This window comes from Sinocyclocheilus grahami, unplaced genomic scaffold (genome assembly GCF_001515645.1).
Source record: "Sinocyclocheilus grahami isolate Dianchi unplaced genomic scaffold, SAMN03320097.WGS_v1.1 scaffold32.1, whole genome shotgun sequence".
NCBI lineage: Eukaryota > Metazoa > Chordata > Actinopteri > Cypriniformes > Cyprinidae > Sinocyclocheilus > Sinocyclocheilus grahami.
This window is the reverse complement of record NW_015505211.1, coordinates 2,535,893-2,661,373: the sequence shown is the minus strand read 5'-3', so window position 1 is coordinate 2,661,373 and position 125,481 is coordinate 2,535,893. Positions and strand designations below refer to the sequence as shown.

The following is a 125,481-nucleotide window of genomic DNA, read 5'->3' as shown; positions in this document are numbered from 1 at the left end:
GAAGCAGATATCGTCCTCTTTTGGAAGACCAAACAAAGTAGTTTCGCTTTCACAACAAAGCACACAGCATCTTTACGACATGGCAGCGGAAACAACAAAACTACAGTGCGAATAAAAGTTACGCCTTCTTTCTTTGCGTGAACATTTGGGCGGCGTTATGCAAATCTTCCCACAGAGCGACGTAGGTATGTTGGGGCGTGTTCTCTTTGGATTTGATACTTTAGTCTTTGCAACTTTACAGATCTTCTTTATGCACCAAGAGCTTGTAACCCTCCAAAGAGAAAGGAAAAATTGAAAACGCATTATATGACCCCTTTAAAGAAAGGGTGTGTTCACCTGAGGAAGATAATAGTGTTGGCAGAACGCTTGATTAGTATTCAGTCTCTGTTATACTGCAGAGAACCTGTAAGATCCTCAGCATGGAGGATTGTGGGAAAACCTTTAGCTTTGCAGCATCCTCACAGTGAAATTTATGGAACCATTTGACAGGGCTGGAGAGAAAGAGAGAGAGAGAGAGAGAGAGAGAGAGACAACAGGACTCTAATATATATTGCCTATGTACCAATATATAATATACACGCTTGTTTCGATCATATGAAGGCGAATTCATAGATACTAAACAAGGTAGGATTACATATAGTGAAAGGATGACAGGAATGGGTTCCCTCATAAGCATGCCTAAAATAGTCTAAAATTATCAAAGACAACATACACCATGACCTGAAGGATACACTGTTCATTCAAAGAAAGGTTTTCCTATTAATTAATTAGTAGAAAAGTCAATTTATACTGTGCATTTGTGCCTCTTGCTTCTGGAAAATGCAGTGAGAGTCTCTGCTCACATTCTTTTAGATCGTAAATGTATCTGGTGTCAGCGTTGCTATGGAACCAGGGGCCTGTTCGGCTTCCTGGGGTGTTACAGAGTATTTGTTAAATCTAGCTAACAAAATATATATTGTGTGTTTGAGTGGTCCAGACGCTACACTGGAGTGCAAATCAGGTACAGGGCAGAGGGAGCTTGAGTACCTGATTCAGAACAGAATCTATTCAGCTCAAAGCGGCCAGATCCACAACCAACAATTCAAGAGAGAAGAGCAAAGAGTAAAAAGTCTTTGAGTGGGTGAGAAAGAGGGCGTGATGGCGTCAGAATGGGCAGAGGCCGGCAGAGGTGCCCTCTGTGTCCCAGCATCTGATCGAAATTTAATAAGTGTATTAGGATTGGCAGCTACACTCTCTGGCTGCCCTGGACATTAGCATAAAGCTATTTATTAGTCTGATTTCCCTGGCTGAGAGCGACCCGGCGTTGCCATAGCAGCGGCAGAGCAGAGTGGCCAAGTGTTTGGAGAGGAATGTGTGAGAGAATCTCGATTAGTAATTTTGCCAGAGGACGCCGAAAGTGGGGTGGAAGGGATTGAAACGAGAAGGCAGGGAGGATTAAATGAACGTTATATTCGGGGAAAAGGTCGGATCCAACTTAGTCCAGCTGTATCACCTCTGGGAGAGCTTCAGGGGATGATGCCATTCAATAGCTCACCTGCAAAGGCCTGGGATATTGTGTTCTAGAGCGGTTTTGAGACGCGTACAGCATTCGCATTTAGTTATCACTCTTAAAAAGATTCAAGAAGGTTTGATGCCGTAGTCAAACCTTTTTAATCTTTGGAAAACCATCTACAGTATGTGTCCGCTTCACTTTACCTCTCTTAAATGTACTCACCCTCATGTCACTCTTTTCCATAAATTGAAAGTAAATGGTTAGTGGACCTGTCAAGCTTAAAAAAAATAAATAAAAATAAAATAAAATAAAGATGACAGAATTGATACATAGATTATGGTTGTTGTTCCATGATTCTTTACCTTCAGCTGTTTCTTGGAGGTTGCAATGGTTTCAACAGGTCGGGTAGAGGTCAGAAGCTTGTTCCACAACAAAGGAACAAAAAAACACTTGTACTTCGTTGGTGGCGCTCACTCACTGATTGTAGAAGACAACACTATAGCTCATTTATTGAATCTTCCAAGGAGAGCATTAGCAGGACGTTTGTATAATGAGGAAAACGTTCTTATAAATGTTCGTATAATGTATGTATGACCATTGAAAAATATTCTGAAAACATTTTACAACTAGACGTTTCCCAGAACTTTCAGAAATATTTTCACTGTATTTAACTTTTAAATAGGAATGTTAGGAAAATGAGCATTAAATGAGCATTAAAAAGTTGTTAGCACTGTTCTGTAAAGATGTATCAAAGAACATTTATTTCTAAGACTGTGCTTATTTGTTCATGCTCGTACATGGAGCACAAGTGTTGTGGGTTTCTATGGTTCTGGGTTGCAGGTAACTAATCTCTCATTCTCTTTCACCGTTTCATTGTCCTGCACCTCTGAGAGTCCGCATTAGCCTCCTGCTGCGGCCAATTACTGTGCTAATACTGGACCTGAATGTTTCAACCCCAGCAGTCCATTGAATGGAAGACGGTTTTCAGGTGTGTGTGTGTGTGTGTGTGTGTGTGTGTGTGATTGCAGAGAGGAGTATGTCACCACTGATGACTCTGTGAACCAAAGTGATTCTCTCGTCTCGTCTCGTCTCGTCTCGTCTCGTCTTGCGGCCAATTACTGTGCTAATACTGGACCTGAATGTTTCAACCCCAGCAGTCCATTGAATGGAAGACGGTTTTCAGGTGTGTGTGTGTGTGTGTGTGTGTGTGTGTGATTGCAGAGAGGAGTATGTCACCACTGATGACTCTGTGAACCAAAGTGATTCTCTCGTCTCGTCTCGTCTCGTCTCGTCTCGTCTCCTCTCCTCTCCTCTCCTCTCCTCTCCTCTCCTCTCTGGTCTGATTCCCTCACACATCTGTAATGAGATTCAACAGCTAAAAGCTCATCATTATTCCACTCTTAAAGTGTATTAGGTGAACTCATTCTCTCTCGCTCTTCCTCCCTCTTTGTCCCACTCGCTTTTTTCAGGTCATTTTTAGTCACACTTAATTTAATGCAATTATCCTCCAGTGCAACTCAGCACAATCTCAAATGTGTATAATGAAATAAGTCAAGAAACTATCAGCGGAATTTAATACAATGTAATTTTTGCTGTTTAAAGCACTACTTTTTCACTTTCAGGTAGTTTACAAACGATCCAGAAAGTTCTAGTGTACAAAAATATGTGGCTTTGCAATTGAAATGCTAAAGGTGCGGTCACGTTTATAGTTGCTTGGCGAAATTTGGCTGGGAGTTTCGCTTCCCATGCAGATTTCACTTGGTTTGAAAGTCACTTCTGTGAGCAATGCTTCATGCATCACTACACTTTTCACAATGAACCTTTTTTTTAACCCTCAAAATGTTGCCGAAATTTCTGAATACATTTGAGAAGAAAGGTCATGCTTTCTACAGTATATCATCTATCATATCATGTTTTGTGAGATATTTAGATTTACAGATTGAATCTAAAGTGATTCAGTGAGGTGCAAAATGAGATTTTCAGACATTGATGGATAGTGTGTAGGTAGGTATTTAGCATAACTAGCAAATATAATATTGAATACTGAATAACTGAATCTGGCCCATTAAATGGACTTCAATAAGCACAACAGCTTATTCATTAGCACTTCTGAAAAATGCTAAACTGTTTGGTTGCGTGATAAACAGTATAACTGGGTTCTGTAGCTTTGTATAGCTTTAGCCACGTGTCCAAATGGTATATTATTATTGACTTAAAACACAATTGCTTCAATATAAAAGAGATTTGTCGACCTGACAAATTAAACTAAAGGACCTTTCATTTGTAACAGGAACAGGCCCTGAGGTGGACTAGCATTGCTCTTTGATGATGAGACCGGGTTTGAGGCTTTGTTCAGTTTTGAAGCGGTGAGATCACAGTGGCCGTTACAGTCGACTAGCTTCAGTGTGCCAAACTAAACTTATAAAACTCTGACTTCTACATCTAAGACACATCGACACTCAACCCAGTAGGACGTCTGCAATGTTAAGCCCAACCTGACAGGCGGTTTTTGAGCACAGGTTGCATTTGGATTCAGACTGGCTGTGGGGAGCTGGTTTTTGAGACACTTTGTCTTTATAAAAGGTCAGCATCTATTGATTTGAGTGAATAACTCGTGATGGCGAGATGAAACGGTGTGGGGGCAAGGAACAGATGCACAAGACTTTTGTCTCTAATTTCTTTTATCACACCAAACATACAGCACATGACCTCAGCAAATGACAGTTCAGTAAATGTCATATTGAGTTCTTCATCGACTCTATAATAAAGGTGTTGTTGTCATGATCTATTATTTGGTAACACAATGGAAAACTGATTAAGTGGTCACTACTGATAATAAAAGTATTTGAGGAGCAGAAATAAATCTGATCTCATTGGGGAAAAACATGGCCAAAATTACCTCAAGAAAACTCATTTGATGTCAGTGAGCCTATGTTACAGGTAATTTCTCTTAATCCACATGATCTGTTTTTTGCTCTTTCTCAAAGCACCCTTGCCGACATCTTCCTTTTGACCACAAAGGGGCAGTAGTGATGATATTCACAGTTGATCACTAATGGACTCTTTTCTCTGTGATAATGTGGAAGAATTAGCACCATAAATGTAATAATAATTATTATTTTTATTATTATTAGTAGTAGTAGTAATTTATTTTTTATTTTTATTTTTAACGTTTGAAATTTGAAACCTGGGGTTTCTAATACAACTGCTTAGAGAGTGACTGTAAATTTTACATGTCTCTCTTATGACTTCCATAATCAGTCCCTCTTAATTGTATTCCTCTTTTGAATTTTCTTTTACACATTTCACCTTACAATGTTATTGTCTACATTTCAGTAATATCAGTACAAACTATTTATTAACACAGTAAAAAAACATGATGCGATTTCAATTTTTCCTTTCTCTTTGGAGGGTTACAAGCTCTTGGTGCATAAAGAAGATCTGTAAATATATATATATATATATATATATATATATATATATATATATATATATATATATTAGCCATTTTGGTTTTTTTTGCAAAAAAAGAAACAGCACTGCATTGAAATACAATAACATAAAATGAAAAGGAAAGGGAAAAGAAACAAACAAGCCCAATTAATATTCATGAGCAAAGCCTTTGCCGATTTTGTGACATCACAACCCCCTCCCAAACTGCACCCTCCACTTTTTAAAACAAAGTAACACCCATGTTTCTGGCATTTAGCGAATTAAATTTAGTTGAGTTGCACAGTGTGCAGTATTGCCGCTTTTGAATATAAATATTTACTAGATGGTATGAGACTGACATGCACACTATAGGATAAGGTCAACTGGGCAATTAACATTTCATCATTTTAAATGTATTTAGGGATTGCAGTGGGTTTCATGCATATTCCTTTTGTGTATAAAGTATGAGACAATCTGAGGAGACGGCTTTTGTGAAAGCTCCAATTCTCCATGCACATTGGGGTTTAGGAGTTAATATTAAACATTAAGATACTGTTTAATTCAACATATGATTTAGTCATGATTTAGCGTCAGCATTACAGACTCCCAGTAATATGATACTGTATATCCCACCGTGTGTCAGACAGGTGGACCGCAGAGACAGATTCTCAGGGGTGCTTCGATAAATTCGCTGTTATAATTACATGAGGGGGCTCACAGCAACTTCTGAATGTTATTCTTTAAAAAGGTAAGGGGGCCTCTGAATTCCTAGCTATGGTCCTCCTCCCCTACGTGCTAAAGCATTTACCACTCAAATTACATAGAAACGGGAGAGATAGAGAGATGTACTCGTCTCTCTCTCTCAGAGAGTCACCCACCACACCATCGCTTTGCATTTAAAAGACCCAAAACTTCACCTCTGCACATGAAAGAAAATGTCAGGGTCAGAGTTTGCTTCAGATAGCCATGCATCAAAGCGGCCGGTGGCTGCATGACATTTCGGGTAGCTCGTTGGCCAGTCCCGCTGTGGCAGGCAGACATACGGAGCAGGGCCAGTGGAGCAGGTATTAACACCCAGACAGCCTGATGCACTTCGACCCAGTGGGAGATTGAATCTGGATAGCGCTGGTCGATGAGAAGGCTTGGCGGCTATTAAAATACAGCACAGAGGTTTGGACGCTGGGCTTTTGTTTCTGCCATTGTTGTTGTTCAATATACAGAAATGCCAGAGTTTAACCTTATTAGTGTTGGAGAGAGAGATAGAGCATTTGTTGGTTGAACTGACCATTTAGAGGATGTCGCCCTCTTGTGGCCAAGTGGCAAAAATATCTGGGTGAAGAGTTGAGTGCTTGTAGTACCTGAAGATGGGCACATGAGGGTGCAGGGCGACAACTCAAACCAGAAATTATTAAGCAAAACAAGTGCTTTACATACAGTTACAATAAAGTGTGCATTATAATGCATTTAAAAGGACAGTACAAGGCATTCTTTAAAATGTTTAATGGTTAAATTTAAAGTTAATTTACAAATACAATGAAATAGAATGTTCTAAGTATTGTTATTAAAATGCACCAAATAAATGGCTTATACACCAGTTTAATAACAAATGACAAAATTTTGCCCTTAAACAAAATGCTGTTTATTTTATTGCTGCTCATAGAAAATATCTGTGTACAAGATATTCCTCTTTATGCAGACAGATGCTCAGAGGAATTCCCTAGAGATGAATTAATTTCACATTCAGCCTTCATTATGTAGGCTGCTTCCAACACAATGCCCCAAAGGACCATTGGAGGGGAAAAAAGCAATTTGCCCACATGGCCATCAGATGGCAACATATTCACACAGCTAGCAGCATGTCTGGGATGTCATGCCAATTTCTTTATTCGTTCCATTTTCTTTTTTTTCTTTGTGGAAGTTTAACCCATTCAGACCCACTATCCATTTCGGTGAATCAGCTTTTTTTTTTCATCTGCTGCAACCAAATAAGCAAAAGATTAGTTATAGTTATAATTATATATATTTAGTCATTTAGCAGACACTTTATCCAAAGCGACTTACTACAATTGATTGCTTCTGTTGTCCTCATTTGTATTAAAACAACTAAAAACAGATCCAAAACTAAAAGCTAAAACTTTATAAATACTACTTATACACATTTAAAAAATAAATAAATTAAATAAAACTGACAAATGCATACAACAAAATTGACATTTTAAACATTTAAATGAAAAAAAAAATAAAGCTAAAAACAATTCAAAATATTAAAGAACAAACGGTATGAGTATAATAATGATTCTAACATAACACTAAGCCAAACACCAAAAAAACCAACTACGTATGTGTATGCACAACCATACACACATACATACATATATACTGTATATACATACATATATATATATATATATATATATATAGTTGCTAATCTTTGATGAGTAACTGCCAGAAAACTTAGTATAGGAATATATATATAGTTTAGCCACTTAGTATAGGAAATACAAAGGAAATACCAAATCAAATAATGTATGAATTAATTTCAGTGATATAATTCACACATTATGAATTTTAGTTTTGTTTGATTATTATTTATGGCTGCATTTAGAGTAGAGTTAAATCTATTAAATATGATGTGTATACATGTTAAACACCCAAATTTATAAATTGTATGAACATTTTGTAGTAATGAATAGGAGGTTATTTTCGGCATCACTCAAGTGCGTTTAATACAGCTGACCAGTAGAGTGCAGTACATCTTTGTCTGTGTTTGTAATAATGAGCCATAATTAGGAACTGCTTTCCAACTGGTTGATCCTTTCATCAATATACTATAAACATAAATATTGATTCTTGAAAGGGATTAATTTTTTTTATCTATCAATTACAAGGAAATTAATGTATGTAATTTAAACACACACGCATTAAACATGCCAATACATACCAATCCATACATTAATTCATAATGTGTTAATTGTATCATTAATAGTAATTCGTACATTATTTGATTAGGCCTTTCCTTTGTATTTGCTATACTAAGTGGCTGAGTCATGATCGTCGTTGTGTTTATTATGAGTGATTGTTTTATTTACCAGAATGTTTCTGGCAGTTACTCATCAAAGATTAGCAACTGAGATGAATCATAATTTCCATGTTCATCCAGATTACTCAAAGTCTATTTTTAGAGGTCCAATTTGGGCTTTGATGCTCGGCTTAGTTTTCCAACCAACATGAAGCTCAGTCATAAAGAGGGTTGTGTGCACAGAAAGGACAGTTTAAACAATCTATAGGATTATTGATCTCTTCTCTTCAGAACTCTTTAACCCCACAGAATAAAGTCCTACTGCAACCAATACATTTAAAGATTTGCCATGCACAGTATATCTGAAAGAACTCCGGTTCTTTTCACTGAGACTGAATAGTCCTTTTTAAGAGGAATATGGTGCTTTGAGTTTGATTTTTGTCCTTGGGTTTACCACAAAACCTGTCAAAGTAAAATTTCTTATAATGGCCACTAATGTAAGCTCTATACAGAGTCTCAGGCTGACCCTGAATGTCTCAAATGTCATTTTGTATAATAATTGACTTATTATTTTTTAACAAGAATGCTGTGGAACAGACGGTGCACACTGAACCAAGAAGAATTCCAGTCACTCTGCTATTATAAATTCTGATGGATGTGATTTTTGGGGTTTTGTTCCTCCGAGGAGGCGGATCTGTAGATGTGTGTGTTGATTGACAGGTGAGAGGGCGTGTTCTGGCTAGATCCCCAGTGACAGCCCCGCCTCTTTTCTGGAGATCCACCATATATGGTTTCCAACAAAAACATCTTTGATAAAAGAGGATTTCAAAAAATTGTTTATTTCTTTCTACTTCAAAAAAAGTGATAATTGTGAAATTTACTAACAATTTCTGAGTGAAAATTGTTTCTATAACACATTTTTTCAGTGTACTGTCCTAAACTGAAAGAAATATGGTGTTGGATTTACTTTGAAACAGTTTCTCATAGAAATCTCACATATGCATTGAAGTAGAAAAATTGAAATGGTATTTTCTTGTAATATGTGCTCCAATAACCTTCTATTTATTTAACCTTTTATCTTATTTACAAGTTCTAAAAATATTATTTTACACAGTACACACATAGACACAAAAACACACATTCTTGCTCCATATGCATGTTCAACCCTGTCTATTTCTGTCAACAGCCACCACGGCAGCCAAACGGTGATTGATCGGTGTGTGTGTGCATATTTAAATGTGTCGTTTTAAGCATATGTATGTTTTTGTTGTCGCAGTTCGCTCATGCGTATGATTGCAGAGTTCTGCATGAGACAAACTCGTGTCATTTTGTGTTCACACAGTCTGTAAATGCATGTCTGCGACTTATTCTCATGTCAAGCCTCCCGTCTTTGACCGCTGACCTGTCTGTCTTGGGCTGTAATAGGAGATTGAGTCTCAGATGTGAATTTCAGGCATATGTGAGAGGTGCTTGAGGGAATACAAACCATCATTGCTGTCCACACGCAGGCCGACCTCGGCCACTTTACACAGGAAAAGCAGTCTAGACGCTGAAAAGTGATAGCATACGTGATACGGCAAATGGGAATAATATGCAGGGGATGAATTAATATATGACCTTCCTCGTATTCATGAAGCTAAATGTACTGCATAATGGAGACGCAAGCGGTGGTGTCGAGCATAAATCATGCGATGATCTTTCTATATTCCTCTAGTCTTCGCAGAATAGATTTATACAGAATTCATTAGCATTTCATTGTTGGTTTTTTTCTATCACTATTTTTCTTTAATGTAGCTCTATTTGAGTTTCCAATTTTCTAAATGCAGCATTATTGTGGTGTTTCTTTTCCTTTTTCCTCATTGGATCTTATTGATTTTTCTCCCACCACTATTGATCATGGGATCAGGTTTCCCCTATGCAGCTGATTATATGTGTGTGTGTGTGTGTGTGTGTTTGTGTGAGATGGAGAAAGAGGGAAGGGTCTGTAGATTGTGAGATGTATAGATCTTAGCATTTCTGCTTTTACCTATGTTAATATTTGTTAACATATTTAGGAATATTTACTATTATTATTACAAATAGTTAATGTTTTATTGATGCTATAAGTAATTACTTAAATTCTTAAAGGGGCAGTCCACCTAAAAATTGTCACCATTTTTTCACCCTCATGTCATTCAAACCCGGTATGACTTTCTTTATTCTGTGAAACTCAAAGGAAGATATTTTGAGGAATGTTGGTATACCAAACAGTTTTATTTCCCATTGACTTCCATTGTATGGATAACACATTTAATGGAAGCCAGTGGGAACTGCTGAAATTCAGACAGGGAAAAAAAAGGTAAACCGATTTTATAATCTGTTACACTTCGAATTTGAAATTAATTTTTCAAATATTTAGTCAAAATTCACAGTTGAAAAATTAACTTCAAATTAAATATATTTAAATAAAATATTATTTAAAAAAAAGAATGTGTATGTCACATTTCAGCTCAAAATACCCCACAGATAGTTTATTATAGCATGTCAAATTTGCCCATCTATGGGTGTGAGCAAAAACACGCCATTTTCGGGGGTGTGCCTTTCAATGCAAATGAGGCTAGAGACTCTGGATCTCTCAAATTTGTCTCCTTTAAAGTTTTAAACAAGGTCTCAACAGGATTGCATACTGTGCTCAGATATTTCTCATTAGCTAGAGACTCTGGATCTCTCACATTTTATTTGTCTCCTCAAAAGTTTAGATTAGAGATCTCAAGAACATCACACACTGTGCTTAGATTTTTCTCTTTAGCTAAATAATCGGGGGGTCTCATATTTGTCTCCTGTAAAGCTATAGAATGGATCTCAACAACTTTACACAGTGTGTAAAGTTGTTGAGATCTCTTCTAAAGCTTTAAAGAAGATCATTGTGAGAGTGTTAGGGTTTTTGTCTCAGGAGACAAGTTTGAGAAGCAGGAGACTCAAGCAAAAGTTTCCATTCAATCTTAAGGTAACCTCATTTCTGTCTAGGAGAAATATTTGAAATGGTAAAGAGATCTCTTTTTTTATTTTATTTTTCTTCCCTCTGGTTAGCTTCAATGTCATTTATCGACACCATTTTAATCAAAGATAATACATGCATTGTCATATTTAAAGTTGTTTTATGTAGACAGTGTTTTATTGCACAGTGATTTAACAGAGGAAACCATAACCTACGTACATACATGCAAAAATTGGCTGTACAAGACAAAATTTTAATACTAAACAAAGCAAAGCACTGGGACACTAGTGTTACATTTGTTAAAAAAAGGTTTTGCTCTTACACTATACAAAATGTGGTGTATACAGTGCTGGACATTGAAGATAAATTTAAACATTTAAACTAGTAACGCTGATAACTAGTAAAAACTGAAATGTTTAAAGCTATTTAAATGATAGTTTTACAATATAACAAAGAGTGAAAAATTTAAGGGGGTCTGAATACTTTCCGTACCCACTGTATATGAGAATCACTCCTTAGTATCCTGTGCGTAGGGTAACCTCTGTCAGAGCCATAGCCTTGTGGGCAGCACATCGACGTCAAGACACAACTGCACCTCAGACAACATGGGTTCAAATCCCAGCTAAAGGTACTTTCCTGCTCCTGTTCAATTCTCACCTGTTCAATTGTTTCCTGTCTCTACTCCTACTGTCCTGACCATTAAAGGTGAAAGACCCCATTGCGATCAAAAAAGCAACCTCTGAGTAGTAAAACACTTTTACAATGGAGTCTTGCAAGAGATTACAGCAAGACAATAAAGAGATCTCCCATGTTTCTCACACGTTTCTCTCTCATTGTCATTTTGGATTCCTTTCTTTCAGAACTTTCTCATGTCTCAGTTGTGGCTACTTTTATTTCTCCTAAGGATTTTTAGGAGAGACATCTGAGACACTGTTGAGACTAAAATGAGAAATGCATGATAATCACAACTAAGTCTCCTGAGGTTAGAAAGAGCAACCACTGAGCAATAAAATATTCCTATAATGGAGTCTTGATAGAGATTGCAGCAAGACAATAAAGATATATTATATGTTTCTTCCACCACATTCTCTGTTTTTACTCTTTTTTTCTCAAATAGTTCTCATGTCTCATTTGTGTCTACTTCCATTTCTCCTAAGGAATTTTTGGAGAAACATCTGAAATTCTGTTGATACTAAAATGAGAGATATATGAGAATCTCATCTAAGTCTCCTGAGTTTAGGAAAAGCAACCACTGAGCAATACATTTTTGCTATGGGGCTGCTTCCGCCCCCTTTCCAGAAGAGGAAATTTGTTAGTAATTTTTACAACTCATGCTTCAGATTGTCTGCCAACAACAAAACTGGTGCAGGCATTATGTAAATAGGTACTATAGTGATGATATATACTATGTGCAGTTCAATCAGGGTGGGGTCAATGCGACTAGGGCAGATCGTCACCAGTCATGGGCATGGCTTACTCCTACTGTGACGTCACAGGAGGGGGAAATCTGAAACAGTGTATTTTTCAGACACTGCTTCTGATTTATGGGGATTATAAAAAAAAAGTAGTGGGTGGATTTTTACCATTATAGGCTGGTTGTTGTGGATACACATCAGTGTTCAAACACCATGTAAAAGTGAATTTTGCACAATAGGTCCCCTTTATATACTTTTTTTGAAGATTTGACAATTATTTTGTCTATAAATTAATAGTATTTGGCTGGTCATGTGATCTCAAAATGGCTGCCTCCACGAGGGTACCTGCTCCGTATAAAAAAGCAACAGCTTTTATTAATCCACATATGACTGGATTCATCATGTCAGGTGAGTGTGCATAATTTTAAACATTATTTCTCAGAAGTACTTACATGTAAAACTTTTTTAATGAGGGAAAAAAAATGTCTTGGTACACCTAATTGAAATGATTGCTAGCAATTTCACAGAGATTTCAAACCCATTCAGGCATACTCTGCTGTTCTGTCTAACCCTGTTCCTGGCTTCTTCTTTTAGTACCCAGAGCCTTGTTTTGTAAGCTCTATTCAGTAAATGTCTGTCATTTGTAGTGCACACAATTTCTTCACTGGTACATAACAGCGCTTGCAATCAAACAAGTACACACACACACACACACACACACACACACACATACACACACACACACACACACACACACACACACACACACACACACACACACACACACTCTCTCTCTCTCTCCATGTAGCTCAGATGTGGTCATGCAGTCTAAAGGTATTAAATTATTCCAGCCTAGCAGCCCAATGGAACTGCACGGGGAGATGACAGTGTGATACACACATTTAAAAAGCTGAAATGTGTTTTGGCAAAACAGCGAGAGATGATGACAGTACCCTGAATAGCTACCAATGGTTGTTATGTGTAAAATATTTCAAGATTTTTTTTACAGTTAGAATAAAACTAACTCAACTGCAGAAGTCTGAACTTCAGCAAGGTTTGTTTAAAACTGTGAATGGCTGGCGTTGCCTGACCAAACTGATGTTTTTCCTGCTCAGAGATCATGGTCTTTTAACAGCTCTAGAGAGTTGTTGTGTAGAGGCTTAAAGACTTTTTCCCTCTGTAATGCAACACTGAGCACAACCCAGAAGATTCATTGTGCAGTCTTGCTCATTTCAGCATCTGTGCCATCACACGCACGTCCAAGACCGATCAATGCTTGGCCGATACAGTCTGATGTATGTAGTGCCACTCACGTGTATGTGTTCTTGCTTGAGCATGTGAGAGTGATATAGTATGTGTGACTGACTGATATAGATTGAAGTACTGTTATGATGTGGACAATAATATTGCACAGTGAACATCTATAAGCAAGAGGGAATAATAACTATTTTTACTTGGACGTATGCCAATTAATGATTTTTTTTCTTTTTCTTTTTGTTTTGTAGATCAGGTCATTTTTAAGTTGGGAGATTGATGCTTTTTTTTTTTTTTGCCATATTACATAGCTGGCCCTGTACTTTTAATTTAATATTTATTTTATATGTGTATTTATTTTTTTTCTTTTCCATCTGAAATAAAATTATTTCATTTTGAGATATCATGCATTTATGAATATGAATTTAATTTATGCATTTAAATAACTTGTGAACATTGCATTAAAGCCATTATTTATATATACATATATAGTATATTAATATATTTATACAAAATCTCATATATAAATACAAATGTAAATATTTTATATAATTATACACATTTTAAATAATCTCAGTTTTTGTGCTAATGTTTTTCCATGGAAAAGGAAGTAAACAAAGAAATCTAGTTTAGTCTCAAGCTCGCATTTTATTGGTCTATGGTTAGTTTCCATTCTTTCCTTCTCATGCTTCGCAGCTTCCAGTGTAGACACAGTGTAAGATATGAGCTTCAGGTCACGTGTAGAGTCTCTGCAATGAACTGCTGAAATTACATTACGTTCTTTGCAGCGTTTGCATATGTATGAATGCATGTGCGTGTGTGCGTTCGTGTGGCGGTGTATTCACTCACAGGCCACTGAAGAGCCCCTAATGCAATTTCACACTGAATCTGGCTAATGCAATTAGCAGCTCTCAGTTTTTCCTAATGAATGTAATTACCCAAATGGACAAACGGATTAAACTCTTTGCAGCAACGAGAACAAGATGCCATTATGCCGTCTGCAATGGAGTTTGTTTGAAAAGATTAGGACAGAATTCCTACAAATTATCGCATTCCTTAGCAAACCGACGTGGACATTCCACAACCAAGATACGATACATAGCTTGTTATCCGTGTGGGGGATTTGTGTCTGAGCAGATACCCGATGATGTTTCCTGGCTCTCGCTCAGGCTTCATGAGTTTGACAGGTGTTGTACTGAACTGCGAGCAGGAAGCAGGAAGGACAGCCCTGTTCTGGGTGATTGCTGGCCTGCAGAGACCTGCGGAGACTCAGATCAGTCTCTGGAGCATTCGTTTTTAACGCAACTCCCATCCTACAGGAAGCTTGAGCCAACTCCGTAATTATCCTCAACACAGGCCGATGTGACCTTAAAAGGCCTGCTGGAGAAGTCAGAGGAGGAAGAGATAGTTGTGACATCCTGTAGGAGTTTTTGTATTTGTGTGAGCAGCGTAGAAGATAAATTACATCATATCCTGTTTACAGGTTTCTCTCGCTCTGTTCTTTTTTCTTTGCTCTCTCTCCCTTTCCTCAGATACTATCTCCGGAATCTCCCATGTGGAGCGCCTCAATCCTCAAGTCCAGGGAAATGAAAGTGTTTCTTGGTCATTTCAAAAATGGAATGAGGTCCTTGAGAGGTATTAAATTCTGTAATATATTGTCTCCCGCTATAAGGGGGTGTATGAGAATTCTGAAATAGATCAATACAGAAAACAGAAGCACGGGGGTTGCTGAAAAATTAAACAAGCCCTTTAAAACACAGGCTGAACCCTATTTGGAAAATAATCCATTAGGGTTACTCTCCGCAGTTGTCTACGAAATTGAATTCGGGTAGCAAGTGGTTTGAGGACTCATTTATGATGAAATTGAGAAGCGGTTTAATCAAGAACTGTATGTGGAATGCAAAGCATAAACAGGGCTGGAGGAAAAAGCACGGTGTGAGATTGAAGGATAAGCATGGTGATGATTGCTAGCTCCCTTTCTCACACCCACGCGTGCCATAAATTCCTGAAGAACACCTCAGAATTGCCTTCCTGCCACCGAAAGTGTGGGTTTGAGAAGTGCAGTGTTCAAAATTCCTTAATTTACGGAGGCATTATGAGGGAATTGCCCCTGAGGCTAGCGCAATGCTAATCTTGAAGCTAACCTCGGGTCTCTTTTCCCAAGAGCCTAGCTCAGGCCATCATACATTTCCAACTCACACAGTGTTCCTGGATCAGTTTGCTTCAGATTGAATTCTATTCATAGTCACATTAAGTCTCTGAGGACAGCCAGAAGGATTTACGCCATGCTGCTTGTGAATTACTTGTCCTCTTACTCAACATAATAGAGGTATTTGAGTTTTAAAATCATTTAAGTTTAACAAAAGATCGAATTGATTTTTTTTTTCACAGCGTTCGCTCAATAGCATATTCCAATGCGAGTTTATCGTAGCCTTTGGAAATGAGAGCTAGAGTGCTAGTGAAGCAGAATGTCTGAGAGAAACAGAGAAACCTGCTGTTCAAGCAGTTTGAAAAGAGCATGAAATACAAGAGAGGGGGAGAGTCCCATCACACCACCAGAGATCCTGCGTTTTTCAAAGTGTAGCAGACATCCATATCAAGCGGATCCACGTCACTTTCAGCGAACGCCTCAGGTAGAAATCGATCTCCTCTGAGGGTGAACTTTGCTCTGGAATGTTACTGTGGTTTGGATGCGGCAGACAAAGCAAGAGAGAGAGACAGACGGGGAGGTGAAAAAGAAAGAAGAAACTCTCTAGCGCTCTAAGACCGCTGGCAAGTTGAAGGCCTCCAACTTTCTTGATTGCTAGAACTTCATGCATTGCTTTGCAGTCATGCCTGTGGCTTGTTCTGGACCCCTGTTGTGGGTCTCTGCATCTTTTCGACTCCCTATTTCTTTTCCCACTGGTTTAGTGTGTTCTAGTACTAGCTGTAGCCTCAGTCTAGGATCAATTCTGAGCCTGGACTGCACAGAAGTCCGTCTTGAGCTCCTCTGGAGATCAGTGTGTTTCAGATTGCTGTGGGATATGCCAATGCTGACCTCTGACCATTTAAACTCAATGTGAATGACCAAAATCCATTTTATGTCCATATTGTGACATATTTGTGACTGAAACTGAATATTGAATGTGTATCCACTGGGAATAGGTTAAATTAAATATGTTAGCATTGTTTTTTTTAAATTGTTAGTTAATACAAGTTAAGGCCAATTACTGGATTGCATTCATGCTGTACAGACTGTGAAAAGTCATTTACATTTTTTACAATAATTTTTTTTTTTAATTATTAGAACTTGTACAAGATATTTTGCTACAAGTTTGATTTGTGAAACCCAGAACCGAATGAATTTCCTGGATTCCTGTTGCTTTTAAAATCCATAGAGAAAAGATTATTTCATGCCATTTTTGTGCCTGATTTTGTCCTGATTCTTTGAATGACTGCTGAATAATATCTTTGTGGGTTGTGTAATGAGCGAAGCCGAACAGCGGTTCATCTCAATTACCAACTCCTTCCTCTTCTACGGCAGAGCAAACCGATTCATCAGCTTGTTTTATGTGGGCTAATTGCTCAAGCAGTGGTTGATAATAGAGATTGATTCTGGACATTTCCACATCACTACTTCGTTTTCGTAGTGAAATCAGCTTTCTTTTCCTTTCCTAAACCAAATCAATCAGTTTTCTCTCTTGCTCTCTCTCCTGCACACACTTTCACTGTTTCCCCCTCATGCTGGGACCCAGCGGGCCTGTTTGACTCAGCTCAGATCTTCTGCATTAATTAAGTTGCAGAATGTCATCAGGCACTGCAAGGTCACCTCTTTCTTTTAGAAGGACCCTTACAGGGCTATTCTAGGCTAGCCACCTCTATGTATTTATCTATATCTACAGTGTAAAAAAAATAGATTTTTCAAATTTGTAAATAAAGATTATTGGAGTTTTTCTACTTCAAAATGTCACATATAATTCAATTCTTTACTTGCTATGTAAATGTTTTTGAAGTGTACTAGCAATTTCTGAAAGAAAATAGTTTCTGCTCCTGTTTTTTTCAGTCTATCTATCTATCTATCTATCTATCTATCTATCTATCTATCTATCTATCTATCTATCTATCTATCTATCTATCTATCTATCTATCTATCTATCTATCTATCTATCTATCAAGAATTAGATATAGATTTTTAGATTTACATTTAGTCATTTTGCAGACGCTTTTATCCAAAGGATAGATACACAGATATAGATATTTTTAAATAATATAATAAATTATCTACTTAACTGCTTATTTTGTTGTATATTTAGTTATATTATTTATATTATTTGAATAAAATGTCTCTCTTTGTTTGTTTGTGTGTGTGTGTGTGTGTGTGTGTGTGTGTGTATATATAGATAGGAATATTGTCGATAATTTCAGTAATATCTTATAAGATGTTATTGATAAATGTGTATTTATATTTGTGTGTAAGGTTGGTGGTAAGTTTTTTTGTTTTGTTTTGTTTGAATGTCTCTTCTGCTCAGTGCTCACCAAAGCTGCATTTATTTAATCCAGAAAAAAACCTGTAAAAATTGTGAAATATTATCAAATAAATGCAGCCTTGGTGAGCAGAAGAGACATTCAAAAGCATTTAAAAATCTTACAGATATATATACGACGATCAAAAGTTTGGGGTCGAAAGATTTTTTTAAATGTCTCTTCTGCTCACCAAGGCTGCCTTTATTTGATAATATTTCACAATTTTTACTGTTTTTTTTTTTTTAATAAATAAAGGCAGCTTTGGTGAGAAAAAGAGACATTCATAAACATAAGAAAATCTTACCAATCCCAAACTTTTTATCAGTGTATCTGTATATATATATATATGTGTCAAGGAGGAATGGCAGAGGATCCCCAAATCCAGGTGTGAAAAACTTGTTGCATCTTTCCCAATAAGACTCATGGCTGTATTAGATCAAAAGGGTGCTTCTACTAAATACTGAGCAAAGGGTCTGAATACTTAGGACCATGTGATATTTCAGTTTTTCTTTTTTAATAAATCTGCAAAAATGTCAACAATTCTGTGTTTTTCTGTCAATATGGTGTGCTGTGTGTACATTAATGAGGAAAAAAAATTAACTTAAATGATTTTAGCAAATGGCTGCAATATAACAAAGAGTGAAAAATTTAAGGGGGTCTGAATACTTTCCGTACCCACTGTATATATATATATATATATATACACTCTATATGGTTATGCTTGTGTGCCCAAGCAATGTGAATGCAGATATTTCTGTCCGCTATGGAGCAGAGAGAACATGCATGACACTGTAAGTGTGTGTGTGTGTGTGTGTGTTTGTATGCAGCGAAGACCGCAGGGAACTGTGTGGTCAAGGTGCGAGAAACCTCTCTGCATGCTTATCATCTGTTGCTTATCTCTCTGCATGCTACTGAATGAATCTGACCTACAGGTGAGCCATACAGGCACCTCACGCTGGGCTCATAAATTACAGAGGCCTTGAGAGACTGCTACAAACAGAGAGTGAGAGAGAGAAAGATGGAGGTGGGAAGGAGAGGTGTGAGGGTTAAAGTCTTTGTACCTTCAGCTTCTGGGGTGCAGAGGGGGCGGTCATTTCTCTCCCTTCCTCTGTTGACAGCTAATCAACATCCACAAATTAAGATGTATCCTCTCCGCTCCTGCGCGGCTGCTATATTATTATTAGCGAGGAGCGGCGGACAAAAGACAACAACCTTGGCAGTGCAGCACAACATGCTTAGCCCTGAGCTGCATCCTTGATTTAGGCAAAGGTAAGTGTGGTGCTTTTGATTCCTGGAAGCCATTGCAGATAAGAAATAACCATAAAAAATAGTTACAGTGCTGCATTGACAGTGTGATTCTGTCTACATAATAGAAGTAGAGCAATCTTTATGCTGGCTATTTCCTGTCCGAGCCTGCTAGAATTATACCAAAACCGAGTTGATTTTATCAATGAAATTACCAACAAAAATGTGTTTATGCATATGTACACATACACATATGTGTGTGTATATGAGAAGTGCTTGTGTTCTTTTACAAATCTGTTGTTGTTGATGTACTGTATGGGTGAAAAGCCCAGTGCTGAAGTTTGAATTATAGCTGAAATCGTTCATGTAAATGATTGCTTGCTTGCTTAACGTATACAAAGAACACCCAAGCCTCATCTTCCCTCCTTGAACACCATGTCTTTGTTGTCTCACCATAAAACCGAATGGGAACTGTAAAAGGGTTAGTGCAGACAAAGCAAGCAAATGCACCCAACAAGTGTGGTCCTCCAGGGGGAAAGATGTTGCAGTTAAGAGCCGCCATTAGGCATTGAAGGAGCGCACGGCAGAACTTTGTGCTCATGGTCTCATGGTCTGTGAGTGCGTGTATTTCTGTATGAGCATTTTTTTGAGTGTTTTATTATTTCTGTACTGTAATTTTATACAAATTATTAAAATGTTATCCTGAAAATATGTACTATTTTATTGTGTATCTCATTTTCTACATATATATATATATATATATATATATATAAATCAAAAGAGAATCATTTTCAGTTCAATTCATATGTATTTGTATGTGTGTGTGTTTTTTGTTTTACATTAAATACAAAGTTTTACAGTTAACTTTGATAGTCCTAAAAATATATATTTCCCCCTAGAACCTTTAGTTTGAAACCTTCTGAGATAGATAATATAGCAGGCAAGTCCCGGGCTGTTTTTGAGGCCAAGTCCATCCCTGTAGCAGATGTAACAGACAGTGTCTACAGAAAGCACTGTAAGGTGAAACCATTACAGTAGTACCTGTAGGGGCACAGGCATGTTGTATTGTGTGTGTATGTGTGTGTGAGCTGCTGCAAAGTCGATCTCTCCGGGTATGAAGCCCTTGAGTCTCTCAAACCTTTCCCCAGCAGTGAGACCCCTCTTATCTGTACTTTTCTTTCCTCATCTCATTCTCCTCCCCTTTTGCGGGCCATGCAGAGGTGAATTCAGTCAAGTTGAAAGACTGAACATTTCTCCTCATTGCCCAGTCTTCTTTGCAGCAGCAAATAGAGCAGAGTGTATGCGTGTGTGTGTGTGTGTTCACTACTCCCGCTGTGGCCTACTGCCTCAGTCCACTCAGCACTTGTAGACATTACCTTAGTAATGACACACAGGGCATGTTTGTGTGCGTATAGGACTGTCAACATCTGGAATGCAGCAAGAGCATGTCGATGAAATATAACCTGCTGAGTTCTCCGAGTGGAAAGCGCTGTAATGGCCATTAGCTGGATGCTGTGTGTTATAGCTCTCAGTGCCTGCGGTACCACTCTGAATCTCCTGCTGGGTTAGACCCATCGCATTTGGCCCAAAAATTACATTTCAGAGTCCATCCATCTGTGTACATCCTGTCCGCACTCCTAAACAAATTTCAGATGTATTTCCTGGCTTGTGCGGTGTTGAAAACTGCTAACTTTTGTGTGTGACTGTCTAGAGGATAAGGTAACATTCAGAGATTGCTTGATAAATTCCTGATAACTAACGAGATGCATGACAGTCGCCGTGGAGTGAATTTAGCTTAGTTTGACAGGAGCGCTGCAATTTGAGAGGAACAAGATGTCTATGGATCCTAGGCAGATGAGGCCAATTAACCCGATCTAATCAAGTTGTTACATCTGGCTCTGGAAATGCAGACTGTTGTTGCTGGGTGGGCTGTCATCCTAAAGGTTGCATTTGACATAACTGTAGCATGTTTGCAGTCAAGAGGGTTTATTGCTCCCTTGGGCGCTTATGGTAGTTAATTTTACTCATGTGAGGTTATAATTTGCGAGTGTGTCAAATGTTACTCTACCAGCAGATACTGAGTTTTATCCAGGCGCTTGAATTGATATGCAGCAGCTAAAGATATTTCAATTTGGGAGCCAAGTATAACACGACGTGAATAGTGGAAAGATCTTAACACAAATTGCTTCAAAGATCAGACAAGAAGTGATTGTAATATATGGCTGGTGCTATACATAAAGAATAATTGAGTGTGGATTGTTTTTATTCAAAATTGTTTTATATATACACAGCCGTTCAAAACTTTGGGATCAGTAAGATTTGTAATGTTTTTTTAAAGTAGTTTCTTATGCTCATCAAAGCTGCTTTTATTTGATCAAAAAAGATTGATCAAAATGTAATTAACAGTAATAAAAAAAGTGGTAAACATGGCCTTGTCCCAACTTTTTTGAGATGTGTTGATGCCATGAAATTTAAAATCAACTTATTTTTCCCTTAAAATGATACATTTTCTCAGTTTAAACATTTGATATGTCATCTATGTTGTATTCTGAATGAAATTTGAAACTTCGTTGCATTCTGTTTTTATTCACAATTTGTACAGTGTCCCAACTTTTTTGGAATCGGGTTTGTATTATCAATGTTGGAAACAGTTGTGATGTTTAATATTTTTTTGCAACCTGTAATATTTTTTTTTTCATTGATTAAAGGGGTGGTTGATTGCGATTTCACTTTTTAACGTTAGTTAGTGTGTAATGTTGCTGTTTGAGCATAAACAATATCTGCAAAGTTACGAAGCTGAAAGTTCAATGCAAACGGAGATATCGTCTTTTAAATTTCTGGCAGTTTAATGCCTACAAAACGGCTGGTAGGGACTACAACAAGTTACTTCCCGGGTTCGTGACGTAACAAACCCAGATAAACCCTAATGGATTCTAACTTCTAATGGATTCACAAGTTTCAAAATCAATGTTCTAAAGCAGCGGTTCTCAATCCTGTTCCTCGCGTCCCCCTGCTCTGCACACGCTCTGCATCTCTCTGTCTCTCGCTCTCTCATTCAGCTCAGCTCCAACAATGAACTGTTCCAATTATACACTTATTTTCACATAGCTATGAGAAGCGTTAAACATGGACGCGTGTGCAGTTGCTGTGCTGTATTAAAGCTTTAATTAGGATAAAACCGTATATTAAAAGCTAACATAAGCTCTTCAATAATATCCTCTGCTTCTCAATCGGGCTCAAACTGATCAGCGATATTAACGATGCCGTTGTTTACAATACAACTGAAGCACATGCCGCTGAGGTGAGGGGCGGGGATGTTTAAACTGCACTAGAGGCGGTTTAGCCAATCACAACACACTGGGCTAGCTAACCAATCAGAGCCCATCGCCTATTTCTGAGGGAGGGGCTTCATAAAAGCAGGAAATGATCAGCGCGTTTCTCAGAGAAGGGACAGAGCGGTGTGGAATAAAGGTAAATTATGTTAAAAAGAATGCGTTTTTTCAAAACGAAGCATTAACACTTGTTAGACTGCACCCCATAAACACAATCAAGCCTTGAAAAAACCCAGTGAACCACCCCTTTAATAAAAACGTAAAAAGAACAGCAATTATCTAAAATAGAAATCTTTTGATTATACTTAGTTATTTTTTTTATAAAATTTATAGTAAATTTGACAAATCATATACAGTGTGTACATATATTATATATATATATATATATATTCTATTTTACATAAGGACATAAGGGAAGCTGTATTGACTGAGAGAACATCTACATTCCATTGTTCAGGAATGACTGACATGCAACTTTTAAACATCAAAACAGTAAAGGATCACAAACTTTGTTCGTTCTTCCACAACCAAAAGTTTTCATGAGTTAATTTTTCACATACTCCTATGATCTCAAATAAGTTTGTGATAGAGGTCTTTCTTCATGCACATTTCGTGCTGGCCACTCTCTCCAATTTCTTATCCTTCTTTCCCTAGAAATAGATTCTGTCCCGAGGAACGGCGAGAGGACGAGACCCATAAAGAATGAAATATTAATTCTCTCGATGCCCGTGACCTTGTGCGGTCACCAGTGCTGCATTTTATTGTGGGAAATGGGGAGATAGTGAAAGCAATAGATGTTGAAGAGTTTTTTCCCTTGTCCTGCGATAAATGAAATGTGTGACTCTTTGACACCTCAGTTCTGAGGCTTCAAGACACAGTATTGAAGAAAATGAAGGCTGCTGATATTTTAGAAGAAATCAACATGAAGGCACTTCCTCCTTTTATTTAACTTGATAGCTTTGGATGGGACTCGTCTCTAAGTGTTTGTGTATGCGAGAGCGTGTGTGTCACATTCGCCCTGTGAAGGACAGACGTGATCAATAGAGATTATTAATGTTTCATGGGTGTTGCCACATGTATGCGTGCTTGTGTAGTTCGTGGGTTCTTGGAGTGCTGAGCCACAGGTTCACGGACTTATTTCCATTTGTTGAACCTGTCATCCATCATTTTTCTCTTCCTCTCATTGTCTTTCTCTCTCCCTTCCCCCTCTATCTCCCTCTCTCATATTCCCCTGTCAGAATTGCATCTCCTCCTCCTCCTCCTCCTTTTCTCCTCTATTTTACCTCTGGTTGTGTACTCCAGCCATTTGGAGACATCATAAGGTCACCCGCAATTTAAGACACAAAATCCATACGAGCAAGTGATGTAAGCCGCGAGCCCCTCTTTCTCTCAGAAGTACATCAGCTGTTTGTTCTCATTCTGTTTACACAGCGCTGCTACAAGGTAAACATTCATCTGGAATACACTGTCCATCGACTGCAGTGTGCAAAACTGCATTCAATTAAATCTGAGTTGTGATTTTATCGTTTAATAGAGTTCTTGTGTGGATTTCAGTCCAAGTTTGCTATCCTTGAGGTCGTGCTATTGCACTCTTATACAAGTAGATTGGGGCTAGTTGTTTACTCCTAGTAAAAGAATTGAGTAAAAAGTGTTTTACTCCATAAAGCATTGACTACTAAAACATATTTCATTGCACACACATACCTTTTGGTATTGGGGCATGTTGTCACACTATATGGGTTAAGTTGTCACAGAAAGAATCTTTTGTAGGCCTTTCAGTTCAATTTAAACTATAAAAATAATTCATGAAACAGCAAACTATAAAAGATACAATGTCGTTGTTTTGGACAAAAAATATTGTAATTAATAAACTGCATACATTTTAACATGTGGCATTTAACATTTTTTGCCCTGACATGATATTTATGGAAAACACCATCCTGAGAACACAGTTCAACTTTTCTGTTCACTTACTGTAATTACAGAGCGACTCTTGCCATATTGTGTGCTAGTGTGGTTTTATTGTGTTCACTTGTTGCCCAACAGCAAAAAATATAATGAAGTTTATTTAATTTAATTTAGTTTGAAACCATCAAGCAAAAACACTGCTTGAGAAACATTTTTCAAAGCTAGGGATGTCACGACACCAAAAATCAAGTAGTCGGTACTGATACCACCAAAAGCAGACGATACTTGATACCAAAGTCGTTACCATGGTAAAAAACAAACATATTATTATTATTATTATAGTTATCACCGAAATGTTTGCTCACTCAATGTATTTGTGCTTCTATGAGGTAATTTGTTGCAATAGTCAGTAATAAAACAAGAATGAATAAACATATCAGAAGCAGTATAGCATAAATAAATAAATATAACAGTATTATTTTAATAATATTTGTGTACTATTATAGTATTTCTTCATATTTTACATTTGCATTGATTTTTATATTTTCAGCTTTCATTTAAACTTAAGTTTTAGTAATTTCGTTATGTGCGTTTGTTACTTCGTTTTTTTATATATTTTTTTTATTTTATTTTTAGTAAGTATTTTAGTAATAGTATTTTTTTTTTAAATTCATCGTAAACCTATTTCAGCTGTCTGCCAAGACAACATTTCTAATTTTCAGAAGATTTTTTTTTTAAGTTTAACCAGCATTTTTCATCTAATAAGTCTAAGTTTCATTATTAGAAGTTAATCTAATAGTTATTTATTTTTTTCAGCTTTATTTTAATGACTGGAAATTATTTTTTAAAATAGTTTTAGTTAACAGTAACAATATTGCTGACAGCTAGCCTGATGCTATTTCATCATGTATTTAGGGGTGTGTACTATACTGTACTATATTGGACTATATATAAATGAAATGTGTGACTCTTTGACACCTCAGTTCTGAGGCTTCAAGACACAGTATTGAAGAAAATGAAGGCTGCTGATATTTTAGAAGAAATCAACATGAAGGCACTTCCTCCTTTTATTTAACTTGATAGCTTTGGATGGGACTCGTCTCTAAGTGTTTGTGTATGCGAGAGCGTGTGTGTCACATTCGCCCTGTGAAGGACAGACGTGATCAATAGAGATTATTAATGTTTCATGGGTGTTGCCACATGTATGCGTGCTTGTGTAGTTCGTGGGTTCTTGGAGTGCTGAGCCACAGGTTCACGGACTTATTTCCATTTGTTGAACCTGTCATCCATCATTTTTCTCTTCCTCTCATTGTCTTTCTCTCTCCCTTCCCCCTCTATCTCCCTCTCTCATATTCCCCTGTCAGAATTGCATCTCCTCCTCCTCCTCCTCCTTTTCTCCTCTATTTTACCTCTGGTTGTGTACTCCAGCCATTTGGAGACATCATAAGGTCACCCGCAATTTAAGACACAAAATCCATACGAGCAAGTGATGTAAGCCGCGAGCCCCTCTTTCTCTCAGAAGTACATCAGCTGTTTGTTCTCATTCTGTTTACACAGCGCTGCTACAAGGTAAACATTCATCTGGAATACACTGTCCATCGACTGCAGTGTGCAAAACTGCATTCAATTAAATCTGAGTTGTGATTTTATCGTTTAATAGAGTTCTTGTGTGGATTTCAGTCCAAGTTTGCTATCCTTGAGGTCGTGCTATTGCACTCTTATACAAGTAGATTGGGGCTAGTTGTTTACTCCTAGTAAAAGAATTGAGTAAAAAGTGTTTTACTCCATAAAGCATTGACTACTAAAACATATTTCATTGCACACACATACCTTTTGGTATTGGGGCATGTTGTCACACTATATGGGTTAAGTTGTCACAGAAAGAATCTTTTGTAGGCCTTTCAGTTCAATTTAAACTATAAAAATAATTCATGAAACAGCAAACTATAAAAGATACAATGTCGTTGTTTTGGACAAAAAATATTGTAATTAATAAACTGCATACATTTTAACATGTGGCATTTAACATTTTTTGCCCTGACATGATATTTATGGAAAACACCATCCTGAGAACACAGTTCAACTTTTCTGTTCACTTACTGTAATTACAGAGCGACTCTTGCCATATTGTGTGCTAGTGTGGTTTTATTGTGTTCACTTGTTGCCCAACAGCAAAAAATATAATGAAGTTTATTTAATTTAATTTAGTTTGAAACCATCAAGCAAAAACACTGCTTGAGAAACATTTTTCAAAGCTAGGGATGTCACGACACCAAAAATCAAGTAGTCGGTACTGATACCACCAAAAGCAGACGATACTTGATACCAAAGTCGTTACCATGGTAAAAAACAAACATATTATTATTATTATTATAGTTATCACCGAAATGTTTGCTCACTCAATGTATTTGTGCTTCTATGAGGTAATTTGTTGCAATAGTCAGTAATAAAACAAGAATGAATAAACATATCAGAAGCAGTATAGCATAAATAAATAAATATAACAGTATTATTTTAATAATATTTGTGTACTATTATAGTATTTCTTCATATTTTACATTTGCATTGATTTTTATATTTTCAGCTTTCATTTAAACTTAAGTTTTAGTAATTTCGTTATGTGCGTTTGTTACTTCGTTTTTTTATATATTTTTTTTATTTTATTTTTAGTAAGTATTTTAGTAATAGTATATATATATATATATATATAGTCCAATCAATTGCTCATTACAATGAATCCCCCTCCCACTATAATGGTTCCTGATGTGTTTAAAGCTTATTTGCTATTAAAATGGGACAGGTCTGCAATATGTCAAAGCTACAAACATCCTGTTCAGTAGGAAATGTCAAACACTTGTCGAGCATTTCCTGCTGTTAAAGCCTTGAGAAACAGCTTAGCATCTTCATGTAGACAGAACAGACAAATTCCATTTCATTCCACAGCCTTTTCTTCGTTTACTTCTAGCTGTTAGCAATACTTCCCTCATTAGTGTAGCAGTTAGCCTTGTGGTAATTCAGCAGCGCTGAGCAAATTATCTGTTGCATTTTAATCTACTTTTTGTTTATCAAGTCTGGGTTTTCCCAGACATTGTTCCTGTTGCGAGTAACGACTAACTTTATTCTTCATCTGTCTGTCTCAGTAGTAATTAGCAGATTTCAGGCTGGTTCCAGACGGGTAGCTGTGAAGGCAGGCAGGCGATGTGCCCGGGTGGGGTGGCAGTGTGCCTGGCGAGGCCTGCTTGGGGGAGAAAGCCGCTCTCTGATGTTTATTTTTGCTGTTTGAAGCTTGCATTAGGTTGTTTAGCATTGCAGGATGGTTGAAAGTGGGGCAGCGTAGTTTGATGAGCCGCAGCACATCAAATTAGCATCAGGAGCAATCAGCGATCAGGAGAGACAGCGCAGCGTTGGTGTGTCTCGGGGTGAAACACAAACACACATACAAACTCGTGCTCACATTAATGTGCTTGGCAGGTCTTATCCTACACACCCCAGACTTTCACACCGTACACAACTCAATCTGAGGCAATCCGAGCAAGCCAAATCTCTGCACTTGCTGAGAACAAACAGATTTCATAATCTTTTCTTGTTTTAGATATTGCTTCTGTGAGAGATGTTTTGAAACCATTGAGACCGTGAGAATATCATGAGCTTCTCTCATATTTATAACTTATCAATACATACTCTTGTTTACCATCTACTTTATGTATTATTTTACAAAATTTAGTTTTTTTTATTGGCTATTTAAAGTGTGTTTAGAGGCATTTACAATGGACGTTTGTCATAGTGGAAGCCATATTTAATTTGACGTGAATGAAAATGAGGCTGTGTGGAATAGACTTAAGGTTCACATCTAATATTCACAACTGGGTGTTTCTTTATGCAGTTATATCACAGTTTTTTAATTAAAATATTTTTCTTTTAGTTATATGACGGCTAAAACTGTATCGCAAACTTTTTATTATGCCTTCATCATTTATTTTTTCTTCTGTTTTGTATAGATTTATTGTTACCCTGTTGATAAAAGGGCAAAAGTAGTCTGCTTCCCGCTCTCTGTTCTGTTTGAAAATTCTGTAACGGCTGCAGCGATTTCGACCAATCAGAGTCTTGTTGCTATGTCTAATAGTTAAAACAGCAACCAATCATGCATGAAACAGTAATTTTGTCACTTGTAAGAACATTTATGTATCTTCATTTCAGTTGTACCTTGAAAGGTACCAAACAGTATCATCAGAGGTCTTTACTGTACCATTAAAGGTACAGTTATTGAAAAGGTACAACACTGTTCTTTAAGGAACATTATTTGTACCATCGTGTACCTTTTTTTCTGAGAGTGTTGACAGAGTCAGACTTTCAGTCATAAATTATAAAAATCCATAATAAAAATACATTTTTTAATTTTTAAAACATGATAATGATGTAATACAAAGACTGAAATTATCATGAAGCACAATATGTGATCTTTTATATGATCTCATTTATTTATTTATTTACTCAAAAATACTGTTGCCCATCATTTACCCAAAATGCACTTGTTTACCAAGGAGATAATGGTATCAGTGAAGAGGCTGGGATAAAATATGAGTGTGAAGATACAAAAAATGAAGGTAAATATCACTTGTAATCAAAATATTTGTGTTTGCCTCACTCCCAGTCAAATTTTGAAATGTAATTTCCATCACAGAACGTTATTAAACACAATACAGAATGTGAGACGTGGTGAAAATGGTGGGAATTTTCATTACTTCCAGGATGTTGGCTGCTAGGGTGTTGCTAAGGAGCTGCTTGCTGGCTCAAGTGGTCCTACCCTCAAGTTTCTTCGATGTAGAAGTATGAAAAGTGGAAAAGTATCATTATTGGCTTTAGCAGTTAGTATTAAATGGGCCATACTACGCCTCACAGCCTTGTTTTCTTACTAAGACTCATTATTATGTGTTATTGTGGGGCTGGAGGAATGATATTTCCTTGTTTTTCTTGGACTCGACTTGACTTTAATATAGTGGTGTAACTAATAACGGTTCGATTGTTTCTCTGGCGCAGTTGCTTTTGCATTCGAAACTGTCATTTGGGATGCACTGTAGTGACCTCTTTCCCTTTGGGTGAGTGCGAGAGCAGTTTATCTAAGAAGCAGAAAGATTACGCAGGGGAAAATCTCTATTTCTCCCTCTCTCTCTCTGTCTCTGTCTCTCTCTTTTCCTGAATCACCACATTCTGTGCCTGGAGGGGGCAGAGGAGCAGAGAAACAGTGAATACGATAATTGTCACTCTTAATTGAATCCCAAGAGCATTTAAAACCCTGAAGACGACTGGAATTAAATAGTAAAGTTTCCTGTTGGTTTTGTCGGCAGCCCTTTAACGCTCCCTAGATGTTGCGTGTCGTGTTTTTGCTGAGCGGCTGCTGTTTCCAACACTTCTCTCTCTCTCTCGTTTCTCTCTGTCAGAATGATTCTCCCCTCTCTCCACCTCCATTCTTCTCTGAACAACAAGTGTGCCTGGTCTCAGCACATACAGCTTTTTTTCTTCCTCCGCTTTTTTCTTTACTCTCTTTCTTTTTTTTGTTTCCCCTCCCCCTTGTTCCTGCTTTTCTCTCCTCTGGTCTCAAGCTTAATTAGGGAGATGCCTGCCTGATCAATAGGGCTCCCTCTTGGGAGAATGTGCAGCTACGGCCGTGGTGTGAATATGGGGGATGTAGATTTGAAAGAGGGCAGGGACAATGCACCATAGGGACAGACAACAAGCCAGTGTGCAGCGGTCTATCTTTGTAATCTTCCCACTCAGAAGCAATACACACCTGCACAAACACACTCGCTGTGCTATTTTCTCCAAGCATCCCGCCTGCAAATGATCCCCTTAATCGGGAGCTCTCTGCTGAGGCCAGGTGCGGAATGCAAAGCGAACAGGAGATGCTTCCTGTGACAGCAGCGAGAGATTCATTTTATAGCACTCTGCAGGTATCTCACACTACAGCTGCCTTCACAAAGACCTGCTGGACAGGAGCTACAGAGTGTGTGTATGAGAGAAAATGCATCCACATACACCACCCAGCAGATGTATAGGCTTTGATCACAACCATTGAGAAAATGACTGTGCTGCACAAGGCCAGTATCTTTCCTTTTTGTCTTTGGCGGTTAGAATATCTGAACACCCTGAGAATACAGGGCTGCCAACATTGGTACAAAGGTTTTTTTGGGGAGTGCTTGGCGATTTTCACCTGGCAGAAGGTAAATCAGGTGAAAAATATCTTTAGATTTACATTGAAAGTGGAACATGAGGCATGTAGGGCCCGGAATATCACAGAGTATTGATGCTCAATTTTGTCATGCTTTTTTTTTGGAAGTGGAAAATCTTTTGCATGTCCAACCTTATATACCCCTTATTTTATTTTATTTTTTTCATTAGAATGGATGTTTTGGCCAAAGCAACTGAATTAAACTGAAATTAATTCATTAATGATTAATGAAATGTTTTTAAAACAGAAAGCACCACCCTTTAAAAGTTTGAAGTCAGTAAGATTTTTTATTTTTTAAAGAAATTGATATTTTATTCAGCAATGGCACATTAAAATGATCAAAAGTGACTCTAAAGGCATTTATTATATTATAAGAAATATATTTCAACTAAATGCTGTTCTTTTGAACTTTATATTCATAGAAGAATCAAAGTTTGCACAAGAATATTAACCAATGTTTTTAGCATTGATAGTAATAAGTTTCTTGAGCACCAATCAGCATATTAGAATGATTTCTGAAGGATCATGTGACACTGAAGACTGAAAAATTCAGCTTTACCATTGCAGTAATAAATTACACTTTAAATAGTATTAAAATAGAATAGAGTTCTTTTAAATTGTAATAATATTTCACAATATTACTATTTTTACTGTATTTTTGATCAAATAATTCAGCTTGGTGAGCATAAGAAACTTATTTCATAAATCTTACCTATCCCAAACTTTTGAAGAGAAGTACGTATGTCAAGTCTTCTGGAGTCATATAATAGCTTTTTGTGAGGCCAAAAACATTGTTTGAGATTTGACAATTAGGGAAGTCTCTTGTTAAGTCTCTCATTAAATAACCACCCAAAACACCCTAGCAACTGCATAGCAACACCTTGACAACCATCCAGAAACCCTCCAGAACTTTTTTGCACAGGCAAACATTCATAACATTTTCATCTCATTAGGTAGTTTGCCTTCGTGAAATGTACCCGAATAGACCTGACCTGACTAAGATTAGTGCTTGCAAACACAAGGCCAACTTTTTTTTAATGGTCTCAGGTAAAGAAAAACTTTCTTGTAAATTAAAATCAAATGCGGAGTCAAAAGGGCAGAGAGGAGAAGTGAACAAATGCAGCTAATTTGTTCCATCGGCTAGAGAGTCAAATCTATTTTCTAACAATGCGGGGATCTGCAGTCCGAGCTGGCAGGAACGTAAAGCTCGTTTTGGACCGACGCCGTTTCCCGGGGCACCGCTTGCTTCCCCCCCAACCGCTTGGACTTTCCAGCCCAATCATCCCTCCTCTCCATCCCCTAAAATCTGTTGCTGGAAACCTCTGGGGTTCGAAGGAGAAACGAGAATAACACATTAATTAAGGATTTTATCTTAATTTGTTTCTTAAACTTTTCATTTAAATGCAGCGGGGATGAATCTAGCTGCCCCTCACAAGTCAGTTGAACTTCATAATGCAATTTTTGGTTAGCAAAATCTGTATTCTCTCCTCAGTCCACCTGTTAGATGAATTAGATCTCAGCTAGCATGATTATATTTGTTGATTTTCAAGCAAAGTCTTCTGGGAAGCAGACGTGATATCCAATAATTGCTACCTTGCGGCGGTGTGAAAACCATTAGCGTTTGTCGCTGTTGAAATTTGAGAAAAGCTGTTTGAAAGCGGTTTTTGTTTTAAGCTAGGCCTGTCAAATGGAGTGTGTCCTTGCTTTATGAGTGACATTGAGGAATTAAGGTAATGTCAGCTTTAATCCGCTCTTCAATATTTAACTTTGAAGATGATTACACTCTGTCATAATATTTAAATAGCACATCTGTATTCACGTTTTGTAGCGGTGCAGTAGTAGCAAAGCAACAGTTAGCGCACCTATTTCCAGGTCCTTTGAGTCGCGCCTGTCCTGATTTATATGCATTTGTAAGTAGATTGGTGTCCATCTCTTGTGTTTAGTATGAAAAAATATCTCTTTTATTGACAGCTGCATTTGGATCTGATTTGACTAATGATGCTAAGATAAGCCAGAGGAACAACGCTGTGTCATCTGATGAATACTAACTCTGTGAACGATAAAATTCACACTAAACAAATCTGTTTTTATAATACGCCAAAACAACAGCACAGTTTGGGTTGTTTTCTGAGCTCTTAAATTCAGCATACAATCAGATTGAAATTACAAATTACATCACTTCATCATTTATCATTTATTTTGAAAATATAATACTATAAAGTATTATGTAAATGTTTATGTATTGAAATAGTTTTATAAATATTTCAAAAACATTAAATTTTCTCTGTCTGTCTGTCTAATGCATTAAACGTTAAACTGAAATTTATATAGCTAAATGAATTGTAGAATATTTTTTAAAAATCTTTGTCTCTAAAAATAAATAAAAAATACAATTAAAAAACATTTTAAAAAATGTTTCACAGTATGGTATTTCGGAATCAAGGTGAAAGAGTTCATTGACATGAATGAATTCATTTAAAAATTGTGTTGTCCAACTCTTTCATGTTTTAAACATGATGTGACAAATACAATAGAATCCATTATAATCAGTGATGCCGTCTACACTGGATGTGGTGCGACACAACGCGATATGACATGACAAATCCCCGACAGTAAACTGATGCCTCATTCTATTTATGATGTGCTGACACAAAATTCAAATGATTTGCAACGGTCGCTTTGTCACGTTCAGTGTAGACAGAACTTAGATGTTGCTGCGCGGTGCGGTGTATGACATGGTGTTAGACTATTTACACTTAATGTGAATAACAGTACTAAAATGTTTGTTACCACAGTAAACACATGGTTAAATGCAAACAGATACAAACTGGCTGTGTTTAATTTTTGTCTCATTTGCTGTAAAAACCCACTCTTGCTCTTCTGGAAAGCAACAGTTGCCAGTAGTTGCCCCAGTTGCACATAAATGTGCTCTCTAATGTAGAATTATTTCCCAATTACAGGCCTCTCTCATCTTTTTATGTGGGAGAACTTGCACAATTGGTGGCTGACTAAATACTTTTTTGCCCCACTGTATATGGTATTCAAACATAATAATGGCCTCAGTACAAAGCCGCATGACTTATTACTCAAAGAGAAGGGGCTCTAGGCATTCAAAAGCAAACCCTAGCTGCATTATTTAAATTGCTGTATATAGGGAATAACGTTTATTCAGAAAGGTTGTAGGAGTGTTACAGATTGATCTCAGACTTGAATTGGCAACATAAAAGAGAGAATTGCATGAGGACATTGATTCAATCAAGAAAATCCATTTAGGCCTTCAACATCTTTACCTTAGAGAAATCGAGTGCATAAATGCAATCAAAGAAAAGTTTTTTTTTTCTCTTAGTTTCCTATAAAAAATATTACAGTGAAATTCTCAGAGTGCCTTTTAATTCTGCTTTTTGTTGTTCAGAAATGTCCAAGTGGAAGAAGTTCTTATTTCTGGTCTTATGAGGTGATTTGGTATTTCCGTATAAAGAGGTGTCTGTGCAAGTCTGCTGTTCACAGAGCAGGGGTCAAAGGTCAGGAACGACTAGCTGAGCAAAAAGTGGGGGGGGGTTAAACCGAGACAGCTGCCGGTGTGATATCCGTGTTTTGAGCGGAAGCTTGAGTGATTGACAGGAGCAGAGACAAAAGCAGCCTGTGTGAGGCACGTGTCATGTGACAGAAGGCGTCTGGACGTGTGTGCGTCCATGGTCCAAACTCAACTCCGCAGTGCATAAGGATTCATGAGGATTCAGCCGCCATGGGAAAAAGAATATGCAGTCTGCTCAATTTGGCTGGGATTTAGGGAACATGCAAATGAGCTCGTTAGGCGAGGACTTTGTTTGTTGTTTATTGGTGTGGGTGGGACAGACACGTGTAATTTGTAACCTGGCACATCACCAGCTACCCACATGGACTAATAGCTTTGGTAACCGTCATAAAACAAAAGAGCATGTTAGTGGATGTGTGTGAATAATAGGTGTGTGTTGATATGAGAGAGAGTGACGGGCAGTGTACAGCTGGCCTCAGGCCTTTATCTAAGAAGAAGCCACAAGGGTGAAGAGATGGACGGACAGCTGGGTATCTGAGCTATCCCATAACAGTGCAAACATGGCACTTCCCATGTGTGGATAGGTCAGTCTAAATGCTGATCCATGCAACCTGACATTACACCACGCAGCTTTCTCTCACCCTCCCTGTGTGTCTGTTGTTCCTCCATGTATCTTTCACGGCTAGCAAATTTGTGTTCTAAAACAATTCCAAACATTACATTTTGGTTGAGGGAATGTTAAAATGCCCAGTTCTCATAGATGGAGTTGAATATTATTTAATAATAATGAAATATTGCTAGGCTGTAGTTATGGTTTTTAGCACTTGTTAGATTGTTCTGGGTCTCCAAAATAGTCCAAATGTTATTTATTGGATGTGAATTACAGTAAAAACAGTAATATTATGAAATATTATTACAATGTATAATAACCTTTTTCTGCTTAAATATATTTTAAATATAACTTATTTATGTAATGGCAAAGCATACATTTTCAGTCTTCAGTGTCACATGATCAGAAATCATTCTAATATGCTGATTTCCTGCTCAAGAACCATTTCTTATTATTATATAAGTTACATAAGTATAAGTTATATAAGTAACAATGTTACTGCTTAATGTTTGTTTTTTTGAAAATCATGATAATTCACAATGTGAAGTCTTTGTCATTTTTGATCTATTTAATGTGTCATTGCTGAATAAAACTATTAATTAAAAAAAAAATCTTACCTACAAATTTTAAACAGTACTACTGTCCATCCTTCAAAGCAAGGCTCATTTTATGAATTTAATAGTTCAGTCTTTTATTCCGCAGCCTCATGGTGGTCAGAAATCCCTCAACTGCTCAGATAAATTGTGTATGTGTGTGTGTATGTTTAAAGATCCCATCCATTTAAAGATCCCGTCCAATCCCATGCACCCTCCGTCTTTTGAGAACATTTTTTTCCTCAAGCACACTGTTTATTTTTTCACTATAAAAGTCTTTGAGTTATAGGACAATCCAGCTCTCGTCCTCCATTCGTCCTCTGCTCTGAGCCAGTCAGGCCATAGCTTCAGATCACGGGCAGATTCTTCCAAGTCAGACACATAATAACTCCAGCACTCTCATTTTCTGTCTGTGACTTTGCACCCTGGTCTGAAGCTAGTTGTTGATGTGTGTGAGATTCCTTTTCGCATTTGGTTTTTGATGAAGATGTATTTGGGGTGACTCGAACTAGGTCGTTCTGCCTGATTAGGGAAACGAAACATGTGTCGGTCTTATAATAAACTCTGCACCAGTGCTGAGGCTGTGACAGCAGAACGAACTCCCAGATACAGTTTATTATCTTTTTATTAGTCTCCCCTTAAGCTCCCTCTGACATTTGGTTACGTTCTTACTCTAATATGACTCATTAGCACACTTAAAACTGTCTGCTGCCTGCTGGCCTGGGGAGAGAAGGTGGAGTAAAGACAGATACATAGACACCAATGAAAGTAGAAGATCTATTTAGAAACATCACTTTTATTTTCTAGTCTAGACCTGGCAGAGCACTCCTGCCTTGAAGCACATTAAACAGTTCACCTAGATTTGCATTTCTTGAAAGAAAGGGTACTTGCAAGGTAGGAAAATAAAAATTTAAGTTTTACAGGCGTGGTTAAAAATATTGGGACCCATGCATTTTATTTAGATGCATGATTAGATGCAAATTATATAAATAATATATCAATATATTATGTTGATTTGTTTTCTTATTTAAAATAACATGTTAAGTTATTAACTTACATTTTACTTATGAGATCTGCATGGAGGAATGGGCCAAAATACCAGCAACAGTGTGTGACAACCTTGTGAAGACTTACAGAAAACGTTTGACCTCTGTCATTGCCACCAAAGGGTATATAACAAAGTATTGAGATTAAATTTTGTTATTGACCCAATACTTATTTTCCACCATAATTTGCAAATAAATTCTTTAAAAATCCTACAATGTGATTTTCTGGATTTTTTTTTCTCATTTTGTCTCTCATAGTTGAGGTATACCTATGATGAAAATTACAGGCCTCTCTCATCTTTTTAAGTGGGAGAACTTGCACAATTGGTGGCTGACTAAATACTTTTTTTCCCCACTGTATAGTGTACGGTATCAATTTCAATTGATTCAACTGAAGTATAGTGAATATCAGTGCTTTATGAGCAGAGGATACATTGCATAAGTACATACATGTCTTTATGTATTGAGAAATATTGCATGCTATTCAGTACATTTGTGTACAGATAAGATTTCCTGTTTCCTGTTTGTGACATTTTAGTTCACTAGCTCGTAAGTGTGTGTAGGTGTAAGCTTATTTGAGTAAGTATGCATTTCTGAAGGCATACAGATCTGTTCTTCTATATTTACACGAGCAGATGTGTCGTATTAATCGACGTGTAGACTGTTTTAGCACATCAGTATTGCAAATACAGACAAAAGATTGCATTTTTGTAACATAAGGCAAATGTTCTGCTACTCTGACTGTGGCTATGTGCATACATTGACCTCATGATGAAAGATCTGTTAATGAAACATCTTCCCAGATTGTTTACATTCCTTCCCATCATCCCTTGTGTTTCAACTGTAAGCCTTAACAACAAGTTTAGTGTGACGATAAGGTGATACACAGGCTCTAAGGGTTCAGCTGGTGATGAAAGCCTCGGCTAAAGGTGTCCCCACTGACAAACTGGACAGCTGCATGATACATACACCCTGTCAGCAGTGTTTTAGACCTACTGAGCTCCGGTTGCTCACCAGCTTTGCGTTTTTTTGGCCCAGTCTGCGGTTTAGCGTCACCTTTGTGCTTTCGCTTTCGGTGCTGCGACCTCAGGGATGTTGAACTCTGAACCCTTAAATGTTAGGTATGCCTGCTCCCACAGCGGCCTAAACAGGTGTGGACCAATCAGACGCAGAGTAGTCCATTTAAAACACGCCCTTTTTACGACTTTAAAAGCCTGTTAGTGCTTGTGATCTAAAAGCTAATTATCCGTAACAGCATCCGTTGTTCCTTTTGTGTTGACCCATATGTTAAAAGAGAGAGAAAATAGAAATTAATATGGCAGTAATGATATGAAATAACAATTAAATTAAATTAAATTTTCTTTGTCTGTTTTTTTCTATCTCCTGTGAAATTAAATGTTTGTTCTTCTTTGTATCATTACACTAGCATTGTTCTTGCGTGAATGCGTAAGACATGCCTTAAACTTGTTATAACTCCCAGAGGGAGGGTTACAGGCAGTGCCGTTGTCTGTAACTGACGTTGAGAGGCGGCCTATGTGTCCAGCCATTACCATATATTTCAGAGTAAGAACAATTCACAATGGCAGTGAGCTCTGGGTCGGACCTGAGGCCCAGTCTGCCGTGTTGAGCACATCTGACTCCCTGTTGGTGATAGGCATGGGCTATTGTCTCCCAAACAACAGCAGCTTTGAAGTTGGCCTCTGGCGGCCCAGGGGACGATCCCCGCCACTCTCTCCCAGGCTTCGGACACTCCCTAAGGCATCACAGATTCTCAGCAGGGCTCGATGTTCCATAAATAAGAGAGACATCTTTGCAGCACACACACAGAGCTTACTAAGGTGCTGTAAATCAAGAGAAAGCTTGTGTGTGTGTGTGTGTGTGTGTGTGTGTGAGAGAGACATTACGGCTAGAACAGGCCACCTCTGATGTCACTATTTGGAGAAAGTGTGGTGTACTAAGACAAAAAAGGACACAAGAGAAGGTGACACAGATGATCTTTTCTGGGCATTGTTGCCAAGTCTGTGGTTTCCCCGCGGAATTGGGATACTTTTACACTGTTTCCACAGGTTAAAGCCTAACCTGAACATGATTTTGATGGAGGATGCCCCCGACAGATGGGAAAACCGCAGCAAAATAATGTAACTAGTTTTGGTCTGATCTGAATATAATTTTTGGCTGGTTTTGTTTCGCAGACCTGGCAACCCTGTTTCTGGGTCAGTATGGCTTTCTTGGGTTGTTTCTTCAAGTATGTAAATGTAGATATGGCTGGTTGTCCTAAAAATCAGATATAGTCAACAAATCAGAATTGGGCATCAAAACCTGCAGTGTAAATGCGGCCTTAGAAAACTAATAGCACTTCTCTACTCAAAAACCTGCATAGTTTGCCTTTTTTGTTTCTTCTATGGTTGGGGGTTAGTGAGCAACAGTAATAGTGACGCTTACTATTTTTATCAGAAAATTCATTCTGTACTTGTGTTTCACTGCTTCTCTCTAATTATAATCATACCTCGCATCTAAAGGACCCTCTTTCCTGAATCACAAGTGGAATCCCTGTCCACTCTTGAACAGGAGGAACCAGAATTCTTCACATGGGAGGAAATGTGTATTGGGACAATAGAAAGCCTGCCGGGGTTTATTCTGCACAGCGGACCATGAGGGTTTGTGTCTCTCAGTGGGATGGGGCTGGTCTCCATGCGTCGTTGCTTATTACATAAAACGTGATCAGTGGTACACAAAATGTGGGCCTAAGGGTGAAAGCTGGCACAGGCTTAACTGCCTGTGCTCACCAAGCTCGTGTTGCTTACATTTACACCTTTCACTCTCATTCTTTTTCCCAGCTCTGTTTCCATTTTTCTCACTCCCTGCATCTCTTTTCATTCCTCCTTTCTCTTTTCCCACTGGTGTTTATCCATTGTGTCAGAGTAGGTTTATTCTTTGGGTCCCGGCTTGGTGCAGTAATGTTCTAAGTCCCCCTGGCCAATCTCTCCATGTTGTAAACAGACTTTAGGAATGTTCCAGTCCTGGATTACTCTGAGCCCACCCTGCCTTCATCCTGAGTTTTACCCCTGAGCAGTTTTCGTCCAGTGCGAACAACCTGAGAGAGCTAAGAGATAAAACAGTATTGTCACTCTTATACCAACCAGAGCGTTCCAGCTCTGACACACCACTGGACCAGATCACCGGAGAACGAGCTGCCGAGAGTTCACACTGAAATGCTGTAAGAGCAAAATGAAGAATGTTGCCCTATATGTACACGTTTAAGGCAGCCAGAATATTATCAGATAATTATTTTTGTTTAGTGACCAAAAACAAATATTATAGCCAGTATTATAAGTCTACTGTTTTTTTAACTGCATTCAATATTTGTATTGATAAGTATTTCTTGTTTTTCAGTAAAATGTCTATCAATGTTTCACATATATATTATGATATATATATATATATGATTAATTGATAAATACATTTTCCTATCTCAACTATATGAAATATCTCATAAATATATAATAATAATAATAATAATAATAATACATAATTATTAAAATATCATTAGCAATTTGTTCCTTTTAACCGTTTAGTGTAGTCTGTTTACAACAAGTATTATTCTCTTCCAATATTGGCGTAATTGATCTAAAGAATTACTAATAGCTGATACCAACTTGGAGACAATATATTAAGCATTCATAATTGTAATTTAAGTAATATTGGAATTTAAATAGCGTTGCAGGGTTTTCATAGAGGACCATCTAAAGCTGCTATCAGTTGTTGTGTTAACCATACATAGCACAATAACTTTCAATTTACTGTAAAAAAAAAGCATTAAATGCATATTTTAAGTTTGAATTTCATGGCATTTAATAAGAATCAGCATGGCATTGAATAGGAATTACCATCTCCAGATCAGCTACTAATCCCCACCTGCATAAGTGCAATAAGCTGCAAGTTGATAACATTGATTCCTCACTGTCTCTGTGTCACCTCCCACACCAAGACCGAGAGCAGAAGCCATGTTGTGATACACTAATTTGCATTTTAGTCAAGCCTTTGCATATTTAAAAGTGTTTCTGTAGCCCATCCGTGATGGAGATGGCGTTTGTCTATTGTACATCGTTATCCGGTGCAAACAGCATGGCATTGCCTGTAATGAGTATTCTCAGAGATATAAACATGCATATTGTGAGTTCACTTAAACACATGAGGGTAGGCATACAAACAGCTCATTTCAACTTAATGTATTACGCAAAGACAGCCAAGAGAGAGAAAGAAATGGCCACTCTGATGAGATAGTTAGTGTCAAACCAAGCTTCTCTGGACCCAGCTAAAGCCAAAAACTGAGTGTCAGAGCATATTTCCCCAGTGCTGCTAGCCATTGAGGACTGTAATTGCTGTCATCTCCCTCCTGGATCCAGCCACAGACTGTGGGAATTGGAAGAGTCATTTCATCTCCAGGGAAACAAAATGATAGGAGCTCCAATTTTCCAGCACAAGTTGAATGGAAAAAGAGGACGCGGAACATATCATTAGCGAGCTGCTAGTACATCTATAGACTAAATTACTAGCTAACCTGCAAAGGTCTTCCTCAGGAGTGTACAAAGAAGTAGTCAACAATTACTAAAGGTGCGGACACATTTATCAATGTTTGGCGGCTTTTTGGAGGTGAAATCCAGACATTTAATTTGCGATTGGGAATTTTGCTTGGGGGCGAAAGATTTCCCCTCACAGATTTCGAAATTGGTGCAAGTGCAACTCAGCGCAGTACAATCTCAATGTGTTTTATGAAATAAGTTTAGAAACCTTCAGAAAAATTTAGTTCTTCGAGTGATCTAGAAAGTTCCATTGAGCAAAATCATGCAATATTTTCCGTAAATTTTATGACTGAAATGCTAAAGGTGCAGGCACTTATACCGATTCTCAGCAGATTTTCGACTAGGAATTTCGCTTGAGGGTAAAAGATTTCCCCTCACAGATTTCACTACGGGTTCAAGTGCAACTCAGTACCGCTCAGTTGCAATCTCAACATGAAAATTAACAATGAAATAAGTTTAGAAACCATCAGTAAAATTTATTTTTCACTTTCAGGTGGTTTACGAGCAAAGTTCCAAAAATACGAACTATCCTCTGGTAGCTTTGTGATTGAAATGTGATTGCGATTACATTTACTATTGCTCAGTGAAATTTTGCTGGCAAAATCCAGTCAGCCAGTTGGAATCTGTATGATCGAGAGTTTCTCATTAGGGCAAAACATTTCAGATTTTGCAACTGTTTTAAGTTGGCCACACAGAATCACCACGATGACCAACAGAAAGCTTCTTGGTTTAAAAGTGACTTGTGTGTGAGCAGTGCTTCATAAATCACTACACTATTGACATGACAGTGGAGCTGTCTTTCCTATGAAACTTGACTGCACTTTCATAAACATAAGCTCATCTGACTAAAAAAAAAACTACCATATTGTCAAAGCTATCCAATTAGCAGCCATCTTTGAGAGGCTTGTGCATGCGAGTCGACCTTACATAGTTCCTGTGCCAAGAGTGAATGTGGCCATATTACATAATTAACTCTTGAAACCAGTCGTTTCCTTTGAAAACCGGACCTGCTAAAACAAAAGGGGTTAATGTCAGACTTCCTACCGAGTCTGCGGTGTTGTGCCACATATATGATGCTAACAGAAGGGGCCTGGTCGTCTGATACACACCAATTTCAGCTCCTTTCAGGATGGTGGAGGAGAACAGAGGGACCTTCTCGCTTCACGGAGCTACAATTAAGGGGGCCTCAAACAGAGGGGCTCAAAGACAAAGACAGAGAGAGAGAGCGAGATAGACAGAAAGAGGGAGAGAGATAGAATGACAGACAGGCAGGCAGAGTTAGGGAAAGTGGAATACTAATGCATTGAAGAGCATCAGGAAATTGGGCATCTAAATGTGCACCGTGCCCCCCGGGATTATTAGTAGCAGCCAATTTTGAATATGTCTCATTTGTGTGTTAATTTGTTCTTTGGGATGTGCTGAGCTTTAAATTCAGTGTCAGATGGCTTGGGCCTTGTTCAGTGTGAGTTATCAGGTGTTCATGGCTGATCAGTGTAATAAATGACGTTTTGCTGGCACAGACTCAAGCGGCTGTATGGTGGATGGGCTAATTACTTATAGTGCTATAACGTTTTCAGAACGTTTTCACAAAAGCTATATTAAGCTTAACTACCACTGATCTTTGAATATTCCATTAAATACTTGAATATGTCTCATTTGTGTGTTAATTTGTTCTTTGGGATGTGCTGAGCTTTAAATTCACAGTGTCAGATGGCTTGGGCCTTGTTCAGTGTGAGTTATCAGGTGTTCATGGCTGATCAGTGTAATAAATGACGTTTTGCTGGCACAGACTCAAGCGGCTGTATGGTGGATGGGCTAATTACTTATAGTGCTATAACGTTTTCAGAACGTTTTCTGCTGTCAATGCTGATTGCTCAGCACTGATATGATGTCTGATACTTTTCCACCAAGGTGATTTTTTTTTTATCTCTGTGTAGCTTAAGAAATTTGATGTCAGTTTTGCTGCCACCTTATTTGAGAGGTTAAGTTATGGTAGTTCTCAGATGAATAAAGCAGATGTTAAATAACACAACAGCAGAGTGTTTGTGCTCCTCAATGTGAGAAAGATTAAGCAACTCATTGTTAGCTTTTATAAATTCAGTGATAATCTGTCATCTGCAGCGATGTTCTCCGAACTCCCGCTCTTGGCGTACTCCAGCGACTGTTGCTTAATGGCATCATTAAGACGTGATGATGTGATGTCACCATAACTCTCATGCTAATGTGATTATTCAGCTAAATTCACAGACTGCACGCTCGTCCTGACGCATCCAGCTGATGTTTTATGGTAGCTGGAGTATGCTGCATCAGTCATAAGAGAGATGAAATGTATTTAGGGGAAAACAGAATCATGTTTTATTCAATTACACGCTGAAGCTCAATTAATCAATTTTTGCAATTAAGTTAAACTTGCTCATGCATCATACATGAGGACAATATCAAGGGTAGTTGCTCCAGAAGCTCTCTGCGTGCTCCAGGCGCCGACTGTCCTCCACTGTGAACATAATGGAAGAGAATATACTACGTTAGGAAAATTAAGATAAATACAACCCCTAACTTGCATGTTGAGCTTTCAATCTTCAAATTAACATGAAATGCAATTTGTTGGTTAATTTTTTTTACAAATACAGTCTCATTATAATGGAGAAAACGGCTGGGATGGAAAGAGTGAAATGCGGTGAATACAAAATAGCCCTCTTTTCCCTCTTTAGCGATTAATTGCTGTTATTTGCCTGGGCTGAATCCACTGTTATCATCCACCATCATTACCTGGCGCAGACAGAGGGTCTTCTGTGTCATGTCTCATTGTCTGAACCTCATACCACACTGATATACCTCTGATATTGCGTTTCACTTCTGATCTAGTCATTCCCATGAAACTGACATTTCTGTGATTGATGATTTGCTAAGAGCCCGGAATCTTCAGGGGCTGATTGATGCTGCTTTTTTGGAGACAGAACAGAATTTAAAAGTAATAGTGAAATGAATTGAACAGTTTTCTTGCACCTTAGCACCTCGACCCACAGGCTCTTCATTTTAATGATGATTAAACTTAGACCTATATATATACAGTATATAGCACTGTAGTTGCTCTTAAAGGAGTAGTTGAACCAGAAATGGAAATCCTGTTATCATTTACTCACCCACACATATTAAAAACCTGTCTTTCTTCGTTCTGTGGAATGCAAAAACAGTAATTCTATAAAATATTCTGGCAACACTTTTCCATACAATGACAGTGAATTGGGTATGACGGGTTGCCAGTTTCCAAGAAAAACGCACCATAAAAGTATTATAAAAATGACCCATACAGCAGAGAGGGAAGATTTTCAGTGAAAATTTTTACATTTTACAATTTATTTCTTTATTTTTTTATTTTTTACATTTTAGCTATATCTTAATAAATATATTTGAATTATCACTTGTTTGACTTGCAGTATAATGCACAAGTGGACTGCTTTCATGATACTTTTATGGTGCTTTTATTTTTTCAGTTTTGGAGCAACCATGTCTCTATTAATATACATCGGAAGAGAGCAGAAATAAACATACTTCAAAATATCTCCTTTTGTGTTCCACAGAGAGAGAGAGAGAGAGAGAGAGAGAAATGTGGAAGGACATGACAGATTTCTCATTTTGAGTGAACTATTCCTTTAAATGATTTAAAACGCTATTTTAGACATTATTCTCAGAAAACATGTGATCTACTAAAACTGTCATGTTTTTAAAGGAGTTGTTCACCTAAAAATGAAAACTCTCATCCTTTGTACGCTCTCAACACAAAAGGAGATGTTAGGCAGAATGACAGCGCCAGTCTCCATTCACTTTCATTGTATGGAATGATACAGTGAAAGTCAATGGTGAGTGAGGCTATCAGTTCTGCCTAATATCTTCTTGTGTGCGCCAAGTGAGAAAGAAAATCATACGACTTTGAAACAACACGAAGTTGAGTAAATAATGATAGATTTACTGGGTGAACCATCTCTCACAACCACTCCAGAATTTCATTCATTCATTATTTACAGCGATATCTGCAGATTGTGCGAAATCAAGCGCCTGGCCCTTTAAGAGCGCTGTTATCCCAGTGTGGGTAACTGCTGAATGTAGTCGCGGGGTGGGCTTGAGCCACGAGACAGTCGCCCGGAGACGCGACAGTAGTAAATCCGTTCATTCACAGCGAAGGGAAGAGTGCGGGGCAGCGGCTGGGATGGAAATCTGACTGAATGGGCTATTACTTTTTCCATACTCCAGGAAAGCGAGAAACGAAAGATGTTTTGCCTGTGAAATGAATCTTGGAGGAAGTAAGAGCGTCTGGGACGGACTGTGAGCATCACATCTTATCTGTCCGTTACACTGACTCTTTATCTGCAGATCACGCACACGGGAATATGAAGTTTTTGTGATGATCATATCATCCGACACAGTTTTTTTTGGTACGTTTTGGGTCTAGTTTGTAAAGTTCTTCAGTGTCTCCTCGCACTTCAACCGGATTGTAGCGCTTTTGGGGTGATTTTAGGGACTGTTTGTCCGGATAAAGGCGACTGAAGTGGACTTTATATCTGATGGTGATGGAGTTTCGCAGGACTTTAGATGCGCTGCTCGTTGTGTTTGCCATCATCTGCGTGTCTCAAGGTAAGGTGGAGAAAATACTACAGTGCGACAGATGGCCAGATGAGGATTATAAATGAGTGAAATAGTTGTCGACACCTTCTCTGGTGTTTTTAAACGTCAATATTGTCTTATGGATGGTGTTGTTTAGGTTGCACGGTGATAATGCACATAATTTATATAGACACAGAACTCATACACAGCAGTAGAACAGTTATTTTTTCCCCCTAACAATATTTGTTTTTAATATTCAGACAGTCGATATGTTTTGGTTGAGATGTTCTTTATCTTAAGTTATGGTAAAGTCAAACCCCCAGATCACGCACACGGGAATATGAAGTTTTTGTGATGATCATATCATCCGACACAGTTTTTTTTGGTACGTTTTGGGTCTAGTTTGTAAAGTTCTTCAGTGTCTCCTCGCACTTCAACCGGATTGTAGCGCTTTTGGGGTGATTTTAGGGACTGTTTGTCCGGATAAAGGCGACTGAAGTGGACTTTATATCTGATGGTGATGGAGTTTCGCAGGACTTTAGATGCGCTGCTCGTTGTGTTTGCCATCATCTGCGTGTCTCAAGGTAAGGTGGAGAAAATACTACAGTGCGACAGATGGCCAGATGAGGATTATAAATGAGTGAAATAGTTGTCGACACCTTCTCTGGTGTTTTTAAACGTCAATATTGTCTTATGGGTGGTGTTGTTTAGGTTGCACGGTGATAATGCACATAATTTATATAGACACAGAACTCATACACAGCAGTAGAACAGTTATTTTTTCCCCCTAACAATATTTGTTTTTAATATTCAGACAGTTAATATGTTTTGGTTGAGATGTTCTTTATCTTAAGTTATAGTAAAGTCAAACCTTTCATTTTTGATTGAATTACACAGCATCTCGTGTGTCTTTAGAAGGCATAGCCTATATATAGAATGCTTTTAATGTAAACAATAAACAGATGATTTATAGATTTATCCTTAATACCTAGTGTTGTTTATACATGAACATATGTTCAAAACAGACCAGCTGACCCAGTTTACAGTAAATACCCTCACTTTAGGACAGATTAGCTTTTGAATTCAAGAGGATTCTCTTAGAGATAATGCGTAATATATAGTAAACTAAGGATATCTTCATTATTTAACTATTTTAATCTATTGCATATACTTTTTCCGTTGTATTAGGGATTTTTAACCCTTACAGTCTGAAAGACCTCTCATTCAGACTTCCAACCAGCTCAGGGACGAAGGATAGATCATTAGTTAGAAATAATGTACAAATTAGCTAAGAGTTAGAAATGCCATGAAAATGTTCTTTTCATGTCTCTACCTTCAGGACCCCTGGCTGCAAACACTGAGCCACAATCTTGCATAACTTGAATTGAATCGTGCTTGGATCAGTGGTATTGCTGGCAGTGCTGGTCAAAAGAAGTTCTGTTTTAGGGGGCAGTAAACATTACCTCTGAGATCTGTCCTCCAATATAACCGCTGACAAAATCTGCCACTGAATCAAGGGCAGCACAACCAGATCAGATCAGACCAGATCTATAGTCCAGTCTAAACTGTGTTGTCAATACTGTGCTCTTCTTTTGTTTCATGAGCAGATCTGGTCAAACCAAAACCATTTCTGTTTTTTATAACATGCTCAAAACCATCCCAAAAAGTGAGGCTGGGTCAGATTGTTGCTGAATTTATCATTGTCCCTTCTTTTCCCACACCTCTGACTTAATCCAGCTCAGGTATGTGGTGAGGGCCGCTGGCTATCTCCTCTCACCCTCTCACACCTGATATGGTTTTTGAAAGAAAAAGCATTGATTTACACTTCAACTTTTCATTTATAGGTGCCTGATCCTTTCCGAGTGTGATTGTTGTGTAGTTGTTGTTTGGCTATGTTATGTTTGTAGCTCAAGGAGGACGTGTGTTTGCTCGGCTCCTTTTGAAGTCATTTTAAACAGCCACAAACAGCTGTTGGCTCTTCCCGGATTGTCCCCAAATAATGCATTTAACGAGTAACGACTGCCGGCCTTTGACTCATTCGGTAATGACACCCTTAGTGGAAAATGACTTTTTAGCACAGCATTTCTTTTGTATTTTTCAATGAACACACAAGGATCTGTAGCCAATACGTCCTATACTGTAAAATGTGCTTGATTGGCAGCATTTCAAAAACTCTATGACTTTTCGCGTAAAGCGTGTCATTTAGGGTTTTCCCTCCATGCACGACAGCTTATTTTGATGTCTTGCATCTCCAGGACTGTCGTCGCTCCTTAGATCTGAAGCGAAGCATGTTTGCGCACGCGCGCGTGTATATGAGAAGTGTGACTCAGAGAAGTCTGCGTCTCCCTCTCACACGCTCGCTCGCACAGTTACTCCCTGTCTCCTCTGTGTAAACAGTGTGCTGTTGAGAGGCTGTCAATAAGGAGGGAGATAAATGCCGCATCTCCTACTGAGCACGCTCTGATGTCTCAGTCTGATTTCTGTCCCGGCACATTGATGCTCTTTACTGGATCCATGCCGGGAAACAAAACAGCTTGGCAATATCTTTCCGGCACTCTTTTGTTGTTGCTGAGATCTTACTTAAAAATTAATATAGCTGCACCACAAATGTGCTTTAAAAATTGACACCTTTGATTAAAAGCACATATTTCACTATGCAAGTGCGTAGCTCATCTTCCAAAATAGCACATTTTTATCACCTCCTCTTTGTGGTAGCTTTTTAATTGGTCAAGTAAGGAAGCCAGAAACACATACGGCTCTGGTTTTATGAGACAGGAAGTTTGAATTGAACCCTAAAGATGGCGGCTCTGGCTGGCGTTGCTGTGTGGGGGTGAATGGGGACACAACACAATGCCTTGGCATCAATCTGTCCAGCCTTGTGTCTCTGGCCACAGATGAAGACAGTTTAATGGCCCTACGCATTAGTTCCAGTGGCTGTGGTGACCCTCAAAGCCGTGTTCCAAATGGGAAACACTATACAAGGAATCAGAGAGGCCAAACTAAACTCTCGGAGTGTGTTTATATGACTAGTAGTTTCAATTATAATTTGTTAGCTTTTCAGCATTCTTAAATATGCGTCTGTGATTGTTTCCTTGAAGTGGTAGCTTGCTTTACGTTTGCAGAACTGTTGAACATGTGGAAACCTGGATTGAAGAAGTGACACACATACAAGGATTAATTGGTTTAAGGAGAGATATTGTCTCTGCAAATACATCATTCATTTAGATAGCTGTCGATAGGAAAAGTGCATAACCCACTTTTGACTCTCTTTGGCTGTTTTTTAAATGACTATAGATTGTATCTTTAATTAATGAATGACTTTTTCTATCTAGCAATCTAACTCTGACTGAGTTCGATATTTATCTTTCCTGTCAAGAAATATAGCTGCCTCTCTATTTAATCAGAAAATTTCTCACCACTTCGATATTGACATGCCCTACAGCAGCGGCTTAGTGATTATCTTTCCCATCCAATAACTCGATAGTAGTCAGCGTGGTTTATATCAGCAATAATACAATAAGGAAGTTCATGGTTGTTCCTGGGATCTTTTCAGTTTGGGGCTTTTCGCACATTAGGCTGTAACAGTAGCAGGTTTTTTTTTTCTCCCCATCATCCCTGTCTTTTCATCCATCATCCATCATCCATCCATGTAACTAAAATGGCAAAAAGATCAATGCCTTCTTAAATCTGGGAAGCCCTGAAATTGAGTGAGAGAGAGAGACAGAGAAAGTGTGTTTGAGTTTAAGCAGCACATTTATTTAAAGTATAAGCTTTTGAAACACATGCATTAGCTGCATTTGCAATCCAACAGCAAGGTATCACAGTAAATTGTTTTGACAGGTTTTTTTTTAATTTGTAAATTTTATATATTTTTTTAAATCCCAAAACTCCTCAAGTTTTCTCTTTTTTTTTTTTTCTGGCCCTCAAATGTATATTTTTTTTCTCACAATAATATACTTGCTAATATATATTGCAGTTAAACACATACCTTAAAGGTCCAACATTAACTTGTTTCCACACCTTTCAATGGATGAATGGATAAAGAGTTGCTAGAAGAGTTGCTAAGTTTTTACACACATGTTGTGCTAGCTTTTAACTTTAGACCCTGCTTACTCATTCTTCCCAACATGTAAATATACCCATTAAGATAAGCTTGTTGAAGACTTTGGATAATTTCAAGTGGGTTCTGCAGTTTATCTGTGTGCCAGTGTGTGGAAAGAAGCTGTGGGCATCTATGGGGCACTGCAGGGGCCACCTACATGCCAAGGCGACATACCACTTACATATCCAGACAAAGAATCCTTAGTATCTCCAGGCCTGGAGCACAGTTCCCATGGCATGAATTCTCAGCCACTCTTTTGATTTTTGGATCACTTTTGGACGAAAAATTACGATATTCCTCTTGATCCACTCCTTCTGACAAACAGCACAGTATGACTGCTCATTATCAGGACCTGCTGAACCTAGATTACCACACTCTCACACTGAGTAACAACTCACTCCAACTCTTAAACAGCTGGCTTGTGCTTTGAGTGTTTACATGGTGCAACTGTGTTGTCCTTGGAGAAACAGAGACCTCTGGTCTAGGGCTGTGCGATATTGAAGAAAAATGCGAAATGCGATACCTTGTTAAAAAATGCGATATTCGATATGCGATACGATATTGCTTAAAGTGTGTAAAATCAATTTCAATTATATTTTAAAATATTTAAAAATTAAAATTATATAATCAATTTGTTTCACATTTCTTGGAAAAGAAATAATCACTACAACTTCTGAAAGTGACCGGCAGTGTTTTAGCATTACAAAAAAAGTAATGTCACAAATCAGAAAATGTAATTTTAACATCAGTGTGAACATACAAACAAACAAAAAATAATGACACTAATTTTATATCATTGTAACTTTGCTTTCCATACACTTTAAGTACTTCTTCATATACCACAGCAAAAACTATAGTCTTAGAAAGTTCAAACATGATTAAAGGCAAGTGAACAGTCAGTAAAAAAAAGAAAGAAAAAGAAAAAAAAGAAATACACAATTTACAAGCATAGATGAAATAAACAGTAGTATTCAGGTGCAGAAATTTTATAATTAAGTGTAAAATAACACTATAGTGTTTTTTTAATGTATGAATTAAATTTATATTAATCTTTGTTATAGCCGTTTTGTTGTTTGATTAACATTAGTTACATATGTGTGCGCGCACTTCAGGTGTGAGTCAGACAGCAAGACGAGACGGCAAAGAGTTGTTTTCTGCAACTTATTGCACTTAACTCTTTTTAACGTCAAGCAATTCTCTGCTATATGCGTCAAACTAAAACTTTGACCTTTTGCAACGTTTTGATTTAAGTAGCCTATTATTAAAATGATTCAGATATCGCACGCCCTTGCGATATGCATATTGCGATATTTCAATATATCATGCAGCCCTACTCTGGTCTGTGTTTATTCGCTCCGTTTACTAGTTGATGCAAACAGACCTGGCTAATAGTGTATATAGTTGTGTGTTTGGGCACACTGTAAACAAAAGGGCCCGGGGCCGTCTGTGCTGTCTCATCAGGAGCTCCAATTTAATGACTCAGTCTCTGTATGCATGGGCACTGCTATTAGATTATCTTCATTAACACACACTCCTATTTGGCTTTGAGACCCCATTATCCTCATCAGTCGTGATCTTTGTGTTGTTTCAGTAAATAACACTTGCCAGGTTCAGAGGGCTATTAGACATGGACATTACGTGCGCAGTTGTCGTTTAATGGCCGTGTAGATCAAAATCGCAGCTTGGCAGAACTGGAATTGGTCCTTGAGTGCAATGCAAAGAATGTTGTAAATGTTTGTTTTTTTCGTGGTATCAGTATTCTTTGTCTTTGTCTCTGTCGGAGCACTTGAAGTGTTAACAGGTTGTTGTTCGTGTCTCCACAGACGTGTGGCAAAACTTTGATATTATCAGCTCTATTCTATGCAGAATAGTTTCTCTTACTGCAGGAATCTGCTGCTTTCCCTGCTGAAAATACCATGACTTATGCTTTTTGCAGGCTAGTGCTGATGGACCAACAAACTACAGTAGAGAGTTTTTCGCTGTACTATGTTTTATGCTATGATATGTTACATCTGATGTATTTTCATATTTTAATATTTAATATAATATTTATATATTTACTGTTTTGAGTTCATTTTGCATTTTACATTAAAAAAAATTTGTGTGAATTTACAGCTTTAAAATTTTTTTTTAGCATTATTATTATTGTTTATTTTTTTATTGTGAGATATCTTGTCTGTTGTAATGACAAAATATTTTATTGGGAGTTTCCTCGTTATGATTTGTGCCGTAGAGAGACTAAGAAATGCAAATTAACAGTCTCTAGTCTCTAGCTCTCAGACCAGTCAGAAATGTGGGTTCCAGTGCTTTGGGCAAAACTGCCACCAAAAGTGACAGAAATGCCCCAGTTACCCAAAATAGGGCAAAAGTGCTCCCTGAGGGAATTCTCTTTTATCTCATATCAAACATTTGATATATTTTATGTGTATAACATTTTTAAAAAATGACACTACTCATCTGAAAATTGTCATAATATTATATTCTGTTTTAAATCTAAAAATGCAAAGTAGTATTATTAATTTGGCTGCTAATGCTATGCATTCACTTTGTCAGCATATGAATGCACAGCGTTATTATGCAATCCATTAATTAGTCTTTTATCTCATATGCCTTTCTCAAGTAGAAAATTCTTCCCTCCCTTCATGTCAGTCTTGTATCCAGCCATGCCGGGGCTGCTCATGTTTATGACTGACCCAGCTATCTATCTATCTATCTATCTATCTATCTATCTATCTATCTATCTATCTTGTAGGCAATTCTGCATCCTCAAAATGAAATTCAATTCAAATACAGAAATTGAATTGGAATCTAAAAGGCATACTAACAAAAACCCTGTTTCTAGGTTGTTGGTATGTTGCTTGGTTGCTAGGTGGTTAGTTACTGGCCTAGGTTAAAAGTTAAAAGTCTCCATGAGTATCCACAAAATATGATTCAGGTTCCTCCTGTAACTTAAGAGTATTTTTGGAGGGATAGTCTTATCTCCTATGTGAAAATCATAAGTGTGGTCACTAAGAAATGTAATCCTTAACAAGCCACATGGTTTGAAGTACCATTCATGTCTGTAGTACAGACATACTTGAAAAAGAGTGACTTGCCGTGGTGAACAGCAGTAATAATTAATGCAAGCAAGATTGTCTCAGTTTTATTTCGCTCGGCGACCAGAAATCAAAGCACTTCCCACAATTCACACTGGAGCCAAGCAGCCATTTGTGACGAGGTTATTAAAATTATATCACCTTTGTTCTGCCTTCTTCACTTCCGTATTTGAGCACTTCTTTCCTGCCTTGTCAGTACCAGAGACATTTTAATGTTAGTTTCCGAGGGTTGTTATATAAAAGATGCTCTTTGACATGTGTTATCTGCCTCAGAAGGCCCTTAAAGTGCGCTGTTTCCCAGAGGGGTTGATTTTCTCTGACAGGGTGTGAGACCACAGAGTTCCTTAGAGTCGTCAAAATCCCCCAAACGCCCATCATGGTTTTTTTTTTTCAAGTAGTATTTCTAGCGCCTCATAATGGGCGACTCGTTGATCTAGAAGACTCGGAAAGCTCAGAGCGAGTGATTAATCAGCTTTTCCAGATGTTGTTTTCCACTTCTTTATGCACATTCGGTCGCTATTAGACTGTCCCAAGTCCCCCTGGTCTTCTCGAGGTCACATTTCGGTGAGATATGTTCTGTTTTGGTAGAAGTTTAGCTCAGGCTTTACTTTGGTTTGTTTTATTTAGAAGCTTGTTTTTGGATTCTTACCCCACTGTTTCTCCTCCACCCCCTGCCAACCGCAGTCTGTTTAGCAGTCCATAAGTGTCCGCTAAAAGCTATTAGCCAAACCCTGGCAGTCTCCATTCCCTTAACCCAACGGGGCCACGGGGCTTTTTGTTTTCAAAAAGTAGAAGGGCAACAGTCCTGGGGATTCTGAGGTGAACACAAAGCTTGCGGTTTGGCCTTTGCCGTCTCTTGTGGACGGGGCCCAATGTACTACTACTGTAAGGTCATTGTGTCATGTTATTCATGGCCGGGGTAAAGTGGTTGGGAAATGGGTTTGTTTTAAGTTGCATTAGTCTCTGGCCCAGGGGTGTTTATCCACTCGACTGAATATGAAGTAATAAAGCAAAGTAAAACCTTGCAGATCTGAATGGTAAGAAGTAATCCTTAAAAGCACAATTTTTAATGCCATTTTGCTGGTGTAAACTGTTAGATTAGAGTTTATCTCTGTGTGTGTGAAATGCATTACTGTTTTTCCTCATAATCCTCTGTAACCTTTTGTGTATTTTAAGGTGGTGATGGACGTTTCCCCAGGGGGATGTCTATAGCTTTTTGTTAGAGCTATCACACATGATTCATTTCCAACTGAAGGATATTTTCACCATCTCTCACTCTGACTGCGGGGAATCACAGTCTCTCTCCTGTCACAGATTTTAAACCCCAATATAATTGTTGCCACTGGGATTGGTAATTATTTCCAAAATCACCATGCTCAATGTCTCACTTTCATCCCCAGATATCTCCTGATGGCTGAAATTCCCCGATCTTGTCGAGAATACGTTTATGTTGTTGTTATTCATCTGTAATTGTCCCACCACCACACTGTCATTCAAATTGGGAGAGAAAAAAGCAATTTCAAAGCTTTCTGAAAGCCTACCTGAATTACCATACCACCGGTTTCTCCTTCCTACCCCCCTCAACAACTGTGTGAAACAAAAAACCCTTGGCAGTCAGCATGAATTCATATGTGCCTTAAAACAGAAGACAAATTATATTTACATATCCCAGCATTCCAGCTACTGCGGGATTGAAACAAATTTCTGTTTTCTTTGATAGCGGTTGAATTTAGAGCATATCATTTTCATGCTGCCAGTTTATGACATGCATATGAGCAATACATATGTATAACTTCTTAATTTTACCTAGCTGAGTATTGACGGAAATTGTATTTTACATCCTTGTCAACAGTGACATGAATAATCAACTTGTAAAGATGGCTTTGGTAAAGCAGGTGCTGGATCCAAGTCTGTGCATCTTATTGGCTAAGCTACAACTGGAATTAAGAGCTGTTTTTGGTGTAAAGTGAGAATTTTTGCTCTGTGCCTGGAATAAACTAAAGTTTTTGGCTAATTAGTAGTCATCAGATTACTTTATTTATATAGATTTTGAACACCATGTGTGAAGTTTCTGATGACAAGTAATGTCTACTTTCAGTGAGATTTCCCATTGGTCATGTTACTTTGAAATATTACTTAAATTATTCTTTTTTTTTTAGGCTGGTCAGTAATTAAAAAAATTATTATGATTCGTTAAAATAAGATGCAATATTTATGTAATTTAAAATGTTATGTTAATGCATATGTACATTATGAAATAATTTTACAAATTTATGTGAAATTTTTACAAAATTAATGGCAGAAAAGCTCCCGTTCTCTTCTCTGTCCAAAGTTACTTTTGGTGCAGTAAACTTATTCTTACTTATTTTTTTTGCCCACATTACATTAAAGGAGTAGTTCACTTCCAGAATGAAAATTCTGTCATCATTTACTCACCCTCCACTTGTTCCAAGCCTGTATGAGTTTCTTTCTTCTGTTGAACACAAAAGAAGATATTTAGAAAAATGTTAGTATCCGGACACCATTGACTTCCATAGTATTTTTTTCCTACTATGGAAGTCAATGGTGCCCATCTGCTGTTCGGTTTGGAACAAGTGGATGGTGAGTAAATGATTTTGAATGAAATTAATTTTCATTCTGGAAGTGAACTACTCCTTTAAGGAAAGTATATAAAGAATCGTATAAATAAATATGAATTTTAAAGACTACCGAATGAAATTGTTGTTAAGAAAATCGAATTGAATTGTGTAGTGTATATATGCAACTTTTAAATTGAAAAGCAGTGAATCATGAATCAAATCAGTTCGCTGTCAGAGATTCACAACTGTACTTGTATTGCTTGTTGAATTGAGTCTCATCTAGACACTGTGTTGGTGTTATTGTTTGTATACCAAATTCTCTCAATTGCATGTAATGCAAATAATGACCACCGATTCTCTCTCTTGTAGGATCTCGACCGAGGCTGGAGGATGCCGCGCCACGGATTGTCGAACACCCCTCAGACCTCATTGTTTCCAAGGGCGAGCCCGCCACTTTAAACTGCAAGGCCGAAGGTCGGCCGACCCCTATGGTGGAATGGTACAAAGATGGCGAGCGTGTCGAAACGGACCGTGAGGATCCACGCTCCCACCGCATGCTCCTCCCCAGCGGTTCCCTCTTCTTCCTCCGAATCGTTCACGGAAGGCGCAGCAAGCCTGACGAAGGGGTGTACGTGTGCGTAGCAAGGAATTACTTGGGCGAGGCTGTCAGCCGTAATGCCTCTTTGGAGGTCGCAAGTAAGTCGGCTCATTTGTTCTCTGATCCTTGCCTCGCGCCCTCTTCCTCAATCTCTCCGGCGTCAAATTTCCGCAGTGCTCATCTTTTTTCTATAAAGCTTTCCCATTTTGTCCTGCTCTCCTCATTTTTTCCCTTCTCCTCCATCTCCACTCGATCTTGTTTAGTCTTCCACTCGCTGCGGCGGCCCATAACCATCGTCCCTGGATGGAGTAAAGCACTGAGGTCATTGTTAGTTTTAGAGGAGGTAATCTGATTTGTGGTATTAATGTAGATGGATGATAGCTGGTATTCAAGATAAATTCAACCCCAGAAATAGCCAAGAGAGGAGCGTAATGCTGGCTGCTTCCAGGTGACAGATGTTAGCTTAAAAAAATCCACCAGCATCTCAGTGTTTCTCATGGAATGGCTCCAGGTTTTAACAGCAGGGCTTCCCATATCCAATACGCACTAACTTAATGCAGATGGCACTATTTGATTTTGGTCATTAGATTATCGGCATTTTCATTATGCTTCCGCTACATAATGTTTTTGTCATGCGACCTCAGAGCTCTGTGATTTCTTATACAGAATCGTTTCTAGGTGGCCTGCAGACCTTAAATGGTGTTGTCTAGGGATGCACCAAAATGAAAATTCTCGGCCGAAGCCGAAAACGAACAAAATGAATCACTGGGCCGAATACCGAATACGGATTTTCGAGTTTTTTCCCCAAGTATTTTGCCAATTTTTTCCCCCAGCATTGCATGAATTAAATAGCCAAAATGTGCTTTTACTCTTTTGTCTTGCTTTTCAAAGAAAAAAAAATCAATTACAAAACAACAATTTAAAAATATTTAACACTGAACTTTTTTAACATTATAGCAGACACTATACCAACAAAGCACAATTTAACTTTTTAAATTAATAAACTTTTTTCTTTCTTTATTTTTTGGCCATCAGACCCCCTTCTTGAGTCAGGCATGTATTTTTACTGTACAATTAAAAGCAGCCTTGCTGAGAAGAAACTTATATTAAAACATTAGAAAATATTACAGATCCTAATTTGAACACTGTGGGAATGTTATAATAAATGTATTAACAGAGCTGTTGTAATGTTTATTATCATTATTATTGTCTTACTTTTTATTTTATTTTACAGAACAACAGTAAAATTACAATACTAACATTTATGAATGTTGATAGAGTTTTTCTCAACTTTTGTTTTGGTGGAAATGCGCAGGAAGACCTCAATGCTTCTTTTTGTTGACAATGGCAGATTTATAAATGAGTCTCATTACGAATACGTCATACGTATCGCATTGTCACGTGCCTTGTAAAAATTAAAAAAAATGTGACTGCGCAACTGACCAGAGCAGATTTTCCTCGCACTTTGAACCCTGGTTAACAAGCAGATTGCGCCGTGAGCTCATGCAGCGCTGTCAGAATACATGCAATGCGTGCGTGTATTAGAAAACATAACGCTCTGCAGTTTATTTACTAATTGTTTAAGACCCTTTCGCGATTTCAATCATCGTACAGTAACCAGCAACAATCACCCCTTCCTCTTCTCATCGAAGACATGCGATGCAGTCCTAAACCGTCTCTCGCTGTCAGTGCTTGTAATGATTTTTGCGTCTTTCTCGGACAGTTTTAAATGCTTCCACACTGCTTGTGTGCTGCATTATAAAGAGCACGCCTCTCACTCTTCGCTGGTTGCTATTTGATCGCGTCATATCATTGTTCGGTACAATTTATTCGGTCTTTTCACTTATTCTGCATAATTCGAATAGGTTAACAAGCAGATTGCGCCGTGAGCTCATGCAGCGCTGTCAGAATACATGCAATGCGTGCGTGTATTAGAAAACATAACGCTCTGCAGTTTATTTACTAATTGTTTAAGACCCTTTCGCGATTTCAATCATCGTACAGTAACCAGCAACAATCACCCCTTCCTCTTCTCATCGAAGACATGCGATGCAGTCCTAAACCGTCTCTCGCTGTCAGTGCTTGTAATGATTTTTGCGTCTTTCTCGGACAGTTTTAAATGCTTCCACACTGCTTGTGTGCTGCATTATAAAGAGCACGCCTCTCACTCTTCGCTGGTTGCTATTTGATCGCGTCATATCATTGTTCGGTACAATTTATTCGGTCTTTTCACTTATTCTGCGAATCATTTCTGTTGCCGAACATTCGGTGCATCCCTAGTGTTGTCAAAGGAAAGATCCTTCACCTGCTCGAGTATTTCACCATCTGCTCTGAGATATCAGCGAGACATAATAGTCCCCATGTTCTGGCACTGCTTGGAAAGAATTGTACCATTCTCACACAATTCAAAGCCAAAACGGAGATTTGGTCTCCAGCTACTCATAAATTCTGTCTATTAAATTCCTCTTCCATGCATTCTTATTGCAAAATGCTTCAAAACCCAAAGCATTTACAATTCACTCACACTCTGCTATCTAATTAGGATCTGAACCTCCCCATCGAGCTGCAATATCGTTATTTAAAAGGGAAAGCAAAGAAACTGTATTCCTTTTGATGACTTCAGAATTAATTGAAGTTGTTGCAGCTCTCTAAAGCTGGAAATAATGGTTATTTGCTGCAGGATCATATTTATTCTCATTCTCAATGAGTGTTTTCAGATTGGGTTTCTTTTCAGTTTGATTTTTATTTCTTATCAGCGTTGAAAATTATCTTTCTCTCATATTTTCATATCAAAAATATTTGAGTTTTCAGATTGGATTTGAACAATAACTCCATTCAATTATATAGGGCTGACTGTGTGATGCTATTACCAAAACCATTAACCTACATTTCAGATTCATTTATTAGTGATATCCGGCACCTAAAAGACACTGTGTGGTTTCAAAACTCTAAGGTCATTGTAAGTTCGTGATACGTGAGGGTTGCAGAACAGATGGTCTGTTGAATAAAACATTTTATATTGTTGCTGAGAAAATTAGCAACTAGCAATTAGCAATTTTCCAAAGTTGCATTAAAAATAGCGGTTTTCATCCAGAATACGATAGAAACTATACATTTTATGCTTGGAAATTTGGTAACTCCTTTTACAAAGGAGTGTCTACAAAATATGTTTTTACCTCAGTGAACCGAAAACAAGCTAAACGCATAATCAAACATCTGAAATTCCCAAGTTTACCCCTACAAATGAAAGGTTTTTGGATGAGTTCTTCTCACATTGAGCAGAAACGCTTGCAGTCTATGTTCCTCAAACGAGACTGTCATTATCATTAACTGTAGACTGAATGTGCGCAGTGGAAAGAATTCTGGTACACAAATAGTTCTAGAGCCCCGCATGAGTTGATTCTAGGTCTAGATTCCTGAACCGCACAACCGTCCGTCCTGTCCTTTATCTGTGCCCCCATCATCCAGGTTGCCTACATCAGTGTTTCCCAACCGGGGTGCCGTCTGTCGAGAGCAGGGGTGCCGTGTAAAAAATTAAATTGCTAAAATGTTCAAAAAAGCATCTATTATATAATATAAATTTCTGATGTCGCCAATAATTTGAGATGCACCGAAATTTCAGCTGCCGAAAATTAGTTCACCGCTCAGGTTTCACTTTCACGTGGTGTGACCCTATGGGAGTGACGCTCTGCGTATTATCCGTTATCCCGCTCTATGCGTGTTCAGTCGCTCCACTCGTATACCATTCATGCTCATCGGAACAGCAAAGTCCACTCAAAAATTGAGCCGACAGGAAACATCGATGTAGTACAGTATTGTTTCTGTCTGCAATAGCCCTACTGTGTTGTAACATGGTGTGGTATATGGGCAACTATGGTAAAGCTGCTCTCTCATTCATTGATATGCTAACCGCTATGTTATGCTCACGTGTTCTGATCATAATAGCTTTCTAGGACTAAACATTATTTGGATAATTGGTAAAAAAAAAAAAAAGTTAAATATCTTAACCCTACTTGTTAGACCTACCTGAAAAACTAAAAAGCAATTTATTTAATTCGAAGGCCTGTCGTTATTTTTTATTTGTGCTATCATTATTAATTTCTTTATTTGTTCTTATTTTATTATTGACTGCTTACTTGTAATTTTTTATTCAATTCAAAGTTTGAAATCAAGCTATCTCGTGCTACTGCACCAAAATTACCCCACTGTAAAATTAAAAAAACACTGAGTGAGCAAAAATTTGTGAGATAGCTAGTTATAATGGTAATTAAATAATGTTTAGATATGTATAAAAGCCTACATTAAAATATGTCATATAAATTGGTCTCTTCATTAGAAATTAGCCTAATGATTACCACCATTGATGGACACAATTTTTTAATAATATTAAAAATATCTGTATGACATTATATTCTGCAGTTCTTCCCTGCTGTACCGAATATCTATACTTTTCAAATTATCATATCGAAGTTAGAAATTCAAATATTTATATAAATTTTGTAGGGTGCCACAAGTTTGTTAAAATTTCCAAAGGGTGCCGCGACTAAAAAATGGTTGGGAAACACTGGCCTACATCATTAGTTATGATATGTTTGGCTCTCCTGTGATATGACAATGTGACATTTCCTCTAGGAAATCACATATATATAATATACATTGATTGTATAGCTTAGTCAGTCAAAAATATGAGCTATATTCAGTATATAAACTTCATTTCACAATGTAAATGTCCCTAATTAGTTCAATGAGGCCATTTATGCAAGACTAAACTGATTGTGACATCATAACGGGTACATTAACATATGACTGCGCACATTTACTGCGACTTCTGTGGAACAAAAAATGACTGTTTGAAAACAAAAAATCAGAATAGCTTCTTTGGTGTTCCACAGTAGAAAAAAGTCGCACCGGTTGGTAAGGGGTGAGTAAATGCTGACAGAATTTCCATTTTTGGTTGATCTATCCCTTTAATATTCCTTTAATGCAATAAAAGTTCAGAATAGCTTTATTTTGATGGAATAAGCTCTGTGGGCATTGTGGTGATGAGATTTGGGCACATAGTGCCAGCTCTCTGCATGGAGATCATCTTTCTCCATCGTGGCACGGCTCCATCAGCCAGGTGGTGGACGGGAGATGGGAATGAGGGTCTGTTGCCAGCCATAGAGCTTGTCTGGTTCATAGGTTTTGGGGGTTTGGCAGAGAGAGGTATATATAAAGCGAGAAAGGGAGGTAGAACGATAAATAGAAAGGAGAAGGAGGGCACCCATATGCCAGGCGTGTTGATCTGCCACCAGCAGGCAGCGTGTCGTACATTAGGAGGGCACAGATCTTCGGTCAAACGCGAGATGTTCTGGTGAGAATAAACAGGCTCTTGGCCCGGTATGCGTGGGAGGGACCGAATTCCCAGAGAGTGTTTTAACAGCCTGTTTATATACGCTGCTTTTGAAGGTGGTATTTATGGTCGAGGTGATGAGTTATGTAGGCACGGTTACATTACTCAGATGATGAAGCCGGAGCTGGGATGATTTACAGTGACAGAACTCTCACACGTTAAATGATAGATGAAAGGGAATGGATCTGTGATGGTTCAACTGTGGTTTGTGGTTTATTACTTTTTAAATGATGCTCAGCATTTGGTGTCGCCCCTCTTTATGCTTTTGCATGGCTTATGGGTAAACATCAGCCATTTGGAGCTTCTAATCAAAGTTGATTTGGGGGGGTCAGGACTGGTTTCCAGGAGAACAGGCGAAGACAGAACAGCAGCTGTTCTGTGGAATGTTGTGAACGAACAGGTGAAAGAAAGAAATTATACTTTTGTTTTGATTAGCTGTGAGAGACGAGAAACTTTCACACTTTTCCACTCATGGGGACAGTCCCAAAAACCAGTTGTACTGCAAAAACACAGGTCAGCAACCAGTTCGGACTGAATTGTGACTAGGATTGTCATGATGTCCTCAACCTAGGTGAAATTTCATGATTCTCGACACTACAGCAAAAATTATTCAGTTGAACACATTCCATTTTTCCAAGTTTATATTTAGTTAACATTATTATTATTTTTTGTTTAGTTAACAATATATAGCAAATATTTATTTAAAAAAATGTAAACACTGATTTTTATATAAATATATTATCTATTTTATTGAGTTTTTATTGATTTAATTTAACAATATTTTCATATATTGTACCAAATAATTAATCATCATTAAATTAGAATTAATTTAATATATTGTAAATGTAATATTAAAGTATTATACATACTATTAAGGTCTGCAGAAAGACTGAGTTGTGCCATTCTGCTGGCGATGGAAGGGTTTGCTTATGGGTCACTCTGCACCTCTAGGGTTTAAGCTGGAGACATCCTGACAGATAAGCCTATGGGGGTTGAGTGGGGGTTTAGTCTAAACTCCTCCTTGCACTTGCAGGGGTAAAGCCCCTCAGTCTAGGACAAATCTAAAGTAATAGTGGCTTATGGTCAGCAGGGCATGCTGTCCCCCTCTGGGCCGCCTGCCCTCTGTGCTATTAACCTTATTGCCTTGGATCTAGACACCGTGTAAGTGCTGAAGGGTGGCCCGGAGCAGTTAAGACTTTGAAACTCCTCAGTATAAATTGATTATGAAACCAGCAGAAAAGAGCACTGTAAAAAAGCATTGTAAAGATTTTTAATTAAATGTGAGCAGACCTTTACTGTAGCACTAATGCACGACACGCCCTGATGCAGCTATAAAAACTGCATGAATCAGATTTCTGGCTCAGAAGACAATTTCAGTAAAACTTCGTTCAGACTTTGATGTGATGCATCCACAAAGTAGATTTATTATTCCAGAGCCTTCGTTGTGACTATGTGAGCTATTAATCTCCCTGAATTTCCCGAAATATTGAAGAGGTGCCAAGTTGCAAATGCATTTTTCTAGCAAATGCATATTAACCAGCAAAACCGACCCGGTCTGTCCAGACGCGCATGTGGCCGCGTGTGTGTCCGTGCAGTAATAATGAGATCACTTAGCCCGTCGAACTCCAGGGGTCAGGGAGACCGCTGACAGGGTGGGGTCATTCAGACACAAGCCTTCTGTCCCCGGGCTATTTAACTCTCTCACTACCTAATGAATTAATTAAAGCCAGCCACAAGTAACACAGATCAGACATATGAACACAAGGCCACCTCGGAGGGAGAGGAGAGATATGCAGTGAAGATAGTCATAATAAACTGCTGGGGGACAGAAAGAAAAAAAAGAGAGGGAAATGTAAAAGGAAACGAGAGAGTGTTTAGCTGAATGAGCAACAGGTGGTGCAAGGAGGAGTTTGGACTAAACCCCCACTCAACTTGATGAGCAGGGGTACATCTGTGTGCTTTTGTATAGTCAGGGTTATGACCAGAGCAGACAGGACACGAGGGACAATGCAGCCCACCTCTGACACCCTAGGGGAGCCACCATCCACTTTCAATCATTGCCACCAACTCTGAGACATCAACAACTCTCATTTATCTCTCTGTAGTTACACCTCAATTTACTTTGTTTGAATGTTAAATTAGTAGTTACATTTATTATTAGTACATTTAATCATCATCATCTAAATAATTCTAAATGTACTGTAATAATAAAATGGAAATAATATTAATAATAATATCTAAATACTTAATTATTATTATTATTTCAACTAAATACAATTCAATAATAATAATAAATAATAATCACAATAAATAATTCTTCTGCCAAGTAATATAGTTCATAATAATAATAGTAGTTGCATGTACATTTACCTGTGTGCAGCTCACACAGAATGTGGCTCATCCAGTTAGAGTCTGAACTAGAGACCTGCACTCCCGCGGGAGGACCGCGGGACCCAACGTAACAGGGTGCGGTGCGGGACAACTCTTGATGGGCGAGTACGGGGTGCGGGCGGGAAGAGACTCGTGTGTGTGTGCGGGATGCGGGAGAATAAAATGATTCGCGGGACTCCCGCAAAATAGAAATTATCTAAACATAAATTGTTTAAAAAATATAAATTGTTATTTATCTGTTGCACAAAAGCAAAAAGAACAACTAATATTAACATTAAAATGATTGACATGCGCAAGCTAGGCATAGTTTCTATTTATAACACGTGTTTAAAAGGTTGAGCAATGTAGCCAATCACAGACTCAGCTGATTTCTGGAACGCAATGGCCAATCAGAGGTGATTAAGTTAGAATCTACTCACCGCAGTGCTGAAATTGCGTGCTCACGAATCCTCTCATTTTATCACACGAAGTGTAGACACTGTGAAAGATTCATTGTGCATATATTTAATGTGTTATAACAGAGCTTTATGAGATCACGATTAACTGAGATGTCAGCTTTTAGTGATAATAAAGGAAGCGCTGCTTGCATTCTGCCATGCCAAACCATGCACGCAGCAGCACAAGCTTGCTTTTCTGTTAAAAATACCAGTGGTTTGTGAATGTGAATGTTGATGCTTAGCCTAAATAACAAATATTTTATCGGGAGTGTTTATGCTGGTATGTTGTGGAGCTTAGGAGATATTACAGAACCATTTTATGTAAATTTCTTCGATGTACTGAAAAAAAATCTATATAGATTACTTTTATGCAGGCTTTTGCGGGCGGGAGTGGGACCAGATTAGATATATTTCTGTGGGAGCGGGCGGGCGCGGGACAGAATCTTGCGGGAGCGGGACTGAAAAATCCCGCGCAGGTCTCTAGTCTGAACTTTCTGGTTTCTAACATTTTCATTTGCAATTTTGCTTACTCATATCCCTCATATCCCTCAGTCATTTCACTCTGTGGTTGTGGTTAAATGATGTGTAATCATTGTTGTTGACTTTGGGAGAGCCTGACCACCATAGGGTCTGTTTAATTGCATCTATTCATTTTCCTAACAGAGATCATAAAATTGTAATTGTCCATTTTACTGGCATAGTAAATTGCAAGGTGAGTTGAAGTGCTTCCTGTAGGTTGGCATGTTTTTTTTTTAAATGCCCTTGATCCAGATCTGAACTTTAGCCTAGCATTTTTAAAACACCTCAGATCTGTAGAGTGGGGAAACAACAGTTAAGCTTAAAATGAAGTTAGTAAGCCTGTTTATGTGCTGTGATTGATGGGAACTGGTCATTGGAATGCTGAATTATTTTCCTTCCACTGCATATGTGACTGTGCAATCCATATACCCCGAGAGTTTGTGCAGACACCAGCCCTGGGATGATTGATTGCCTCTCTCGCGTTGGCATTGCCAGCTGGCATCGGAGAGATGGGAGAGAGCAATGGGCCAGGATATTGGTCTGTTTTAGAAGGTAGGAGGGCATAGACACACACACTGCCAGCAAAAGCAATACTTGCTTAAGCCGTTACATTTCCGTTGGCCTTTAATTCCTTTTACTGGTTTTGGTCCCTTACAGTAACACAAATCCGGCCCAGTTCTTTTCCTGTAAATTTTAAAATTTGAGGTCACAAAAACTGATCACACACAGATTCTGGAACAAAAGATGACAGTTCAATTTCATCAAGTAGTTTCAACCAATCAAATTCCCCAGCCAATCTAATCAAAAAAAGGAGACGACGCACGTCTCAGCCTGCGTACGTTTGTGACGTCTGTTTCAAAAGCGTATAATTCTCTACCTAGCTCCTTTAAGCAGAAGGGCTCACCTTGAAGGATCAGAGGATTTTGGATGAACAAGAATGCTTCCCCAAACCCCTGCGAGGACAGGCTTCAACGTCAAGCCTTATCCCGAGACCTGTCCTACTGATATGCTTTGACGCATCATGCAGAGCGCTCTCAGAATTTGACTGCTCCGCTGAGTTTGAACCCTGTCTCCTCTTATGATTTCAGTACCACGTGTGGTGTGGTAAAAGAGCACTGTAGTTGCCTCGTAGGCTCATACTCCATTCGATTTCTGCAGTCTATTGAGAATCCATTGATTATTTTAGACATTGTTCTCGTGATTGTTAAATTCCATTTACAAGCTCTCTACTTATTTTCGTACAACAGCATGAAAGCTTTTGACAGTATATTTGATGCAGGTTTCATGCCATTTAACTCCTTCAAAAGCAGCATCAAGTCCACGTTTGTGCTTCTCTGTGTATTACATAAGCTAATCTTTTGTTTTATACACATTTCTGTAGAAAGTACCTGTCCTAAAATCAATAAATGTATTTCGCATCAGCTTTCCAACCTCAAGCGATCCTCAGGCAAGAACTGGCTGTGTTTACCAAATAATTTTTTCCCCCCAGAGCTCCCAGCAACAGCTGCAGTCTTAAGTTTTATATATATATATGTATTAGGGATGCTCCGATCAGGATTTTTGCAGCCGATACTGAGTACCGATTTCTTGTCATGGTGATATACCAATGCCGATTCTGATGCTTCAAGCTTTATATAGACGGTTTCATCGGGCGCATGCGCCTATCCCGAAGTTAACTTCCGGTCTGTGTTTGTTTATCAGTCTGGCTATGGCGCCGGCTACAAACGCAGTTAAAGTTAAGGTGATGAGTAGACTGAAGTTGGGCTCAGGTGGTTGTGCTGTGGGATGTGTTTCCCATACATTTATTTATTTCTGGCCACAATATCAATATCAATATCAAAACTGACCGATTTTCCAAAAGGCTTCGTTGAATAAACATGAGCACGTACTACACGTTTAAAAATCATAACGAGGCGCGGGTGTTTTTATATCACTGTATATCTTTAGAAAATTTTTGATGTCATTTTCATTTCATCTTGCATGTTATATGCCTGATAAAGCAATAAATTGTTTAAAAAATATAAATTGTTATTTATCTGTTGCACAAAAGCAAAAAGAACAACTAATATTAACATTAAAATGATTGACATGCGCAAGCTAGGCATAGTTTCTATTTATAACACGTGTTTAAAAGGTTGAGCAATGTAGCCAATCACAGACTCAGCTGATTTCTGGAACGCAATGGCCAATCAGAGGTGATTAAGTTAGAATCTACTCACCGCAGTGCTGAAATTGCGTGCTCACGAATCCTCTCATTTTATCACACGAAGTGTAGACACTGTGAAAGATTCATTGTGCATATATTTAATGTGTTATAACAGAGCTTTATGAGATCACGATTAACTGAGATGTCAGCTTTTAGTGATAATAAAGGAAGCGCTGCTTGCATTCTGCCATGCCAAACCATGCACGCAGCAGCACAAGCTTGCTTTTCTGTTAAAAATACCAGTGGTTTGTGAATGTGAATGTTGATGCTTAGCCTAAATAACAAATATTTTATCGGGAGTGTTTATGCTGGTATGTTGTGGAGCTTAGGAGATATTACAGAACCATTTTATGTAAATTTCTTCGATGTACTGAAAAAAAATCTATATAGATTACTTTTATGCAGGCTTTTGCGGGCGGGAGTGGGACCAGATTAGATATATTTCTGTGGGAGCGGGCGGGCGCGGGACAGAATCTTGCGGGAGCGGGACTGAAAAATCCCGCGCAGGTCTCTAGTCTGAACTTTCTGGTTTCTAACATTTTCATTTGCAATTTTGCTTACTCATATCCCTCATATCCCTCAGTCATTTCACTCTGTGGTTGTGGTTAAATGATGTGTAATCATTGTTGTTGACTTTGGGAGAGCCTGACCACCATAGGGTCTGTTTAATTGCATCTATTCATTTTCCTAACAGAGATCATAAAATTGTAATTGTCCATTTTACTGGCATAGTAAATTGCAAGGTGAGTTGAAGTGCTTCCTGTAGGTTGGCATGTTTTTTTTTTAAATGCCCTTGATCCAGATCTGAACTTTAGCCTAGCATTTTTAAAACACCTCAGATCTGTAGAGTGGGGAAACAACAGTTAAGCTTAAAATGAAGTTAGTAAGCCTGTTTATGTGCTGTGATTGATGGGAACTGGTCATTGGAATGCTGAATTATTTTCCTTCCACTGCATATGTGACTGTGCAATCCATATACCCCGAGAGTTTGTGCAGACACCAGCCCTGGGATGATTGATTGCCTCTCTCGCGTTGGCATTGCCAGCTGGCATCGGAGAGATGGGAGAGAGCAATGGGCCAGGATATTGGTCTGTTTTAGAAGGTAGGAGGGCATAGACACACACACTGCCAGCAAAAGCAATACTTGCTTAAGCCGTTACATTTCCGTTGGCCTTTAATTCCTTTTACTGGTTTTGGTCCCTTACAGTAACACAAATCCGGCCCAGTTCTTTTCCTGTAAATTTTAAAATTTGAGGTCACAAAAACTGATCACACACAGATTCTGGAACAAAAGATGACAGTTCAATTTCATCAAGTAGTTTCAACCAATCAAATTCCCCAGCCAATCTAATCAAAAAAAGGAGACGACGCACGTCTCAGCCTGCGTACGTTTGTGACGTCTGTTTCAAAAGCGTATAATTCTCTACCTAGCTCCTTTAAGCAGAAGGGCTCACCTTGAAGGATCAGAGGATTTTGGATGAACAAGAATGCTTCCCCAAACCCCTGCGAGGACAGGCTTCAACGTCAAGCCTTATCCCGAGACCTGTCCTACTGATATGCTTTGACGCATCATGCAGAGCGCTCTCAGAATTTGACTGCTCCGCTGAGTTTGAACCCTGTCTCCTCTTATGATTTCAGTACCACGTGTGGTGTGGTAAAAGAGCACTGTAGTTGCCTCGTAGGCTCATACTCCATTCGATTTCTGCAGTCTATTGAGAATCCATTGATTATTTTAGACATTGTTCTCGTGATTGTTAAATTCCATTTACAAGCTCTCTACTTATTTTCGTACAACAGCATGAAAGCTTTTGACAGTATATTTGATGCAGGTTTCATGCCATTTAACTCCTTCAAAAGCAGCATCAAGTCCACGTTTGTGCTTCTCTGTGTATTACATAAGCTAATCTTTTGTTTTATACACATTTCTGTAGAAAGTACCTGTCCTAAAATCAATAAATGTATTTCGCATCAGCTTTCCAACCTCAAGCGATCCTCAGGCAAGAACTGGCTGTGTTTACCAAATAATTTTTTCCCCCCAGAGCTCCCAGCAACAGCTGCAGTCTTAAGTTTTATATATATATATGTATTAGGGATGCTCCGATCAGGATTTTTGCAGCCGATACTGAGTACCGATTTCTTGTCATGGTGATATACCAATGCCGATTCTGATGCTTCAAGCTTTATATAGACGGTTTCATCGGGCGCATGCGCCTATCCCGAAGTTAACTTCCGGTCTGTGTTTGTTTATCAGTCTGGCTATGGCGCCGGCTACAAACGCAGTTAAAGTTAAGGTGATGAGTAGACTGAAGTTGGGCTCAGGTGGTTGTGCTGTGGGATGTGTTTCCCATACATTTATTTATTTCTGGCCACAATATCAATATCAATATCAAAACTGACCGATTTTCCAAAAGGCTTCGTTGAATAAACATGAGCACGTACTACACGTTTAAAAATCATAACGAGGCGCGGGTGTTTTTATATCACTGTATATCTTTAGAAAATTTTTGATGTCATTTTCATTTCATCTTGCATGTTATATGCCTGATAAAGCAGCGTTTGTGAGCTCAGCACTGTTTTGTGTACAGCCATTACCGGGGAAACCTCTGTTTCTCCCGCTTTAAAGCACCTCCTGCTGGCAGAGAATGAATGAGCATTTTCAGTAAGTCCGTCTGATTTACACAGCAAACATATTTTGCTTGTTAACAAAAATAATCTAGAGGGACTACTTAGCTGTTGTTATTGATTCTGTTTGGAAGTCTACCGGAAGTTAAGTTAGGGCCACAAAAGCGCACATGCGCAGTAACGTTTGTTTATGTTGTTGCCGTTGAAACCGTCTATAACATATGTAATAATGTTATATAAATAATCACAAAAATTATTCCTTATACAGTGAACATTTTAATATGCCTTTAAAATGGGGTTTATGCATAACATTGTGTATATCAGGATACTTGATATAAGACAAAAATAAATACAAACAAAATGGAGCATTGCATTTACATTTAGTCATTTAGCAGACGCTTTTATCCAAAGCTACTTACAAATGAGGACAATAGAAGCAATCAAAACTAACAAAATAGCAACAATATGTAAGTGCAAATGACAAGTCTCGGTTAGCCTAACACAGTACATGTAGCAAGTTTTTTTTTTTATATATATATAAGGTTTATTTAAACATTATCCAATAGTAAACTGTGGAGGACAAAATAAACATTTAATAAAAAAATAACTAATTGGAGTAGTTTGATGCAACTCATTAGGTTTAGTTTAACATTGTCCAATGTTAAAGTGAGGACAAAATTAATATAAACTCCCAACATGGAGAAGTCTGATGTAACACATAAGGTTTAATACTGTCCAATAGAAGACTGAAGAGGGAAAAATAAATAGAAACATTTAAACTACTGAAAGAACAAAACAGTTCGGTCATGGTTATATCCACAGGCGCTGCGGATAATCCTCAGTTCGGGTAATAAAAAAATGCATTCTGATTATTTGTGGGTGGGTCGCGGGTGGATAAAATAAATCATAAATGATGCAAATATTAAATACATTTTTTTCATGAGGCAGACAATTTCGTGTGTGTGTTCGACGTAAAGCCTGTGTTAATGCTATTGAGTTGGCTAATATGGCCAAAGAAGATATTTTGTTTTATAAATAAATGTTGATTTAAAAGCAGCCCACGATCAGCGTATTATGTTACCGTTACCCCTTACAGCTCCGACGAGGTTTTGTTCCATCCTCCACGCTGTGACAACTCACAAAAGACTATTTTTAGTCATGCAGCGTGGAGAGCTGCTTCAGAAACGTGCGTATATATATATAGAATTTGAATATCCGTATCGGCCAGAGTATTTTAATCTATCAAATCTATATGACCACTGTCATAATCTAACTGTAATCTTGTGGTTGAGGTCTCATTTGTTGGTCTGCAGTGTTGCAGTGACAATCACACAAGTAAACAAAAAAACCCCGAAAAAAGTCCCAGATCACCTTAATTCACCCTGCTGGCTCATTTTGGACAGTTGGACGTTTCAGTTTCCCCAGATGGCTGTGGATCACTATTGGGGGACGTTTCATTAGCAGAGAGGGGGGCGTTGATGGACAAAGACAAAGTTTGGTTCCTCCTCTCATTAAGCTCGAGAAGTGCAGACCATCACTAGATTAAAGTAATCCTCTTTCTTTCCAAAGACCATGTCTCTATTAGCCTCCACCATGGTTTGCCACACGCACCGGATTAGACCACATCACTAATGGACTTATTGTTGTCGGTATCTGCATACAAAAAGACCAGCTATGGAAGGGCCTGGGGCTCTCCTCCTGGATGTTCCATCAATACAGAGATCCTCCCATCCCCTTATCTCCTCTACTTTTGTTCTCCACTCAGGCATTTTGTGGGCCAGCGTTGTGTCCAGCGGCGCAGGGGCTGGTAACGGTTTGCACACGCAACTACCCGAGCACTGAATAATGATGAGTTTACAGTAGGGTGAATGTGTTAGACAGTCAGCCACCCACAGAGCAGCTGTTTTCCCTCCAAAACACTTGATTGAAGTGGTCTTGTAGCTTCAGTTGTTGCGAAACGCTTCATAATACAATGACATTGGGACGTGAGGGAGGTTATGCCAATGGTTTGAGGCTGACCTCTTATTAGGCTTCAAAGATGAGAAAGGCTTGTCTGATTTAGTTTAGATAATTTATTCTGATAAAAAAGGATTTGATCTGTAAGTGCTAACAAATGTATTGTTAAAGAGCTAAAACAGCCAAGATGAAGTGTTATTGTGTTTGGTGGAGAATTAGAATGCCTCCATTGAAGTCTAGATTCCATAACAGAAACATAGTGATGTAAGCAACTGGAACTTACCCATATTGCATTGCAAATGTGACTGACAGGCAAAATTATTTCTTAAAACTGTAGTAGACTATATGGCGGAGAGGATAGCCCACCCTAATATGAAAATTCTGCCATTCCAAAAGTATGAAAAATCATACTTTAAAAAATATTTTGAAAATGTGCTCTTTTTTTTAACTATAGTATTATGTTATACTATTATAGTATTTATTAATATTTTGAGTTTTTTCTTTTATAGTTTCAGTTTTAATTTTAACTTTCAGTTTGAATAATTTTGTTATGTGCTTTTGTCATTTTTATTAGTTTTTAAAAATGTTTTTAAATAAATGAAAATAAAATTTTAATAAAATTACATTTTTAAATATTTCTATATAGCTTTACTTTTTTATTTTAGTTTAGGTAATTTTAGTTCTTCAGTACTTCACAGTTTCAGTTAGGTCCTGAAGAAAAATTTCAATTTTTTAAAAATCTTTTTATTTTATTTTAATTTTATTTTCGGCTTTATTGCAATTAATGAAAACATTTTTAGATTTAGTTTTGGTTAAGAACAACACTGGAACATTTTAGCTGTTTTTGTCCAAACAAAGGAAGTCCCTGGGCCTAAAACATCATTGGACATAAAATCTAAATGTCTTTTAAGTTCCACCAAATAAAGAAAGCTGTAAAGGTTTGGAATGACATAAGGGTAAGTAAATGTCAAAATGATTATTTTTAGGTGATCTACCCCTTTAAAGACCCCATCTAGCGTCAGACCAGAGAGCCTGCGATTATCTTGAGGATCGAGCTGAATCTTGTGTATGAACTTACTATAGAGGGCTCTGAAAGGTTTAGACATGAACACATTTCTAAAACAGTTTTCAGAAGAAAGATTATGTGTGATGGGCATCAACCATTCGAATATTCTCAAAAAACCATTTACTGAATCTTCATGCAGTCTGAGTGCACATTTGAAATGACTAGATTGTTTCCCTCCCTGATGGCCATCTCTTCATTAGTCTTCTCTGTATGAAACACCACCTCTCTGTCATTTAAATGAGGCTGGCGTACCCTGATGTAGCTAGCATGGGCCAATTCAGACAGCTGCTGGTGGGACAGTGATTAACAGTGAATGGGGTGGAGGTTAGAGTCGATGCCTCTGGATCCCACCGTCGGTCAAATGCCCCCTCATCCTCCTCCTCTTCCTCCTTTCTTGGATAATGACACCCACCTCCAGCGCTGCACATGCGGCTTTGCCCATAAAGAATACTAATTTATAACTTCAATTTGTCGCCCTGACATGGCGAGGGCTAAAAGGTTTCGGGGAAGACCAGACGGGCCTGTTTATGAGCAGTTAAGAGCCTTGAAATGATGTACCTTGGCAGCACGTCTCATACCTCTCTCCATCTCTCATTCTTTCCGTCCCTCATATAGAATGCATATCATTTCATCAGGCTGGATCGGTGTGCTGGGGAGCGCTTTTGGGTCGTAAAAAGATGAAATATCACTGTTATTTCTTGACACAGTGTCTGCCGCTGCAGCTAAGGGTTTACGAGCATTGTAAAGCTGACTTGTGTCCTAGAACATGCAACCCAAAGATTGCAGTGATACAAACATGTATTTATTTATTTATAAAGTTTCTTTCTTTCTTGTGTATTTAGAAGTTGCTTATTTATTTACTTGTTTTTGTATGTTTTTTTAATGCAGATATTTTAAATGGTATTTTAGTTATTTACTTGTTTTTGTATGGTTTGTAGATAAATCAAAATGTATTTATATATTGCGTGTGTATGTGTGTGTATATATATATATATATATATATATATATATATATATATATATATATGACTTAGATATTGCAAGTGCTATTTATTTCTCTCCTTATTTACTTGTTAGTTTGATGTTTTATGCCCGTTATTACAGCTGCTGTTTATTTGTTTATAATATGCAAAAACAAAAAACAAATAAGTGCTTTAATCTTTTTTTTGTTAGTTTAGTTTAGTATTTTATTTTATTTATTTTTATTATTTTGCTTAATTATATTTATTTGGTTGCTTGTTTGTTTGCTTGTACAGCAGACGCTATTTTATGTAGAAAACAATTTTTTTTTTACTGCTTATTTGTGTTTAGCTTTACTTCAGTTTTTTTTCTATTTAAACCAAAGTTGTCAGCGGTTGTGAAACCGCACAAAATTGGTAATTTAGCTTTAAGCCTTTTCACTTGGATTGTTTGTCCTGTTTAATATACTATTAGTCCTTAAGCTGTGACAAAACCTGAATATTAATGTCAGCCTGGTGGGTCTGAGCGTTGCTCACACATGGAGGAATAAATTTTTCGTGCATAGTCACCACATCAGTGCATCCAGATGCTTTTCATCAATCAGCTGTGAAAGAGAGAGATGGAGAGAGTGAGGGATCCCAGCTGTTGTGTTCTAACAGGACTCAGGTGATAGCTAAGCAGCAGAGACAGCATCTGAATGAACGTCGAGATGATGACAAACACGCACATGCTAATGCCACCGCAAACAAAAGCCGAAAGAGACAGAAAAAAGTGAGTATGGCGTACAAGCAGCGTTGATTTCCCACTGTCCCCAAGGCAATATCAGTCTGGGCTTCTGCCCTGAGCTCGCACTGGGCTCATTATGTCTAGAGAGGCCTCTTTGATCCTATCGGGGTTTGGGATGATGAAACGTCGAAGGCAGGAGATCGCTGTGTGTGAGCGCACACTGTAGTGTGTATTTTTGTATGGTGGAGGGGATGTTATCTGGTGGGGGTAGGAGAGAGGGACAGATGTCCAAGCTGCACGTGCCTCAAGCGTCAGATCCAACCCCCAAACTCCCTTGTTACCTCTCCACCCCTATTCGCTCCTGTCCCCCCGCACCCCCCACCCCCCCAACTTCTGTCAGGAGCCGGTCCAGCCCGTGGGTCCATCGGCGGCAACAGATGTGTTCGGCACGGGGCCATACTGATGCTAATATGACTGTAGAAGACCTCTGAAATCCAACTACTTCCAAGCTGCTGTGGCATCTCATAGCCAGAAGATAGGAAACCTGATCTAGAGCCTCTTATCCTCTAAAGTGTCATTGATGGCAGAGAAGATCAGAGTTTAAATTCCTCAAAATGTCACAGGTTCTTCGAGTTCTTTTGCTTGCAGTTGTGGGCCGGTCTGATATATTGTTTCCTGCCATAACTGACTGCAGAGCAGAGGCTTAGCCACATCTATCCAGAGATTTGGAGGAAGATATTGAGATGTCCTTTCAAGTGTGCCAGAGACAGGTGTATTCAGGAGAAGTACTCTTTCTCAAAGCTGCTGTAATTTATGTTGACTCCACAAGGGAACTCTTCACTAAAGAGAACAGAAGGAAATCACTCATACACTGAGACATCTCAAGAGAAACCCATTAAATATCTCGCTGTAATATTTTTAGCCACTACTTGGTTGCCCATGAGGACCCATCTTTTTCCCAGAACATATTTTTGTAAATATGTTTGTGTGTTTCTTCAATTTCCTTGTAAAAAGGATCTGTACACACTGTTAAAGCTCTAAATTTTATGCACCAAATGCAGTGTTTCGAACTCTTAGTCTATATCTGTGTAATCTCTATATACACTACAGATGAAACGTTTGGGGTCAGATTATATAATAGACAAATTAATACTTTTATTTGGCGAAGATGCATTACATTTATCAAATGTGACATTCAGTGAATTTATACTGTTATAAATATTTCTGTTTCAAATAAATGCCTTTCTTCTCTACTTATCAAAGAATCCTGAAAAAAAAGTGTTACAGTTTCTACAAAATTAAGCACTGTTTTCAACATTGATGATAATAAGAAATGTTTCTTGAGCATCAAATCAGCATATTAGAAAAATCTGTGAAGGATCATTTGACACTGAAAACTGGAGTAATGGCTGAATAAATTCAACTTTGCTATCACAGGGATAAATTACATTTTAAAAATATTAATACAGAAAACAACTATTTTAAATTGTAATAATATTTCAAAATATTACTGTTTTTACAGTATTTATGATTAAATAAATGCAGCCTTGATGAGTATAAAAGACTTCTTTAAAAAACCAAGAGTCCCCCAGGGCTTTTTTTTTAGTGGTGGTGGGTGTCTGTCTGAGTGAAAGGTTTTTTTTTCCTTTTCCTGCCTCAGGCCTTCTTTGGTCTAGGGTGGTCAGGGGTGGTCTGTTGTGGATAAGTGGACATCCAGGGGGCTGGAGGACAAATGTGGCCATTTAAAGAAGATGAGAGGGTTGAGGGGCCAGCGGACAGGCCTAAAGCTCTCCATATGTCCACACACGCAGATAATGATTAGCATTATACTTCATCAGTCAGATAAATCAATAGCCTGCCAGTCAGCTACCACCTGTTCACCTGATTATGCATGCTAAACACACATAGCTTGAATTTGAAGCGAATAGAGTGAGAGTAATTAAATAGTATGAAATCATAAACATGTAAGATGCATCATTGGGCACCTGTCCATTCGTAAATCAAATTCACCTTGGAGGGAGTGGTGCAGATTTTTAATATCAAGGCACATGGATTAGAGTTTGTAAAAGTGATATTGACACAGTTCATGATTTCCTGACCCGAATTTAATAAGATTAATGCCTCGTAATGATCATGCGCTGAGATTACAGCCCATGTCTGCTTCAATGAAGCCGTCTTCAGCAGGCGCTTTTCTATGTGTATGTCTGAGCATGTGACGGATCGCTTCATGAAGAGAGGACAGATTGACAGATAACCAACTCAAATGCTGAAAGCGCCCCTGTGAACGTAAACCTTTCATCACTGAGAGAGAGCCATTTGTCATTTCTCCTCGTACATTTGAATATTAGATTTCATTCATGAGGGCTCGTAAAACACACATGCTTTCAGGCAACAAAGTAACATGCTTTTGAGTGCCTGATCACACTTTACGCTATACCGTTTCATTAGGTGTGAGTGATTGCTAAGTGGATGCATTCGTGTGTTTAGTCAAAATTTCTGCTTTGTTGAAGCTGAAAAAGGTCTCGAAAAACATAAAGACAGCCTGTGGTCATGTTTAGAGCTACTTTAAATGCACATTTCAGCAATCCAGACTGGTTGTAATGCTGAAAAAGACCTCAAACAGACCAGTCTCCGCTTTTAAATTAATTTCGTAAAGCTTTTCACCTGCCGCTTAGTGAGTGACTCAAACAAACAGACTCTATAGACAGCTGCATTGGGTGCAAGTGAAAGCCCCCAGCAGAGTCGTATGCTGGTGGGTTTCAGGGATACCTTACAATGTCAGAGATCCGACTTTAAAATTAATGAAGGAGTGGGGATGAAGAATTGATTTTTGAGAGGGGAAAGGTTGCGAGTCGGGGGATTCATTAGCCATGCCCCACAGAATGCAGCTTTAGTGGCAGCCGAGGGAGGTAATTGAAGTTGACTGCAGCGCTCACGAGTAGGATTACACTGACTTTGTTTTCAGAGAAGATAGAAAGATGGAGAGAATCCCCCCCCCCACCCCCGAGGCCGACATAAGGGGTCGAAGGTCATAGTCCTAAGCCTTCATCCCTAGGGTTTATGGGTAATTGGCAGTCTAATCAGGGTTTATAGAAGCTCTCTTGGTCAGATATGGTCCAGGACTAGTTTAAAAATATACCCTTTCCCACCTGTTAAAGAGTCATTTGTACATTATCTTAAGGTCATGATTGTCAAGATAGGAACAAGAGAAGATGATACTTACTTTTTATTGGCTTAGCAAGCACATCTAATAATTATAGTGAGATTGCTTGTTTGCTAGAAGCCGTATTTGTGGCAAGAATGGGAAAGTTCACGAGAACTTCATTTTCCCTCTGATCCGTGGGCGCTTTTCTCAGGGGAACTGGATCTGCTGTTGACTTGACAGGGCAACATTAGATGTCCATAAGCCCACAGGACTCTCCTCTTCAATGCTGTTTATATGCATGTGAGTGCGTGTGTGTGGAAATTAATTAGTTGAAAGCTCACATACAGTGTGTTTCGGGACCGGTTCATGGGGGTTAATTAAAGCTGCAGGTAGGGCCAGGGATTCAAACTTGCTCAAATAGATTCGACTAATGCTCAGTGACCTGCTGACTAAAATCTTGTGAAGATGTTTAAGACTTGCTTTGAAAACATTACTGATGTTGTTTTGGCATCTAATAAAGCAATAAGCCATAAGAGGACACGCAGAACAGTTATTTTGCCATGATTAAGGGTTTTATATATATATATATATATATATATATTTTATAGCTTTTATAGCTGTAGATATATTGTTATGTTGAGCATAATATTAAATTCTACTGATGTTTGATCACACGTATATGTGTTTGTATGCTGTTTCTTAAAAGCATCATAGACATAACAATTTGGGAATCTCTCTGGACCTTGCCCCACTGGTCTGTATTTTAGGGATTCTTTCATATAACACCTGGAGATCTTCCAAGATCCAGCTGCTCAAAATGTCATTATTTACTGCCAGATGCTGCATACGTCTGCATACATCAAGGGGAAGTCGTGGCCTAATGGTTAGAGAGTTGGACTCGTAACCCAAAGGTTGTGGGTTCGAGTCTCGTACTGGAAGGGATTGTACTTCAATACCACGACTGAGGTGCCCTTGAGCAAGTCACCGAACCCCCAACTGCTCCCCGGGCGCCGCAGCAAAAAAAAAAAGGCTGCCCACTGCTCCGGGTGTGTGTTCACGGTGTGTGTGTATTCACTGCTGTGTGTGCACTTTGGATGGGATAAATGCAGAGCACTAATTCCGAGTATGGGTCACCATACTGCTGAAAGACTAAGACTAAGAGTGTATTGGACATTGTGCCATTTGAAGCCTTGAGGTTTTTTTTTCCTTAAATACAAACCATTTCAGTTTTACAAAACTTGGATCCCTTTTCTCTCCCACTTGGGAGCTAACTTGGGAGACAGTTTGAGTTGGACACTGAAGAACGGACTGAGTGGCATTACATGGATCGAATTGAGATGAACATGGATATTACTCGGTGCCTTGAACTGTATGTATTTTATTTTATTTTTTATTACTACTATCATTACTATTTTTGTCTTTTCCTTCCTGGCAATTGCTTTGCTCTCGACTGTATGATTGTTTTACTACGACTCCTCCGAAGATGACTATTATTCATGTGCTTTTTTGTATGTTGTTGTTGCTCTTCTTGCAAATAAAGGGATCATATAACACCTGGAGATCTTCCAAGATCCAGCTGCTCAAAATGTCATTATTTACTGCCAGATGCTGCATACGTCTGCATACATCAAGGGGAAGTCGTGGCCTAATGGTTAGAGAGTTGGACTCGTAACCCAAAGGTTGTGGGTTCGAGTCTCGTACTGGAAGGGATTGTACTTCAATACCACGACTGAGGTGCCCTTGAGCAAGTCACCGAACCCCCAACTGCTCCCCGGGCGCCGCAGCAAAAAAAAAAAGGCTGCCCACTGCTCCGGGTGTGTGTTCACGGTGTGTGTGTATTCACTGCTGTGTGTGCACTTTGGATGGGATAAATGCAGAGCACTAATTCCGAGTATGGGTCACCATACTGCTGAAAGACTAAGACTAAGAGTGTATTGGACATTGTGCCATTTGAAGCCTTGAGGTTTTTTTTTCCTTAAATACAAACCATTTCAGTTTTACAAAACTTGGATCCCTTTTCTCTCCCACTTGGGAGCTAACTTGGGAGACAGTTTGAGTTGGACACTGAAGAACGGACTGAGTGGCATTACATGGATCGAATTGAGATGAACATGGATATTACTCAGTGCCTTGAACTGTATGTATTTTATTTTATTTTTTATTACTACTATCATTACTATTTTTGTCTTTTCCTGGCAATTGCTTTGCTCTCGACTGTATGATTGTTTTACTACGACTCCTCCGAAGATGACTATTATTCATGTGCTTTTTTGTATGTTGTTGTTGCTCTTCTTGCAAATAAAGGGAAAAAAACTGCTGATATATTGGATGGGAAGTGCCCTTCAACGTTCTGTCCATTAACTGAAAACAGGCTAGACTAATCGATTCTTGGGATTTAAGAATCGATATCGTCCCGTAAAAATGAGAATCGATTAATATCGAGATGTTGTTGTTGCTCTTCTTGCAAATAAAGGGGGAAAAAAACTGCTAGTAAACTAAAGCCCGGTTCAGACTACATCATTTTTTTTGTCGGTTACGACAGTCAATGTGTCAGATTATGCGATTTTGACTCCTAAAATCTTGTTGTGTCGTGAACAAGAAACATGTCAGGCTATCGCTTGCCATCTTTAACGACGTGCGTGTTGTCATTGATACGGTGGGACTAGACAGAGAGATTAAACAAACGATGGCTAGCAAACAGCGTGTTTTGCCCTGTCTTGTAATCAGAAAAGCCCAAATAAGAAAGCAAACCTGACAATGGACACAAATCTGGATTACATGAAGAGGACAGTATGGACTGTCAAAGAGAACGGAGGTAAAATAATTTTTATTTGACTTTTTTTTAAATGCAGGAGTATTGTTGCCATAGCTCCACGAACATTTCCTCTATTGTAAAATTCCATTTTCTCTTTTCCATATCAGGCTTGTTTCAAACCATGTACGAAGGCGCTTCTGTGCTTCTATTGGCCAGTGTCACAGATGTGACGGAACTCGTTGTGGACGACGGGAAAAAAAAATGAAACACGTTTTTTTCCTATTTTAAAATGCTACGTCAGTAGACATCCAATTATACTCATGTTTGTCAAGCAGGAATGCCACCATCATTCACCATGACATCCTCATGAAGTGTAATGTATATTAAAGCTTGACGCCACTCCATCGCATACATTTGAAGGGAAGGAAATTAAAACAGCAGCAGCTGACAGACATCCATTAGAGGTGCAAAGAGGGGCACCCAAATAGCTAACGCTAATATCTGCCTGTTCTGTTGTCCTGCTTTAGATTCATCAACAATATATATTCACTAGCACATGCTCGGAGAGCTTCATTCATCAAACCAAACTCTCCCGCCCGCCTAGATGACATTGTAGCGACATTAGCGCAGTAATTTAGACGTAATGGCTGTACATTATCCATCCTAAAGTGAAAGCGTACACGCTGATTCACTTACGCCCACGTAAACACATCCTATGCAACAATTAATTCTCACCCGTAATTAATAGTCAAAAACAAATTTGATTGCAACTGGTGTCAGGCTGTTTTTTTGTCCATGTGTGGCTTTTCAATCAGTTTCGGCCATAATAAATCTTGCATTATATCGATCCATAGCGCCTCTAGAGCGATTTGTGACTCTAATCTCGAGGACCCACCGCAGAAACACTCCAGTTCCTCTGCTCATCAAGAGGTATTAGGGACCTTGAGATAGCATCAAACTCTCACTGCTGAAGGACAGACGGTGTCCCCAAGCCGCAAACCTTGACTGTGGGGCCGTCGATCTATTATGTGCATGACAATGATCAATTTTGGCAGATAAGACTAATGTCTTGCATTTAGGAGAGTATTCATAACACTCATACACATTTATCTTAAAATGCTAATTTGTAATGGGATAATTTTAAGGACAGTGGGACTGTGAACATGTTTAATTTGTTGTTATATACAATAGATATGGTTTGACCTGAATAATTTTCAAAGATTAAAAAAAAAAAATTATATTCAGTTAATGGCTTGAAGTGTTACAAAGTTATTATTGTGAATTATTTTTGCAGATACAAATTTCACACATACTAGATCTGTGTTAAACCCACCAGTGCTGTCTAGAATTGAGATACCACCACTTGGACTGGTTTAATATGCAAAATTTGTACCCCATCATCTCTCTGTAATTAATTAATCATTGTTAGGGCTTGATGTACAAATTATGGCATAAAGCTCAACCTCCGCAGCTTCAGAAATCTGCCTTTATGTTAGGAAGCGTTCAGAAAGTTGATGTAATACTTCTGATATGCCGGTTTCAGCTGTAACAAAAAAGTTCTCTCAGCCCTCAAACTTTTCAGATTGTGTGATTTTGAGGAGACGTGTGAAGTGTTCAGGTTGAGCGAGAGCGTGAAAAAAGATGGATGGGAAGAGAGAAATGACTGCCTTCGGACTGTTATGAGACCTCTGTCAGTTTGATTGGATTACAGAATTTGGAGAGGTTCAGGTCAGTCAAGAGAAAAAGAGAACGGGAAAGGATGGAAAGTACATTTGCTAAAAATAAGAGAAATGTATTTAAACACCTTGTATAGCCTAGAGATGCTAGAGCAGCTGTGTAGTACTTATGTATTTATTTATTTATTCATCCATCCATCGCAGTATTTGAGTCTTTTCAATAAAAAAAAAACCACACACACACAGACACAGTATGTCTATTAGAAATTTAATAGTCTTTCTTATTTCAGAGTAAGAAAAATGATGTGTATTAAACGTCTTGGATACATTTTGAATAAAAATGTTCCATATGAAAATGCTTTGTGTTTCTATTGGCCTTGAGATAAATTTGTAGAGTTGAGAGGTTGTGCGGTAAACCTTTATATGGAGATGGGCGTGTCTTATGCTAATCACCAACAGCAGGCGCACGCCCCCCTCATTTAGAATAATTCATCAATAAAGAAAGAGGATGAAAAATTTCTATGGAAGCTTGCTTCCACCACAGGATAAAAATAAAGGTTATTGCAACTTTTACTCACAATTCAGACAGAATTGAAAGAAAAAAGTCAGAATTACGAGATATAAACTCAGAATTCTAACTTTTTTTGCAAGAAAAATAGAATTATGGGATATACAATTGTGAAAATATTCTAAATTAAATATTTTTGAATAGAAACGAATTTCTATAAATTGTTCCCTTTGTGAAGCTGACAGAAATTGAAATGAAAACTATTTCTGTGTGAATAAGCAAAAAGCAATTATTAGTGAATGAAAAAAAGGAAAGGTGAAATTGCTGATTTATCAAGATATGAAAAAAATACAATAGGATTTTGCTAGCAGAATTTCTTCAGGCACTATTTAGTGTCTGCTGCCTGTTTTAGTGTTCGAGTTCAGTCTGTTCCCTCTGGCTATAAAGGGAACTTTTAAATTTCCTTCTCTCATGGCTTGCCGACTAAAACAGGGTCCTATTTCAGTGGATTTATTTGCTGTCTGAGCTCTGGATATTGTGTTCTGAGTGAGAGAGCCGTAGATTGGTTCATTTTTGGATCTGATCCAGCACAATATCGAAAGCCTTCCACTTCATCCGCTCTATCTGAATGCAGACCTTTCGCTCTCGGCCACAAACACCAATTGGAAACGTGCAGCTGCAGAACGATTTAGAGGGGCTGATAAAGCACTGGTCAGTTTAAAGTATTGGCAGTGCTGGCACTAAGGAATCTGATAAATGGCAATAAAATGGAAATCCAGATTGAGAGGAGGAACTGATATCATCAGCCACAAAGGTGCAGGAAGGTCGATTGAAGGATATTTGTGCTGCTGGTTATTGCCTACGTTGCCATTTTTGTGTTTGCATGCACTGTATGTGTTTTTGCTCACACTGTCATTCTTGTGTTCTGTTTGTGACTTTTTTTTGCCAGTATCAGTAACAAAAAAGGGTGGTTTTGCCAGTGTCTAACTGATTTAATTATTCATAATAATGTGAGGAAACGATGCATTATTTATTAGGCTGACATGGACAATGAGCAAATTAAAACCAGGGGGAGAACAGGACAACATTGCAAACAAATTAAACTAGGAAAGCCAACTAACAAAATGATTGCAAAGCGATAAACTAATATCCCAAAATGTTGCTGCATAGCACAATAAAGTGTAGCTGTTTGTGGAGTTATTATATTGTGATATTATAGTGATCGTCAATCCCGGTTGCTGATCATTTTAGTCTTTTCTCCCGGTTTCTTCAGTTCTCCGGGATGATTTCCGACAGACCCCCAGTGACGTGGTGGTGGCAGCAGGGGAGCCGGCAGTGATGGAGTGCATCCCTCCACGAGGCCACCCAGAACCCACTATCTCCTGGAAGAGGAACAATGTGAAAGTGAACGACAAGGACGAGAGGATAACGGTGAATGTCCTAATTTCTCTTATCTCTTTTTCTTTCTTTCTATACATTTTCAAATAGGCCTACGTGTCAAATAAATACCATTCTTGTTCTATTCATCAAAGAATCCTAAAAAAATAGACATCATGGTTTCCACAAAAATATTAAGCAGCACAATGTTTTCAACATTGGTGATAATAATGATAAGAAATGTTTCTTGAGCACAAAGTAATCATATCTGAAGGATCATGTGACACTGAAGACTTCAAATATTAAAGAGTAAAGATAAAATTTTTATTGACTCTAGAACGAATCTCAATTTCAATGTACTTTATTATTTTTTTCCATCTAATATTGACAAAGCGTGGAAACAAATCAGTTTTGAATAGAAGCAAAAACATATGTATGGTAACATTTTGAAAAACAAAGGAAGAATTTCAGAGAGGACATTACTCTTAATAACTAAAAAAAAACATGCACAAACTAAAAAATAGGAATTTATATTTCTATATCTCTCTGTGTTCTCTCAACATTACAACACCGTCCCTTTGTTTGTGTGTCTCTCTTTCTTTTTGTCCGTTCTATGACTCTCTTATCAGCCACTCGACTAAATGGGTTATTAAAGCACTTTTACTAAATGTATCAGTTTGGCCGTCCTCTCTGTGTCAAGTGTTTCATAAACAACCAAACTGGCTTTTGCTTTAGTATTTACGTTTTTCCAGAGCCCAGAAACCATGTTCATAAAACATCACAGCATGTTTGACTTCCTATGGGGACCAACTCAGTTTTTAGTGTCTTTTTCTCTTAGATGTTTTATAAATGCGTACCCCTGACAGATCTTGGTGTGCTTTTCTCTTACAGATCCGTGGAGGAAAGCTGATGATCTCAAACACAAGGAAGAGCGATGCAGGAATGTATGTGTGTGTCGGCACTAATATGGTTGGAGAGAAGGACAGTGACCCTGCTGAGCTTGTAGTGTTTGGTAGGTTTGTAATTCTACTTTATGCTGTATCTTTCATTTTCTCTCTTTCTCTCTCACATTGATGTCTCTGGAAATTCTTTCTCCGGTAGAGCGGCCCATGTTTGTACGCAGACCTGTGAATCAGGTGGTCCTTGCCGATGACACAGTGGATTTTCAGTGTGAGGTTCAGGGAGACCCCACTCCCACCATACGCTGGAGGAAAGAGGAAGGAGAACTGCCTCGGGGAAGGTGAGACTCAATCACAAGCAATAAAATGGTGGCTTCAGCAATGTGATAAAAGACAAAAATTAATGAATAAAAAAAAAACAATTACTAATTATTTTATATTGAATATATGCATAATGCTAGTAATACTACTACTAATAATAATCATTTTAATGTATTATATAAATATTATATAAATATAATTTGATAAAAGAATTCAATTAAAATGTTTAATATTGTTTATATATATATATTTATTTATATATATATATATATATATATATATATATATATATATATAGCAAATCATTACTTAATATATTTTATATTTTTTACTTCTATATATTTTTATTAATTATTTTGGGAAATAGTATATAAAAGTTAAATATATGTATATAAAAGTTAAAATCTCATGGAACACTGTTAGCAGCAGATGTCAATCACACTGAAGTGTTACAGCACTAAAATCCAATATAGCGAAACTTTGCTGATATAGCTGACGGAGAACGGTGGGACTCAGTTTATAGGCAAAAACTAGTCAATAACTTGTTGTGTGTGTATGTGTGTATTTCCTGGCAGGTTTGAGATCCGTGCCGAAAACAGCCTGCGTCTTACTCAGGTGAAGGCTGAAGATGAAGGCTCGTACACCTGTTTATCGGAGAACAGCGTGGGCAAAGCCGAAGCATCCGGAACACTTCAGGTCCACGGTGAGTTACAACAACTGTGCAGATGCACAAATGCTGCTTAGCTCAGTAACTCTCTCTCAAACACACTCACACACACACACACACACACACACACACACACACATACACATGCATATACACGTCCACACAGCAGCACATCTGACGGATTTGACAATAATTCTATTATATTCTTCTCTCTGACTATAGCATCTTTCTCACACACACTCAACCGAGTCTGAATTGTATTAGCCCGAACCCACACACACATGCTGGCCTTGCATTTTGCTGATTACAGGAGTGAAGTGCTATGGCAACAGCCATTTCTTTAAAGCTGCCAGATGCGATTAACATAATTCCATCTGGTTACAGGCATATCTTGCTTCATAAAACATGACTGTGGGCTTGGGAACATGCACGCATTAAGAATATTCCACACACTTAATAGATGTTTATAGCAGCACACTTGCTGTGAATGATTTCACCTGACAGCTGATGGAAGATGATTCAACGTGTGAGTGAAACGGAAATATTATTAGTACAGCTTTGTAGAAACATTATAGGCTTCACTGTCAGACAGAAGGAATCTATAACATGAGTTCATTCTTGTTCATGTCATGTTGGAATTAGCATAGTTTTGAGTTTTCCAACTGCGAAACTGTTCATGTTTTTGTCGAAACTCAAAATTACTAGTTGTTATTTTGCTTTGAAAGCTCTGACTTCTACACTTTTTTATTTATTTTAATATCATGTAGAAACAACCAAAATGGCTGTATAATTGAGTTGAAAGTTGAAAGTACTTACAAACATCTACATTTTTATTGTAACCAGTGTTGCTTATTGTGTGCTTTGATCTTCAGGATTTTGTAAAAAATAATAGATTGCAAATATAATGTCAAATAAAAAATTAAATTATTGTATTATATGTATTATATATGATATTATATTTAAGTATTTTAGTAAGTATTATACACTGAACAAAATTATAAACGCAACACTTTTGTTTTTGCCTGTGGCCTGTGGAATGTTGGTCCACTCCTCTTCAATGGCTGTGTGAAGTTGCTGGATATTGGCAGGAACTTCAACACGCTGTTGTATACGCCTATCCAGAGCATCCCAAACATGATGGATGACATGTCCGGTGAGTATGCTGGCCATGCAAGAACTGGGATGTTTTCAGCTTCCAGGAATTGTGTACAGATCCTTGCAACATGGGGCCGTGCATTATCATGCTACAACATGAGGTGATGGTCGTGGATGAATGGCACAACAATGGGCCTCAGGATCTCGTCACGGTATGTCTGTGCATTCAAAATGCCATCAATAAAATGCCATTGAATGTGAGCATTTGCCCACTCAAGTCGGTTACGACGATGAACTGCAGTCAGGTCGAGACCCCGATGAGGACGACGAACATGCAGATGAGCGGTTTCTGACAGTTTGTGCAGAAATTCTTTGGTTATACAAACCGATTGTAGGCAGCAGCTGTCCGGGTGGCTGGTCTCAGACGATCTTGGAGGTGAAGATGCTGAATGTGGAGGTCCTGGGCTGGTGTGGTTACGGTTGAGAGGCCGGTTGGATGTACTGCCAAATTCTCTGAAACGCCGTTGGAGACGGCTTATGGTAGAGAAATGAACATTCAATTCACGGGCAACAGCTCTGGTGGACATTCCTGCAGTCAGCATGCCAATTGCGCGCTCCCTCAAAACTTGCGACATCTGTGGCATTGTTCTGTGTGATAAAACTGCACATTTTAGAGTGGCCTTTTATTGTGGCCAGCCTAAGGCACACCTGTGCAATAATCATGCTGTCTAATCAGCATCTTGATATGCCACACCTGTGAGGTGGATGGATTATCTCGGTAAAGGAGAAGTGCTCACTAACACAGATTTAGACAGATCTGTGAACAATATTTGAGAGAAATAGGCCTTTTGTGTACATAGAAAAAGTCTTAGATCTTTGAGTTCAGCTCATGACAAATGGGGGCAAAAACAAAAGTGTTGCGTTTATAATTTTGTTCAGTGTATTAACATATGAAAGTATTTATAATAAGTATTATGTTTATATATGGAAGTGTTTTTAAAAATTAAACATATTCCATCAACCACAAAAGTGCACATGCATAGCGTTATGAGTGTTGTCATAGAAACAAATATTTTTGTGAGTCCAAGGATGTCAACAGCTCAGAGTCATCTTGTAATTATGGTAATTCCAACATGACATGGACGAAACATCATTTAGTTTCTCCCATCACTTCCTCCTCATCTCCTTTTCCTGTCACTGCCTCCTGTTGTTGTTTCATCCCACTTGAGTTTCATTAATCAGTCAGACTATTTTTTTCTTTCATGTTCTAAATACAAAACAAAATCCAACTTTCCAGTCCACTCATCTCATTTTTATCCATTTTTTTTGTCTCTCTCTCTCTCTCCACCCTCACCTCCATTATAGTGGGCCCATCTCGTAAGTACCATTCCATTTCATTTCTCCGCATGCGTGTGGTTGTGCGTCACATGTTTTGGAGGCTGTGATTGCTTGTGACAGGGTTAAGACCCTGCGCTGGCCATTAATTTGTGCCTAAGTATTCTACTTAAAGGGACGGTTCACAAATATGAAAATTGTTATTTATTCACCCTCATGTCATCATGTCATGTCCTTCTTCTGCAAAACACAAAAGAAGGCATTTTGAAAAAACTGTTTTTGTCCATTAAGTGAAAATCAATGTGGTCCAAAACAACACTGAACCCTATTGGGAACCCTATTGAACTATCCCTCTACATACAGAAGTAATGAGTGTCTATTCTAGTGCAGCTCATTAACTCAGATACGCTGAGCAGTGATACTGGTTTTCAAATGATATAGAAAATGCAGATATTTGAAACTTCAGAGGCTTTTTGAAGTGTGACTGTCTTTTGACTGCTCTTGATGTTCTTTACTGAGGAGAGTTACAAATTCATTATCTAGCGCAGTGCAGGAGTGACCTCTGTCCTTTCACTCCAGACTATGAGAAAAGCGTGATCAAATTACAGAGACACTGAATAAGAGGTCGTCTGCTCCAAAGCTTGAACATTACCGCTGTAGTGCCCATAATGCATCAGTGGATGTGAGGTCTAGAAGATCTGAGGGATCTGGAACTGATTTTTTTCCGCAATGGTTTTGTGCTGTGTGGGCCGGTCAGTTAGTTAAAACAACTCCATATTGTCAGCAGAAACCTCTTGGGTTTGGCTTTGAAGCCCTGCGGAGTCACCAAGCCTACAATCGTTTTACCCTTAAAAGTGTTCATAAATAGCATAAAATAAACACTCTCACTTTTGGCTTTTTTAGAAATCAAATTTTATACCACTTACTTTGTTTTTCTTGCGAGAGCTGTATTTAACTTAAGGCACAATGAGGAGTACATGTGACCGAGAAGTAATGACCAGATATGTTATTTCTGTCAAGGAAAAACACTGCTTTTTCACAAGTGGGAACAACTATATCTGATGCTGACGGAGCACTTCAGTGTTAGCCAGACAGACCGACAGACAGACAGACAGAATGAAAGAAAGAACATGTTTTCAGAGGCAAGCAAGGGCGTACTACTCTTTTTTTTAAAGGGGGTAAAAGGAAACCGTTCCCTGCAGGGTGGTAGTTTTCATACAACCCGACTTGAGTCTTTGGTGCTTTTATTTTCCCTTTTGTTAGTTGTGTCTTGGATGAGTTACATTTAAATGGAAGTTTGGGAAATTTACTTTTAGAGCTACTCAAACAGTTTTTGTGGTATTTTTTTGTTTAGCCTGACAAAGAATATCATACAAAACCTAGTGAGCTGCCCACCTAGGCAACATTTTTAGGCAAAGAAGTCAATGTCAAAGCTGTTGCAAACAGTACCTAAAGGAAAATTGTATTGCTCAGAGATTTGTTATAAATAGCTCAAGGCAAGTCTTTAAAAAATAAAAAACATATTTCCAGTTTTAGGAAGATTCTCTGTAGAATTTGATGATTTGGTAACACTTTAGTATAGGGACCAATTCTCACTATTAAAGGGGTCATCCATCATGTCTTTTATGCTTACGAAGGCTGCATTTATTTGAGCAAAAATACAGTAAAAATAGTAGTTTAGAATTGAATGCTATTATTATAATTATAATATTATAATTATTATAATTTGAGTTGGCTTTGCTGTTTCCTATTTTAATATATATTAAAATGTAATTTATTAATTTTTTAGGAAATGCTGAATTTTCAGCAGCAGTTACTCCATACTTCAGTGTTACATGATCCTTCAGAGATCATTTTAATATGCTGATTTGGTGCTCAAATAACAATTCTTATTATTATCAATGTTGAAAATATTGATAAATGCTGTTTAATAGTTTTGTGGAAACTGTGATACATTTATTCATTAATAAATATAATAGAAAGAATTTATATGAAATATAATTTTTTTGCATCAATGTAAAAGTCTTTCACTTTTGATCAATTTAACATGTCCTTGCTTTAAAAAAGTATTAATTTCTTAAAAACAAGTATTAATTTCTTCTGAACATTAGTGTACAAGGCAATCCCAGAAAGCATTGTAATTAGCCTTTTCAAGTGTATTTTATTCAGTACTGGAAAATATCAATACAAAAGAGGTTATCTAATTGAAAATAAAATACTTAATATTTGTGTCTATGCAATTTCTTTGTGCCTATCAGAGCATCAAGTTGTTAGCAACATGCTAGACTATTGAAATCAACTTGAGTTTTTCACATTCTTAAAAGTAGATGCCTATGTAGACAGTGAAAAGCTAGATTTTGGGTTTTGCAACAGTTATAAAATTAACTTAGTTTTAGGCTTCTAAGCCAGATAAGTATGTCAGAACATTCTGTATTCAGTTGAAAAGCCAGACGTTTAATACACACTGGGTTAGATTAGTTAGACTCTGTACGAGGGAGAAACAGGAAGAGATTCTGTCTTCTTTCCACTGAAGATGATGGATTCGTTTCATCATTTGCACAGCGTCATGAAATAATCCACGGCATGTTTCCTCAACTGCCCTCTTCATTTGCATGTCTAAGAGCTGAGACAATAAATATGAAATAAACCCATGTAGCAGTGATTTACACCAGATTAATCCCAATGCACTGAGGCGCTTCTCCAACTGTGCTCATTTTAAGCTGTCCTAAAAAAAAGTGGGTCCTATTCCAAACTCTGACAGGACTGATCTTAGCCCATGCATATTACTGTATCCTCAAGGGGGAGTATTTAAAACAGCACAAGCTCTCTGAGAAACCACATTTATGCAGATGACGCTCTCGTTTTGATTATGCAGTAAATATACAGCGTATGAATTTGGCAGGTATTGCCGGACAGAAACGGCTGCTCAGCTAGGCATTGAAAACATATGCCCTGTATTGGTGTAGATAACCTGCAATGCTGTAAAGCGTTTAATCGGTTACACTCTAAAGACTGTATTAATTGCGTGTAGGGGGGTTTAATTGCAGCGCTGAGCACTGAAGCATGGCCCTTCCACACTTTCTGTCTGCTTCACTGTTCGACGCTGACAACTGCCTGTCATGGCAAGTCCCTCTGGGGATAGACGCAATGTTTGAAGACACGTTTTGTTGGCGATGAATCTGCTTATGAGTTTGTGGCTGTGTATTCACTAACCACTAACTCTCCCAGAGGGAGCGTGAAGGTGTCGGATCCTTGCGCGTGTTGTGGTCCATCTTGGGAGGAAATGAAGTTCCATGAATAATTTTTAGCTTCAGCACTTTTGTTTAGCCTATGTGAGTGGCTGACACTTTTGACCTGTCACTAGCCAGCCAGCCAGTGTGGCACCTTCACAGCTCTGTCTACTGCTATTCTGTTAAATACACCATCTGTGATACTTCGAGGAAGAGATGTCCAGAAAGACTTATAGATATCTTAACAGATGGCATTCTATCTATAATTTGGAATAGTTGTAGTTGATTTTATGGCTGAGCAGTTATGTTTTTTCTCTCCCTATCTAACTTTAGAAGATAAATGAATGTTTATCCCTGATAATAATTTAATAATAAAATAAAGTTAGTATTACTAGTATTATTATTATAGTAGCAGTAGTAAATATTTGTTTATGTTATTGTTTCTATCATCTGTGCCATTTTGAAGAAGAGACTTAAACTAGGAAATCACAGTTGACTTTATGAATTTTTATCCCTGGCAATAATATTAACAACAACCAATTTTATAAATATTATTTTGTTAACATTATTATTTTTGTAACATTATTTTGTTATTATTATTATTATCATTACACTTTTGATCAATTTATTGTGCCCTTACTTAAAGTATTAATTTCTGTGTATTTTATTCAGTACTTGAAAATATCAATATTTTTTTTTATTTAACTGAAAATATGGTACTTCTATTAGTAGTAGTAGTAGTAATAGTTGTAGCATTGTTGTTTTATATATATAGAGAGAGAGAGAGAGAGAGCGAGCAGAGCCCTGACTTAAACCCAATTGAGCATCTCTGGAGAGACCTAAAAATGGCTGTTCACCAACGTTTACCATCCAACCTGACCGAACTGGAGAGGATCTGCAAGGAGGGATGGCAGAGGATCCCCAAATCCAGGTGTGACAAACTTGTTGCATCTTTCCCAAAAAGACTCATGGCTGTATTAGATCAAAAGGGTGCTTCTACTAAATACTGAGCAAAGGGTCTGAATACTTAGGACCATGTGATATTTCAGTTTTTCTTTTTTAATAAATCTGCAAAAATGTCAACAATTCTGTGTTTTTCTGTCAATATGGGGAAAAAAAATGTACTTAAATGATTTTAGCAAATGGCTGCAATATAACAAAGAGTGAAAAATTTAAGAGGGTCTGAATACTTTCCGTACCCACTGTATATATATATATATATTCATTTGCAAAGTTATTATTTTTATTATATTATATATATTATTTGGCCCATATTTCAAAGAGCTGGCATTCTCATCCACTTGATTTGTCTTTGAAAAGCGTGGCCTTTTTGGTGGTGGTAGAGGTATTATGTATATTTTTAAATCCTTTCCCTAAATCTTCTCCCTGTCATACCACATTAGCATGCATATGACACCTCCATTCTCTCAAAACTCCATGCTGTTTCTGTAATGTTGTTTTAACTGGTAATTATTTAACACAGCCTAAGGCACATTCTGTTAGTTGCTTTCACTTCTTGTTGCTACATATTTTTAGAGTGAAATCCCTTGAGACAGCGTGTGTTTCAGTAACATCTCATTTCCCCCATATATATTCACAGTCATATATATTCATTTTTGTATATTTTGAGAGAGAAGTATTACATATCATTAAGTCAATATTTCAGTCCTTGCTTCAGCCCAGGTTAGAAATACAGTCAATAATGCAAAGGGAATTGGAAATTGGTATCATTACCTCTCCAGTTTGCTTTGAGGTCTCTCTATACTAGTGTCCCAAATTATAGCGACAAGGGATGTGTTTCAGATATGACCTCCAGGGTCAGCGATATGGCTCCTGCTTGACCTCTGAACAGCAACCTCAATGACCTCTGTGGCCAGGCTCCCTATTGGGCCTTGTTCTGTTTCAACATGCCTGTCGCCTCCAAGCTGTGATGCAACCTACGTTCAACGACAGAGTCTACGAGAAAAAGCCAGCAGGCAGGCAGGGAGCCAATCAGAAAATTGATCTGAGACAGCTGCATTGATGCAGATTGCATCTTTTGGATTGTATTTAACTTTTGTAATGAAAGAGACAAAAAGAAATAGAATAAGGAGAGACTAAGCCAGTGGGGTGGGGTGAAATAAAAGAGTGATTGAGGTTGATCGTGAGACAAATAGAGTTCAGTTTGTTAGGCGCATTAGTAGGGAAGGTACAAACGCTATCAACCCTTCAGCTTGATGAATTAGTGGGAAATTTAAGGTGAGCTAAAGGAGAAAGACCTTCTTGAGTATAAATGCGTGTTGTCAGAGCTGACGCGTCACTCTAATCGTGTGTGAAATGCACAGGAGTGGGAAGGAGGATGAGAAATCAATTAGCCGGTGAAGGTTAAAGGTGACAGCATTGCACATTCACAGGCATCTGATAAAGGGCAATAGCACGGAAATAATCAATACCCATCAGCCCAGCCCAGCTCCAACAACTGAAGGCTGATCATCAGTTTAGTCTATATTCCACCGTCGACGCTAAAATTCCAAACCCCATCTATCATGTAGCATCCTCTACTAATATGGGAACTAATATTCCTAAAGTATCAGGGTTGGGCACAATTCAAAACAGAAGAATTGGCTTCCTTTCAATCGATGAGTGAGAATTTGAATTGAAATGGCCACACCTCACAGGAAGTTGAATTGAAATGACAGGAAGTGGAATATACTGAACATCCATCCATCCATCCGCAAAAAAAGACAGATAAGTGGGAAAAATATGCAAGACTACATATTTTTGAGTACAAATCGACTAGTAAGTCTTAACTCTTCTGGGTTCATTTGACCTCATTCAGGCACATTTCTTGTGTATGAAAACAGATATTCAGAACGAAACTGAACACAGGTCTCAAGCAACATTCAGGGATCAACGCTAAGGATTTTTTCTACTGGCCCTTGTCAACATTTTCATTGGCCCTGCCACAAAAATAAAATAGTTGCTGTTATCATTGTTTTTGATATGTTATCTTGTATTCTAAGAAATAAGCTTATATGACACCAATATTTTAGATACCATTTAGATTTTACAATTCTCTATTTCAATTTCGATACCACAGCAAAAATCCCTAGCCAAAAATAAACATAAATATAAAGTTTAAACATTATTAAAGACAAGTGACAGCCAGTAAATAAGAACAAATGAACAAATTACAAGTAATAGTATAATTAAATATAGGCCTATAGCCCAAAAATAGAAATGAAAGGATGCTTTAGGTTTTTATGTTTGTAGATGTCCAGGTACAGAAATTGAAAAATCACATATAAAATAACATTAGCATATTCTTCGCTCTGTACTGCACATTGATTTTTCATAGCCATTTGAAATTAGAGGCAACCACTGCATTTTAATCATGAATTGAAAAAAAGTGCAATGTTTGATTTATATTAGACTGTATAATTTGACTGTCTGTAATATTAATCTGAAGCAAAAACAGAATAACCTGACTTTAGCTTGTGAAATTATGCTTCATAAAACATCTGTATGAAACAAAAACAGCAGGTGGGCTGAATGAGACGCAGATTCACTCTCTGACAGCAGGTGGCGCTTATGGTACAGTAATACAGCGTTTCCTTGGTTAGCTGCGCTGGCGTATTAACACTAATTTAAATGCATCTCATTAAATGCATTCAATATAGATTAATCATTGTTAAAGCTACAAAGTTACTTGCCAGGACGGGTATTTTGACATACTTTTGTTTTGTATGTATTTGCCCGTTCAGGCAACTCGCGCATGGCTGTGTTCTGTGTGAAGTGAGTACTGAAAGGAGTTGTCTTCCGCACCCAAATGCTTTTTAATCGCGTTTTAATCGCGTACTTTTTCAATTAACAAGTCTTAAAAACAAATGCAAATGATAAAATGTCGTGACGACGCTGCAGTGGCCCAATCGGGCAAGTGACAAATCTACTGTCCCGAACGTCGTTCACGCTGGCCCCGGGGCGTCGGGCAGTGCTTATTGTCGAGCCCTGAACATTTTAAAAATTGCATTATTTTTAACACATTTCAATTGGATTTAAGTGATTTAATTCAGTATACACACACACACACAAAATGTGTTGGTTCTGGGTTGGAACTGTTCAAGGCCTTGTGATGTTGCTGGGTAGATAGATGGCTGCAGGGCAGATAAGACCAGCAGATTAGCATCCATCACGAACAACCATTGATCAAACTCACACTAAAGGCAAGAACCAAGCAGCCGCAGCAGAAAAAAAGCCAACAAGGTCTCATCAAAGAGATTGAGAAAGAGAAAGTGAACGAGATGGAGGAATGGATCCACTGAGAGATAGATGAGACAAACCCATTGGCCACCCAATGATGCTCTTGGGAGTTTGAGAGGTCCTCATTTATATCCAGACCCTCATTAATGAACAGAAAATGTACATTAGGCGAAAGAGGCCAGATTACTAATATATAAATGTATATTTGCTCTCGATACGCCTGCATATCCCCCACAAGATAAGGGCTCTTCAGCACTGCATCAGATGTGCTATCATGTTCTTTAAATTATCTCTGCAGGCACAGAGAAGAAAAAACTTTAATAATAATTAAGCTCTTTATATCCATCTCTCTGCTCAGAAAGACCAGCACTGAAACCTCAGCCTTCAGTAGTTATATGTATTTGGTTATAGCCCTACTTGAGTTTTCAAAAGCCCTGCTTTGTGTCAAAGCAGTCCTAAAATGTGATGTGGATTAGTTTTGGTCATGCTTTTCAGAGCAAATCCTGACTGTTTATGGGTAAAGGTGTTCAGTGTTGGTTTTGTTACATATTTTCAGCTAAATATAGTGAGGGTTACTGCATGACCTCACTAGACTTCATAGCTCCAGAGTGCTGTTTGCATAGTAAAGACACTCTACACTAACCTTATCTTCTTGTGCAGAACTGGTACCAGAATGTGGCACTATGTACAATATCAGCTATGATAGCTTTACTGCATGCCATCAGCAGTACTAACACACTCACAGTTCTTCTCCTTGGGAGACTCAAGTTTAGACTAAACAAAACTGCCAGACTGTGTAACTGTAGGATTGTCTCACATTGGAGGAGTTATATAGATAGCAGAACATTCCAGAAGCTCATATAGGCCCTATAGGGTCTTGATTTGTTGTGTGTGGATCTGCAGCTTCATAAGTTTCTTTTCTCCTCTTCAGTTCCTCCTCAGATCGTGGTGCGTCCGCGGGATCAGATCTCTGCCCAAGGCCGTACTGTCACTTTTCTTTGTGGAACGAAGGGAAATCCCCCTCCCGCTGTGTTCTGGCAGAAAGAAGGCAGTCAGGTAAGAGACAGCAGTACACAGATGCACGCCGGGGAACCCTTACAGTCAGTGTCAAAACACGTCACGGTATCTGCCGAATACTTTCGGTTGAAACTCTAGGGTAGTGACTAAATATATTAGTAAAAAAAAAAACAAAGTATTGTTTTGAAAGAAATCAAAGACTAAAAGACTAAATTGAATCTCTTACTGATGGGTTTGGCCATGCTGAAATTCATAGAAAACGGAGTGTGAAAATTCAAATAAAAAATAAATATAGAATAAAGAATAAAGTCTAGCTTACGGTTGTTTTTAACGTGGGCTCAAAATATTTTGACACTTAAGCTACAATATTTAAATGAAATTATAAAAATTAATAAGATAGTAGATAGTGTAAAGAAAAAAATCCAAACATCCATTAAAAATCATCTTGAGACCAGTTGGTTAAATACTGTTTCAAAAGTGTAATGCGATCGCTTTTTTTATTTTTTTTGCTACCTTTTTTTTTGTAATGCTAATACTTTTTTTTTAATGTGTGACCAGACTGTCCAAATTCTTTTTGAGGTCACTCGATATGTATTATTATGCAAGATGTTAGCACACTGTGGATCTGTGAGTGACACTTCTAAGATTGTGAGTGGGAAGGCAAGTCTAGTGCCCATATAGGCTGGGAATCTGATGGATTTATTTTTCATTATTCAGCTGATCTCACCTGGAGAATGAGTTTCTCGAGAAGCACTTTTGCTCTGAAAACAAATGTCTGACTGTCTGTCTTTAAATCATGAGTATTGTCACTTGTAATTATATGTTTGCTGACATGACAGCAAACATATAATTTCAAGTGACAGTACATACAATGTATCTGACAGCTGATCATGCATAACTAAACTCGAATCAGTGTTGTGTGTGTTTATGAAATCTGTATGTACAGTAGGTGAATCTCATGAAATGTCCAGGTCATTTGCCTGGGTCATAAAAAACAAATGTATTTTTTTTTTGTTCAGTGTAACATTATAAGAAGCAAGAAGAACTACAGTTTTTTTTTCAAAGGGTTTCAGAGTCAGACAAAGAGAAAGAAATAGAGAGAGGATGCCTTGCAGCCAGTTTAGATACTGGTGACAGGCCATTCACCGGGTTAGAAGAAACTCTGGGATTTCTGGAGGAGCTTGTTCATATTCGTGTCTCCTCATTGGGTCAGAGGAGGATAGAAGATGTCCCTGGGCCCAGCTAGATAACACACTCATGTCCCTATTAATAAAGCACAGCCGAAGAAATGAAGATATAAGCCTCTGGTTGTTCTAAAGCACTTGGAGGAAGGAAGCCAGTTCCCATATCCCTCCCTCCATCCTTTCTTATATCCCTTCATCCTTCTTTTTTTTGTGTGTCATAGGCCAGAGGTGATCAAATATCCACTGTACGCCAGACCATGAACTCTTCTCCGGTTAATCTCTCGTCTATTCTTTGTTTTTCTGTGTGTGCATGTGTGGCCGATCTTTGAGGTCAGTGGATATAGAACAGAACTGAGGATGAGGGTGAGTCCAGTCAGAGCCAGAGGGCTGGGGTGAGGGGGTCACTGGATTATCCCCAAAAATGAAACAGTGACACACACACTGCCAAATAAGAACAATAGGGCAGCTGTCAGTGTTGCAGCCTCATGCTAAAGGAGGAAGACTCCTTAAAATCCTTCGGCCTTGTCTTTTGTGTATCTGGCATTCTTCCTGACCCCCCTCTCTAAAACACCAGCTGAGATATTGCAGCTATTGTTTGGCCCATTTGTGGACGTGAATCTCAGCAGTCAACTAAATTTATACCCGAGTATCACATTGAATGCATAGTGATGTTCTATTCAATTCCATTCATCAGTTATATCAGCAGACTGATTATCCCATATCCTTTTTTAATATATTTGTAGTTTGTATCAGTCACGAACAGTAAAGCAATATGCCACAAGAGGCTGCATGTTTAAAGTATTTTACTGTGGTTAAGGGTGTTGAACATGGTAAAATCATGTTTGCTCACAGGCTAGAGTGAATTATTTGATTTAATAAAACAACAGCAGTAAAATGTTTATATGATAAAAGTGAATAAATATTGGTTATCATATTTCATATGGTGAAAATAAAACACATTTAAATAAATAAAAAATACAGTGTGTAATGAGTTATTGTTTTTATAAGATAACGGTAATAAAATGTTTATAAGTGAATACATACTTGCAGCGTTGAGCAATGCAGTGCTGAAATTTGCGTGCTCACGAATCCTCTCATTATAACACACAAATTGTAGACATTATGAAAGATTCATTATGCATATATTTATTGTGTTATAACAGAGATTTGTGAGATTGCGATGAACTGAGATGTCTTTTAGAGATTATAAATGCAGCGCTCTTTATTGGCATTCTGCCAAATAAAACTAGCAAGCGGCTTTTTAACAAAAGAACAGTGTTCTGTGAATGTTGATGCTTTAATAACAAATATTTATCGGGAGCGTGTATGCTGGGATTTCATAAATTTCATGGAGAAAAAAAGTAACGTAACTAGTAATGTAACTAATTACTAATTACTTTTGAAATAAAGTAATCATAACAGTAACGTGATTACTATTAAAAGGAGTAATCAGTAATCAGTAATTTGATTACATTTTCAGAGTAACTTGCCCAACACTGTTTATAGTTGATGCATTAGTATAGAGTTTAACTGACGTATGCTGGCGTTTTATCTGCTATTCAAATGACTTGTCCAATCAGATTTAGGTGGGACTGTGATTATTTTTTGGTAAAAAAGAAAACAATGAATACATTTTATATTGGTCTTTTGTGAGTTCATCTATTTCTGAGTTATCTATCTGAGCTATATAGCTAAAAATCATCAACTTTAAATGTGATTTATCATGTTTAGTCTTTTTGTTATTGTTGTTTTAACAGTATTTGTTGATTTGAACAGGTCCTGCTGTTTCCCAGTCAGCCACCTTCACAGTCAGGCCGTTTTTCCGTGTCGTTAAGCGGAGAGCTGACCATTACAGATGTGCACAGCGAGGATTCTGGGTACTACATCTGTCAGGCCATCAGTGTGGCAGGCAGCATCTTGACCAAAGCCCTGCTTGAGGTGGAAAGCAGTGAGTAAATTCTTTAAACTAGCTTTGGACACACACACACATACAGTTGCTCTTTCATATACCCCCACCAGCTACATCAAACACCGGCGGTTGGCGTTTATTGATATTTTAATATCAATCTAACTACATTAAAGGTCCAGAACTGTACATGTAATTGAATTGCTTGTGTGAGGCCTTATAACAAAGATTTTTTGTTTGCGTTTGAACAAATTGCCGCTTCGCCCACCGTAGCCTTTTTGCTCTAAACCAAAATAAATTAAAAAGTCTTCAAAGCCGCCCCAAATTAAAATTTCTGAGTTCTACAAATGGGAGAACAGCAGGAAGCTCTGGAGACGTAATCAGAAAGGACAGGGCACAATCGAGCTATGCAAATAACCCCAGGAACATATGCCGCTTCTATCATGCTCCCTGGTAACAGGATAAACTGTGTTATGTGTACTTCACGTGTGTGCGCATGTACATGAAAAACCTTCGCCAAGAGTCCAATATCTGCTGTAGGTTTGCTAAAAAAAAAAATCTGACTTATGAAATATAATCACATTTCCCAGAAACCCTTGTGCCTGTAGTGGCCTCTAAGGATGAAGACCCTGGCATGTTGGCATCATCTGATTGATGTTTGCTGTAATGTTCTTACATGATACACAATGAAATGATCTATGGAAGACATGTGCGGCACAGGGTCACTGCTCCCAAGGACGTGGTACTCGTGCCTATGAATTTCACATCATGTAGAAACACAACCCAGTTTTGTTTGAGCGATACGTCCCTCGTCTTCTTTCTGACCTTATGGTCTTTTTTTTTTCTTACCGCAGTGGAAGGAAAATGTCAGAGATGCAGGCTGCCTTTCCCGGGTCCTTGTTTTTCCAAATGAAGATGCTAAAGTAACCGAATTGTCAATTATTTATCTATGGACTTTTCTCCTCGCTTAGGTCAACAGACAGTAGGTTTTTCAGTTCTAGACAAACAAATAATAAATTATTCATGGAAACACGGCGGTGTTTAAATTGTAGAAGAACACAGGCTACTGTAATTATTCTAGAGTGCCGTGTTGAAAAGCATTATCGTGCATTTTACATGCTATATTGCCACATACCTTTCAGCCTGAAAAATATTTACAACTACTTGTGTGGAAAAGTGCAGTAAAATGCCTTTTTTTTTCATTCAATGCTGTTACATACATTAGAGGTATATGTACATGGTCACATAAATATGATCATTAATGTAGACTGTGGAAATAATCTTACATAAATTACAGTTTCTTTATAGCTTTACATGATTTTATGCTTTCATTTAAAAAAAAAAAAGTATTTAAAAATATATTTTTAAGCTATTTCAAACCATTACACTACCATACCAAGCTTTGGTCTGGTAAAATTTTTTTCATGTTTGTGAGAGAAGGCTGCATTTATTTGGTTGAAAATACATTAAAAACAGTTCTATTGTATCATTGTAAAATATTACAATTTAAAATAACTGGTTTCTGTTAAATTCAGCATCATTACTCCAGTCTTCAGTGTCATATGGTCCTTCAGAAATGTTTCTAATTATGCTAATTTGCTGCTCAAGAAACATTTCTTATTATTATCAATGTTGAAAACAGATTTGCTGCTTAATATTTATGTTGAAATTTTCCCAGCAGTAGAAAATATCAGAAAATATATATATTTTTTGTCAGTAGAAAATATCAGTTTACATTTCCAAACATTCCTTTTGCCATTAATTGTAATAATACAGTGAGATTTTTTTACATGAAGGATTACAAGAAGAAACAGAAAAACGGAGGCAGACTAAATCCAGAAGAACTGTGGCAATGTCTCCAAGATGCTTGAAGAAACCTTCCTACAAAGCTTCAGTACTGTGAAAAGTTTTAGGCACTTGTGTAAAAATGCTGTAAAATGAGGATGCTTTTAAAAATAATGTCATAAATAGATTTTATTTATCAATTAACTAAATCAAATCAACATTTGTTGCGACCACCCTTTTTGTTTAAAACAGCTTTTGTCCAAGGTACACTTGCACATAGGTAGGTTTCTTGAAGTGTCCTGGAGATGTTACCACAGTTCTTCTGGATTTAGTCTGTCTCTGTTTTTTTCTGATTCTTCATGTAATCCCAGACGGACTGGATGATGGTGAGATCAGATCTCTGTGTGCAGCACTGGCTGTTGTCAGACTCCTTGTGCATACAAAAATCTCACTGGATTATTACTTTACTCCTATTAGTACTTTTGTACAGTACAATGTGTGTGTGTGTGTGTGTGTGTGTGTGTGTGTACAGTACAATGTGTGTGTGTGTGTGTGTGTGTATATATATATATATATATATATATATATATATATACATATAATGTTTTTAAGTCTGAGACATTAAGTAGGAATATACCACATCCAGCTTTGAATGGAGCACAGCATTAGTCTGAACACCTCCACCACTGATGATTTCCTAAAAACTGCATAATCTTCTTGGGGAAATGTTGTGTATTTAATACCATACAGCTTTAGAGTAGATCCATCTTTACCAGTTATTGACCCATAAATGTTGTACAGCAAGCTTAAAAGCACAGAATAATTTTATTAGGGGTGCTCCGATTGATCGGCTACCGATCATTATCGGCCGATAATCACGTTGGTATGATAGATCTGCGATCTCTAAAAGGTCGATCTCAAAAAAATGATCTCAAGCTATTTCTGCTGCCGTGAGAGGTTTGGCACGACATGCAGCATGTCTCAGTCTCTGTCCGGCGTGGGTGAAATAATTATAATGCTGAAGATGAGGTACTCTTCAATAAGTTCAATATTTCTTCATTAAATAACTTACAAAGTAATTTGAAAACCTTGTGTGAGACGTAATTTCACAAACAGCATGAGTGAATCACCGCGCGCTCTCTCTTTCTCTCTCAAAACATGCAAATGGCTTCAAATCACCACACATCGCGTCTGTCTATAAGCGAGCTGCACAGTTGACACAGGAATTGTCACTTGCACAATCGAGGCAGTGTCACATCGTCACTAAAGTTTATACAAGTAAAGTAAAGTTTTTGCATTACTTTTTAATTCTTGCCAGTTTAACCATTCAGCTCTCGCGCGCTCTCCTGTAGACCGTGTGCTCATGCACACTTGCAGCGCACACACATAATGCCAGGTTCACATAACTCTGTTTGCAGCACAGTTTGCAGAAGTATTAAAGCATTCACACTGCACACGGCAGTGCGTTCAGGAGCGGCGTGTCTGCAGCAGTGCAGAGATCGTTTCCGCACCGAGTCTATTTTTGCTGTGATACAAGCACTGAATTAAAGTGACGGCACATTGTTTGCAGTACATATGAAAACGAAAATTTAGCAATTGCACCATAAATGCATTTAATTAAAGTATACTGTCTTTCACAGTCAACACATATGGCTTGTTGGCTAGTTTTAAAGGAAAAGAGCACTTTTAGATAAACTAGGCAATAATAGATGCACTCGTGGATGTAGGAAAACAAAGTTCTTTATGAACCGCAGGATTGCTTGTAATAAAGATTTCAGTGCAAAAGGAAAGGCAGTAGAGCTGACTATTTTTGTCAGTGGTAAGTTTGTGATAACGTAAGAAAAGTAGTTTAAATGTTTTGCCTCTTGCTTGAGCAACTTAATATATAAATCTAGAATTAAATGCAAAAGTAAAGAGCATTGAATGATGTGTTGCTCATATTTATAGTGTTTAAACATGTCTGTGAAAGATTGTATTACTATACTGTGTAAAAAACGAATTGCAATGCTGAAAACGCATTTTCAGTGACAATGTTTGGATTTTAAATCAAAATAATGTTATGATTATAATGTTGGAATAAGTGTGTTTGTGGTAAACAGCCACGGATCAGTAGCGGACTCCTGTGTGAAAGCTGCTTCCCCTCTCACAAGAGTCACCTCAGAGGGGAATTCCCCCCATTTTCAAAAATGAAATTCAGGCCCTGAATAAATGTCTAAAAATCCTGATTGAAGTATCACTATAAATAGTGATAAATGATAAAAAGAAGGCTTTAAAAAGATCGGTATCAGTGATCGGTATCGGCAGATACTGCTTTCTGTGATCAGCGATCGGTGATCGGCCTCAAAAATCATGATCGGAGCACCCCTAAATTGTATTATAACACAACGCAGCCTGCTAAAGGTGTTACAATGCAATTGGCTTAGTTCCACTATGCAATAACATTATACATTAATTTCAAAAAGAGTTTATAGCTGCACTACAACTCAATCAAATGACATCTGGAGGCCTGTGTCAATTAAAATCAGATGAATTGCTGATCTTTTCTGTTTGGCAGGCTGTAAGAGTGCGAAACATATGGCCAGTTAAATTCAGTGATTTACATTTTTGGTAAAAAAAATTTTTTTTAACTTTTGCTGAATGCATCGGTGCACAGATGAATTTAGCACTGGACGTTTTATACTTTTTTTTAGTTGCTGTATTTGTTTTTGTCATTATATGTCATATTGCAAAATGATATTGTATTTTACCATCATGTTACTCTCGGAATCTCAAAGAGCATAATTCATAATGTGTCTTTTTCAACAATCTCTTGTGTATTATTTGAACGAGGTGAGTGATATGGTGGTGTTACATGCAAATTTGGTTCTTGTGGCCCACGCCTCTCTCATTCGCTTCACCCTTAGCCCCATCCGACCGGATCCCTCCCATCATCCGCCAAGGACCGGCCAACCAGATGCTCGTTCCAGGCACCACCGCCCAATTGCAGTGCCACGTGATGGGCAACCCTCTTCCGAGCATCCAATGGGAGCGCGACGGCCAGAGAATCCTGGGCAATGACGAGCGTATTAGCCTAATGGAAAACGGCACTTTACAAATCACAGCCCTGCAGGTACTTCAGTCAAGATAGTTTTTAAGTGTGCTCATGAGGGTCTGTTTTTCATGGCTTTTATTTTCCAAAATGCTAATCCCCTGGGGATATTAACATATGTTTTTTTTTTTTTTCAACTCGATCCCTATTCATTGCATGTCGGCTCTCTTCATTGACAGATACCATATGCTATTATACGATATTCCATATGAACGGATTTCACTTGCCATGCATTTTCAGACACACCGATGTGACGTTTAGACACAGATGATTGCTGTAAAATGTAATTACTGCTATCAGATCAATGGCCGGGGCATAAAACGTGCAATTGAGTTTACAGCAAACAGGCAGGCTTAAATAGCAGATCGATTTTAATACTTGCTCCGCCGACGGTTTTGGGGTGACCCAACCACTCATGCGAGAGTTGTGCACTGTGATAAAACCGGTAATTATGATTGTAATGGGAGTGTGTGCTGTCGTTAGTGTTAGTGCATGCTAGCCTAATGGCCTCAGGGGTGTGTGCAATTGCAGGTTTCACCTGAGGTCGTGGCACCGCCGTGAACAGGCCTGATGTGTTAATTGATTGTGCCCGGGAATGATTAACAGTCACTCATGCCTTAATTAAATGCTCATTCTGGGATATAGAAAGGTAGGGAGGCTAGCAATCTCTATGTGCTACTCGCAGCAACCCTGTACTCTCTGTAATTTTTGCAACACTTTAAATGTGCCCTTGATATTCAGTACAGTGGCTTTGTGGACAGCTAGCACCAAAAAAATCTTGAGTTTTGTTTATTTGGCCTGTTAAGCGTTGCATGCTTTGTTCAGATGGGCATCTTTGGCTCTGGTGTTGGCCCCGTCTTCTCTGGTCTGGTGCCTCCGTTGGCCCCCTTTAGTCCACGATTACCCCGGCATGATGGGAGAGCACAAGGGGGCACGGAGACTTGGGGTTTGCACAGATGGTAGTGTGTGAGTGTGTGAGGGAAGGAGAGAGAAAGGGAGAGCGCTGTGAAAAGGTGCCATTATACCGGGAGAATCGCCAGAAACTGCCTGCTCTCAACTGTGCCAGGGAAGTGAGGAAAAAGAAATGTGAAAAAGAATGAGTGTGTGTGTGCGTGTGCGTGTTTGTCAGAGAAAAACTAATAGCTTGGAATAGTTCACCCCAAAATTCAGTGATTATTTATTCTCCAGCACATTGTTCCTGTAAAGCTGTATAGCTTTTTTGTTGTAAAGGGAGATTTTTTGAAGAATATTCTGGGTTAGTATTTTTAGTATAATGAAAAGTGAATGAGGATGGGGCTGTCAAGCTGCAAAATGACAAAAGAAAAACCATGAAAGCATATCATATGATTTGTGCACTGTATTTCAAGTCTTCTGAAGCCATATGATAGCTTTGTCTGAGGAACAGACCAGACCAGTGTTTTTTTTTTTAAATAATACTTTTATGCTATTTAGTATTTATTAATATTTTTATGAGCTTTTATTTGTTTTTGTTTTTTCCCGTTATTATTTTAATTTTAGTTTAGTAATTTTATGTGCTTTTGTTAGTTTTATTCTTTTTTTCCCCCCTAACTTTTTCATTTTAACTTATTTTTTATTTCAGTTGTAGGATGTGGCTCCTTTTAACTTTCTAATAATCAAAGAATCCTGAAAAAATTTATCTCGGTTTCCACAAAAATGTTAAGAAACAACTGTTTTCAACATTGATAATAATAAGAAATGTTTCTTGAGCACCAGATCAGCATATTAGAATGATTTCTGAAGGATCATGTGACACTGAAGACTGAAGTAATGGATGATGAAAATTCAGCTTCACTATCGCAAGAATAAAATACATTTTACGATATTTTAAAATAGAAAAAAATATATTTTAAATTATAATAATATAGTAGTGTATATTAGTGTGGTAGTAATGGTTTACTGCACATGAGATTTGACTATTGATCTGACAATTGATTTCAATGGAATTTGCTGTTAGCATGTTGCTAAACTAATTATGCGATATTCTAATAAGCACAAAAATATATAATGCACACCAATATTGAATAAAACACTCTATTGTAGTTAGATTGAACTATTTGTATTCATACTTTTCAGTATTGAATGAATTACACATATTTGTAATAGATATAAGGAGATTTTCTCAACTTGAATGTATATTTTTGCACTTGTTATATATATATTTTGTCACAGTGCATTATGGGATTTCATTCTTTGTGAAAGATACAGTTTATAGTTTGCCTGTAATATAAGTAATTATTTAGTCTCTGCATTAGGTACATGCCTATGATGCTGTAAAAATATGCCAACATATGCAGCTCACTAGGTTTCACAACAGCACATTATTTTCTTCCTGTCGCTTACTTTAATAGTAATAACCGTTGATCCTGTATTATTGCGAAATAATAGGCAATTTCGAGGAATTTGTGCTCATTTGTCAAGATTTCCACGCTGCTCCAAGTGAAGTGAGGCAATGCATTGTGCTCGAGTTTATCCATACAAATGCTGACCCTGAACCTGCTGTTGCTAGGAAACGGACTCCGGGGCCTACACCTGTGTTGCCTCCAGTTTGAGTGGAGAGACGAGCTGGAGTGGTGTACTCACAGTAAAAGGTAAAAGCACACACACACAAGTGCTCCATCATCACATTTATGTGTCCTTATCTTTGACAAACTGCATCATATCATCTTTAAACTGCAATAATCAGCTAAGGAAGCCGTTTCTGTTGTGAGTTAGTTCAGCAAATATATACTTCCATTTACCAGATGTCAGCGTATGGAGAAGTGCTGACCTGAGATTAGATTTTTCCTGTTCAATATTGATTTCTGTTATAATGTTCTATAAATCTAGACTAATACGGAAACAGCAACTGTTTTCTGATAGATTCTGCAAACAGAACCATAGCTCATGGAATGATAACTTGGACCAATATGAAGACGGCATGCTAATATCCTAATCTTATCTTTACAGAGAGTGGTGGTCTCTCTGTACCCCCGGTTTCAGAGCCCTACCAGCTGCCCGGTCCACCCCAGAAGCCCGTCGTAACTGATGTGACCCGTAACAGCGTGACCCTGACCTGGCAACCAAACGCACATGAAGGCGGAGCGGCTGTCACCTCTTACATCATTGAGGCTTTCAGGTGAGTTAGCGCACACTGTACGCATCTCCATTCTGGTCCCTTCCTGTTTGTTTTCCTTCCTACCCAAGATAATATTGTTTCTTGCCAGAGGCTACTACAGGGGTCTATTCTTCTTTTTTTATTAATTCACTGTCACTGTCTTAGCGTCGCAGGTCAGCCGTGACAGATGGGGTAATACCACCGAGTGGCTGCCCCGTCCCTGACCCCTTTCCCCCGGTCTACTGCTCGTCACAGTCATGCGAGGGCAACTACATGCTGTGCTTACATCTCACATCCTGCCTGCTACAAGAATCACTCCCCTCAGGCGGCAACCTACTGCCAGAGAGATCTAAATTAATAGCAACTGTATTGGTGTTCTACAATTGAATTACAGACACAGACTGGAGAACTCTGGCTTATTTAAAGGGGATATAGTTTTATGAATTATTGAATTATTTTGCACATATAGGTTTGTGCCAGTTTAGTAATTTAGCTTTACGTGACCATTTTCCACCCTCTTATTAAGAGGCTTGCAACTGCCTATTATGTAAATGGACTCTGTTTTGATTGGCTAACCTCTACATATCGGCATAGCTTAGGGCAGGCTAAGTTACTGGGAAGTTATGAGTTCATGGTTTTGGCATCATCACGATTTCTGAATTATTTTATTTCAGTTTAGTTTTTATATATGTGCTTGGTGAACCCGGTTAAGCTTAATAATGGACCTTCAATGGGTGTGACAGTCATGGCAAAATAAGTTGTCGGAATAAGTGGAGTAGTGAAAAAAAAGCTTTTCTTAGTAAAATTTAATAGAAATATTTTTTTAAAACCTAAATAAAAAATATATGCATGTGTGTGCGCGTGCCTGTGTGTGTGCCTATGTGTGTGTGTGTGCCTGTGTGTGTTTACTTGTTTGCAGTTTTTTATTGAAGGCCAATGTTTTGATCAAGGCTCACTTACACTCAGTATGTTAATTTAATGTTTAATTCAGTAATTTTAAACATGTTTTCTGAATTTAATTTTACTTTCTAAAGACTTGGTGGAAGTTATGAGATGAATTGTGCTTATTTTATTCTCTTGGCAGCTCTAATAAGATCATCTTTTTTTAATACAATGAATAGAAAAATACATGCTCTCAGCTTTTGAGTATTTTGTCTGTAAAACATGGAAACTATTTATTTTGTAACGATTTGCTTTAATATTATCAAAAAGCCAATTATTTAGTTAGTATAATCTCACACAGTATAAATGGGTTTATAATACATTAAAAAATGCTTTTATATTTTCCAAAATGGGTCCCTCATAAGGGGATCATCATATTTGGGTGTCCTTGGCATAAAAAAATAAACCCTTGCACTAGCTGTTTTGGGGTTTGTTCAGGCCATGTCCACACGTACACGGGTATTTTTATAAACAGAGTTTTGCCTTCTTCCGTTTAAAAAAAAATCTCCGTCCACATGCAAACGCATGCTATGAAGCACTGTCAAGAGCATGCCAAACCAACAGGTGGTGATATAATCTCAACCGTAAAGCCATGTTGGCCAGTCAGAAGCCTGAAAAAGTTTCCAGTAGGTGGAGATAACAGCGCAGGCTCCGACGTCACAAGCCAAAATCTCCGGTTTCGCTGTCTACACGATAACACTGAAACCGGAGTTTTTGAAAATCTTCACCCTGGCAGGCGTATTTCATGTACACACACTATGTCTTTGTCCTCTCCCTTGCCCCCATTGGTAACAGTTAGCATGGCCCCACATCTTTAAAATTGATTCTTTATAGAGTGCTGTGGGACTGAAAGGGGCGTTTGCTGTAAAATTTCCTTCCCAGCAGTGCTGTGGTACACGGAATGCTAGGAAAGGGAGGTAGGAGGGTGGTGGAGAACAAACGAGGGATGGAAAAGAACTGAGATTGCGGATGAGGAGAATTTAGGCTTTTGGGCTTAGGATTTTGACACCTCAATAACGGAAAAAAAAAAGGTTTATGTTTCCGGCCCACTTTTTGAATTTATGCACTTTTATGCAGGTGTTTATGTGCGTACAGGAGCACCAATCACGGTTCTGCTGGAGAAAAGGGAATTGTCTATGCTTCAGCCTTTCCCTGTTTATTCCATCCCAGCTGATAGCAAAGTGACCTTGGATTTATCGCTCCTATCGGTGGGTCGCTGAAGGAATATTTACGAGGTTCCCAGCATTTATGGCTTGGCCTAATTGTGCAGGTCGGGCTTTTATTGGCTTTGTATCTGCGGCAGGAGTTGCCACCGGGGGAAAATAAACCTTGAAAGCGCCACACGTGATCACTGCTCTAAACAAGGATGATGGTTAACCACAGACAAGTGAAGAGGAATATCTCAAAGCCTTCTGGCACAGACAGATGTGCTTAACGTTCATTGTTTATTAGAGGGGGATGCATGTTATGAATCTTGCTCACCTGTACGCCACATCTAAGTAGCTCTCTTGGTTCTCATTAAGTTAAGTTAATATTCTTGTATGTTTAGGCGTGATCTGGATGTTAATAAAAAGCAGAATGTACTTAAATTGAAGCTGAAATGTATCCCTGTACAGAATCAGCCAATGTTTTCGGTTTATATTTAATAAACTCTCAGTTCAGAATCCATTACATGCAGTGCTTTGGCTGCATTATGACAAGCCTAGTCTATGCCATAAATAAATCTATCACCACAGAGATCTTTTTCTAGTCACGCCATGCACTGTCAAGCCAAAGGGTACAAGAATAGCATCACAGAAGAGCCGGGTCATTAAACAGACAAGTGTAATGACAATCAAAAGAGTTCAGATAAACATCTATGACACTGACTTTGCTGCTAAACCCTCCTCTCTCTAATGCCATACGACAGCTTCGGGAAAAATGTAGGACGAAACATTGGTGTATTGATGTTTTATTCAGATTCAGCTGTATGAATCTGCTGGTTTTGATATTGTAGAGCATAAATAAACACATATGTAATTGATGTTTGTGTAAATATGATGAATCATTTAATGTAGTAATATAATCGTTCTATCTATTTTTTCAGCCAATCAGCAGGCAGTACATGGCAGACGGTTGCAGATTTTGTGAAATTGGAGAAGCACACGGTCACGGGACTGTCTCCGAATACCATTTACCTGTTCATTGTGCGAGCGCTCAATGCTTACGGCCTGAGTGACCCCAGCCCCATCTCAGAGCCTGTACGCACACAAGGTCTGTACACTGGGGACCAATCAATTTTATGACCTTTTTAAATAGAGATCTTAAAAATTGTGTGAACGTGTTATACAAATGATGTGTTGTGTAAATTTTAAGTATACAAACAAATTACAGGTGAAAAGCAAAATAAATTGTGCCTGTTTTAAAAGATTACATATAAATCGATTCCATTCAGTGTGGATTGAGGCTAATCATGAAAAATATTTTACACCAAATGCAGGAGAAAAATGTAAATATAAAATCTATATTTTTTATTATATGTTTTTATTTTATAACAAAATCTAAATAAAATACAACAAAATACTATGATATATAAACATGTTACAATTAAAAAATAGTAATAAAAAGTTAATAAAAATATTTTGTTAATATTTGTTAATAAAAATATTATGTTTTCCCATATTACATTAATTTTTCACATTAAATAATGTCACAATACATAAATCAATAATGTCACAAAAAATGTACTTCATTATCATTAATCAAAATAAAATAAATTTTATATATATATCTTCTTTTTTTTTTATATGACCTATTATTTGGTGGTTTTGACCATTTTCATGATATATTCTAAATTCATATATTTGCATAATTTAAAGATGATAATATCGGGTGTTTTTTGTTCTTTTGCAGATGTGAGTCCTACAGGTCAAGGTGTGGACCATCGGCAGGTGCAGAGGGAGCTGGGAGAGATGGCTGTGCAGCTTCACGAACCAGTGCTGTTGACAGCATCCAGCATGAAGATCAGCTGGAATGTGAGTGTCGCTAATATCTGTGCTCCAAATCAGCCCCACACCGGCATTTTGATTCTCCTGCTGGCTCACCTTATCTCATTTCTCTGTCTTGGTCTCCCTCTTTCCATCTGTCAGGTCGATCGTCAGTCTCAGTACATCCAGGGCTATCGTCTGCTTTATCGTCCTGTCGGCGGCTCCTGGTCACAGCAGGAAGTGAAAGCTGCGACGGAGCGTAACGCTGTCATCGCTAACCTGCTCAAAGGCACGGAGTACGAGATTAAAATACGACCCTACTTTAACGAGTTCCAGGGCATGGACAGCCGCCCGCTGACGTTTCGCATGCCAGAGGAGGGTGAGATATCTGCAGCTCTTTCAGTTTCCATTTGATGCACTTCAATTTAATTTCGTTCTAATCAATTCAATTCAGGTTCATTCACCCCAGCCCGACTCAATTCTGTTCTGTTGTACATAATATAAAGATGAATCGCTTCATTCAGGCAAATACAATTATGGAGAGGGCTAATGTAGATTTACTATTAAGGTCACTCACTTTTCAAAATGTAATTTTAATTGAATTCTCTTCCAGTTCCCGGTGCCCCCCCTCGTGCTGTAACCGTGGCAACAGTCAAGCTCAGCAACAGCTCAAGCATCAGTGTATCATGGCAGCCTCCTCCCACTGAGATGCAAAATGGTGTCATCCAAGAGTATAAGGTATATTTCAGATTGCAAAAGTCAGACCACAAAAACAAAACAAACTTCTTATGTCCCAAATACATGCAAAAACTGTTTCAGTTCCCATGAACTTCTATTGTATGGACAAAAATACAATGAAGGTCAATGGGAAACTCTTTAATGTTGGATGTTTCTTGGTGTTCTTTGCAGATGTGAGTTCTACAGGTCAAGGACCAGGTATTTTTAGGTTCAGATCTAAGTCTTATCTCTTTTCAGGTTTGGTGTCTGGGTAACGACTCTCAGACGCGCTACCACATCAATCAGACTGTGGACGGGAACGTGCTGACCACTTTATTAAAGGGGCTTCTACCCGGTGTGTTGTACCAGGTGGAGGTGGCGGCAGTGACCAGCGCAGGAGTGGGCACACACAGCCAACCTGTATCTGTGCTTATCAGTGAGTGCTTGCTAAAAAAACAGCCGTGACTATTAAACTAAAAGAATTAAAGAGTGGAGTGAAGAGCTTGTGGAGTAGAAGTACCAAGAATTGTGTCAATTCTCTTTGATTGCTTTTTAAAGTCCCGCTATGAGACTAAATTGCTTAATTCTTTCCAATAAGCTGAGTCCTATTAAGACATTCTGTCTGAGTAACACTTTGATCTGTCTTTTCTCTCTTTTTCTTTCTCTCTCTCCTTTTCAGAATTGCCCGCAGAGCAGCCTACAGTCACAGGTGGAGGCAGCGAATCTGACGAGAATGTAAGTCTGGCTGAGCAGATCTCAGACGTAGTGAAGCAGCCTGCCTTCATCGCAGGCATTGGCGGGGCATGCTGGGTAATCCTTATGGGATTCAGTGTTTGGATCTACTGCAGACGGAAGAAGAGAAAAGAGCTCAGCCATTACACAGCATCATTTGCATACACACCTGCGGGTATGCATGCACATATCACACCAAATGACATTTGACATTAAATAATGATTTAGTTATTTTATATGCTATTATAGTAGTTATTTTGTATTTGCTTTTGTTTTTATATTTTCAGTTTCATTTTAAATTAAATTTTAGTAATTTTATGTGCTTTTGCAATTTTTTGTTAGTTTTTGTTTTTCTTAATATTTCTTTTTAGCTTAAATTTATTTTTATTTCAGTTTTAGTTTTAGTAATTTTAGTACCAAAACTTATTTTATTTCAGAAGGCAATATTTCTCATTTAAAAAAATTTTATTAATTTTTTTTATTTTTAGTTTTTCCATCTCATACTTTTTTTGTGAATTTTATGATTTCAGCTTTATTTTGGTTTATGAAGATCATTTTAGTTAACCATCAGAACACTCACATTTAGCCTCATAATTTCTGCCTGTGGATCAGTTGCATTATATATTTTTTTTTTCATCTCTTTACAGTTGGTTTTCCGCATGGAGAAAGTTCTGGACTTAATGGAAGGTAAATTGAACTTTTAGCTTCTTAAGCATCAATTCAGAGTGTAAATACATTGACTTTAGTTCATTCTATAGTTGTTGATATTTTTGGACATGTATGGATATCTAGACCTGGTATGCTGGGTGCTAACATGGGAAATTACCCATGGCTGGCTGATTCTTGGCCAACTACCAATCTTGTGCACAATGGGAAAGATTCAGTGAACTGCTGTACATCTAAACATGACCCCCCGGAGAGATACTATAATGGTAAGACTCGCTTTTATAGAACAACACCACTGGCTGTACTGTTAAATTAATTTAACACTGTTTCCACAGCACAGAGTCTCATTAATTAAACCCTAATTAATTTACCATCGCTTCCTTAGAGGCGGGAATCTCTAATTACCTTAACCAAAACGAGAAGTTCAGCACAGACTCCAATGAAGGCCCCATCTACAGCACCATTGATCCCACCAGCGAGGACTTGCGCAGTTTCTCTGCTCAGTACTCTCAACATACCACTCCCTACGCCAGCACTCCCATCATGCCTTTCACCAACCAGGCGCCCTGCAGCCCTGAACAAGATGGCAGCCACTGGATGACTCAGCCTGGAACCTCCAATGCTCAGTATGCCCAGCCAGAGCGCTCCAAGACTGATAACGGTATCATTTCAGTCTTATCTGTTTCCTTCAGTTCTAATATGAATGCTGTGCTTGGCTGAATAACAGTGTTACTTTAGAATTATTTAAATGCTATTATAGTTCTTTTTAAATATTTTGAAATAGTTTTGATTTTTTCATTTTCAGTTTTGATTTTTTCTATTTTATGTGCTTTTGTCATAGTTTTAGTTTTTTATATTTTAATTTAGTTTTAGTACTTACATTTTTTTCAGTTAGCTGCCGTGGCAACATTTCAAATTTTTGTTTATGTTTTTTAAGTTTAAAGGGGTCATATGATGCGATTTCGAGTTTCCTTTTTCTTTGGAGTGTTCCAAGCTGTTTGTGAGTAGATAAGATCCCTAAAGTTGCAAAGACTAAAGTCTCAAACCCAAAGAGATATTCTTTATCAAAGTTAAGACTGGTCCACGCCCTCCTAAAACGCCTCGTTTAAACACGCCCCCACATGTCTACGTCACGCTGTGGGAAGACTTGCATAACGCCGCCCAAATGTTCACGCATAGAAAAAAGGTGTAACTTTATTGTTGCTGCCACCACCGCCGCCATGTTGTGAAGACACTGTGTGTTTCGTTGCGAAAGCGAAAATACTTTTGTTTGGCCTTCCAAAAGAGGACACGACTAGAAATCAGTGGTTAAGTTGCATTTACAACACTGTTCCAGAACAGTTCAACCCAAATATTCAGATGTGTGCAGTGCATTTTATGGAGGACTGTTTCCTGATCCTGGAAGAGTAGTCTACTATGCCGGCTGTTCTGACTCACAGTCTGTAAGTATGTTTTTATATTTAAAGAATTTGCCACTGATGATTCAAACGCGAGTTTTGAGCAGTGTAGAGTAGCACTTGTTTGTCATTTCTCCGATCACAAATGCAGACATGGTTTTATGTTTACGCGGCACAATGCAACGCAACGCGTAAAAAGACAGTATAAGTCATTATAATCAGTAATTATGTCCCCATTGGATGCAACAAATGCCTCGTTTATAATGGGTTTTTTAATGTTTTTGTCTCGTCGCTCCGGCCGGACAGGGCATTACAATATGGTAATGGACGTAACATTTCTGTCACACGCTTGAGGTATTCAGCCAATCACAATGCACTGGATAGCTGGCCAATCAGAGCACACCTCGCTTTTCAGACCGATGAGCTTTGAAAAAATCTACGCGTTTCAGACAGGCGGGGCATAGAGGAGAAACAATAATGTACAGTATGTGGAAAATAATGTGTTTTTTGCACCTTAAACTGCATAAACACATTTCATTACACCAAATACACAAAATAATGTTCTTTTTAGCAACATCATATGACCCCTTTAAGTTTTCATCTAAAAATGTATATTTTAGTTTATTTTAGCTGTATTTCAACAACCTAAAATTATTTTTAGTTAACAGTAACAACACTGCTGAATAAAGGTGTTTTTCATTCAAAAAAAAAAAATAGCTTGCTTTCCTACAGTAAAACAACCAAAGCAGAAGTTGATGGGGAAGCCAGTGAAAACGCCGTCTCTCAATTGGATGGATGCGTTGCCGCCAACCCCTCTCTCTGGAGAGCTAGACGAGTGTGAAGAGGAAGATGATGATGAACTAATCCAGGACATGAGGTAAAGTTCACTAGAAGGCTAGAGATTAATTTCAGTGCTGTGCCAGCTTTTGTAGCATATTTTAAACTAAAAAGCTAAAATTTTAATACTAATGGTGATGTGACATGTTATTTAAACAATCTTGAGAAAAACTTATTACTTATATAACTTAATTATATAGGAGCTGAACTAGTAGAAAATAGCTACCCAGAGAGAGTTCCAATCAGAACTTTGGCAGACAAAACAAATGTCAAGTCTCACCTCAAGTTCTCACACACCATGTCAGGAATTCATTAGTTTTTAACTTCATTACCATGTCTACATAAAGACATCTTTTACCATTTTGCAGCATGCTGGCTAGCTGGGAACATGGCCTCACTTAGCCTTCTGGACAAAATGTTGCTGATTGTTCCAGGAAGAGTCAGAATTCACAGGGCCAGAGCAGTTTGATTGCTGTTGACAAGGCCGTATATGGAGGCTAACAAAGTTAGCGATATGCTACCCTTGAATCTGGCCTGTTTCCTCATGATGGCCTGACTGAATTATGTTTTCTTTTCCTGGTCTGTATCACATTAGCTCCTTGTTAGTGAAGCGCACGGTGAGCAGTAGCCGCACAATGCCCCGGCCGCGGGCGCTGACAGGTTGTTTCTGCCGCCACTTCAGCCCAATAGCTGCCCGTGAGGGGCACTAACGGGGCCAAGTCACATTAGCCGCAGCGGTTAACCAGCCCTGACTCACAGTGAAGATCTGTGAATCTGATAACCGTGGCATAGCCTCCCGCAGTAACCGCATTAGCCAGTGAAAGGTACAACCCTTCTCAAGTTCCTTCCTCCGAGCATTAGACGTCATTCAAGGCACAAGCAAGCAATGCAACACTGACAGCCAGACTGGATTTTCATCACTAGTCCTCAAAAGTGTGCTCAAAAGTGTGATGAACTAGTGGCTCATAAGGTTAACCTTTGTGGCAGCCTGAAGGCAAGAACATCGGCTCTGTTACTGCATTATGACTATAATTTAAGAACTCACCCTTCAGCTCAGCGAGGCTCAAGAACTCGAACAGAAACACCAAGCAGCCGCATACATATTAAACCAAGAGTGTGCTGTGTGTAGGTGTCTTTCAGCTCAGCGGTTTGCCCTCTAAGTGCCCAAGGAATAACATTGAGTCAGTGTCACTCAAAATGCCACTGCATTTAACTTCTTTTCCATCGCTTTTGTATGGATTGTTCCCGTGAGAGCTAAAAGATCACGCATATGGTTATCTAGAGGCCAGGCTGTCTCATTTGACACAACAGCAGCAGGAATCGATATGCCACCGGTTGCATTGGCCTGGTGATTACTGCAGCAGGCAATCATAATGAGTGAGCTGTGATTGATTTAGCAGAGGTTCTGGAGTTACTTAACCTTATGCTAAAAATGAGGGAATTTAGTTATAGAGCAGAAACTAAGTCACTTATTCTCCCACTCTAAGTGAGAAGGGCAAGCGAGTGATAAGAAAAGTTGATTTTTTTTATTTATAATAGAAATATGGCAGGTAGAGTATGTGATCTGGCAAATTTGATGTTTTCAATATGATTATTATTAAAAAACATTGTAAAGTCAGCTTTTTAGTCATCTTTTAGGGCTGCACTTTATTTATAGACATGTAAATAATATTGAAACTTTTTTTCTCACTAAGGTCCGATGAGGAAGAGTGGTGTCCTCCTCTCCCGGATAGGACTTACCTCATGGATGGTGGGATGGAGGATGGTCCCGCTCCTCCTCCTAGAGGAGAGGCTTCTTCCCCCACCACATCCTACAGCCACCAATCCACCGCCACCTTAACCCCATCTCCCAGAGACGATGGCCACTGCCACGATATACCACGACTACATCAGCTCGAACAGCCACAGATAGCACGGTGAGACGCGTAAACCTTCAAATACTATTTCACAATTATTTTGTGCATTTGTATTTTTTGTCAGGTCAGCATTTCACAGTTTATTTCACTTTTATTTTCAGCATAAATAGCTTTTTTGACAGTTTGAGTTGTGCACAAGTCAACAAGATTTGCTTGTTCTAAACTTTGTTGTATTTCAAAACAAATTTGAGATGCAGCATAAATTACATTTGTTTTATTCTCGAGGTGATGTTCACTTTAAAATACTTAATAAGCCATCCTTCATCTTTCAGGAAACTGCTCTCCTGCATTTCAGTTCTCTGCATTAATAGAATAGATTATTTGTTTTCATTCTCTTAGGAGAATTTTTAGTGTCATTATTTGTTCCTGCAGGAGAAAACATTTTTTATGAATAATTTATTCCGTATTTGTAGATTATCACGGCACAGAGCAAATATTAAGACTATCATTAAGCTTCCTGCTAGACTGCAGTTGCGCCAAGTTTAGACAGATCATTCACTTTTACAAAGTGCTGATCTTGGCCTACTATGTTTTTCGTTTAATATGAGTTCATATAATAGTGTTCATGTGCCTTGTTAGCTGCAGCTCTGGGTTAAAACACTGAGATCCTTTGAATGGGTATTTTATGCTGTTAAACGTTGTTCTAACTGACCGAACATATTTGTTGTGGACAGTCGGTTGCCGTGTGGACCAGTGCCAGTTCCGAGAGCACCAAGCCCTCCTCTAATCCAGTCCAACCCAAACCTGTCAGCCAATCAGGAGTGCCCTGACGACACTGTGCCACACCGTTTAGCACATAAACGGGACCCGAGCCAAGGAGCTGCCCAAAGTGTAGAGAACATCAGCAACACCACGCCAGGTGTGTTTCTGTTCTCTATATAAATGTGCCACAGACGTTTTGCTACTCTAGAAGAAGTAAAATGCCATTTTCATGCTCCCAGCAGTCTAAAATGCCACATTTTCTACCTAAAGCAACTTCTAGAATAGCTACAATTGTTTTAGTCACTTCATTGTCATGTCTCATCCCCCCTTGTAGGTCGAGCGAGGCCCTCTGCAGACCACACACCTCCTGGGCCGAAGTCCAAGGTGAAAAAGAAAACCTCCAAGAGCAGTCAATACCGAAGAGATATACTGCAAGGTGGTGAGTTACTGACCAGGCCTTTTCCAGAATGAAGTTAGTTAATCATTTATCCTGCTCCTGCATACTTAACATGTTGGTCACATCTCTGCAGATCTGCCCCCTCCACCAGAGCCGCCTCCTGAGGCTGAGGTCGACTGTGCTCAAGTAGGGGGATTCGAATGTGGGCAGACGTCCCTCGAGAGAGTGGGCAGTTCCCATTCCTCCATGGAGAGAAGAGAACAGAGCACACCCAATCGGAAAAACTCTTCTCATAGACGGATAGATGGTTAGAGAACACCTGACAGTCTCATTTTAAATGCTGTTTTAAATTATTATTTTTTTACAATTATTTCTTTATGTTGTATATAAAAAAATAATGTATATTATTTATTAAAAAAATTAAATAAAATAGGTTTAAATGGACTGGCTTTCACACTTTTGAACCCTAACAGTATGGTTTTGTTTATGTGGCTCACAGCAGAAGATGATTTAATTCCTTACAACAAGCCCAACTTCTTGTCTCGAGGTCAGATGTCCAGCAATTGCTCCTCAACAGGAAGTTCATCATCACGGGGGTCAACAGGATCACGAGGACACGGAACGGGCAGGAAGAGAAATGATGTAAGACTAAGTAACTTTTCTCACACTGTAGAAAACCATTTTCCTAATCAGTATTTTTGTCTTTTTTATCCACTTAAAACATTTAATAATCCTTAAATCAAGAGTAATATTTTCTATTAAATATGCATGTAAATTATTTACTGTACTTAATTTATGCAAATTTATAAAAATGGCACAAGACTTGTTTTCTAAATAGATTTGAATTTATTTATTATAAGCTTTGGATTTTACTATACAGGCAAAGTGATTAGCTTTTTTTGCTTGAAACAAGAAAATGTCTTGCACAATTTTGTTTCTTAAGTAAATCCATCTTGTTTTAAGGATGCTGAGATATTTTTATAGTAATTCAAGACAAAAAATTAAGACACTGATTAAGATTAAGACTGATTACATTTTTTTTTAAATGTATGCTTTCAAAATGTAATCCTCGTCCTCCCAAATCCTAACACTAATCCTAAATCTCAAACATTAGCCAAGCTTAGTCAAACACAGCCTCGCAAACATGTGCACTAGTTTATCTTTTCTTAACACTCATTCATTGGCAAGACAGAATTGACTAAGTGTGGAAGAGTCTAGACCAGGGGTCTCCAACCTTTTTGTTAGTGAGGGCTCCCTGAAGGGATAAAATTGTCTCAAGGGCTACTTGTTTATCATAAAAAATGGTGTCTAGTGAAATGAATTAATAAAACTTTAACAATTTAATCAATCTTTTAAAATGTAATCAAATGAAAATCAATTTACAACAAAACATTGCATTTTTATTTAATTTGATCAGACATTAATGTATAAATTAATAATAATAAAAAATTATTGGTTGTATGATATTCCTTAAAAATAATAATATTATTATTACTTTGAGAATTGCATTGTAGTATACAGTAGTAATATATTCAGTCATATAATTTCAAGTTAAACCGGACTTTTATTTTGACGGTTTGTCATGAAGGTCTTTCAGTTTTAGTTTTAGTTTCAGCGTGTAGGCTATTTGACGGTATTTTTTCTCAAATGAAACTGCATAAAGCTGGTGAAGTAACTCTCAGAGCAGCTCTGAAGATGAAGTGCATGTGTTCATGTCCTCATATATTGAGACGCAGACGCTGAAACAATGCGAGTCACGTGTGTTTGAGTTTGTGTATCAGATGAAACTACTCCACGCATTCACAGTGTTGCCAACTTAGCAATTTTGTTGCTAAATTTAGCAACTTTTTCTTCCAAAAGCACCTAGCAACAAATTTAGCTATTTTTAAATTTTATTTGGCTACTTTTAGCAACTTTTGATAAGTGACTCAAACAATAAAAAGGCACACATTTTCAATCTAAATTTCACAAAAAGAGGAAACCAAAGATGCCTAGAAGTACATACATCACATGAATTAAGTTATTGCTATTTGCAGTTGTTCAATTTGATAATAACAATAATAATTTAATAATTGTTCATTTATGATACACCTTGTTAGTAGCTTGTACATGTGATTGTTGATCAGTTAGTACACTGTAAGAAAAATATCTAGAAAAATGGCAACGGTACTAATAATTTTCCAGGACATTAACTATTATCAATTATCCATTATCAGTTGTAACCCTTTTCTTACTGACTACTAATACACTGCTTAAAACTATAATTATTCAGAATGTGTAGTTTTACTAGTTTACTAGCTAATAAAAAAAACTTGTAATCGTTCAAAAATTAAATCGTTCAAAAGTGTTCAATGTTGTATATAAAAATAGTTATTTATATTTTAACATTTAACATTGGACACACAGAACATGCAGACTTATTAGCGACATGCACTGACTGGTTGCTGTAACATTTATATCTGTTGTGATTAATCCATATTGAGTAAAAATGTCGAGAGCTTATCATCATTATTAACATAAATTTGATCATAATCTCGATATGATATAATTTATCGCCCAACGCTAATTTAGGCTATTTATAGAACGTGCTTGGCGGGCGACTCAGAGACTCCATGCGGGCTACCAGGTGCCCACGTTGGTGACCACTGGTCTAGACAGACTGAGTCCATCTGGCTGTTCAGCACATAGTGAGAGTGATCTGTAGAGACAGTAGGCTACTTTTAGCCGGCAATCAGACACTTCCTCTGAAGTACGTTCTCCACGCTCACAGAACTTATGACAGAAGAGATGCTACAACAGACTTATCTGTATGTAAAGTGATTTTTCTCATATCAAACACTGGCATGATTATTTATAACCAAGTTTTACAGCTCTCAAATACAAAAGTAGACACACTTAGAAAATGTTGTCATATTCTTCCTTACTAAATCCGCTTTATTCGACAAAGATTTCCAGCTCTAAATGCCTGTAAAACCAAAAAAAGCAATGATCTTTGATTATTACATTGTAATGTGTGTACATTATTTGAGGGTTATTATTTTCTTGATTTCAACATTTTCTTAGGTTTCAACATGCATTAATAATTACAATAACATTATTATTATTATTACTAATAATTTCAATAATGTCAATTTTGAATTGCATTTGTATTGTAATGATGTAGATAACACCCTTTTACTGTACTGTGGTAAAATCAATAGAAGTGCTTCTTGTGGTTTTTTTTATATTTTGCATCTATGCGATACATAAATCATTCTCCCTATGCAGAAACGTACAGTAGTGGTACCATGGTACAGTAATGGTATCACATAATAATACACAAAAAATATTTTCCAAAATTTCCGAAAAACACAGGAATACCATGGTACTTTTTAACATTTAGAAGAGGGTTTCTCACCATTTACAACTAGTTCAGTCAATTAGAGAAATCAGATTAGGAAGAACTAAATGCATGGGTCAAAGTGGCCATAACACTTAAAAAAATTTTTTTTTTTACAGTTTCACTATAGACATGAACTGGGTTACGCACATCTAAGGTCACTCCATATGAGTCTCTTCAGATGTGTGACCCCCTCTCAGGTTACTCCCTCTGGAACATAAAAGGCAGACCACATAAAAGAGGGCTATACGTTCCCCAAGGGAGATAGTTTTGGGTTACCCTGTCCTGTCACGGTGGTTAGCGAGGACAGAGAGCGTGAATAGGTGCTTGATGGCGAGAGGGGAGAAGAGGTCTGCCTCTGAGATCGCCTTTATTCTGTGTCCTCAGATCTTGTCACGTCACATGATGGACGCTCCCTGCTGCATTAAGTCATCCATAGACATACCAAACCAAAAACAGCCTTTCTTTTGTCCTGAGAGAGGCCACAATTATCTGCTGAATAGACCAGCTAAAATGGTTGACCAGTTTAAATGGCCAGTTAAAACCACTGGTTACCAGTGTAAGGTATATTTTGGCCACTTTCATAAAGGTTTTAGTGTCTTAAGCCCAAAGTATACTTCGTTTTTTATGTGCACGCTAGTGTATGTGTACAGCTGAACGCGTAGCCTTTCAAAGTATACTCCATTTGAGGTGTATGCAAACACAGGCGGTCTAGAGAGCTTTATCTTTGTCCAGCGTCTGCTCTATTTTTCTCCAAAAGTTATGACCGATAAAAATATCTTTGTAGTCTTTTAAACTAAAGTTGCTGCTTTCTTATAACCCTCTTTTGTTGTTGTTCCGTCTCTTTAGTTTCGATTTCTACTGTGAAACAACAGCCTTTACAATGGTCAGGCTGCTATAATGACCAGCATTGTCCATATAAAACCATCTTAGATGCTGTTCCAAACTGGTCTAAGCTGTTTTTTAAGACTTTCAAATGACAGTATTTGCATCAAACATATCAACTTGAAAGTTTATCTTTTGTAATTCAAAAATGGTTTTTCTTCTCTTCCAGGAGATGAGATAAGGGAAGGCTATGAGACGCAGAAAGTTTTACATGGAAATCCCTCCGTTTTCGTTCGGAAGCTGAAGAGAAGAACCGAAGAGAAGTGAACGCATGTACAGATTTCAGAGCGTGATTCTGGGACTTTTGATTATGTTATTAATTATTGTTATTGTTATTTATGACCTTCATGGGGGCATTTTTCATCATGCTGTCACTGTAAATAATCATCCGCTGAAGCTTTTTACATGGGGTCCAGATGCCAGGAAAGAAGAGTATATTGTATTTATACATGAAAGAAGAAATGAAATCATGTTAAAAGCTCTGATATTATAGATAAGTTAATGTCTGAATGTGCCAACCTCTTGTAGAAATGTATACAGCAGCATTTCAAAGCACAATAATATTGCACTCTTGTTGTGTTGGAGAACAACAACAAAAAAAAATAAAAAATAGAAAGCACAATGTGTTGTTTGACCAGCCAGCCTCACGACCTAACTGAGCCGAGGACGCTTCTGTCTGTCCGTCTCGTCTCCGTCTGTGGATCCCTGTCCTTGCGGTCACAAGAGAATGTGTTTTTCCCCCCATTTCTTTTCAAAGCAAGATGGTTTGTCATTTGACGACTGTTGTGAACGATTGTACTTGTCTTTTTTTTAAGGAGTGTTTTGGAGATTGTGAGGAAATGTATTTCATTCTAAAAACCAAAATTATGTTTCTTTGACTAACTTTTTGGTAGTCCTTGTTGTTTTGTATAAATAAAATACATTTGCTGAGCTATAGCCTACGTGTTTGTTCTGGTATGAATCAGTGTATTTAATATAGCCTAATTGAGATAATAGTTCTGTCAGGACCACTATCGTCAGAATGATAGATACTTAGCATAAAGTTTGGTTTGGCGGTATGGTTCTGTTCTGGGCAAAAAACCTCCCTGCCCATCCATGCAGCCTGTCATGAATGAGCAGGGAGAGCAGCAATAATAACCCCCCCAGGGTTAACAGAACAGAACAATGCAGATATCATTAATGTACTCAATGATATTTAAGTGTAACACTTTATTCAAGATAAAGGAGTCTGATTAGCAAGGAATATCAGAAAGCTAAGTCCTGACTGTGGCGAAAGGTGGAGCTGGGGATGGAGGAGGGTAATTTGCTCCGAAGCAAGCTAAAAAGCTGCTGAATAATACTGAATACAGCTTATATAGGAATGCCGCGATAGGTGTCGTATTCCTATAGGTAGATGTGATCAGCTGAGAATCAGCTGATGCAAGCTTGACTCACGTGACCTGCCAGAACTAACGCTAAAGCTTAATCTCTGTCAGGACCACTATCGTCAAAATGACAGATACTTAGCATAAAGTTTGGTTTGGCGGTATGGTTCTGTTCTGGGCAAAAAACCCCCCTGCCCATCCATGCAGCCTGTCATGAATGAGCAGGGAGAGCAGCAATAATAACCCCCCCAACACAAACGATAGGCCCGGACCCCCCAACACAAACGATAGGCCAGAACCGCCCAAACCACAACCAATGGCATTCTGAAAGAAGCATATCCTTCTGGAATAACAGAGACTGGGGCAGCAGCAACTTACAGGAGAAGGCAGCGAAAGGGTGCTCTTCTTTATAAGCAGCTGAGCAGCAAGCCCCTTACCGGAGGAGAGTAGCAGCAAAGGGGTGCTCTTCTTTATAAGCAGCTGAGCAGCAAGCCCCTTACCGGAGGAGAGTAGCAGCGAAGGGGTGCTCTTCTTTATAAGCAGCTAAGAAGAGCAGCAAGCCCCTTACCGGAGGAGAGTAGCAGCGAAGGGGTGCTCTTCTTTATAAGCAGCAAGCCCCTTACCGGAGGAGAGTAGCAGCGAAGGGGTGCTCTTCTTTATAAGCAGCAAGCCCCTTACCGGAGGAGAGTAGCAGCGAAGGGGTGCTCTTCTTTATAAGCAGCTAAGAAGAGCAGCAAGCCCCTTACCGGAGGAGAGTAGCAGCGAAGGGGTGCTCTTCTTTATAAGCAGCAAGCCCCTTACCGGAGGAGAGTTGCAGC

The 125,481-nt window shown here is 38.2% G+C and overlaps 1 protein-coding gene across 7 annotated transcripts; it reads left to right on the top strand.

The window, feature by feature from the left end:
• The first annotated feature begins 46,103 nt into the window (after window positions 1-46,103).
• On the top strand, window positions 46,104-124,225 carry LOC107577175 (roundabout homolog 2-like). 7 transcript variants are annotated; one of them, XM_016263295.1, is made up of 28 exons: window positions 46,104-46,356; window positions 55,918-56,244; window positions 83,779-83,936; window positions 84,774-84,894; window positions 84,984-85,122; window positions 85,678-85,805; window positions 88,230-88,241; window positions 96,600-96,724; window positions 99,646-99,817; window positions 104,464-104,669; window positions 107,176-107,257; window positions 107,616-107,784; window positions 110,792-110,958; window positions 111,598-111,719; window positions 111,834-112,050; window positions 112,285-112,409; window positions 112,647-112,824; window positions 113,068-113,295; window positions 113,768-113,807; window positions 113,913-114,052; window positions 114,172-114,447; window positions 115,916-116,060; window positions 117,715-117,936; window positions 118,611-118,795; window positions 118,973-119,077; window positions 119,169-119,342; window positions 119,535-119,677; window positions 123,469-124,225. In XM_016263295.1, exons 1-28 carry the CDS (start codon window positions 46,287-46,289, stop codon window positions 123,478-123,480), a joined length of 4,188 nt encoding a protein of 1,395 aa, XP_016118781.1. In that variant the 5' UTR covers window positions 46,104-46,286; the 3' UTR covers window positions 123,481-124,225. The 7 variants fall into 7 exon arrangements, with proteins under 7 accessions (XP_016118781.1, XP_016118802.1, XP_016118770.1 ...); XM_016263316.1 differs by having other exon boundaries at window positions 115,901-116,060; window positions 119,588-119,677; XM_016263284.1 differs by having other exon boundaries at window positions 115,901-116,060; window positions 119,538-119,677.
• The last annotated feature ends 1,256 nt before the right edge of the window (window positions 124,226-125,481 follow it).

Bases quoted from the DNA above. Each gene is read 5' to 3' on its own strand.
- LOC107577175 (XM_016263279.1), top strand. From the start codon at position 46,287: ATGGTGATGGAGTTTCGCAGGACTTTAGATGCGCTGCTCGTTGTGTTT. The intron at 85,123-85,677 runs GTGAGACTCAAT...ATTTCCTGGCAG, and splicing joins GGAGAACTGCCTCGGGGAAG to GTTTGAGATCCGTGCCGAAA. The intron at 104,670-107,175 runs GTACTTCAGTCA...TGCTGTTGCTAG, and splicing joins TACAAATCACAGCCCTGCAG to GAAACGGACTCCGGGGCCTA.